At 36.7% G+C, this 144,179-nt stretch overlaps 2 protein-coding genes across 3 annotated transcripts; one reads left to right on the top strand and one right to left on the bottom strand.

The window, feature by feature from the left end:
- Positions 1–39,469: 39,469 nt before the first annotated feature.
- HEPACAM2 (HEPACAM family member 2) lies at positions 39,470–59,903 on the bottom strand. Its single transcript, XM_077781251.1, has 9 exons — positions 59,834–59,903; positions 54,005–54,355; positions 52,601–52,885; positions 46,308–46,604; positions 43,336–43,461; positions 43,230–43,254; positions 43,070–43,107; positions 41,688–41,761; positions 39,470–39,586 (listed from the first exon to the last, which is right to left on the bottom strand). Exons 1-9 carry the CDS (start codon positions 59,901–59,903, stop codon positions 39,470–39,472), a joined length of 1,383 nt encoding a protein of 460 aa, XP_077637377.1.
- A 2,449-nt stretch (positions 59,904–62,352) lies between these two features.
- On the top strand, positions 62,353–142,603 carry VPS50 (VPS50 subunit of EARP/GARPII complex). Of its 2 annotated transcripts, XM_021551761.2 has the most exons (29): positions 62,353–62,506; positions 64,771–64,839; positions 71,609–71,731; positions 72,306–72,377; positions 77,491–77,544; positions 80,618–80,688; positions 81,103–81,220; positions 81,316–81,351; positions 83,737–83,819; positions 85,296–85,338; positions 88,042–88,140; positions 91,020–91,160; positions 94,349–94,484; positions 99,048–99,139; positions 99,824–99,918; positions 100,549–100,647; positions 103,909–103,999; positions 105,524–105,700; positions 110,063–110,181; positions 111,634–111,740; positions 118,892–119,013; positions 120,017–120,073; positions 122,029–122,109; positions 133,331–133,479; positions 134,561–134,657; positions 134,805–134,963; positions 137,321–137,442; positions 140,234–140,423; positions 141,839–142,603. In XM_021551761.2, the coding sequence occupies exons 1-29, from the start codon at positions 62,474–62,476 to the stop codon at positions 141,956–141,958; spliced, it is 2,955 nt and encodes a 984-aa protein (XP_021407436.2). In that variant the 5' UTR covers positions 62,353–62,473; the 3' UTR covers positions 141,959–142,603. The 2 variants fall into 2 exon arrangements, with proteins under 2 accessions (XP_021407436.2, XP_021407437.2); XM_021551762.2 differs by lacking the exon at positions 120,017–120,073.
- The last annotated feature ends 1,576 nt before the right edge of the window (positions 142,604–144,179 follow it).

Genomic DNA, 144,179 nt, shown 5'->3' with positions numbered 1-144,179 from the left:
TCATTACAAAACAACAACATTATTATTCACGTATGGAGCATATAGTGTCCCTCCTACATGAACATAAATTCTTTTTAACCCACATGCTAACTTTTCAGTGCCTAGCTCTAAACAGCTTTTTTATCCTGTCAGTGGGGTAGATGTAGAAGTTACTTGGCACAAGTACATGTACCTCATTGTTCAAATTGCTGAAGAGCAGCAATTTGTAAAGTAAAGTAATTATATTATCTCTCCTCTCTTTTAAGAGAATAAACAAGGGAAAGGACAGGAATCTTTTCAATTGTACACAACATAAAATTATGTCTCATATCTCCTAAGCAGCATTATAGAGCTGTACAATTTGAAGAGTGAATGAATCCTATACAATTTTTAAAGAGAGTTTTTTTCAGCATACTACCACACTATAAAGCCCTGATCTGTACTTCCTCCAGCTTTTTATTTTAAATAAATTACTCTACCATTCTAGTTTTCACTTTGCTTCTTACACTTCACTTCTAAATGCTCTTCCTACCCCTAACTAGATAATTTTTAACATTTTGAGATTTTTCTTCATTTCCCCCCCTATTTCCTCAGTTCTTTGAGTTTTCAACACATCTTTTAGAAGTGTTGAAGTGTCTCTTGGAAGTGTTAGGGGGGCCCTAAAAAGAAGTAGGAATTCAAGCTGAAGGTACTCCTTGAAGAAGAGAAATATTTGCAGCCATTTCATGAATGAACTACATCTATTTTAAGTAAAAATAAATCAGCATATATTGGATTTTATTTGATTATTTTCAATGTTTTCCCTTAATATTTATCTTACAAGGCATAAACCCCTGCCAGCACTAGAAGGTGCATATTACATGAATTACATCTGCACACTCCTAGTTCACCTTTGTGTTGCGCTGGTTTAGTACCTTCGCATTTCTGACTAATGTGAATCTGAGAGCCTGTAAAGTACCAGTAAAATGTATCAAAAGTCTGGAGAGCTGCTTAGAATCTGGCATTAGGTGTACAGAGAATTGCTTTCATAGCAGTTTGTTTGCAAGCAGAAGAGAGATTCCATTTAGTCCATGTCACTTTACCAATAAATACTATCTTGGCATCCTGAATCCTTAAGAATAACTAAAGATTTCTCCATTTGTAAGATGTCAGCATAATCATCCCAAGCAGAAAAAAAACCAGAACTAATCAAGGTATATAAAGCTGGGGGAAGCAGAGGAAAGATCAGATTTTCAGGAAAAAACCTGAATTCTTTGAAGTCTGCATTTGAGATGAGGAGGCCATTGACAGACATGTAATTACAGACAGAAAACTGATAGATGTGTGATTACAGACAGATGGTTAGCTCAGCAGGAGTTTCTGACAGCTGGACTCCAGCACTTCCTCTTGTAAGTCTTTATGACCTGATCTTTCTTCAGCACATAAATATTCATGTACTTACATTTTTATACATTATTCAGGTGTAAACCAAGTAATGGTTCTACAAGGTGCTGAAGAGTTTTGCCTTTAAAATTAACCATGAAAACTTATGCCAGGTAATTAAATTTAAGCAGACCTCCTGGCTTTATCAGTTTTTGTGAATATTTCTAATGGATTCACTGCCCTGTGTCTCAGCAGTCTTGGGTAGGTTTTATTTAACCTGACTTTGGCCAAGTGAGGTGTCTATTTTAAGAGTCTTCAAAGCACTCTTTGACTCCCTAGAGAGGAATGACAACCTTCAGAAGGAAATTCCTTGTACCCCAGTAAGATGTCTCAAGCATGTGGGACCAATCATGCCTGTTAAATAGTTTGGATTAAATTTTAGATCGGTTAATATAAAAAAAAAATTGCCTAAATCACATTCTCTGAGATGCTAAAAAACTAAAGAGAAACCCTTCTTGATTCCAGCAAACTTCTCCAAACCAAAAGTAGTATGATGACTAACTCTAGCTGAGGCTCTTAGAGCACTTCTGTGTTCATCAGTTTGGGTGCATCATTGAATTATGCACAAAATCATAGACAGGCACCAGACTTTCATTTCTAGGCAAAGGACTTCAAAATAGAAGGGAAGTTGGAGTTTGCTTTAACCAGGTTTCCAAGCTACATAATCTCTGGTGATCATCTTGGGGCAAACTAAAATAACCCCATGAGACAGAAGTCTGCTCTTCCCTTTCCTTTTTCTCAGCCTTAGGTCCTTTAAACCTCTCTGTTCATTCTTTCACTCTTCATACCAATTTCCTCATTATAGACAGGGTGATAGATTTCTTTGATTTCTTTTATAAGAGTTGCAAAATCGGAGGCACCTTAGACAGTGATATATGAGACAGATATTTCTCTCATCGTTACTTAAACTTTTTACAAGTAGATCAAACACTGTCCCATTTTTTATCTCAGTAGTCTGAATGCCTTGATAGTTATAAATGAGTTATTCTGTATATGTGGCTATGAGGTCCATCAGACATCACTTGTCTGATCTTTTATCTTAAAAAAAAAAAAAAAATTAGGTTATCCTTTCTGATTTTTTTTCCCCTAAAGTAATTTCTTATTTGCTAAAGACACATAAAGCAGAAACATGAAACAGTTCAAGTGAAATGTGTGTAGATGGCCTTCTAGTTTTGGACCTCTTCTCACATGCATTTAGCAATTAGTCCATTGTGTTCAGCTCCCAGTCAAGTCATGCAGTGTTATATTGTGCTGTGGTTTCTATAGACAGCTCAATAGCAAAATTAACAGTGTGAATTTGGAAGCAGCAGACACTTTTGCAGAGCTGTCAAAACCACACACTGACAACAAATACTTCCATATCTTTAATTAAAATGTATCTCTGTCTTCTCTGCTTTCATTACATGCTAGATCTTCTGCACTTGTCTTGCAAGCTCTGCTGAATGTAGTTTTTCCAGAGAGAAGTAAGCCAGGAATAATTTATACCACTCAATCCTTGCAGTAAGAACATGGTCCTAATTTCAAATGAAGAGGTGACTAGCCATAAGTGATAGGTATTGTTTGTTCTCATTTAATTTAGACAAGTTTTGTTGCTACTAATTTATAAGATCTGCCTTAAAACTAAATGTATCATATAATAAGGCCCAGAAAAAATACCTTCAGTCTTCCAAATTGCTAGTTGTATACAGTTCTAGCACACAGATCTAGAACAAAACTCACAAAACAAAAGCACTGGCATTATTTCAACTTTTCCAAACAAGTCAGCAATTGTTCCAACTTCTGAGATACAAAGTTACACACGTTAGACCTGGAAAACTGTTACTCTACTGGAGACAGTGGAGTTCTCTCCTGCAAGAACCTGTAGTTAACACTGTCTCCTGAAGGCATCCAAACAGAGTCTGTTGTATTCTCCTTTAGACTCATTGATGATGACCCTCTAAAACTGTGCTCTGTGTTACATGCCATAGAACAGGCTCCAAATGCAGTCCATGGAAATCTTTACTCACCAGCCAGGTAAATGCGTGTTTCTTGGAATAAAGCAAGATTGAAAAATACATGTTCTAGTCTCCAAGTACTGATTTTATGGCTCCCAACCATGCCTATCCAACCTTATTCCTACATCATAAAGTGCAGATATCCAATTTTCCAAGAATGTCTAAATGGTCTTAGAAAAGATGGTTTCTCATGTGTGCATAAAACAAAAGAAGCAGCACTTTATCCTGCTAGATGTGTTTCAGGAGGAATGAAGCTAAAACACCATGAGAAAGAACAGTGATATTTGAAATCAGCAATGACTGCAATTTTGTAAAGAAAGCTTATAACTGTATGTAAAGAGTTTTCCTGAGAAGGCAGTTGAAAAGAGGGGTTCCTCATGTGCAATTCCTATCTTTATATATGAAAATAGTTTTGATTCTGTTTAACTGCACTGATTGTGACAACAGAGCAAAGCAAATTCTGACTGAGCCTGGATGGTAGTTTGTTTGATGCAATGCAATTCTCAATTTCAGGAGTGCCACTTTCTCACAAGAATGTAGTGATCTTACAGAATGTAGTGATCTGTTGCAGTGATAGTGCTTGCTGAAAAAAATGCACCTTTGTCACTCAATTAGCAGGTATTTCTTTTGTAATGACATCAAAAGGCTATCAGAAAATAACTGTGAAGTTCATAACCATCTCCAAAGAGTTGACTTTTTTTGAAAGACAGGTTGGGCTTTGTTTTTCTCTATTCAGTTTCAGTTTCATGCTTCTGGCCTGGGGTATTACGAATACAAGTAATGCTATCCATTTGCAATTAGCTGCTAAATTCGAAGGCTCCTCCTGGTGTTCTTCACAGCAGAATCCTCCCTGAACCTGACTGCTAATTCAAGAGTGGAATTTGTAGCGCAGGACATCCAGCTGACATCTGGCTCAATTTTTCCTGAATCATTAGACATTTTAGTAGTAAAAAAGAAAAAAATCTGTTAACCCAAGGATAATTTTAGGACTTTGGAACTGTCAGAAGATTTTCTGAAGGCATCACTAACTTCTATTATTTCACAGAAACCCTTGAAGTAAATATGAAAGGCACTGATTGTCCAGTTTCATTCCCTAATCATTTCCAAGCATCAAACTACTGTAATACTAGCACGTGATCATTTTATAATCACATTATACAGCAGAGTTGCCACATGCAATGTTTCTGGTCAGTTTTTCTCCGCTGTAAGTTTCCTCATGTAATAATACACAATTTGTAAAGAGGTATGAAAGGAGATTTGATTTCAGTTTACTTGGGATTGTATAAGTTAGCCAGGTGTAGATCTAGTGCAAAATGGAACCAGTCCCACAAAACAAAAAGAATTCACCTCTCTGAGAATTATTTATGTCATAATACCTTTTGCCTTAGCAGATCCTTTTATTTTTATTGCAATCCTCTAAAAACAACTTAGTTTAGTGAATATTTATAATTTTTGAGAAAACGGATATCTTAAACTGCTTCAAACTGACCTGGAATCTGTATTTTTAAGTACTGGAGACTGTTAAAATGCCTACTACAGTCCAACTAATTTGTAAACATCTGGTTCTCTGGAACCAGGAATTTCTTCTACTTTCTTAAGTATTGCTGTCCCATGTTTCTCCTTTATATTACATTCACTTTTTAATATCAAAGCTGTAAGTATATCAGTAATTTCCTGTAGTAAATAATTTTATTCACATGTAAAAGATGGCTATGTAAAGCAAGATAATGAAGAACTGACATTTCTGGCACGTTCTTCTATAAGAGCTAGAGGGTTCAGTGTTACCCACTTTGCAGATACATATGAACATGCTTGTTATATAGGAGCCCAATCTATTAAAGAAGCTCTTGTGAAAAACTAGGCATCAGAAGATGTGTATCCGCTGTAAAATGCAGAAGACAAGCTTTAGGTTGATTCATTCAAATGCCTCTTTTGGATCAAGGAACAACACTTATTAGTTATACTTTATTTTTTTACATTTGCTTTACAGCATTACAGAAAAGTCTGTTATAAATTAGTTCTACTTGGTTAAGATGAATAAAGCTACTGGGGAATATTTAAAAACTGTGAAATTATCTGCCACAAGATTGGGGTATGCATTTATTAATGGCACTAAATATTTTCTTAAACAAATACCTGTCATATTTCTCCAGATTTAGAATTATTTCCGGATTTTTCTTATTTTAGGTTGTAAAGGTGCATCATGCAACTCTGATTTGCTTATTTGTCTGAGAACAGTCATTATCATCAACTTGTAACTCGAATAAAAATTACTGGCATCCTATATAGCCTGAGGTGCTCCTGATTTTATTGAATTTAATTTCATTCCTTTTCTGATATGTCTTCATTCAAAAGGTATTCTTTAATCTCATTTTAAGCATGGACATTCTACTAAATTAAAGTAAATAAACCATAATCTTTTGCCTTTTAGCAGTATTCTTCTGTAGGCTCCACAGATAATGTATTAAGTGTTCATTTGTTTCCTTACCTTTGATGAACTCAGTCTTACAAGGGGTATATCTATAATCCAATAAGTCACAGAGTTGGGTTGTTTTTTGACAGAGTCTGAAAATAGTCCAATTCTGCTAACAGAATTTCATCATCTGGGCTTTGATTGTGTTATTTGTAGACTTAAATGAATTTTACTGAAAGATTTAAAGTTTTTCAGGTTTTTTTTTTATTCCTACTAATTTACACTGTTGGTCAAAAAAGAAGCTATTTTGAGTTTAAATTTCTGGTTTAAGCCATGAATCCTTATGACTTTCATTTATAAACCAGAAAGCCTCATGGCTTTCTTTTATCCTACGTGAAAAATATAAATAATGTATTATAATGCCCCCTGCAGGAACATTGGCAATTGCCATCTCTTTCAGCCATCATCTTTACAGGGAAGGGATCTGAGAAATCTCCTGTTTTAGTTCATTCCACAACTGAATGTATTATCTACAACTGCTGTTTTAGTCAGTTAAAACAAGCGTCCTTTTGAGAACATAGAAAACATGAGGAGATAGGATTCAGATACCTAGTTCCCTATTCTAGAAAGAGAGCACACTGTTTTTCTCTTTGGGGCAGGTCAGAAAACATATCCTGTATGTATCTACAAGCAGATATCAAATGTGTTCATTGCCTGTGCAAATTTGGACCTTTATATTGATTTCAGTCTTCCCCTTCTCAGAGATGGTATGAAGATTAGTATTTTGAGTTAATGTACAGTTTAGATAAAACTTGTCTCCAAACAGATCTTTTTGCTGGCCCCGTGGCTGGTGCTGGACTCATCGATTTCTCACTGTAATGGAATGGGAGAGCTGGGATAAGTGTGAGGGAGTGTGCTCCTTACACAGAGTAAAACATGACTCAGGAAGGTTTGAGCTGGTGAAGATGGAATGACCAAATGTTTTACATATTATTTCTACAAATGGCAGAGTTTTAGGAAAATATATAGCCCATTTGGAGTCACAGGAAGGTGAAAACCAATTAAAAAACCTAAATCAAGCAATCAATCAAACAAAAAACCAAACAATACCCAAAATAAACAAAAAACCTCACAACCAAATGGAAAAAAGAAAACAACAAAAAACAAACAAAAACCCAAACAAAAACAAATAAGACCAAAACAAGGGTAAAGACTAACCAGAAAATTCACTATTTTTAAAAACAACACTGCAGGAGACAGCAATCAAAAGCCACCTCCCCTGCCTCCCCTCAGCCCAGTGTCTCTCAATTGACCAGGACACTGATCTTCTCCCCAGGAGCAGTGGAATTTAATCCTATACATTAAGGAACCAGAAGGATGTAATTTTCTTTGAAGGAGCACTTCTGGGTAATAGAATTTTTTTTTCTTCAAGATCTTCACATGTCATAAATAGAGACTAAGGAAAAGCAGAAGAGTGCTGAAACTGGCGTTTGTCTTTCTTTTATAGTATCTGTATGTGCAGTTTCTCATTCACTGTGAGGCAGCAGAATGGTGTCTCAGACTGTAGCCTACATCCTCAGCAGTCATCATCTGCTAGTATAGACAACCACTCCCCTTTCCCCTTTGTGATATTTGGCATGATTATTAATTATAAGAAGGAGATGGTACTACAAATCGGAGATGTAGAAAAGATCCTGATCAGTGCTGATTTAAAGCAGCAGAGGACTTGGCACAATGCTCCTTACCTAGGGAGACACCAGGACATACTTGTCTCTTGATGAAAACAAAATATTTGAATTCCCTAAATATTCTATTACTATGTGATTCAGAATGACATAGCTGGATGAGCTAACCGAATTCCTAAAATGGATTAACCCAACCCGACTGTCTCATTTAAGGATGATTTAAAGCTAATGAAAAATAAAAATTCCAGTTTAAAAAACATAAAACAAAAGAATAACTCAATGAACATGCACACCAGATTTTTGGAAACTATTGAAGTTGCTGATCTGAAACCATCTGAATGAGCACTAAATTTGGAGTTCATCTCTGCTGTAATCCTGGCACAAGCTCTCAGTCTCTGGAATTACAGTGGCCTTAACATGGCTGAGGGTGTTTAGACAAACCGATGTCATGTATTTAAGGAGTTTGGGAGACAAAGTGGACAAACACCTCATATCTCCCTCTAAAAAGAACAGTTAAAATCTATTATATAACACTTACAACTCATTCAAACAGAGAGAAATATACCCTGTCCATCAAAGGTATTATCAGCTGCTTAAGCATTGTTGCTTTTCCTTTGATCTGTTTTTTTAAAAAATAATAGATGATTGAATTCTTCAGATATTTCTCAACATATGGGACTTCTACAATTTAAATTCTGAAGAGGGTGAGGTGGTCAGTGTAATCTTGAAGCATTAAAAAAAAAACAAAACTGAAGCACCTGTGTTTTCTGGCTGGACAACAGTGTAACAGCCAAAATAGCTGGTTAAACAATTCTCCCTGTGGTAAGCTAGCACCTCATAATTAATTTCATACTTGGGAAAAAAAAGTAGATTTTCTGACATCATCTCAGTGCAGTGTTGGACATATTGTACTGCAGAGAATCCAAAAATAACCACTTATTTTTACTCTCCATGATCTGACAAGAATCAATTGACACAGACTGAATATGGTGGCAGTATGTTTTAATCTGGGCTTTTTGGCCCAAAATCTAGACACAAATAATAAATGCGTATTTGAGTGTAAATTAAATTGTATCTATGAACTTGTATTCTTTCTTTCTCTTTTCCTGCTTTTAAAAACAAATCAAAGAACCAGAGCTAGATGTTTTAGAGGCCAGAATCTGAAAATTAGATGTTGGACTCAGTGGAAAAGGAGAAAGACATCACCTCCCATTTTGTGGTTTGGAGTTAGATTTAAATGTTATCAGTGTTTTTGGTTTTTTTTTCCCTCTACAATCCTAATCCAAGTGGTAATGGACTCATATCCTATTACTTGTTTATAACTAATTTTAAACCACAGGCCAAATCCCTCAACTAGGCTCACAATTCCTCTGTGTCACATATGAGTAAAATCTGTGAATTCCAACACACATATCTCCTTCTTCAGCTGAGTGGGTTGTTACAGAAAGAACTGCTTTGGGAGAGGAAATGATATACCCACAAGAAAGTGAAAGCAAATCTAGGACAGTAATTACTGCAGAGTGCAGCAAAATTCTGATTCTGACCTTGGCCATCCTGATGCAAATCCTGAATATGATCCTCTCAAGTTTCTCTGAATAGATAGGCAGAAGAATATAATTTGACTTGTTTTTCTACAGGGGCCCATACTGAGAGTGCTCTTGTGTTTTTCATCATGTGAGAGCTTTCTGCTGAGAAACTAGCAGGTGGCACTCAGCCTGACATTTCTGCCTTATTTTGCTTTACCTGATCTGATTTCAGAGAGATTAGGGAAAGAGATGCAAATGGACACAGGTGTATGAAGGGAACAGAGAGGATGCAGCAAATGAAAAGGGGGCAGGGATGGTGCCCATTCAATTCCACCTGGCTGCCTGTCTCCAGGGTGACTGTCATTATCAGAGAACACAACAGAGTCCTATTTTTAACTTGAGTGAAAAAAAAATTGCACTCAAGTTCATATTGAAAATCAATTTAATAACAAACTCCTGTCTTGGAGAGAATGTCTAAGATTCTGCAAGATCAACTTGTTAAGAATGGCCCAAGTATTTTAAAAGTAAACAAAAACTCAGTTGTCTATCGACATGAATCTTTCCAGACTCTTTCACTATCCCTTTGTCTAGCATAATTTAGAGTAGAGCGGGAAGGAGACATGGAGACAGAAATGAAGTGAAAATGGACACAGAAAAGGAGAAGATGAAAGTAAAGAGATTGAGAGAATAACCGCAAAATTCTTCTAAAAGATCTTAAAAGTTGCATGTCACTTCAATCTTCAAACACAACCCATGACGGAGAAGCAATGTAAACTTTCTCATGATCTAGCTTTCAGTTTCTTCACATATTGCATAATAGGGAACTTTCATAAAGGGATTATAAAGACTAACAAATGAATAATGACTATTATATGTATGCTACAGACCTGAATGATATGTGCTACACCTGGATTTAGGTATAGCAGTAGAAATGTTATACACAATTAGAATACCATAAACCTCAATTCCTTTATTAGAAGCTTACTTGGCTTTGCAATTCAGCTTCAATGTACTAAAAGATGTCAAATTTTTAAAGTTTCATCATCTCTGTAACCAAGTAATTGCAGTCGAAAAATCATAATTCTGAGACAGTATTTCAATTTTTATTGACACTACATCATGTGGCCTAGCTGATATTTAATGGGAACAGAATTAGAGTAAGATTTGTCAGCCCTGTAGGCAAAACTAACAACACCACCTACATCTAAGTTATTCTGACACTTTATAAGACTGCTACTAGTGGTGTGCTATTTCATTAAAATATGACTTCTGGAATGAAACTAACCATATCCTCTGTTTCAGTCTGGTTAGTCTATGTTGTGGCAGAAACGTTTCAGATGTTTCCAAGAAATAGTTCACTATCAGTATATTATCTTTGCATTATAAATACCTAAAAGTGACTTAGTGAACAGATCCAAGTGTCATATTTTGCACCAGGGATGTGTGAGGAACATAAATTTTATAGTCTAAAAAAACCTTACCAAATCATGCCTATTTGTAAGAATTTGAACAACTTGGAGTCTGTTTAAGTTTTGAAATAATCTGTCTCACCTGATCATGCTTGAAATCATGCCCGGATAATGATCATGGGCATCTTCTACCTGGATGCCAATTAGACCACAGCTGCAGACAATATCCAAATTCAAGCTTTCACTGCTGTAGCTGGGTACCAAGGCAAGAAGCCTCCCAGGGTTCTGCCTATACTGTTCAGGGAACATCCTGGATGGAATGACCACAGTGGGAAAAAAATATTCATGCCTTATAGGAGTAGCCTTTGAAGGAAATTATTAGACCAAGTCTGGGAATCAGGAAGGTTAGAAGCATAATGAAAAACTGGGATCGGCTGAGCAAATAGGGGCTGACAGCTGGGACTCCCACCAGGAATGATGGGGAAAGATGATGGACTGAGGAAGAGAGGAGAGAGAGGATAATTATTGAGATGAGGAACACTGTGCAGAATCAGGCAGTGTAGGCACACAGGGGTACTTGTGTGTTCACACTTCCCTATGACATCTGGAGCTGAGCTGAACACCTCTCCCCTGTCTCTAAACACAGTGGAGCTCAGTGGAAAAAGGCATGTATCATCCCATCTTGTGTCTGCTCTATGTTAACTTGTCCATTTTAGCAATTGCTCTGTTGTTTGCCAGGCCCAAAGTCAGTTTTGTGTTTGACAAAGGTTCACTCTTGCCTAAGGTGACCATGAATTTTTAGGCCAGTGTGATTTTCTGTATGAGAGAAGGTTATGCAGAATCACAGAGTGGGTAAGGCTGGAAAGGACCACAGTGGTCATGTGGTCCAACCTCCCTGCTCACACAGAGCTGAGCAATATTTGGGTTTTAGATAGCTCGCCATTTCATGCAATTGCGCAGCACCAAAAAGACAAAGACACATAGTAGTTCTGTAATAGTGTGAGGAAGTAGCTATTGTCAATGGTGACTGAGAATACAAATTACTCTGAAGATCATCCACTGAAGTAGGATGCTTAATGTCTCAGTGGTTGATCAGTTGTTTAAAATACTCATATGTGTCACCAGGTTCCTATCTTTTTCATCCTCTATAATCATGCTGACATTTGAAGCCAAAAATGTGACAAGAGATTACATCACAACTGTGGCTCAGCTCACCATTTGACTATGTGCTTCAAGTTCAGTTTACTATAATATAGAACAGTCTTGCCTAAAAATGGCCTGGAAAAGATGCCAGCCCCTACGAAGCATATGTAGACTGAAAACCCGTATCAGGGTACCAAGCTCAAAGTCCTGCTGAACTGAATGGTCTCTAAATGTGAGTTGTATATGCGCCGAGAATCTGCTCCTAAATGCGGTTGTAAGAGATTTGTGGATTAACAGACATGTTGGCTGAATGCTGGTTCAGAGCCAAATTATTTTTAAGAAACCAGTTAACACAGAAGAAAGTCATGTAGCTTGCTCTCTGTTTGAAACCACATAGCCCCGCCCAGAAAACTCAACTGCAAGTCTTGACAGCTTTGTCAGAAATCTGATTGCATATTTCTGACTGCAAACAGCAACAGAAAAGCTCTTGTGAATTAATGCTAATAAAGAAATAATCCCAACTCAATTCTAATGTGTACAATGCCACAGCAGCTACAATAGGCATGTATTTGCTTTCAGTTCAGTTTTCCCATGAGAAAAAAATAGGGAGCATTTTCATTTATTTGGCTACATCTAGAAGAATGATGTCCACAGAACTCTAGGGATATGGGTTTCACTATAGTTAATTAAAGAATGATTCCTTAAATTCAACTACCAACTGTTATTATGTGGGATTTTTAGAGACAGTTTTCTCAATTTTCCTTTGCATTGTCAAGTCAAACAACAATTAACAGTGTTAGACAGATCTGGCTACAGCCACATTTTTCAGCTTCTTTCCTAAAGTGTAATGTAAAAGATTTTTTTCTTTAGCAGTGCAATTAATTTTTATGTTAAAAAACTCAAGTATGAAAAACTAGCATAAAAACACACGGACAAAACATTGATTTTATGCCAGCAAATGAAAATGGTTTAAGAGATATGGACACAGAAAATATGCACATTTTCAAATATGATCATATGCAAAAATAATGAAATTTGCTGTAATAAATATTAACACAGCATGAAATAACATAGAGAGTAAGTAAACTAGTAATATATGTGTCTCAAAAAAAATTTAGTATAGTAGAGTGTTTAGTATAACTCCCCTCTAATAGAGTAATGATTTTTAAAGCCATGGCATTTAAAAAAGTCAACAGAATTAACTGGCATAAAGTCAACAAAATCCTTACACTAGTTCTATATTAGGAAGGAAAAATGCTAATGGTGACATAATTTATTTTTTATTTTAGAGAAATAGCTGCCTCTTGATGCTTTTAAATATGTGTAAGTCAAATCCAAGACCTTTAACAGAAATTGTTATGGTTTCTAACTTTTGTTCCAGGCAGGCTAGGACTTGAGACACAGAGCCAACTCTGTATCTGGCCTGACTCCACTCACAAAATTCGGCCAAACATAAATTTGTCACATTGATTTCATGTAAAGGCCAGATCCTGTGTGGTGCTCATGTTTCTTTCAGAATAAAATGTAATATGGGAAGTCTGTAAAACCACATTCAGAACTGAAGGCTCTTAGTTTCTATTCTTTCTATGACTTCCACATAAATGACTGAGTTTGCATTTTATATGGTTGTTACAGTAGTGTATTTATTAATGATAACTATTTATTTATTTTTAATATTTACTAGAACAAACAAATTTTTTCATGGATACTATACAAACCCCAGAGAAGGTATCCCTATCTTAAAGACTGCCTGGATAGATTGAAGAGACAGGAAAAAAAAACAAACCAGCCATAATAGGAAACAAATACATCTTGACAATGGCAATTTTGAGAATGTGTCCCTCAGGTTTGCTACTTTCAACCTTTTAGTTTATTGGAGATATAGAAAAAGTTCTGGAAACAGGTCTTGCAGAGTTACAGCGCAGAAAATAAAGGTTCTGTGACCCAGCTGAGGAACAAAGCCTGTGAAGACTACACATAGGAAACATCAGGGAGGAAAGCATGGAAAATATACTGGAGAGCAGCAGATAACTGGAAATAACAAGCTGGAATGTTTGATGAACCATATGGATTGACGGGATGACATAAAAAGAGACAAAATAATCCTAATACTGCAGATTTAGTAAGCCAGGCCAACAAGTTTGTTTGCAGTAGTTATTCCTAAGATTCATATTGGAAGGTTGATAAATATTTGTGAGAAATCTTTTGAATTGCTGTGGTTAAAGAAAATGAGCAATTTCTTAGAAGATTCACTGTTGCTATGAGCTTTGAACATAACAATCTCTGATTGACCTATATTTTATACTAAACAGTATAAACTGTTCACTCATTGGAGTAAGGGAACTGTGATCTCTGCACAAGTTCTCTATATTTTTATTACATCTGCTGAGAATTTGATATTTCCCACATATAACTAAGATTTCAGCAATGTACACAGTTATGCAATGTACAAAACTATGAAAAAGCGTGTGCAAAAGCACTTTATTTCTAGTTGCTTAAATACTTCTGCAATGGCAAAATTAAAATCTTTTAACCTTTTAGAAGGCACAAACTGTGGTAACCACATCTGCAGAACTTCAGTTTAAGGTGTTGCATTTTATGTTTACAGCTCCGATAATGTCTTGTGTGAGGACCTGAATGCTTGACTGGTTTCTGTAGGAATAAACTGGAAGGTACAGATGAGTTGGAGGTGAATGGAGGCTTTAGTTGCTTGGGACTGACCATAAGGAATGCAAGTAGAGGTTTTGGCAAATTCCCCTGGCTTGGGATGATTTCTGAATACCCCATCTGAGACAGTAAGCTGGTGAGTTAGCCAAGTTGCACAAGGACAGCTTAGGTCTAAGTTTCTCTTTACAGGTATGAGGAAGAAAAAAACCACCTATGAGAACCCTTGCAACATGTCTTAATATTGAGCAGAAGGGAGGTAGTTTCCGTGCTTTGTTCAAGAGTCTTAGTGCCAGACTGCAGCTGGCATAAGCATATTTCAGTGCACACCCTTAGCTTGAGACAGTCCATCTCTTTGCAGCATGTCAGTGCTGCAGCTGTGGGATCCTCACTTCTTACATACAAGCCTTTTTTCCCTATTCCCCAAATACTGTCACGTTTTTGGAGCAGCTATGTGATGAAGGGGGCTTTGACTCCCAGTTTTCCTCCTGCAGTATGTTGTAAGCAGTGACACAATAAAATGAACAGAATTGTCACAAACAAAGGTGATAAGACACATCTGTGTTATAGCATCCATATGCTTCCTGAACAGTTGCAGTAGTTGTGATGAGAGTTGTGTTGAAGTCATAGGCAGAGATGGAAGAATACGTTTCTGCAGTTACATGTGAGCTGAAATAGGTATATGGTTTTCACTTCACTTTGAGCAAGATTTACCCAGTACAGCTGCAGTGAAAGGATGTGTGCAAGCTGTGTAAAATTCCAGTAGGAATGCTGCAAAGAAAATAACTCCCTGTGTTTGTGAAGGATCTCATGTGGCAACAGTCTAAGTCTGCCTTTCTCTCAAATGGAGAGTATCCAAAAGTTAAACTGCCTTCTGGGGCCTATATTCAAGATAAAGCACTCAGCCTATCAGCCAAGAGACATGATTGATTTCTTGTTTTAGGACCCAAAAATGTTAAATGTTCTCCCTCTCTCTCTCTCTCTCTCTCTCTCTCTCTATGTATATATCTATTTGTTATGCTCTTTTTGAATATTTATCTTTTTGACCAAGACACTCTTAGGACTAATACCAACATGGTTTGTTATACTGAAATACCTGTTCTACCTGTTGGTATATGAGACTATTTTCCCTATATATGTTCAGAAAGAAACTGTAAGGAGGAAAAAAAAAGGAAAAATAGTAGAAGAAAATGTTTATACAGAAGATGGAACACACAATTCTGAGTTAGCTTCTTTTCACATGCAAACAAATACTTTTCAGGCAGTGTGACTAACATTTACACACCTGAGCTATTAAATCCCTATTAAAGATTGTCAGAGTAAACTTTTTGATTTTAGGAATATTAAAAATTTCTGCTTCCTGACCAGGCATATTTTTAATCTTCATTGCCCTATGTTTTTGGGGCAGGTGGGGAGATATATTATTATTTTGTTTTTTGTTGAATAGTCAACATCCTGTTCCAGGAATAATTGAAATAATAAAGACTTTCTGGCTCTCTAGAAGTCCTTAGGTTATTATTATTGCTTTTGGATAATGGTCACCCTCTGTTTAGATTTGCTGAATGCATTTATCCTGGCTGACAGGCCTTCTGATACCTTTAGGACTATAGGGCTGTGTGTGTGTGGGGAAGCGCTAAGTCTAACAAAACACCTTGTTTGCATGGTCTATCCCTACACCGGGACGTGCTGTTTTCTCTCTTTTGTTTAAGTAAGCATCGCAATGACCCGTTAGACCAAACGACCTTACACTGCTGATAACAAACTGCCTGAAGGAGTACTGACCACAAATACCAACCCCTGTCACTCTCTCTTTGTGGAGTTTTGCAGAGGACATTACACTTCCTGCTACTCCAGTATCAGATCTGCACTGATGTGATGAGTGGAGCTGTGACTGACTCACTCACACGCCAAGGACGACATTGCCAAAGCCGGTGCCCACCACAGATGTGTGTTTTTCTTCTTGTAAGCAAGAACTGGATGAGACGGGAGGATTTAGAAGCTGATCACAGCAGAACGGTGACTGCAATACATGCTTTGACTCCCCTGAGAGGGCTGTCTCTTCACTAGCTGCTAGGAAGCCCTAGGACACTGTCCAGTTGTCCTAAGAAACTGAAACTGGAGAATTTAAACCCCAACCTCCACAACACAAATGAGGTGAATTACTGGGGCCTCCAGCCTAACAGCTGATTTTTGTGGGTGAACTCCTGAAAAATGACTACTGGTTTTTACTGTGTATGATGATCCTGTGTGATTAAGTTCTATATAAAAACCATTTTAAAGGTGTTTGTGCAGTTGGAGCTACCACTGCTAACCTATTACTAAAAGAACACTACAGTAATATCAGTATCCCTGCAGGCAGGGTGACTGAAGAAGAAACCCGAGTAAGTTGACCCCCGAGTAAGCAAGAGTGGAACATTTTGAATCTTGCATTTTGTTAAAGCACAATGAAGTGTATGTGTGTGTGGATGTTTTAGTTTATTTTTTTCTCAATGGAAGAAATAAAATTAGGTATCCAATATATCTATACAAAGGCTCATTTCATATCATTACTCTAAGCACAGCATTTGCTAGAGGCTATTTTTTTAAATGGTGTAAATTAACTTTCACCATTTGTTTACCCCTACAACCACGACCAGTCATAAGGATTGCTTCTAAAGACATTTAATGTGAAAAGAGTTACAAACAGCTAGTAAAATAATGCATATCCTCTATAGTTCCCAGATTACAGCTCAGTTACATCACACAGAAAATATGTATAGAAGAAGAAGACATGACAATGTCACCTTCTGACTGGGATACAGGAAAAAAAATCAGAGGTAAAAGGTTAAATTCGCTGAAAAATTACTTCTTAGAAAGAAGAAGAAGAAGAAGAAGAAGAAGAAGAAGAAGAAGAAGAAGAAGAAGAAGAAAGAAAAAGAAGAAAAAAATAAAAATAAAAATAAAAATAAAAATAAAAATAAAAATAAAAATAAAACAAGAAAAAGAAAAAGAAAAAGAAAAAGAAAAAGAAAAAGAAAAAGAAAAAGAAAAAGAAAAAGAAAAAGAAAAAGAAAAAGAAAAAGAAAAAGAAAAATGCATTGGTGGTAGCTAAACAGGGAGAAAACTACTAAGGAAAATTGAGAAATCTGCCTGAAGAACAATCTGCTATCTTAGAATACCTGGTTTAGCTGAAGACAAGACAGGACAGTGGTGAAGGAGTGAAGAGCAATGGCCTTTGGCCTTCTTTGTATCAGTGATATACTGATTAGACACTATGTTCCAATAACCTCTAGTGATCTTAACCTTGACAAGACAATGCATTTCTCAGTTTAACTGCAGGAAAGATAAGGCTCTGACATCAAAATTCTCTTAGTACAAGAATGGAGGCATGCTTATTGGCAACTAAAATTTGTTCAGACAAGCTGCAAACCTGTTATTTAAAGTATATTACATATTACTTAATAACATTTTTTTTCCTATAGAGGTAATTTGTCAGCTTTTCATGGGTTTGCTTGGTGCTAAAACTATGGCACAAACTTTTATTATGGGGTAGGGACCATAGAGAATAAGAAAAGTAATTTCTAAAACATAAGTGGAAAGCAAATGGTAATAAAGGTCAGATAATTCCCATGTTGGTTTGACTTAACTAAATACTTGACTAGTAACCCCTTGCCTATATTCTGGAAATGTTTGGTAAAGATAAGCAGTCTTTTGTATTGTAAAAGCTTTAATGTATTACCAAAGCACTGCTTTGCCAATTGCACCTTGAGAGCTACAGCTGTACCTCTTCAGCTTGCTTTAAGGTATAGCAGAGTATGTGTATGTCCATGCAGACCCCCATACTAGGCTCAAGTCTGCTCTATTTGTTCTCCAACCTTGAAATTGGTCAGTTCAATTGAGTTGGTTGCCTTACTGGCAGATGAACTTCCCAATGATCAGCTCTTTCTAAGAAACTGCATCAAGCTGTATTAATATATACAGTCCTCAATGAGGTACTAAGAAATTGAATGGTGTGTAGAAGAGCAGAAAAGATTTGCAAAAGTATGTTTGGTTATGCTAACTTCAGCACATATACTTTCAAGGCCTTATAAAATACGTAACAAATTAGGGACTGCACACAGAAAGTAGCACTAATATAGAGTGAGCCACTTACCACTATCACTTCCAATAAACATGAACAGAACTCTGGTAGCAGGGAATGAATATTTCAGAAGTGAGTACAAAGACCAGAAGGAAACATATCTGAATATGATGCATACATTGATATACCCTTAATTCACTTCAGCTCCTGATGCATGCTTAGTCCAGAATTCCCAGCATGATTCACCATTTTTTTATGTCTTCTAAATTTGTCAATCCCTCTTAAGAAAGGGCCAGCATCTATCCACTTCAGAAACGTTAGTTTTAAAAACTTTTATAAAACATCACTAGTTCTCCAGGATCAAGGATACTGTTCCTGAATTTTCAGGAGGACTTGTTATGTGATCTGGTATTTAAATTCATATTCAGTTGGACATATATTTGAGGTAGATAAAATAGTTTGAAAGACAGGAGGGGAATTAAACTCCATCTTATTAATACAGTGGTGTGAAGAAAAGTAAGAATGAAATTGTTAATTCAACATTTTATAAAAGTCCTTGCAGGTTTTATCCAAGCTGTGTCCCTGTCCAGCTAGTGAAAATGCTATAACCTCCCATCCAAACATGCTGCTCTAACCCTTACTAATTCCTACATTTTTCCCATTCCTCTGCTGCAGTTAGTTTCCTTACTAAAGCATGGCTACCTAACTTGAGGTCCAGCTGCTACTGTTTGTGAGCCAATGCATAGGACAGTGCATATTTTTAAAACACTGAAGCTGCTGTTTCCCTGTAGAAAGTAAAAGTGTTTCCTGATAATGCACAACCAGCTGGCTGAACAGTTTTTGCATATGAACAGTCAAGGTCTATTCCTCATTTCACATGTTCACCACTGATTAGTGTCCCAAAAGAAAACTTACCATCACTTACTCGATTAATTCAGAATTCCAAGGAACTCTTCAATTGTTCATGTTCATCAGTTCTTAAAAAAATAAGAATAAAAGATGTATTACTATCTGGTTGAAAGGGATTTATTATAGATACTTTATGCAGGATTTAAGTAGATGCTTATAAAGCAACATAAAATTTGAAAATAAAACTTTCTGTGTTACTGCAGATAAACCATGGATAAATATATAAGGAAGAAAAAATGTGGTGAACTATGGTATAAATACTCTAGCTGTTGCTTAAGTTAAGCTTTAATGTCTTAAAAAGACATCTATGTTATGGTATGTTTCCTGGACTGAATATCTATGTCATATAAATGCCACCAAAGTGCTCCCTTCCCCCTTCTATTTACAATCTTTTTAGTTTAGATCAATTGTCATCCACCAGAATGTGAAAAGTCACTTCTGATATTTTTCCCTCAGTGTTTTCTCTATCTGAAGCAATCAATAAAAGAAAATTTTAAAAAATATAAAAGAAGAAATCAATTAAATTTTATCACGCATGAAATGGTGTTTTAACAAAACAGGGGGATTTGCTGAAGTAATGTTTCAGTAAGGAAGGAAATACCATTGACTTTATTACAGCTGCCTAATGTTTTCCACGAACTGCAGAAAATAATTCATTGTATCTTAGTGACCTACAATAACAGCTGACTGCTTGCTCTTGATGGAAATGTGATTTGTGCCTACTAAAAATTAACTATTTAACTTCTTTAAATTCTTTTCTCTGCTAGCACATTCATTTCCTTTGCATTCTGTTTTGAACTACTTTGTGAGATGTGAACTCCAGTAAACAAAACCACCAATTGCTAGGCAATGTTACTCCATGAAAGAAGAAAAAGAGGGTCAGACTGCATGCTTCTGTGAGCTGTAAAACCCATGCTGGGCTCTAAAAGACTGCACACAGATGAGGCCCCTTAATTTTAACAGGCATTTTACCTCAAAGGTTCAATAATGTAATAAATATAAAGGAACATTTTTAGCAGTTGCACATGTGCCCAGAAATGCATAGAGAAGATGAAAAACCAGTTAAGGTTCAGGGCAGGAATAGATAAAGTGACAAGGTGAAAAACTAGTAATTTGTCTAAGTAGTGTGGAGGAAAATGAACAGGGATGAGGCAGCAGGAATGAGAACAAAATCCTTGTCTACTGAGACTTGTCAGAAGATTTACTCCCACTGCTGTTGCTGCCTCCAAAAAACAGGAGATGGATCCAAGCTGTCCTGCTGCAACTGACTGTGCTGTAAGTCCAAATTTCATATTCACCATGTAATACCATCCCTTCATTACACAATTTACAGACTATGTTGTGTCCATACTAGCTAATAGTACTAAGATATTGTACACACATCAATGAAGATACTATACGTATACACAGTATCTATCCTCATAATGGGAAACTGTATATGTAGGTACGTCACATATACAATATCTATGAATATTTACATCTACATTGCTTGTATATGCAACTGCTTATGAATACCTGTGCAATTTACTGGGGAAGGAGAATTTGGTGAGGGATCACAAGAAAATTTTACTGTAATGGAAGGCCACCTGGGATCCTTCACATTCATTCAGAAGAAACCAGAATGTTCACCTTCAAATATGAACAGCAAAAATTTTTATGAAAAATTGAGAGGAAAAAGAGATATATCTCCTTTGATTTTTATTATATATAGTTGGAATGCATTGTCTGTTTTTTCTAGTCTTTCTAATTCAAAGGAGGAAAGCTAGCATGAAACCAGGATTGCTTCTACTGTAGTAATACACCTTCACAGAAGTAAAAATAGTGCAAGGAGACCCTGAAGTTTTCATTATACCATTTAATGCTAGTAGGATTTTGTTTTTATTCTTTCAAATGTGTGACTGGAAAGACTGCTTCATATTGCTGAAAATAAAACAACACTGTAAGCAAGGAAGCGTCAAGATATTACCATAAGTGAAGATCAGCTCTTTTGAACAGTCTGAAATACTGTATTAAATTTCTATCTAGGTCTAGGCTTCCATTCTATATGCTAGTCAGAAAATGTCATCGTGAACATTACAGTGACTCTCATCATCAAGGAAACTGTTTTCTAACTCACTCAATGGCATGATGTCAAGGTACTACTCACTGAAACATGAATATCAGTTCCTCATAGGTTTATGTTTAAAATATTAAGTAGGTCTGCTTATGAGTTAAGCTCTCTTATTATCAGAAATCAAGAGAATATAACTGCAATCTAATCTTACCTTTCTCTGTAACATCCATAATATCTCTGTAAGTTCTCCATTTCCCTCCTGCTGCTTAAAGTATTCTGGACCATGTGTCAAATGCCTCTGTGCATGAGAAGATGCAACTGGGCTCAAAAAAAAGCTGAAATACCAAAATGAGAGGGAACCTATGACTGTCAAACCACAACAAGCTTATATAATGAAAGCAGACTTAATGCCCTCTCAAGTAATTTTATACTGAGCTTATTTTTACATAGTGATAGCTTATAGATCTATATTTTTCTTCTACAGGCATTAAAATCAAGAAAAAGTGTGTAACGTGAATCTTGATAAACAGGTTCACAGTACTGGCAATATACTTAAATATAGTGAAAATCGAATTCTACAGAAGGAGAACACTGATGAATGAGAGGTGCATCATAACAGACCTTTCTGACTAATATACCCCGTACCTAGCTTCTGTGTTTCTTACAAAGGTGGACATGTCTGAGGGATTTTGTCCTAACTGACCTTAGATAAAACATCTATATGAAGCAAAAAAATGCTTGAACAATTTCACAACAAATACTGCAAGGCTTTCTGACTCAACAGGGACTCCAGTAGCATCAACTGTCAACAAAATTATTCTTAAATACAATTCAAAAGTGGAAATAAATGTCCACTTTCTTAAGCTACAGCCATTCTTAAATGCAATGTGGGGAGTTGAGATTATCCTTCAACGAATTTACCCTTGTACACACCAAAGCAAGTGCAAATTAGGGTGTGAAATTAATTTCTGTAGTGTTGCAGATAGTTAAAAGTAATTCAGTCAATGGTTGCAATTCAGTATCAGCTTGGTGAGTGTTTCAGTATTTAATAAATCCACATGTTCTTACTGCAGCTTCTTACAAGAAGCTGTGTTTCTCTAGTGCAGTCAGAGGCATGTAATCCAGCTAAGGCAATTTCTGTATTGTGGGTGTGTAGCAAAACACACCTCCAGTGTTCGGCTTGGCACGTCTTTAGAGAGCTGCCAGCTTTCCAGGCAAGGGTGGAAGTCTAGAGGGTAGCAAAGAAACCACAGTGGAATGCTAAAATGAAAGCAGTAAGATTGGAAATACTACAAAATATAAAACATTACTAACTATTGTACAAAAAGCTACTCAGTAAATAACTTATGGAAATAAGTTGTATTTTAAATTTTTACTACACTAACTGTCCTTCTGTGGAAATATAATTTTCTCTGTTACTTGTTAAATATACACAGACAACAAGCTTACTTTTGCTTGTAAGGTGGACTTCCTTCCTGCCTGCCTGCCTTCCTTCCTGCCTTCCTTCCTTCTTGCCTTCCTTCCTGCCTTCCTTCCTTCCTGCCTCCCTCCCTCCCTTTTCCTCTTTCCCCCTTTCCCTCCTTCCTTCCTTTCCCTCCTTCTCCTCCTCCCTCCTAACAGTAGAGCTAAATCCATGCCTAGGTCACTCACCACTAATGCTGGAGAAAGTGATACAAGTCATATATGCAAAATATCTGCTGCTGAGCCAATACTGTAATTTTCAGGGGCCTTAGCTAGAAGAAACTTGAAATAGACACTTGATACAGAGATTGTGAGACATTAAACAGTATTTTAGTGGCTTTTTTTTTAGTCTGTCATGTTTACCAGGGTGCTCTGTCCTTTCAGACCCCTATCAGTCCATACACTTGGTCCTCCCCAATAAGTACAGGCAAGTGGAATGCATTTCTTTCACAGGCTAAAAGGACTCTGTATGTATCTTGCTGGGAGATGGTGCAGGCAAGAGGTTCCTGAGACAGATCTTCTGTAAATTGCTTTTGCTTCAGTTCCACAGCTGCAAGAGCAGCAGGCGCTGGAGTCAGATGAGTCCAGAGAAGAGACTTTGCTAAAGACTGGCCAAGAAACCAAGCCACAGGCAGAGACACTGGTACATAAAATGCATTCCAGCGGTTGGCATCTGGGCCCTGCAGCTGCCAAGCACACCCAGTGTGTGGCCATGGGTGTTGGCTTCAGTACTAGAACATTTTGAGGGGGAGGCCAACAACCAGTAACCAGAGAAGACAGTGCCAAAATACTACAGAAAATAAATTTGTGTGCCAATTTTCTTTCTATTTCAAAAGACAAAATTTTATCTCATAAGTATTGTTTTGAACATAGCCACAGAACAGTTAACAGAAATATGCTGATATTTGCTAGTGGGGGGAGGGGGTAAAATACTCCTGTAAGTGAAACGATGCTCCTTGGGGCACTGGTTAACAAAACAAAACCATACCCATTATACTATTCCTTAATTAATGCACGAGTTTCCTTAGAGACCACAGCTCTGTTGGGGGACACAAGTCTGGTGTATTTCTTCCCCAGAGACAGTCTAGGGAAAGTTATATAAAACAAAGATAGAGGTGAAATGAAAGCTATACCACAAGGCTGAGCATGTTTCAACTCCAAAAACAGGCTCTGTGCACTAAAAGTATGTGACTAGATCAGTGTGTCATGTAAAAACAAAAAGGTTGTATTAAACCTTTAGAACATAATAGAATTTAACACATGGCTTAGAGTATAGTATATCTAATGGCATGCGTGCTGCACAGTCCCAAGCTGTATCAGGCTGTATATCCAGCCCATCAGTGGAGACTATGTCACAAGAGATGATTACATTTCATAATTTGTTAAGAGTTAAAAGGGAGTCAAATATATCTTTGCCTTTCTCCCAGGAGAGCTCCTTTTAAAAATAAAAGCCCTTAGGTTCTCAAAATACTTCAGCTGTGGTAGCAAAAACTTCATAGAGGCTAATTTACCAATCAGATCACACGTTAATTAGCAAAAGGGATTACTGTTTTAAATACAGCCTTCAGGTTCCTTTGAACGAGGCTTGAGCACATTGCTAGTGCATGATACTTCAGTCCCTGTTTCCCCAAACCCAAAAGTAATGCTGGAGTGCAGTGTGTCTCTGAAGGAGAGCTCTCTAAAACTGTGAGACTAAGATCCCCTCTCAATGACTCACAGACCTCCCACCAAATCTCACTTCGCAGCATCTGCAAATTCAGTTAAGAATCTGAATGTCAATCAATGGTTTTCTCTGGCTCAGTAATCATTCACAATAATGATTTTGTTATTGAAACTCCAGCACCAGTTCTGTTGAAGATTTACAGGCCAGAATGGAATCCAGCTCTCTGGCCTTTAATTATCCTAGCTCTATAGTACTAAAAATCCTAGGGAAAAAAGTATCAGAAGCCACTGAATTAGGCAGATATAACTTTACAAGCTCTTGGGACACATTAATTTAGAAAGACAACGTGGCAAATAGAAATTAAAAAAACACTAAGTTTCAGTCATATATGGGCTTGAATAAATAGAAACAAAACAAGAGATCTCAAAATGCACTATCAGTAATCCACTATCATAATTTATGAGACCTTAGCTTTTAAATGACTATTTCATTTTGATTATAAATTAGTGGGGAAATCTTCAGAAGTTAAAATGGGCAATATGTAATAGTCATCATAGTTAACATGACTGTTTTCTTAATTCTGTTGAAGTCTGCAAAATGAGAAACAACTACCTTAAATCTTAGTTTAACTTAGTAACTATTTTGCCTCTGAATAAAGCTGTTGCATATTAAGTGTTTGATTTTAATTTCTTTGTTATAACTGAAAATTTACTTACCAAATTACCATGTTCATGTCAATATAAGAAAATATTGTATGTGTATCACAGGAGAGCCTGTGAATTCAAATGGTAATGAGATCTTTTCTTTTCTGTTTCTGTGTTACTGGACTAGATTGTGCCATAGTGGGGCTTCTTAACAGTTTGATGTCTGTGGAACAGATGGCTGAACAGAATGAGTTACTGATGCAGATGCAGAGTTGACACAGAACCATCTCCAGGCTGTGATAATAGGGATAGATGCCTCTGGGAGGGAAAGTTCACACAACGGTGTATCTTACCAGTGCACTGAAGACCCTAAGTCTTTGACGTTTCAGCTCAATCTCAAAAAAGATTATTTCTCTTTGCTATTATGCTTATTTTATTTATTTTGCTACTAGCCCTTTTGTGGTAACTGCAGATTGAAGAAATTTAACCATAAAGATTAGTTGTTACAATATAAAAACCCTACTTGCAAGACTAGCTATAAACAGCTTCACTAGGCAGGACTTTAAAACACCATCCCTTTAACAAGACTGTTATTCCTGCTCTATCTTTGCCTTCTTCTTGGACTTTTGGGAGAGCAAGTCCATATACTAACATAGAACTCACAAATGATCATCACCACTGATCATCATTATCTCGATTTATACACTGATGCCAATAGTTTTATGAAGGATCTGAGCTGGTTTTTCTGTTTCTGTTCTTGACAGTCTACTGGGCAGTCTATCACGAGGTGGTAACTCATGTCTGTGTTATGTTTTGTATCTCTTCCTAGGTTTTGTTTCATTGGAGCACACACATCCCGTCGTATGCATAAACTGGATTCATCTTGTCTGCTTGTACTAAACCAGTCAGTTTCCTCATTTCTCTTAGTTACAAGATTTACACACAGGAGTTATCATTGGACAGTCCCTCCTTCCTCAGTTCTCATTATCATTATTCATTCATAACTGTTATAACTGTTACCATATTCTTTGCTATTGTAACTTTCTCCTTTAGTCTTCATGTGCTGTGAAGCCAGACCACTCCTAATGCAACCATAGCTGCACTGAAGCTGGTGCTACAATTTGGCTCAGCAGAAAGTGATGGAGCCCTGAACTGCTCTCAGGTAACACAGCTGCTGGGTAGGAAAAAGAATGGTTTTTATTCTGAGCTCTTAAGCAACAGCAAGAAACAAGCAAGGGCCTACAAAGGGGAAGTCAAAAGTCATCTTGTGACAGGTTGCATAAAGTGAAGATTTGTGGTTCCAATAGGCAAAGGGAAAGCAGAAAAAGCTTTCTGCAGCAGACTCCTCAAATAAGCAATATAGATTTGTTACAGCCAACACTCCTTTCACAGAAGGGTGGGTGGATGCCTCTAGCTGGAACCAGCCCAGTGAGAAACTGCTTGTGGTGCGCTGGCTCTCATCATCCTCTTTGGACAAGGTAAGTCCCTGCAGCTGAGCCCAGCCTCTCATCGCGCAGGATGCATTAACTCTTGCCACACTGACACCTGGATCGGCCCCGCGTGAAACTCCCAGCATGGGTGTGGCTGGACAAAGTCCATGTCATTGCAGCCCTGTCGGTCTCTGGCCCTCCTGTTCAGCGTTTACCCAAAGGGTGGCAGCGATGGAGAGGGACATCTGCCACGGCCCTGGCGCAGGTGACACAAACTCGCCCTCTCGCTACCCCCGCTAGTCACTCGCACACGGGTTCGCGATGCTGTCGGGAAGGGGAGGGCCCTGTCCCGCCCAGGATGGATTTCGCTCCGGTTCCCTTGTGCAGCTCCCGGAGCGATTTCCGCAGGGCAGTGGGACTCCCTCGTGGGGACGGCGATTTCCACATGGCCTCACGCAGCGCAGGGCTCTCCTGCCGCAGCGACCGAAGAGCGTCTTTCCTCTCCGGAGGCCAGTGCGATTACAGATTGTGACCATGTGGCCATCAGCCCCCTTCAGCCCTACACTTGGAGCACATCTGCAGCAGCCCAAGGCGCGGGTGAAACGCATTACTCTTTTACTGGCGTTTCTTTGTACGGGCCGCGGTCCCGCCCGCCTCAGCCCCGCCGCGGCGCGGGGCGGCGGCGCCCCCTGCCGGGCGTGGCGCTGCCCTGCTGGAAGCTCGGCCTTGCCTTCTCCTGCCGCGGATGCGCCGGCTTGTTTGAGCCCCTGAGTCTTTTAAGTCCTGTACACATTCCTGTGAGAAAAAGCCCCGAGAACCCATTAATAAGCAGAAGTACGTTTGTTCTATAGAGAAACTTGGGCCACACAATTTTGGTTTGAAATGGAAGTGTGAAGTGTGGGTACTAGAAACACTGCTCATTGCACCAGGCAGAGGTGAGGGAAGGACTAGGCAGCAGCAGTGTGTAAAAATTTCACATACAAATACTAAACTATTGTTACATCTGTAGTATGAGTAAATATGAATATGTTTCATTTCACAGACGGAAATATTGCACAGACGGAATAATTGCATAAAATTGCTTCCCTTATGTCACACAAATGACAGACCTGAGATTTCAGTTCAGGCATTACCAGATAACACATGAAGTGCATATGGCTACCCACCTAAAGTTCATGAAAAGAGGGTTGTGTAGATAGCCATTGTAAAGAAATTTCCATTAAAATATTAATGTGTGTTACTCAAATCTTATACTCTTGCAGAGATAGCCTCAAACCGTGAAGTATATAGCTGGAGTTTTAGAGGTTCTGGTAACAAGACTGTCACAGTCTGTAATCAGAATAGCTTCTGAAGAGAAAAGACATGCTCTCGCCACGAACTTGGACATTGAAATAACCAACATTTTCATAGGAACATTCTTTGCACAAATTTCATCTCTGCCTCTAAGAGACTATCCTCTGGTGTTGAACAGCTAGGAGATGTCCTTTGTGGATCCTTTGTGGATGCCTTCCCTAGGAATATCCAGCCTATCCCAGTTTATCACTTTCACTGATACATTTTTTTAATAATTATTGTGGTATAGTTTGAATCTTTCCAATGGTGTGTTTTCACTCTCAGTCCATGGCCACCTTGGGCATGGAGAATATTTTTCTACCTTTCTTTTTATCCATTTCTTTGCAGAAGTCCTTTATCTGTTAGAAGACACTGTATGCTCTTGCATTTTCTATTTTCTTGAAAATTGCTTTGTTCTGTCTTACCTCATGAGTCCTATTGTCCCTGCTTTGGCTGCAGTCTTGAGAATTTTCAGCCCAAGAAGTATTCCCTCCCCTTCCCTTCCCTTCCCTTCCCTTCCCTTCCCTTCCCTTCCCTTCCCTTCCCTTCCCTTCCCTTCCCTTCCCTTCCCTTCCCTTCCCTTCCCTTCCCTTCCCTTCCCTTCCCTTCCCTTCCCTTCCCTTCCCTTCCCTTCCCTTCCCTTCCCTTCCCTTCCCTTCCCTTCCCTTCCCTCTTCTTTCCCTTGAGCATCACAGCTCTCCATATCTGCCTCTTGTTTCATCACTTTCTGGTATCTATTTTTCAGCTCTGTTTTTCAGCTCTATTTTTCAGCTCTATTTTCCTTCTTGCCTAGTCTAGACCCTGCCACAGTTTATATCCTAAATCTTAGCAGCCATGCTTCAATCTGTTTCCCCTAAGTTCTCCTTAGAGAAAATTTCCCTTTCTTTTACTGCTTGTGAAGCCCCTGCATTGTTCTGTACTTCTAACTGTTTTTAGACTGGGAAGATTTCCCAGTATTTTTAATTTCCTTCCCCTCAATGCGCTCTTCCAAGAGAGGATTCCTCAGTCTCTGTTCCTGTGCAGGAGTTCACAGTCCCTAAATGTTGTTTGGGCACGATGGGGACCCTGACTGCTCCTCCAGCAGTGGAGGGAGCTGCTGACAGAGCACCATAGTGCTTTGGGAAAGTCACACAGCTCCCTGGGCCTCCCCGTCTCTGCTCCTTCCTGCTGACCTGCCTGTGGTTCCTGTACAACCAGGTTGGATAAGGTTGTCTCCTCCAGGTTTCTAGACTCAGGACTGGCAGTGCAGGGCTGAGCTCTTGGCACCCACCTGGCCCATCACAGCCCAGATCTGCGACTTCTGGGGTTGTGACCTGTGTATAGACCCTGCTGTTAAATCCTGGGGGTATATGCCCATCTAGCCTGCATAGGAATGGCAGTATTTTCTGGCCTTGCAACTTGACAAAATTTTCCCTTTTTCTTCTAGCAGAGTGAAGCCTTATTTGAACAGGCTGCAAAAATTTCCTGAGCATGCTGGAAAAACCTGGTAGAGTTGTTTAACATAGGCAATACAATATATTTTTTTCCTTGATCTCACATTTGGAGGCTACTGAGCCTTTTGGCTTTAATTACCACATCTGAGGTAGATGTTTGGTGTGGGACAGCTTAGTTTTCAAAAAAATTAAAAAAAAAAAAAATTCACAAGCCATATAAAAATGTCTTACAAATTAATGTAAAATAGGAAATTCTTGTAAAAAGCAATTCTGTCAGTCTTTTTGTATGATAACAATTCTACACTGTGCAATTGTGATTGTTATTAAACATCTGCATTAGTATTGGACATCTGCTAAAAATACAGATTTATAACAAGCAAACTACTGTACACAAATAAAAAAAATCTCTATTTATGTAAACTAAGATAGGCATAGAGTGCACTGTTTAGCATGTAATTCTCTGTGCCAGATCCCAAGGGTTACTGGTAAATGTACAAGTATTGCAGGCAAAACAGTCATGACTTGGAGAGTTTGACTTAGTTTATTGCCAGTTGCAACCTTTAACTATTGATTGGGATATTAAGAAACCAAGAAGACAAATAACTATGTAAACATGGGGAAATGCCTTTCTTGTCACCATTCCTCCTTCCCATCACAGCTGCTACACTTCCTTGAACTTGTTGCATTTCCTTGGGCTTCCCTCAGTGGCAGAGTTTGGCAGGACACAGGGTGCTCACCCCAGTGCTGAAGCTGCCTGTAAGATAAAATATTCTTTAGGCCTGTCCTAACCTTTTTTCCTCATGTCTACATTTTCAGAAATGAGAAAAAAAAAAAAAAAGTTTAAAACAGGCCTAAAAATATTTTCAGGCTGTATCTTTCAGACCCACTTGAAAAGAGTTTCCAATAGAATCTAGTTTTTTTCAGTGTTCCAGTCTGTTATTTAGAGTAGAGGTCCAGAATATTTGAATGTACATGGAATTTTCTGTACTTTGGGATACAACTTGTGGATAGGACTAAGCATGTCAGACTTAAAAAACTTGAAAAATGATTGAAAGCCAAACTTTGAATTTACTATAATTTGATAAGTCAGCATACAAAAATCAGCTTGCTATAGTTAAAGAAGAAAGTGTCACTCTAAGGAAAACATATGAAAGATGCCCAACACAATTTTTGTTTTCTCCCAGATAAACATTAGTTCTGACTTTGCAAGACATCCTTATTCCATTATTATTAAAATAAGTTATATAGAAGCTACTTGTTAGCCCTGCAATATAAAAGTTGTAGCTTGATGAAGACATCAGTGTTGACATTGGACAGTATTTTCCTGAATAAGAACATATGTTATATTTGGTTGGGGTATGATACTGTGATTAGGTGCTCCAGTTCAGAAGCTCTGCCCTAATCATTGCACATTTAATTGTATCTGTGTCACGACATCCTCTGTGAGCAGCAGTTTGTACTTTGCCCTGGAACACAGCACATAGCCTGAAGAGATACATACATATTATCTTTTTAGGTGGAGCAGGATTTCTAACATGCTGGTATTTGCATTTCATGTTTAACTGAACTGTGATAGAGATTTATACTTGAAAGGACTCCTTATATGTCTAAGCCTTTATTTATGTTATTTGCTCCTGTCTGTTGTATATTTACCACAGATTCTGATAAAATATGATCCTCCACTTTTTTTCCTTATTATTTAATGACACAGCACAACTGTCACTTTCCATTCAAGGCTGCATTAGTTTCATTTCTTACAATGGGATCCTTTTAAATCTGTCTATGAAATGTTTGGAAACTTTTGCCACAGTTCTGTCTATTTCTACAAAAGTCTTGTGGTCTCTACAAAAAGGCAGTGACAGAGCTGGGCTCCTTTGGAAGAGCTGGGCTCATTTCATACACTTAGGCAACTTTATGAAGAGCTACTTATTATAAAAAGTATTTCTGTACAAACTGACATGGACTTTTACATTGTCAGCCAGTGTTAAGATTGGGTACTGAACATAGAAATTTTTAAGAGATGCTTAAGAAAAACGTTCTGAAGACTTTTGTGTATAAGTAGAGAATATACTCAAAAATGCATCATGATTGACTATTCAAGAGCATTAAAAAAGACTTGGTTGGATGCAAAAATACTTTCAATACAGCCATTTATATACCTAGAAAGTAGCTTCTATTAATCAGGAAGCCTCTTGCCAGACACAGCACAGAGGAAACAGTCCTCCTTCAAATTGACATGATCAATTTGCACATCTGTCAGAAAGCTAATGTTTACTAGCATTGTCTCATTTCCCTTTCTCCTTCTCAGAAACTCCTGCCATGTCCTGTGGGAAGCCATTGCCCTCTAGTTCCCAGAAAGATGTATGATATAAATGTATTGATAGGACCATAGTGGTGACAGATTTCCAAAAGAATTGTGCTAACACTGAAGAAAGTCCATAGAAAATATCTGATTGTATTTTATCTGAGTAAGGCAAAAAGTAATAAAAAAGATTAAAGATACTTTAAAAAGTGTTTTAACCTGAGGTCATAAAACAATGGAGTGTCTCCTTTTCAAGGCTCAGCTTTCTACAGGTAAAGCATGGAGGTACATGCAGAGTATTGTGCTTGTATTTTGCTATCTTCTCTTGCTTAGCTGGCCATGCTTATTTGAGGAGGTGTTTAATGGAAGCATACATTCCCTTTACAATAACAGGACATCGTGTTGTAACTGCTAGTGTCATATTTGCTGACATCTACCTACTGATCATCTGTCTCCCTGAGCTGACAGAATCACATGTCTGAGGCTGGAAAGCACCTCTAGAGATCATCTGGTCCAACTCCTGCTCAAAGTGGGGTCTTAGAAAAATCTCATTCCCTATCTATTATACCAATTAATCTTTGTAATATAAAATTGTATTAACTTTCTTTAAAATATATGTATAGTTTACATTGGACGCTGAACAGTCATGCTTAAGCAAGCAAACTAAAGAACCTTAGCAAACCAAAGAACCCCAGCTTATTGTAAGGAGAAGGACAACCTGGTTCCCAAGATAAGGACTCTGCTTCTTTGAATTTTAATCACTGTCCATGAAGAATAAAAGATACACCTGGGCAACCAAGATAATGCCAGCATTCTAGCCCTTCTAACATGTGTTTGAAACCCTCCCACCGTCTGTCACTATAGATAAGTAAGTATAGCAAGACTGACTGTGAGTGTATCTGATCAATAGAGAAGCAGGTGGTAGATGACATCATAGAAATGTAGTTGCTTTGCAAAGTTTTACTATGATTAGTAAATATTAGTGTGTGTTAGTCAGCAATAAGTGAAATGTGCACCCGAATGCCTGCCCTGCTTTGAAGGGGACACCACATGTGCATGAATAAAAGAACTATGCTTGTAATTCTATGCTTTGCATCCTAGTTTGTGTCCTGATATGGCATGGTCCAGTGCAACATTTAGTACAAAGGTCAACTACAGCAGATTGGCCAGGACTGCATCTAGTTGGGTTAATTGTATCTCCAAGGATGGAGACTCCACAGCTTCTCTGGGCAGAAGTCTGTGACCACCTTGACAGTGTAAAAGGTTTTTCTTATATTATGAACATTGGTAACATCTCCCTGAGGCATTTCTTCTTCAGGTCCCAGCTCTCTCAACTCACCATTGTATGTCAGATGATCCTTCTCATCACTGTGGGTTTTTGCTGGATTGCTCTGGTGTGTCCATGTCTTGTACCGGAGTGCCCAGCACTGACTGAACTCGGCACTCCAAGCTTGGCTTCAGCAGTGCTGAGGGGCAGGGCCATCTCCCTCAGCCTGCCAGCAGTGCTTCTCCTAATGCTGCCAAGGGTACTGATGTCCTCCTTGATCTTGCTGTAGTCTTAAAAGGACTGTGGAATATAGCCTGATAGCCTGTAAGAAGGGGTTAAGATTTCAAAGCCACAATGAAGTGTGAGTTGGAGCATTCCCATACGAGCAGTGGTGAAAGCTGATATCCTTCAGTGTTATGAATTGCTTCTAAGGTATGTAGTAACAAAGACTAAGTACTACACACCACCTTGTGATATGTGCCTGATACGACAAGTGCCTGAAGGTTACTGCTGTTACTACTCCTACACTTCAGACTTCCAGAGTTATGGCTTATCTTCCCTACCTTTGATCTTAGGTCCACAGCCTCACTTCATCAAAGAAAGCCATTCTCGACCCTCATCATCAAGCAAATGAAATGGCAAAAGCCTGTACCAACAGGAATGGAGGAAAAAAAGGAGATTTAAAAAATTCCTCCCATTTCATACTGCCTTCTCATTATCCCCATTTCCTATTTCAACTGCCCAGTGTATACATCATTAGTTTTGGTGAAATTTGGAATAGATTTTACATCAATAATTAAAAGCTTATCAATCTGTGGTACCAGTGGGAAACAGGCAAGAGTACAATATGCAAAGTTTTTTTTTTGTCATCCATTAAGCTTAAGTGACATTTCCAAATTGTTTTTCCTTGTAGTTTATTGTTTTTATACCTCCACCAAATGGATTTCCCCACCATAAGGAGCTCAATGCACTGTGCAAATTTGGGAACAACAGTAAAGAATGAGCACAGTTTGAATAGGAATTTATGCCAGTGAATTTTTGGTTAACAGTCAGTAATACACAAGACACAATGAAACAAAAACATGAGATGAGAACAATATAGTGTAAGCAGAAGGTGATTTACCTGTGTTTGCCCTCTGTCTGTTTCAATAACATATTCCTATTTCCAGAGCTGGTTCTGCTGCCATAATTAAAATAATTATTTATGTCACTCTTTTTTTCTTTTTATAGTAAAATAAATTTTCCTTCCAGCTGAGTTTTTTTCTGTAAATTTTTGTTGTAAGTGGAGAGTAGGAATGTGGCAGGCACAATTTGCATACAGGGCCTCTAGGGGACATTCTACTTGCAACAGGCAGGTTTTTCTCTTTTTTATTAATTTAATTATGGGTGTCCTTTCCAGTGAAAATGCATGGACCCACAGAGCTTTTAGGCATTATGTGATGCATAAACAAAATTGCTTTACTAAATTTACAGTTATTTTTACAGGCACTGTGAAAAAAATTCAAAAGACTGTTAAGGTGGACTTTTGTACTGGACTACTGAAGTAATCTCATATTATTGACAAATGGCTTAATCCAAAACAGTTTTCCTCTCTGTTATTGAGATATGAGCACAGATTCTGAAAAACTGTTTTGGGACCTTTAAAATGCACTTAGGCATGGGCTTAAGTGAGCTTACAAGAATTGTAGAATGGAACTGATGTTGACCTGACTTCTCTTTCTTTTCTCCACAAAAGCTTAAAAAATGTAAACAACTGGCAGTTTGAAATACAGAGGGTCCAGAGGAGGAGAAACTACTTTCGCTTAAATTATCTGCATTTCCTGCTCTATGGCCTGCAGTGACATCCAATGGGGTAAGATGGAATGGTCTCAAGCACTTCACAAATCAGCATACTCCCTTCAGAGCAATTAAAATTATTGCTCCAGCAAAAAGAGGAGGAGAAAAGAGGGCGAAAATCAGACATTTCAAATCCCAAAAAGCTGTTCTGATTTGAAACACACATGAAGTCAGTTTTGACTGAACAATGGAGGAATTTATGTGGAACTCTCTAAGCTTCTCAGTCTTTCAGAGTTCTGCTCAAATGTTTCAACTTAGAGCCCCTGCCTGATGCTTTATGTCAGATGGCTATTTCTTAGGGAGAAAATCTAGTGACTACACTATTTTTGAGATCATGTCACTACTACTTGCATATTCGGGCTTCATGTGCTGCCTCTGTGAAATGCCAAATCCTATTTTCCTCACACGCAATGCTGCAGTTATTTTTTCCCTTTTTTTTCAGCCTCACAAGATCAGAATGCTGACTGAATACCATGCTATTTCTTCCTTGTCTTTGAAAGATGGAGATAGGAAGAATGTTTAGTAAATATGGATTAAGGTACTTTAAATAAGTGCAAATTATTTTTCATAATACAGAGTGCTTTAAATAATATCATACAGCCTGTCTTAAAGGGTAGGCACAGTGTTTGTTTTCCCATTACTCACAGTAATGATTTTATGCACAATTAACTGTTCCTGAAGTAACTTTTTCCCTCCTGTAAATTAATTCAGTTCATATTTCCTCTTTTCCCTGACTGTCGCTAACTGACACCAAATAATAGCTGACCCTGTGGAAATAATAATGAATTTTCCTGCAGGATTCAGAAGCCAGCTAACAGAAGCTTCTGGAAGAGTATTCTTCTATTTGCAAAGGGACTTGTAGCACACTGTTTAAACATTGTTTAAAAATAATGGAGAATTATTTTAAATGTACAAATAGCCTGAACTTCCTGCAGCTTTTGGAAATAGCTTGAATATAACTTAGTCTCCTAGTCAATGAGAAACAGGCTCTTCAGCAGAAAATAGAAAACCAGTTCAAGTGCAAAGGAAACAATTTAATGAGAACACATTATTCTGAATAGTATACATATATACATTTTTGTAACTGCTTGACAAATCCATTTCTACACTTGAAAATTATGTCATATTAAATGAATTAAAATAATTACTTTATTCTAAACCCCAAATGTATTTTGCAATCTGGCAATACTGCATTTATTACTTTTCACGTCAGTGTGGAGGTCTTCTCTTGTTAAAGTCAACCCCAAAAAAAACCCTTCTGTTTGCTATTTTTGCTATTTTTTAAATAAAACAAGCACGGATGGCATCTTGGGCCTGGTTCCTTCTTGTGCTTCTGCTGATTGTTTTTTAGAAAAAGGTGTAGGTTTTATAGTGCATTTTTTAAGCTATCCCTTTGTCTTTTGTATTCACTTATAAGGAAAAAAAAAAGAATTAAAAATAACCCTATTTCCCAAGGAATTATTACTTAAAAAAAGAAAAAAGAATTTTAAAAAATGAGCAATTTAGAGCACCCCAAAAGGGATTTTCAGTCTGAAGAAAAATTGCTATTTCAAGACAAGGTGGCATAAGCCTTTGCTACTCTTGAAGTTGTTGGAATTTCCTTCAATATATTATAAAGAAGAAGTAACTTTGGTATTTTCCGATGCTTTGATTTCCTCTTCCTTTATCTTCATATACGTCTAGGAAAGAACATATACATAGATATATCTAACACTTGTCCACAACGCTGTTTTTCTTTTCTTTAAAAGAACCGTTGCAAATATGTAAGCAAACCAGCAGCTCTAAACACAACTCCTCAGCCTGAAAAAGATCTGTGGGGACTGATTTGCAACACACTAATTTTTGAATGATTTTTTATTATGCATACTATGTCTAGTTTTGAAAAGACAGCACAGGTTTGAGCCATAACAACATAATGGCTAATATGGCATCCTGCATTGCTGCTCTTTCTGTACAGATATTTCAAGCTGCTCATATTGTTCAACAATAATGTACCTGCTAAAGGGTGGTGGTAACCATGGGCTGAGCCAGTGCAGTCCACAGTAAAACCCTGTGCTGAAATGCCTGGCCAAGACACATGGCTTTGTATGCTTACTGCTCTTTAATAGCTGGCAGAGCAGAAATCTGTGAAATGGTTAATGATTGAAATGAGAGAAACAGTATGGATCAGAAGATGATGTAAAATTATCTTCATTTGGAGTGAAAATGAAACTTAAGTTACAAATAGTTTTTAGTGAAACAGTTATGAACTGTCGGTGCTTATCTGTAAAAGCTGGCTAAACCTCTTTCTCATTGGATTAGGCAGACATCTTTGGATTTCTCCCATATGTGGAAGAACCTGTTCAGTTTGTAAATAAAAATTATATTTAGTTTAAAAAAATGTCCAAGGGTGGGAAAAGAATCAAACAAAAATGGCTTAAATGAATCTGTTTAATGATATACTGGAGTATGTGAAAATCCTGTAACTTCCTGTGACTGTGGGTCCCAGAGATGGAGCAGAACAGTTCCCTCAAAATCTGATTTTCTTTTTTCCCTTTGGTTCTTTGGAGGTGCAGAAGAGGCGAGTTTGCAAAAGACTGTTGTGAAAAGCAACTAATGGAAGCACATGAATGTAAAAGTGCAAAGCCAGCTGTTTTCTCACCTTATATTTTGACTACAATTAAGTTATAAGTCTGTCAGTCCAAACCCAAGAGATTTAAAGAATTTAATTATTTTCCAGTAGTATTTCTACCTTTTAAGAGTTAGGGTGCAAATTTTGTAATTATTTTGACTGTTAAAGGCATATGTGCATGTGTGGATGAAAGGATAAAAAGGCTGAACAAAGCACAATGGAAAGTGGAAAAAGCTATTCCCATGTGTTAGGCATTGGCTAGTCTGCAAATTTGCTGGTATTTTCACTAGGATTTCTAGGAGCAAGAGAGAAAACACCAGCTAATTCTGGTGAAATTACATTCAAAGACAGGATTTGAAAGATTCTCAAACAGTAAATCTGAGAATTAAACATTGGTTTTGACTGATTTCACTTTACATAGTTATTTTAATAAATTTATTAAATCACAGCAGTTAAATTTAGAAGCACTGGGAATAAGAATAAAGTAATCACTTAGCTAACAAATCTGTTTGGCTCCTGTAATATCTGTTCTTTTCATTTGTACAAAGAGAGATTCCTGCCAGAGTGCAGACAAGTTTTGTATCATTTTTCCTGTGAATATTGCTGATTATTGTATAGATGACTGCATACTGAGTCTGTGGGATTCAACCATAAGTAATCATTACTTTGCACTACAGGAGCTGGCAATTACTTTCCCAGCTTCATTCTCTGTTCTGTGGTGTTTTGTTTCACCCTTATACTGAAATGGAAGCATCCTGCTGTAAGGACCAGTATTGACTTACTCATCCTTATTTATTTATCACTCAGAGTGCTTCTTCTCAGCAGGTCAGGAATTGGAAAATTCATGAATGTGATCCTTCTAATCTGAGGAGGTTGCCCAGTATCATGCTTAGCAGATTTTGTGCTATTAGTGAAAACTTTTTCCTGTTTCCTTTTCCAAATACGAAATATGAAAAGAGCAGCAAAATTGGTTTATGCAAATGAGTCCTTTACTGTCACAAAGTTCAAATTACCTTTTTGTTGCATTTATTAATTTTTTTCAGAGGGGTCAAGTATCAATGAGAAACTTGAGAAGGAAGACATGTAAGAGGAAGAGTAAGAAAATATGTACTTTATGAGTGGTATTTTTTACATCTGGCTTTATGAAAACTTCTGAGCAGAAAAAAAAAACATAATTAGCAAATCAGTGTTGCTTTCTCACTGACCAGCTTGTTTTAACAAGCATGGCTATGTGTTTACATACATAATGTGGACACACAGTTGACATAAACTAAGACATAACGACATTTTTTGTAGGGTAAGTACTGCATGCTAATGCAAGTCACATAAATATAGTCATTACTCAGCCAACTGATTAGAATATTGTTAAGAGTGTGTATTTTCCTTTTCAACTATAAAATAAACAGAACACATTAAAAAACCATAGAAAATGAGATATAATAGGCTTGTTACCAAATAAAGTCTTGTATGCTGTTCTTAATTTGTAAGAAAGACTATGTTCACAGTAGATTTATTGCAGGTATACTACAATTGAAAAAACTTCACCCTTCTTATGCTAGGAAGTGATATGCACTAGGTGATTTGAACAAAACCAGGTCTATAAGACCTGTGCTACAGGTCTATAAGCACACTGTGCTACCTACAAGCAGAATGTGCTGTGGCCTTCCTGGTATTTAACTCAGCAAAAGTGTTTCTGTGGAGTTCCCAGCCAGGGTACCACATAATAAGAATTCTTTTGCTATAGAGACACGGCTTACTTAAGTATAACTCTTAGTATTTCAGTGACTATTGTAACAACCATTGATTATTACTCAACTGACTAGTTTCAACATTGCAAAAACCCCCACTAACTCTACTTGGCACATGGCTGAGAGGTCTGAAGGCCATGCTACCAATTAAACTGCTTTGATTGAATATTTAACCTATTCAGTAGGAAGTGCTGATGTTTCAGTGCCCTATTAAATTAAGTGGGAATTTCAATTTGAAGCTGTGTTTGAAGATCTCACCTTTTCTTTTTTACACTTTAACAAAACTAGGGTAATGAAACAACAGACTGAAGCCTTGAGGAAAAGTGGGGGATTGGATAGGAAATGGTGAAGGAATTAAGGCAGTTTATATCTTTCCTTCCATAATCCTCTCAGTGGAATCAAAAAACAGCTACCAAAATGTAAATTGTTCTGGATGCAAAAGTATTTGTCTTTGAGTTACCATGTGAGTGAGCACCGTCTGTAACTTACTGTTGGTGGTCTTGTTCTGGCTGCTCAGGAATGTGCTGAATAACTTCATAAACCGTACTTAGCATATCCTGGCCTGCGACAAAGTCAGGGCCAGGAACAGATTGACTTGAAACCTAAAACCAACAAAACATATTCCTACTGTAAATACAAATATGAAAAGATTCAACAGAAATTAAACTGTTAATGTAACTTGGAATTTTTTAAACTTTTTATCAAATTGTTGATTGTGGATTGAACAGGTAATCTCTTCTAGTTTACATTTCATTTTGAGTAAGTTCTCATCACATTAATACTGAGACAACTATTAGTTTTAAATTCTTTTAGCCCCTTAAAAGATTTAGGATGCAGATTTTGCATTTAATACAGCAAATACTTTATATTAAGGTACCACAAGTCAAGAAAGAAGCATTTAATAAAGGGAAAAGCAGGAGAACAGATGGTAAAAATGCAGTAAATATTCCAGGCTTGGGTTCAGCATAAAATTCCCACCAGCCTGTCAAAGAGAGAGAAATGCATGGAATTTCCATAAATCAAGTAATATTGATTGTTCAGCATGTTAAGTATATTAATTTCCTCTCATGTCATGACAATAGATTTACCTAGACTCTACATCCATAAGGAATTACCAGTCTTTCTGTCTATACCTAACCTCCAGTTCTTAATTATCTCCACCTTCTTATTTCCCCCTTTCTCCGCTGACTAAATGAGACAAAAGCTGACTTTACCTGCAATGTTGTACATTTGAATAGCTGAAAATAAATGAGTGGAGTTTCTCCTGTTCCTTGAAATTTTACTGGAAATTATAGTATATTTCATTGCTTGTACATCTGTCCTGTTGTTCTTGTCACTGCCCTCTCCCTCCTGACCTACTAAGGCCCTGATCCCTGATCCAAGAATGTGATATTGTGATATGATCAGCTTCAGGGATATACAAGGTTTGGCTTGGAAGTCCTCAAAGATTATCCAGTTCCAACCCCTCTGCCACAGTCAGGGACATCTTTCACTAGACCAGGTTGCTCACAGTCCAGTCTGACTCTGAACACTTCCAGGGATGGGGCATCTGCCACTGAGACAACTTTTAGTTGCCTCACCATCCTTACAAGTAAAGAATTTATTTAATTGAAATATACCTTCTTTAGTATATCACAGTATGCTTAAGGCTGTAATGATCTAGGGCCTGATCTCTAAACTTAATAAGCCTCTTACTGGCACAAACTGTAAGAGACACAGTTCAGCTGCTCTGTTTTCTAAAAGTCTTTTATCTCTGCTGCTGTAAAAGCCTGTCCTCTCCACTAACATTTGCAGTAGCACTTTAGCCCTATAAATGTATATTTCAAACATGTAACTCCATCAGAGAAGATAAATTAATCTATGACTTTTTTTTGACATCATGTATTACAAGTACTAATCATAAAAACAAATTAGGTGTGGCAATGTGACACTGACCATGCTTTAAGAGGTCTCCCTTACTTGAACAGATTGATGTTCTCCAAAGTTACAAGATTACATTGCTGGCAATTTTCCCTAGCAAAGGCAAAGTCTTATTCTCTTTCCTCCCAGTTTTACCATTGTCCCTAAATTTTGTGGCCCTATTTCTGATATTTTTATTGTCCTTTTACACCATATCAGAATGGTCTCCAACTGTTATGCAGTAGTGTCAGAAAAGACACAATGCAAGGAAGCAGCAAATGTTGCAGGATTTCTTTTCTGCTAGCAAAATTCCTATGCTTAACTCCCACCCTACAATACATGAAACCAACCACATACAGCTGAGACTTATTTTATATTTACACTGTAAATAACCCCCAACACTTTTCTGCACTGCCAGGGCTGAATGTTGCATGAGAAGAAATATTAGGGTCAAGGGAGAAAATGGCATCACAACAGTACACTTGCCTGTGTGACACAAGTGGTTCAGTGCTGCTCAGCTTCCCAGCATTACTAATATTCTTTTAATATAGGGTAGTTGAATGGAGAGTGCTGTCTTTAGAGCTTAGTTATTCCTTACTTCACTGTGTTGATTATGAAGTACTGAACTAATAACACAGGAAAGAAAGAGCAAGTACTGGGTGACCAATAGCCATGAATATGGTGTCCTACAGACATCTGTAAAAAGCAACAGAAGTGAAACTACAGAAGGATTCTGGTACAGATATTTAGTATACCTAGGGAAATAGAAGAGAAACTGTCTGTTTATGATGTAAAAGCACATACCCTAGAGCCACTGGTAAGATCTGGAAAAGTGATGAACTCATATATCCCAAAATCATCCAAAGCACTTTCATGTCCTAAAGTTAGAACAAAGATTTTAAAAAAGAGATGTTAATATGAACCTGGAAAATAATGACTGGCAAGATATTTTGCCCTAATTTTTGAAACACCCAAATACTGCTTATGTGATCTGCTTTCTACTTCCCTGCTGAGCTCCTAAACTGGTGAGGAGTGAGGCAGGACAGCTGCAGAGCTGGTGTGAATGGTACTTGGTGATCTCCCACACCCTGTACCCAGTGTGCAGCCTCTTGCTAACCTCAGCAACAATTTTGGTGGAGACATTCATACTCTCTATTCTGGAAGGCTAAAATGACCAATTCACTTTCATTTCCCATAGAAAAGAGGCTGAATAAATAAACTCAGCACATTCACAGTGTAGTGAAGCAGTACCACCTGAATATTTTACAATTTTGAGAATAATAAAAGGGAACATGGTACCTAGAGATGCCACATTATTATTATTTGGGACTTCAGATACAAATTGTATCTAGGTGTATTTAGGTGTAGTTAGTCTACCCTCCCACTCTCCACGAGATGTGAGGCTCTTGGTTGTCTCTTGGGCAGCATTTCACATCAAAGGCTGCAGCACCAAAAACAATGATGAATTTCTATTATTTGCTATGACTTTGATGGACCTTCTGTGCTCAAGTGAATGTCCTACCTTCCTAAGTTACATATATTTCCCTCTACTTGTGCATGTAGCAGTTTATGGTCTGCTCTGATGCTTTGGTAGAAAGGAATGGGAATAAATGTGATCTCCTTCCAAAGGATGGTCTCTCACATCTCCTGCCTAGGATCAGGTGCTAAGTATTGTGGAGGGAAAAGAGGCAGTGGGAAAAAAAAAAAAAAACACTCTGGGTCCTGATAACACAGAGAAAGGCAGTATAGGATGTGATAGAAGGTGATATATATATATACTGCAATGTCATTAACTCATGATTTTGGTAACAACTGATGCCAGAACATTTTCAGTTGCAATCCTTCCATGGTGTATCACCTCTTACTGCTACCCCACAATAGCACTGATTTAAGTAATATTGGTGACAACAGTGGAATACAGGTATTCCAATACCAGAATACTGGGATTAATAGGTAGAATTCAAGACAACAGTACATTCTGCTATGAGCTCCAGGCATGAGCTAAATCCATGCTGACTTCTCAATTTAGGTCTTATCTTAATTAAGCTATCATAGAGGTGTGCCTCCGAACATAAAAACACACTTTTCTTCCTTTCCTTTTATTTTTTTCTGTATTTTGTGATGCTATTTTTCTTTTTCAGAAATGGACTTTGACTTTATGCTCACACTTATTTCATTAGGATTACCTGAAAATGCCTGTGCCTTTCTGTAATCAGCTTCTGCCCTAGAAAACATAAACATGGTTCTAAGTTTGATGTCATAATCCAAGGAAAGAAAATTAGTATGATAAAATGCAATTCTCTGGATGGAAAGTACTTTTAGAAGTAAGATGAATTGTTTTTCTACCTGCTCTGTAGCTTCTGTTGTATCACTGAAAAGAAGAAAAAAATATTTATTCCTTTTGCTTCAATGGTCCAAAAGAAGAAATGGACTTTGCTTAACTTTTACATACCTTTATGTGGCTGATATCTTTTCCATAGGAATAAAAAGGCCATAGCTAGGATCAAAAATAATGAAATTCCTGTTATTACTGCAAGAGAAGACAAAGATTTTCCTTTTTGGGCCAGCTTTTCCAACCCTGTGACAAAGAAGATGAGTACTGGATTTAGTTCCTTGTTCTTCACAATGTGCTACAATGACACTGAAAAATGCATCTTTTAAAATTCTTCTGAAACAAGTAAACCTGAAGAGAGATATAAAACAGGTGCAAAGTTTGTGTCTTGTGAATGAGTAATATTTATTTTTTCCCACAGATCTCCTGAACTGAAAAATCAATTATATGCATATCAGAAAACACTTCCAAGCAGATTAGTGCATAGATCTAAATGGAAGTCAGCAAATGTAAGCCACAAATTACAGCATGAGAAAAAAAGAAAAAAAAAAAAAAAAGAAAATGCATATTATAACTTGTGGTATAGAGACACTGAACTACCAAAAAAGAGGATGAGAGAGTCACTTGTGCTAGATTGGAGGGAAATCCTCCTAGTAGTTGGGAGCTATAAAGTAGGAGAAGACAAAAGACCCATTAGACTTTCTGTAAAGATTTTTAGATCACTGGCAGTCTGGTTATTTATCAAATCACATCTGAAACCAATAAATTATCACAGAATCACAGAGTCATTTAGGCTGGAAAAGACCTCTAAGATCATTATGTCTAACCTATGACCAAAGACCAACTTGGCATTAAGTTCTATGTCCAGTCTTTCCTTAAACACCTCCAAGGATGGGGACTCCACCATGTTGTCTGTATTCATATCTTAATATATTCAAAATATTTCTTCCCTTTGCTCAAGTCTTTTGATGGGCTATGCATTAGCAAGACTTTTCCAGCAGGATTTTCTGATACAACACATACACAAATTGCATATAATTACATACCTAGAAGCACATGGAAAACATTTGTAATTAATTTACAAAGACAAGAATGTGAAAGTTAGGAAATACCAGACGTATTTGCTTGTGCACTCTCAATTTCCTCCTTTTGCCCTGAATTGTGCAGAATTCATGTAATTAAAGGACAAAAATCATGATCCATAGAGGTAAATTAATGTTGCATATTTGCTAGTGCCAGATTTATTAGTACAATTAAAATGCATATTATTTAGCTGGATGTGAACTCCTGTGCAGAGAGCTGCTTACATCTACTTACACCTCCCTGTAATTCACTGGCATTGTGCTGGCTACATGTACAGTGGTTTTCATGTAGATTAAATATAAGGATTCCTAGACAAATATGTCCTAAAGAGATGGGAAAATAAATCACTGCAATTTCACCAATTTTTTTTAATAGTCCTTCAGTGTACTGGTTTATTTAGGAAGAAAAAGACCAAATGCTGGAGAATCAGATGAGTCCTTAATATTGTTCTTCAAAGTGATTAATTTCAAATGTAGACTCAATAAATCACATCTCCATAGATACATCAGTGCAGAAAACAAAGACATGCTCTTTGCATGCATTTAACACACTCAAGCTGACTAACCTTGAAAAATGAGCAATGACTGGCATACACAAGACACCTCATCTTAGTATCTTGGCTGAAAATTAGTAACAACTTAGTGCAACTATTGATATAATTGTAACTTATTATAAGAATTGTTTTGTAGATATTTTTTTAGGATTAATTAGGCATCTGTCTATAGCACCATATAGGTGAGTTTCTGTCCCACAGGGAAGTTGTGTAAGATCTTCTGAAACATCAGAGTTCTTGCTGCTACTGAAAGTGGCATTTCCGCTATTTTGGTTGCCATAGTCCAGCCTCTGTATCTAGGATTATGAGGGTGAGCAAAAAGAATATAGACAATTTTCATAGTCTTTGGTTAGTATGTTTATTTACTTGCAATGAGAATTTAGCATGAGCAGCATTGCTGAGAATGAATTGCGTGTGAATTCATACCTCTCAGAATCAGTCAGTGCTGCTCTGCAAGGTGTAGCCTTGACATTTCCATTTAGTGATATTTGAATAAACACTCATGAAAAAGAAAATGGCTCCCGAGGGGCAAAAGACCTTTTTCTATTTTTAAATACACTGGAGAAAATGTCTTAATAAGATGTAAGTAAAATATTTGTAATTAGGGAATCTATTAAGTGCAACCAACCAGGAAGCCGTGGAGTCTTCCCTCCTTTTTGGCCTTTGAAAGGAAATCTCAGCTGAATATCATATCTTATATGAACTTCCTGGAGAAATGTAATGTTAATTTCTATAAATACATAGTTTTGGTTGCATTTTCTTTCACTACTAACGACAATATTTAGTTTTTCAGTGCAGTATTCTTACTATGAAATTGAAACCCATCTTCCTCTCAGCATACTGGATTCAAGATGAATCAGTAAGTAGCCTGAATCATGGACATACCTTCTTGTTTGCCAGATGAACAAATTTGTTAGCTGTTTGCTCAGCCCACGTGAAATTGCTTTGCTAAATTTTCTAACAGGCAATCTAGTAATTCTTGTTGAACATTAATAGCATATGTTCCTTATCTGGAAATACTTGTATCCATCTGTATTAAAGAGATATCAGACTTCCTTGATATCTTGTTCTTTGCTCTATGCTTCTGGAGATTTTCTCAAAAACTGCTTTGTTAATATTGAACACAACCATACAGGAACTGAGATAATACCATATGAGCAATGAAGGTATGTGTTCTTCAGAACCCAGCAATCAATCCAGAGATTCATAAATATGACAAGGAAATAATTTACATGAAAATTTTCAATAAAATCCCACAAAACTTCAGTGTCTTAGTGGGTTGTGTTCCAAGCTGTGTCATACAGCAAGTAAAACCTGTATCCTACAGAATGTCCAAAAGCCCCTTTCCTATATTTTTAGCAAGACCTAAATTTCATACATATTCTAAGAATTACTTCCTTTTCCTGGGGCATCTACTCAGATGTTACACTTTACAACAGTGAAGTTACATTCTTACCTACAGACATAACGACAACTGTGAATTGAGTTTCATCTCGTTTTCCAGTCACATTGTTGAAAGCACAGCACATGTACTCCATTGTCCTCTGGGCCACTTTGTCAGATATAACTTCCAGATGGGGTCCATATTTGATTACTTGAGTGGTATTGTCATCCCTTTGGATCCATGAATAAGTATTTGGTGGATTTGAATCTGCTGAGCAGTCAAACAGTACAACCTCCCCCACGTCAACTGTAAACACTGCCCCAATATTCAGACCTTTGTCTGATTTGACTCTTAGTCCATAAGGTCCATCTGCATTGGGAGAAAAGGAGAAATACAGTGGGAAAAAGAAAATCAAAGTATATAATTAAAAATTAATCAGAAGTGTATCTCTAAAGTTAGAATATTTAAGTTAGACTAGACTTTAGAATGGCTGGCATTCAGTCATTTCAATGAAAAGGTTTTCTGTTCAATAACTGGATCTGTGCTAGGCTTAGCTCAGGCTACACCCACTTAATACTGGTCCAATTGCTGATTAAGGACAAAGCATGGGTGTATGTATTTCTCAGCATGATAAAAAGAATGAAAACTGAAATCAGTTGGATCTATGAAGTAAAGGAGCATGTCTTCTTCAGAAGCATATTTGATTTCTACTTCAATGCCAAACTTAATGGCATAAGTATTTTCCCAATTTCCCTACAAATTTAAAAGTAAAAAAATTGGCCTTCTAATGTTAACTTCACTGCAATAATTTACAGTATAAAATTTATAATATAATTTACAGTATAAAAATTATTTAGGGAACTAACTTACAGGTATAATATTGAGTGGGGTGTGCTTTAGAAGAATGCACAAAAAATTTCCATAAATGACTGCTAGAATAAACTTTAACTTTCCCCCTATTTTAGTAAGTTTGTACTACTAAATAATACCTTAAATAATTAAATAATTTAAAATACTTAAATAATTTCTACTATAATTATGCTTTTTCAAAGGACAAGTTCTTGTGCTGAAAGTTGTTTTTCTGAATATAATTAGAAGAAGCATATGTTGTTGTACAGTCTTGTGTTCATTACGCAAAAAATTGAGCAGATGAGTATTTTTAGTGCAACCTGCATAGGAAAATGAGAAGGGAAACAATATACTTAAATATAAGAATATTTCTCATGCTGTTTTTATTAGAACATTTCAGATCATTGGAGCTTTTATATCTTTATATGTTAAAATTATTTTTACAGTTATTGAAGTATACAAATTTATGTAGAGAATATAATTATTGAAGTGTGCCTTATTAAATAACTTTTTCTAGTTTAAAAAAAACAAAACCAATCCCCCCTAATCATTTAAATGTTATTAATTCCCTGAGGACTTGCATGAATTATTAAAAATGCACAGACCTAATATGACAGAGCAAAAGAAGAAAATATGCAGAGTATCATTTTGGTAGGATCCCTGAAGATCAGTAAAGCTGCCTCATACAGAATGGTGTAGCACAAAAGAGACACAGTACTGTGCCCATTGCAGACAGGGGAATCTAGTAATATTTCCACCTTCATGTGGTTGTCTGGAATAATTAAGATTATGTAGCTGGTGAGCTACATGATCTGTATCCCTGCTACATGATGCTGCACACTTGTATATTTAAGACTTTATTTCCCACCAGGAAATTCAGGACCATGTTAGAATGTTCTCTAATACTTCTCTAATACTTCTATTTACTGTTTGCCTTTTTTTATGAGACTCATTTATTCTTCAAGAACACCTAAGCCACTACCACACAACACAAACCAGGCCATTCTGTGTGTGCCTCTGTGTTTATTTCTGTTTGTTCAGTCTTAGACAAGAGACTATAGACCACCACATATGACCTCAGTTTAGCCCACTTTTAAGTAAATACCCCTATTTCACAACATAAACTTGTCAATCTTTTAATTTCCTCTATTTATTTCCTAGAGGTAAGCTTTTTGCAGTCTCATTTTAAAGAATGGCTGACATAATTCTTGGGAAATGCAACACAAATTCACTTCAGCATGAATTAGTGCTGCTTCTACCTACATTACAGTGGCCACTCTGAAAAATCATGGCTTTTCTTTAAGTTCTAGATGCTGGACTGCTTCCTCACAGGCTCTGCAATTCCTGAGTCACTTGATTTATCATCTCTAAGAGTCACCTGGTCCTGTAATGACCATTTCTGTGAAGTACAGACCTATACCCACTGTTTTGGCTTGGCTGGCCTCACTTGGTCTGTATGTTTCTGTGGAAGTGGTGCTTTTCACCGGAGCTGAGCTCTTATAGGTGTTTACTTCCCCTTTTTTTCAGATCTGAAAGGAGAAGGGATGTACTGGCCTTTGACATTTTTCATAAATGAATTAAAGCCCTTCACAAAATATGTATAGGCAGGAACATAATTTTTTTACTTTTCAGAGCAATTTAGTGGTTCTTCCAATCCAATTCTCCCATTTTTGGAGAATTAGCTTTTATTTTCACTGATAATATGACTTTGATATGTGTTAACATAGATTATTGTAAGAAGAGCTGACAGGTTTCCATGCTCTCCTCACTGTAGTTGGTGCTTTGCCATGGTCTGCAAAAGAATCGGAACTGAGTTTTGCTTTTCTATCAGTATCATAACCGTGCAACATAAAGAGATAACACTGAGAACTATATTTTAATGGAAGATGCAAGTTGAAAGAAATCATTATACAAACACTGACACACACTGGCTGGGGAAGTAAGCTGGAAAAAAACAGAGGGGTTATCTTAAAATCCTTGCAAAATCTAAAAAGTGGCATTCCTTGCTGAAGCCAACACAAGGATTAGGTAACCCTTCTGCTTTGCCTGGAGCAATATTTTGCCTCTCCTGGGCATTACGGACATCAAAGTCCCTAAACAATGGGTAACTGACACATACACAGCTTCAAGGATGATTCTGAAAAGTAGGCAATTAACCATTCTCTCTCTACTAGTAAGCATATTCTATCTTTTGGAAGACTTGAGGAAGAAAATCCCACTTAGTCTGCTGAGTTCAACCCAGTACAACAGTGTCTGCTGCAGCCTACAGGACAGTAGCTTCTTCCAGTCTTGAAATAATTTATTTCTGAGTCACATGACTGCAACAGCCATGTTCCAGGATGCATTATCATCGTAACTAATGGAGAAACAGGATAATATTAATAAGACATGAATTAAAAAACACTTTTCATACTCAGCAACAACCCACAATGATAGCCTTCATGGATCCCTCAGCTCTATCTACCCTTTCAAGTATTCTCAGCAGAAAACTGCCTCTTGTCTCAGTAAAACCAGTTAACTAAATTATGTGTAAAATAATAAATCAATATTTCTGAGTAATAATTTACTGCTCCATGGGAATATTTTCAATTGCTCCCATCACTACGAGACTGTTACAGTTTCCAAGCAGATGGCAGGTATTTACCGTGAGTGACCTTTTCTTTATCACCTCCAGCAACGCCCCCACAGCAATGACATATGGCAGAGAGAGATCCTGGGGCTAGTTCTGGATTGTTATTGACAACTGGGAGCTGGGAGACAAAGTACTTCTGGAGGCAGAGGTTGAGCCAAATTAGGTGACTTCATACAGTTCGGGAAGTAAGACTCCAACTCCCATCACTGACTTGACTGTAGAGAATACCACAGGTATTTGAAGTCTTTCAGCATTGCATTGTTTGCTCTTAATACCTTTTTTCAGATTTTATATTGTGCACAAAGCAAATCCTCAGTTCTGATGAAGGACATTCAGAAAATGCATGTACAATAATATTTACACGCATGGAGAAAAAGTGAATCTCAAGGTTTTTGATAAAACTGTATATCACAACCATTTAAACAGCAAAAGATTCAAGAAATATGGACACTTAACTAACTTTGAGATTTTAAAATTCTAGTAAACAGTAGGTCAAAACCAGGTTTCTAGCTTAGAACTTAGAAAGATTTTTCAAATTTGCTGAAAAATGTGTGTAATTGATGAGGAAGAACAGGGGGAAGCAGTACCAGAGCTGGGACTGAAGGGCACACATGTTTTCAGACCAGGTGTTCCAGACACCTGTGAGTGCCATCAGTGCTTTGGAGACAATTCTATGTATAACAGATCAGAAATTCAAATCTCACATGGGCTGTGCAACGAACAGAGCTGTCTGAAAGCTAGCAAGGGTGGCAGATGTTTTTCTAGCCTGACCTGACTTCATTGCATGGGTAGGGGCTCTCAGGCTGGATACAGTGTCCCAAGTTCTTATGCAGGTACTCTTTGAAGACAGACCTGTATAAGGCCAATTCGCAGCTCATTAAAGTGAGAAACGCAGTAGAGAAGCTGGTTCGTACACCTTCAGGTCCCATTTTTAGCACTTTAAGCACATAAGTGAGCTGAGATTGTGACTTTACAAAAGCAGGCATATAAAAATGTGCTACCTTGAGGAAAGAATATGATTGACTTTTTTTTAAAATTGCAGTAATGATAAGTTAAAACTCCATCAGTGCTGGTTATTTTCTTAATTATCATGATTCCTCTGTCTAATGAGATGGAAGCTCAGTTAATATTTGCCCTGTTTAGGACTCTTTGCAACTGCTTCTTCATCTTCAAGTCTGCGCTGCTGTCAATTTTATAAGCTACATATAAGTTTATATCAGCTCATATCTAACAACGTCCTTGTTAATCCTTGCTCATTTGGGCTGTCTTTTTCTCTTCTCCTGATGCAGTGTAGAGACACCTCCTCCCCTCCATACTTCAGATGCAAGTTATCCCCTTTTCCAATTAATTCTTCCAAGTTATAACAAAAAACCCCGAACAACTAGCAGAAGAGATAATCAGAGATGAAAGGAGATGCAAGGAGGAGGAGGAAAATATAAGAGGTTGAGATGTAGGTTCTGAATATGCTGGTAGTGCAACCACAACAAGCTGCGCATGGGCTGCCTACCAACTGCCAGCTGCCAGAGCCTGGAGAAAGCAGGAATGAGCACCAGCCCTTGACTGGACAGGAATTCAGTTCCCGTCCTTGCAGTGTCCCTTCCAGACTGGGCCACTGGGTAAACTGGCTGAATAGGACTGGTGGCAAAGTGGGTCCTGGCCTTTCAAATTTCAGCTCTCCTCTGAGAAGGAAAATTCAACCCCTGAGGACATAAGGATTAGGGCATGGCAAGTGAGATATGTGTAGCATGTGCTACTTGAAAACTGAGGAGGCACTGAGAATTCCTGACATGGACCAAAATGAAAAGGCTCTAAGATTTATTGTATAATTGTTGAATGGTGATTAAATCAATCTTTTGTTTCCTCCAACTCAATTAGTTTCTCAGGTGCCTTCATTTCCAGTCAAAATACCTGTCTACCTGAAGGTTTACTCTTCTGTCAAAAATGGACTTTATGCAACTCTTCTTACTCCCTCATGCTTCCCATTTGATATAGAATGTAATAATTTCTTTCCATTCTAATTTTGCTAAGCCTGACTGAGGTTTCTGTGTCTCTTCTCCATTCCTGTCTTTCTTTCTTTCCAGTTCAAGATCAGCATTCTGGGATCTGCAGGGACTGCATGAATGATTGCACATGTGGTGTTATCTTCTATGTGCCATTAGCATTCCCCTTGTTTCCTTGTTGGAAATACATTTCTCACTCCCCCAGAATTAAATATGTCTTTTTATGCCTGAATCATACTGTGATATTTTGTGATAGCTCAATCACCTAGGCTCACTGCCTTGATTATTTTCTAATCAATCTTGATCTTATCAGCAGAAGTTCATGTTTTTTATTCTCTGAAAAGGCATGCCCATTTATTTAATTGCTAGCAAATCTCATCCCAGCCCTATTACTCTGTCAAAGTCATTCAGTTCTCCTATTTAATAAAATGAATTAACTTCATTGAGATACTCCCTATCTTCTTTCTAGTGTCATTAATGGAAGTATTGAAAAAGACAGGACTTGAAATGATCTTGAGGAAACACACTAATACCAGTCCTTCAGCCTGGTCCTTCCCGTGCTTAGCTTTTTGCTACTATTCGGTATCTTCATTTATAACAATTATCTCATTATTTTTTTCCTTTGAGTCACATCTGAAGATATCTGTGGAAATTTTGAAGTTTCTATTTGAATTCTGCAGTGGAGACTGATCTTCACAACTACACAACACCGAATAATTTTATTATCCTGTTTAAAGTTAGAGCTGTTGCAAACAAGATAATTTTTAATGCAAGCTCACATACAGTGTTGACTCCCCTGTTTTCTGCCTGTTTTCATATTTGGAGGCACTCCTTCCAGCAAAATAATTAATACAAAGATAATAATGAATATTTTATATACTCACAATATATGGTTGGTGCAATTATCTCACTTTCCATTGCACTGACAGGGTTAGATACCAGACAGCTGTAATTCCCAATGTCTTCTTTTACTACAGGAACAATTAGAAGTGTAGCATTGTTTGATGAAAAGGTATAATTAGGGCCAGCATGAAGACGCTTCCCATTTTTCATCCACTGGTAAGCTATCCTTGTACCTCTATCCACAGTACATTTTAGGGTAATATTCCCTACATACTCCACTACTCCTGAAGATGGTTCAGTATGTACAGCTGGCTTTGTGACTGGAACTGTAACATAAAGCAATAAGAAGAGTTGTTAAAGTGACAAGCCATTATATTACAGTCTTCATGGTCAACATGATTCAAATAGCAATCATCATTCTCCCTGGATATTACTAATATTTCAAATTTTATCTCTTAAATGTAGTTAAAGGTTAAAAAAAGAAGGCCATATTCTCAGCTGGTGACTGTAAGAATTGTTATGGGACATAAATAAAACCAGACTGTTTATATTACTGGTAATAGGATAAAGGCAGCAGTCGTGTACCCTGGCCTCTTGCCTCATATACTGAGGCAATCACTGAGTCCACAGAAAGGAAAAGAGCACAAAGCATGACACTGCCCACATGCCCACTGCCCACTGCTGAGAGGTGTGTGACCTCTCAGCATGACTGCCCACAGCTTTGCCCACACTGGGCATCACTGAAATCTGGGCAATCTGTCATGAGGATGTCTGCAGATTGGGGTGGGTTTGGGAGTTAAATGGCAGCTACAACTTTGTCACCTCAAGATGTCGTTCGTCTCATTCCTTCCAGCTCTGAACCCTTCAGTTACAGGGCTCCCTCTGTATAATCCATAAATTAAAGAAGCTCTTGTTGCTCTTTTAGATAAATTTTTTCCCATTTCAATTTTTTTTTCCCAGTTCCCAATAGAAAGAGCAGAGTCTAAAGAGGGAAATTCAGTAAATTTATGAATTCAGATCTGGGCTTCTTTTACAGACTACAGTCACCAGCAAAAGTCAATGGCTCCTCTTTGTTACCCGAGGTAAAGTTGTTTAGGGAAAAAAAACTATTTCAAATTCAATGCTGCCTCATGAAAGCACAGCAGAAACTTATGAGATCTTAGTTTTTTGGAAGTCTGTCTAATATAATCTTAAATGTTTCTATACCTCTTAAGTTTTTTACTTATGATATAGAAGCATCAATCAATATATTAATTTTGTTTAAAGATGACGTATTTTAGTATTCCCTCCAGGAGCAGTAGAAAAAAACATAACTTAATAGTTTGCATTTATTATTTATGGTTGCTTTAAATGAGACACCATTGTAACTGGATACAAAGAACCAGGACTTCAAACCTATTGTAATTTTATTTTCAAAATGAAGATACTGTCCTTTATTAACTTACCATCAACAGCTACTTGAATCTTTTGACTTGCAGCTATGGTCCCATTTCCACGGATATTGACTTTTACAATGTAATTGCCTTCATCACTGAGATGCAATGGATTAATCCTCAAAGATGCATTTGGTGGTATAAGGGTAAACTTGTGCTGGTATTCCAAGTCTGGAACAACTCTTTGATTTACAGAGCCAAGCAAGTATTTTGGATTACTTTGAGACCTCTCAAAAAGCCAAATTATCTGGATTTCAGAAGCTGTAGCATTGAAACTGTAGTCAACAGAAAGATGAAGTGGTTGCCCCTCGATACCATGGATGGTATGAGATGGTACTGTCAATTTTAAGGCAGAACAAATCCCTGCATAAAAATGAAAGAATAAACAAATAAACAAACCGAAAATACAAATGAAAACCACAGGAAACTCAAATGAGAAATTCTTACAGTGAAAAAACTTTGAAGGCTAAAACTCACATATTTTAGTTATAACTCAGATTTTAAGTATGAAAGGGGCAAGAGCTCATTGACCTTGGTGGCTGCATCTAACTACAGAGTTCTAGCCTCATATTCTACAAAAAGCCAAAACTGTTGAAAGTTTGGCCAAAATATGTATATATAATGTACATTTACCTTAATGTATAAAATATCTTCCCTTTAAAATATTTTGGATTTCTAGGTCTTACACTGTTTAACAGTCTTGGATTATAAACTCAGTTTTTAGGATTTTTTCTGGGTTGGTTCAGCTGCAGAGGACTTCTTAGGTACCCTGCCGGTTATACTGAGAAATTGACTGAAAATCTGACAAACCGCACTTTCATGAATTCTGACTAAAACTATATGTAATTATTATTGCTGACTGTTCTTTACCTTTAAGACTAAATTCAAGAAACATTACAAAGCTTGCAAAATTCAAGTATTCCAGTCTTAGGAGATTGCCAGAATTAAGCCTTGCTCTCGATATGCACAAAAGTGACTTTTTCACAGCCACATGATTAATTCTGTTTTCCAAGAATTCTGTCTCTGTTATGGTGCAAAAAGGCAACTCCTTGGTTAATCATTGTCTTTCCCATACCTTTTAAAAATAATTTTTCCTTGTCCTGGCTTAAGACATATTTATAAAACACTAATAAAGCTTTAATGTAGAAACGAAGTGATTGATTTTCACATTAACTTTTCCATGGCACTCATGAAAACAGCAATCAACATTGACATGAATGAACTGATCTCACAACACCATTTCAACTGATAGGACTTTAGAGATGAATAATTTAAGCCTAGAAAAAATTAACAACAAAAATACAGACTCAATTTGGATGACCAATTCAAAATATAAATATATATTTTTCAAAATACATATAAAAACATTTTAGTATGTTCAAGATGCAATTCCAATTAACTCTACTTGCAGGTTTGATTGTTCAGATTTGTGTTCAATACTGCTAAAAAGCACAATGCAAATGGCAAAAAAACTCTAGGAAAAAAGCAACCTCTTATAAGTAAGAAACGTAAGAACTGTTATTTAAATAATCCATCTGCTACTGAATAAGAACACACTGGAGACTGAGAATGCACTGCCCAGGACAACATGCAATGCTTTCACCATGTACCATCTATTCTTTTCCTGCTAATGATCATTTTTGTTTGGACTTGATGATCCTTGAGATCCCTCAAACCTGAGATTCTGTGATTCTTGACATGCTTCCAATATCTGTAATGAAAAAGTAACTTCCCACCTGATGTCCATGGAACATGTTTCTATCTGGAAAGAGCTGGATGGGTAGGGAAGAGCAGAAGGAGCAATGTATGAAAAATATATGACTCTGCTCATTCATATAATGCAGGGTTAACTTTGTTTCTCACATTTCCTACTTTCATATCATTATTCTTTATGACAGAAATTGTGAAAGGTTCATTTACGTCTAATTTCCTACGTATGTGACAGAAAACAAAGAAAAACATAAATTCAGTATTATAATGTGGTATCTGTACATGTCTTTTGCGTTAGAAGCATCAAATTTCTGTGCACAGTTGCTTGCCACGAGGTAATAGCAAAGCAAACTTGTTGAGGATGAGGGTGGGGACACAAAATGGAGTGGTGGTTACAGATGCAGCAGTAATGCCAGTAATTAACGTCAGAGGTACCCTGGAGTGTGAGTGGACTGGCTCCTGGGTAGCCAGCAGTGCTGTACAGAACCTACCCCAAAAAAGTAATTTTGTGTCTGGCTTCCCTTTTCATAAAGCTGAGCAATATTACACTCAGCTAAAGATAGCTTACAGCATTTCTGAGGGCATGGCAGGGAAGCCAAAGGAAAATGCTGCAGAATACTAACAGGGAAATATAAAAAAAGACAATGAAATCCTTTGACAGTAAGTCTGGCAAGCCCCCATTAATGGGGCTAAGGAGGAAGCAGGCAGAGGGCTTCAGGCTGCATGGACTTTAATTCGCATAGGACTGGCTGGGGTTCAGCTGAGATAGGAGGAGAACAGGGTAAAAAAAAGAGGAACAGTGTAGAAAAAATGTGGAATGGCTGAAGTGGAGGATACATAGGACAGAGATCATTACATGCTTACCTTTCTAGATGAGAAACCTAAAACAGATGATGCACATCAAACTGAAGACTGCTCCCCTACCCCTTTTTAACAAAATTTGCACCCTGTTATTCTTGCAATTTTCTAACACTGCACAACTCTTCAAGGATTTCTAGACTCTGATTAACAGGATATTAAGTATTTTGTTGATTTTTCTAACACTTCTCAGATGTTAATATGCTCCCTGACAACATTACAGTACAAATCAGATTTAAACTGCTGTTGTCCACTTGGAAAAGAGAGAAACTCCTCAGTAGAATCCTTCATTAAATACTTAATGCTAGAGATCTATTTCGTATTACCTACCAATTATATAATCATCCATTTTAATTTTTAGATCAACTGGAATAAAGTCAAACACATCTCAAACACAGAGCCATCTGTAATTAGAAGATCTGTCCATATACTTACTGATTCTTTATGTCTGATGCTGTTCAATTTTTGGGTTTATTTAGCTGTCAATGGGTGATTGTGCTGTTGGACAACATACCAGTAAAAGAAGCAGTGCAATCATAAACTATGGAAAACAAATAATATTTCTCACAGATCTGTTTGTGCAAAAACTTAGCATAACCTAAGCAGGTCTTGTGAGCACCAGGATAACTGGGATGACCACGATGGAAGGTAACAGCATTATTATGCTGTAATGAAAAGAGAATCAGAGCTGGAAAATGTTTTTCTTAGCAGCTAAAAACTGTTGGAATAGAAACTGCAAATTAACTTTTTTCAACTTGATTTATAGGGAAAATTGGCTCTGTGTAATGTCTTGGAAAGACACTTTGATCTGAAATTAAGGAAAGTCTTTTAGCTGGGATCAGAGGTGGTGAGGCCAGAAACCCCATTTTCCCCTCAACCCCTTCAAGGAGTGCCTTTGGATAACTCCAGTTCTTGTCGGTCTCTCTGGGTTTGCTGGGGGGATTTTGTGGAGTGCCAACATCCCATAGGAGCTTCCCCATGGCTGGCAGGGCAAGGGAGAAGGCAGCCTGAGACTGGGGCAAGTTATTAGATAATGGTGCTCTGTCAAAGGCAAAGGTTTTATGGGAGCAGTGATGGAAATATTCTGGTCTTAGCAGAGGTCTTCTGCAGTCTGGGATATTCTTTATTGAGAGGGTTATCCTTTTCATCAAAAGTGTTGTCAGGCATTAGAATGGGACACCCAGGGAAGTGGTAGAGTCATCCTCCCTTGGGATACTTTGAAGATGTGTAGATGCAGCACGCAGGAATATGCTTTAATGGAGGAATTGGCAGTGTTAGGTTTATGGCTGGACTTGATACTCTTTAGGGTATTCCCCAACCTAAAGTGTTCTATGATTCATTTGAATTAGATTAATATTGATTTTTAATTTAAACTGGAGACTGTTATGACTAATCCTTGAATTAAAGTTAATAGCAAAATCAAGCCAATGTGTCAAACTAAATTAATATTTTTCAGGCCCAAATCCCATAAAATCCAAGCCTATCCCTACTGCTTTACATATATAATGCACTTTTTTTCCCAAGATGATGAAATTCCAAGACCTAATTTTTGTATAATGATTTTAAGAGCTGTACAAAATGACCTCCATTTGGAGCTCAGTGATCTGTGCTTTGCTTCCATTTCACATTGCTATCACCAGTATTAGCAAGCACAACAGAATTGTTGTTGACATAAAACAAGGGCTGCAGTTTTAGTTTAAATAAAAAACTATGGCATAACTTTTGAGTTTATGGCATAAACTGAAACTTGCTTAGCGAGATTTTAGCATTCTCTGAATTTAACATGCACATCTCCTTGTCAAAGTGAGTTTGGATTCTCAATTGCTTTTCACCAGAGTGTTCATTTAGCCCTTCAGCTCTCCTGAACTTGATGCAAAATGTCACTAGATCAGTGAAATTTTCCCCCCGTTTTACAAGTATGCTTATTTATGGAACAAAAAAATCCAAACAACCCAGATATAATGGCCCAGGAAAGCTGCAATTTCTATACCTCCATTTATATAATGGAAAATTTGGGAGTATTCTTCCCTGGATTAGGATTTTTGCCCAAGAAAAAGTTCCACTGAGCTTTGTTACAGGATTTAATCTTATTTGCTGAGGTCAATGCCTTCAGTGGCCTTTGTGTCATGCACCTGATTCTCATCATGATATGAAGTATGGGCAGCACTTTTCCTGGGTAAGGATGTAAGGCTTCTTGGTGAATAAACCTGTACTCAAAGCACTCTGCTTGAATGACAACTACTCTTGCAGGATTTTAATGAAAAATATCCAATAAAGTGGTAAAGTAGATAAAGCACAAAATCGCTATTTTTTATCAACCAAATATTTTTCATTTTTAAAGAAGAGATCCAATAATCATCATATAAAACATCAATCATTATGAAGCCAAAAGTCTTGAAAAAGTATTGAGCCCAAAATCAAGGAAACTAGGTGACTCTATAATATGCTAGAACTGTGAGATTCAAAAAGAAGATAAAAAAAGTTGTTCCTATACATGAAAGATTAGAAGATGCACTAGATTTGTAATATTACATATTTCCTCTGTTGACATTTACAAAACCAATTAAATATAGAAAAAGGTAATTACAATAGTTTGTAGAATTAAACTTCTCTAACATTTGATCAGAGGATATTTCTGTCAAAGTACATGGAACATCTATTTTTTATCCATTACATGGATAACAAATGCACATGTACAAAAACTGCACCCAGTCACCAAACAAAAGTACTATTAACCAAACAAAAGTACTATTAATGGGGAGATATTCTTCAGTTGATTAAAAGCTTAATTTAGTTTCAATACCAATTACATTTAGATATTACATATAAATTTAATAATAAAGAAGTGAAAAATAATGTAACAATGCTGTCTCAATAAATTTTTAAACAAGTGTGTAACAGTTTCTGTCTAATTGGTTTAGAATCTGTCCAGTCTTACTGGTTAAAAAGAATACACAATGTATATGTTATTCAATAAAATGTAAGAGTATGTATTTAATCAATACCCCTGTTTTACATGTTGACTATGAATATTTAATCAATGCCCAGTTTTACATATAGATTATGTACAGCACTCCTTTTTGTTCAGCTGCTAAAACTTTAGCTTCACTCCCAAAACAAGGTGCCACTATCTGATTAACAGCTAGGCTACCTTCCTGAAATCAAACATCTGCCAACACAACAGAAATATCTTTAAATTGATAAAGATAAATCTTATAGAACCAATTCACATTTCCACAATGACAATTAAATATAATTCATACTGTATCTTACCTACAAGCAGAAAATATATTTTGCACTGTAAGTCCCAAAAGAAGTTGGCTAAAGGGCTCCATGAAAGCATCCTGTCCCACAAAAATGCCACCTTCTCAGCACTAAGCCAGGGCTTGGACCTGCAGCTGCTGGTTTATTTGCTAGGGAAATCAGCAATGAGTTAACAGGTCCTACCCTGTCCCCTGCCTTATGTGATTTGAATATGTGTATACAAAGAACAAAGGGAGTGGAGCACCTGTTAGATGAGGACCCATCTTCATTGCCTCTGACTTTATCATAACCCTTCCCCAGCAGTCACAGCAAATATGACACAGAATGTAATAAATGGGGCACACAATACAAAGTACATTTAATTAATAGGAGTAAGTAAACGCACCAAGTGAACAGGTTATACAGTTATTAACTTCCTTTAGTTACAGTTTCATAAAAAATACTGTGATGCTACATGCTTATTTCAAACTAAAATTAGTATTCAGAATATTTTTTCAGAACTTTTCTAAGAACAGCCTCTCATTTTCTGTTTTAAAAACCACCATTAAACAGCTGATAAAGAGCCTTACTAATTTTTTTTCTTAGCACTTTCAAGCCTGTAACTTTTCTGTATTTTTTTTTCCTTAACATAAGTATAACTCAGCAAAGAATGAATTCCCTTTCTCTAAGCAACACACGATGTCGAGTGCCTAGAGACATTTTTGAAATGAAAATCCTATGGCTAGAGTGGACAGCTTACTACAGTTGTTAACTGCTGATTTTTGTTTCTTCTCCATTACCTTACAACTGTTTAAATTAATATTAATGTAGGGTTTGGATTTTGTCCAAAGCTGTCACCCACCATACAAATCAGCAGCAAACTGGACAAACCCTCCCAGAGCTGTGCAGTAACAGTTTGCAACAGCAAATATTAGCAGTGACAGAGATGGTTTAGCCATACAAAACCACACAATATTTTTCACTAAACAGCACTTAGGCAGACTATTACGGATTGACAAATATTAGGCTAGACTGTATTCTGCTTTGTGCAGGAGCAACTGGTAGGAAGGAATTGCCTCCCCCTCACTATGTGCTAGGAGCAGGGGTCCAGCAAGGTGCTAAACTCCCTATCAGAAGGGATGAACACCCAATTTTTACCTTAGTTAAAGAGAGGTGAAAACACCCAGATGTTTCCAGGTCCGATATAAGAAACATAAGGGTTATTCCAGGTTAAAGCAGAAGTACAGTGATCCCACCAGAAATAATATCACCACCTGACATATGTCAGGAGATGAAGAGGGTATTTCACATATTCCCAAAATCTTTCTGGCTCCATTGTCCTGCCCACATGATTGTTGTTGTTCAGAAGCTGCTTAATCCACCTAACTGTAGGTTTGATATATCAAATTGCAACCTTTCATAAAACCTGGATTAGAAATTATTATCTACTTGATTTCACCATGTAACAAAATATTGGTCATAGATGCTAACTAACTTCTAACTGAAATAATGGGACCTTTAGCATTGGAATAAAACTTGTATTGGCACTTTAAATGCCCCATTGTGTCCTGTAATTTCCAGCATTTGAATATATTCTTGATGTTATTAATATACTGCAAGTTTTAAACGAACCCACACAAATGTGCATATGAAAAACAGATTTTCTTTTCAGGAGACTTGTAGCTTGTGCTAGTTGTTAAATGGCATTTAGACTTAATACAAATCAAACCTCCCTCTTGAATAGAATCAACTACATTAAAGCAACACTACTTGCAGCACCAACATTCTGCAAATTTTCGTTACTTTATTAATGAGAAGTAACTTTGTTGTGTGCTAAACTTGTTCGAGGTTTTCCACAAAACAATTACAGGGTATTTCCAATGGCAGCCAGAAAGTAATGAGCTCCTGCCAAGGAAAGCAGGGCGGGACCATGGCTCCCGACCCTCCCTTTGTCAGTGTGTTGTTTCACAGACACCTGCTCCTACCTGCCCTGCCCTGCACCAGCACAGCAGCAGCTGGGCGCTGAGGGACAGCACGATCGGGAAACACGCCGAGCTGACCTATGTGCCCTCCAGAAGGAAAAACCCCTTTTTCTGCAGGCACAGCCACGCCACAGGGGATGGAAAAACCCCCTTTTCTGCAGGTAGTCACACCGCCGAATGCTGCCTCCACTCAAGCAAAGACTGTAGGATAAATTATTTATTTTCTCGTGCTGGCATAAATTAGATTTAAAAAACCATCTGGTGAGTTTTGGTGTGCGTGGTTTTTTAAAGCTGCTATCAATACAAGTAAATAAGCGTGACACAAGCCTGTTTTGCCGACGCAAAACTACATCATCACCCGCCAACAGGCTAGACGCGCTCTCCGCGTAACGCCCGAAAGAACCCGAGACAACCAGGAAATTCTCTCCAGCTCGCCGCGTTTCACCCCCTGAGCTCAGCACACCCAAAGCTACACAGGTCCCAGTGCCCAAGCACCCCGCCCACCCCGGCGGCCGGGCCCGCCCTGCCGGCCGCGCTGCCGGGACTTGTAGTCGGGCGGGCCGGCGGGGCACTGCCGCTCCCAGGGAGCCGCGGGCGGGCGCGGCAGGGTCAGGTGGCGCCCAACATGGCTCCGCCGTGCCGCGGCGCCTTGCGCGGCCGCTGAGCGCGCTCGGGCGGCGGGGCCATCATGCAGAAGATCAAGTCGCTGATGACCCGCCAGGTGAGCGGCTCTTCTCGGGGGGCGGCGGGGTACCGGGGCCGCCGTGCCCGGGCGCTCCGGGGAGCCGCCGGAGTCCTGCCGGGGAGGGAAGGCTTGGGGCGTGCGGGCTGCACGCCATCCGCCGTGTTTCTCTCTTGCGAGAAATGGAAGCGTGCGCAGGTGCCAGCGCGTAGCTCGTGTCACAACAGAGACATGGTGGTTGAAGATGACAGGGCGGGCCCCTGTCAGTTTGCTTTTTTGACATATAATTTCAAAATTGTTCTGTAACGTAGCTTTGTCCGGCAGCAAATGCTTTTTGTCCAAAGGGAGGCGTAGCTGAGAAGGTGCCAGGGTCATATTTGGGTGGGCACATAGTGAGTGTGTGCCAGAGCACTCGGTGTGTGTCTGTCAGTTCACTGCTGTCTGCTACTTGTACCTGTTGTCTCCAGAATTATGTAGATCTAAGCCTATGTTTGGACCAATAGTTCTAAGATTGAGAGTAATTTTAAGGAAGTGTGTCAGCAGAACATTCCAGTTACACACATAAGATAACCCTGAAGAGAAGCCTGTTTATTTGTGTCTAATTGGAGAACTTAAAAAAATCACCTATGTCGCCCATGTCAGATATTCCGGATAGCTATAGAAAATCATGGGAAAGTCAGAAGCTTTTTTTCCCCCTAAAACTATGCCCTCAGAGTTGTGATCCTTATGCAGGAGGCAGGTCTTAAAAATGAACACTTGTGTGAAAGTGGAACGAAATCTGTTCTGCTTCAGTAGAGGGTTACATTATTTGTTTTCAGTTTGACTAGGAGGAGTGCTGGGAGGCCTGCCCAGTGTGGATATGATGTTTTCTGCAAATGATAACAACTTAAGCAATTTTCAGTCATTTGGAAGGATTAGGTTCCATTTACCATTTAATAAGTGGAACCTTTTATTTCTTCTGGATCTGAGTCACTAGAACTGCATATTTTTGAGAGGACTTGGGACGATTTTGTGTGAAGTATAAGAAACTGCAGTAGTTGCTTTGCTTGTTCTTTGAATTTCTGATGCGTAGAGGTGAGTCATCTTTGATGATGGCAACTGCAGTGGGAGGATGTTTTGAAGTGACGTGCAACAAAATCTGAGAATCAGAATGGAGAGGTTTTGCGTCTTGAGAGGATGAAACAGTTGTCAAATGTAGTAGTTAGCACTGAAATTATGTACAACACTTCATCAGTTTCATAGAATAAATACAAACTTTCTCACCATAAAGTAACATAGTACTTGCACAAGTCCTTTTAGAAATAGGTACCAAGGACCAGAAAGGGCTTGGAAAAAATACTGTTAACATCAATCACAAGAGCAGGGGGAAATTCTGCCTGAAACTTGTGACTTACAGGAACACACTGAAGTTTCAAGAGAAGCTGGAGTTAGAGCCATATCTGAAACCTGAATGTGTAGATTAATTTCTGCCTAGGGAGCTGGCAGAAGATATACTAAGCAGCCTGTTATGTGGTATTGCTTCTTGAAATGGTGAGTTACTGTTTCAGGTTGTCAAAGAAGCTGTGGATGCCCCATCCCTGGAAGTGTTCAAAGCCAGGTTGGATGGGGCCCTGAGCAACCTGATCTAGTGGAAGGTGTCCCTGCCCATGGCAGGGCTTGGAACTGCCTGATCTTTAGATTCCTTCTAACCCAAATCTTTCTATGAAAATTGTGAATATGTTTGATATTCAACAAACATACATGCTGTTTATGTGGCTATATGTGTTTTAAGGAGTAATAATTATATAAAGAAGCTAGTGTGGATTATACAACCTTTTCACATAGGGAAAGCCAGGCCTAGTAGTGGAATATTGCAAGTAGAAAAATATGCCATCAAGCAGAAATAATCTTGCAATAGAGTAGCTGGCACCTAACTTGAATTCAGTGTTTTGATTCCATTAAATCCTTAAGTTAATGGAACAAAGTATGCTATGTTTTTTGGAGACATGCTCATTCTAAAATTTAAGATAACATCTGGACATTGACAGGAGAGTGTGAGTGAGTTTTATAGAGAAAATGTTAGTGAGCTGTACTGAAAAGGTACATATTGCAGAATAAAACTGGAAATGCTTATACGTTTGTAGAGCATAACTTATATACCAGTGGTCTTGCTTAAATGTTTCTAAAATAAGGTCTTAGCCTTCCAGCTACATGTCAGAGTATTCATTACGGGACCTGTAGATACCTATGAAACATCAGGTAAGACTTGATTGTAAGATACATAAAGGAATCAAACTTAACTGATTATTAAAATTCTTTTAAAGGGTCTAAGAAGTCCTCAGGAGAGTGTTAATGACCTCAGTCCTATTGAAAACTTTCGGACTCTTACTAAGGTATGATACAACACCCCTCCCCTCCCACTCCCTTTGTTTTTAATTTTTCATTTTATAGTTAAATGACACTTAGTTGTATCTTCATTTCTTCCTTAACACCAGCTTTACTGTTGTTCTTTTTTCAGTTTTATTTCTTGCTGATAGTCTTTTAGAATGTTTTAATGGAAGAATTAAGAACTGTGAGACAAATCAGTTCACCAACTCCAAATGAATTTGTGTGAATTTTTTTTCTTGAAACTTTTCAGTTGTCACTGGATGCTGATCTTAATATTATTTAGGTTTCTTGCTGGAGTGAATTAAAAAAAAAACGAAGAAAAAAGAAAAATGCCTTTTTGATTTTTACTTTGGAAAATAGATGCTGTGTAGATGGCCTGTATAGTTCTAGTCTTAACATTTAGTTTCTTCATGGTTTTGGTGCTGTAAGTGTATTTTGTAGTTTCATATTTTAATCTTCAACATACATAATTAACTTAATGTTCTACTTTGAAAGTTAAATCTTTATGATAGCAGTAGTCTTTGGTATTTTTTTGGATCTCACTATTTAAATGAAGCTAGCTCACTGTCATCTCACAAGTCATACTGCATAATCTGTGTGTGAGGGAACAATTGTCACAATAATTGGCTGTTCCTTGTTCCCTGTTGATCTGACAGGAGGATTCACAAGACTTCTGTGGTTGTTGTCTATTATTTTCTATGACTTTGGTCTTTGCCTTTAACCATTAAAATACTTAAATTACCGACTTGAATTTAGATGACCTATTTTACAAAAGTTAAAAAATCAAACTGAAAGACCCTTTGTGTTTCTTTGTCTCTCCCTTACTGTGTAATATGTTGCTTGTGCTGAGGCAGATCAGAAAATTAGCATTGCTGTCTATTTCAAAAATCAAGTAAGAGTGTCTGAATTGGTATATTTACTTTACACTTTATTAAACAGTGGCTAATATATTGATATCAACGACCAAAAGTATTCAGTTGCAGCAATGTTGAAAAAATTGTCACATCTCCATCACTTAAATTTCACAATTGCAGATTCCTGCCACTCCCTGAGCAACCAGTTTTTTGCCAAGTTGTCTCTCCTGGTAAAAGTAGATGTAGGGTGTCTTGGCTGGATTTCCATTCTGTAATGGTTTGATATATGTCTGATAAGTCTACACTGTGTAGTGTAGACTTATCAGACATATATCAAACCATAGATGTTTTTATTTAACTCATGAGTCATTAAAGTCTCAAGCTGTTTTGATGAGAGAATGGTTATGATGCTGCACTTGCATTGTCACACCTCCATATTCAAATTGTTATCTCCAGACTGATTTAGGGCAGATGTTACTGAAAACTTCAAAAGCTGCATTAAAGCTATACAGAAGTATACAGAATGAAAGGCTGCAGGGTCAGCATTAATTAGGGCCAGTATGAATTACTGGTAAAAGGACAATCTTTGTCTAACACTGGTTAGACAAACTCATGTTTTTTGAGATGAGGGACTACCACACTAGTTTGGAGTTCAAATGGGAAATAATGGAGGACAGGAAAAAAAATATGCTGACATTCCATCCCCAAGGGCAAAACCAGCAAAATTCTTTTGGGTCTTGATATCTGAAAGTGTTAATTTGCTGACTGTTTGCTGACTGTGGCCAGCATGATGAAGTGATGACTGTACTCCTCAATTTTTTATTTTCAGGCAATGAAATTGTTAGGCATTTGGACATTTTAGTAAGTGCCTGGTTGTATTCACTCAGGTTAACTGGTTCTGCAACTAGTTTGAAAAGGTTCCATTTCTTATTATATGAAGGCAAATCACTAGCAAACTTGCTTAACTTGTTAATACAGACTCATGCAGCCAACTCACTCGCATAGGGAAGTATCTCAGTAGGAAATAAGTGTATAATAGTTTGAGTCAGATAAAGTCTCATAGAGAAGCCAAATCTGAACTGCAAGGCTGGATATAGCAGGTTGCCCAGAGAAGTTCTGGATGCCCCATCCCTGGCAGTGCTCAAGGCCAGCTTGGATGGAGCTCTGAGCAAACTGGTCTAGTGAAAGGTGTCCACAACAGGAAAGTTGGAGCTAGATAATCTTCAAGATCCTTTCCATCATTCTCTGATGATTCTTTGATGATTCTATGATATCTAGAAGAGAAAGTCATTTGTAGAAGGACATAATGTTTATTTTGACTGAGATGCCTTACTTCATTGGCATACCCTGATTACCCAGAGAAATAAATTATTTTTGTTATTGTTGTTTCCCAAACTGGTAACAGTTTTGTTAGCAGATTCTGTCACAAAAGGCTGATATAGATATTTTACATGCTTGAATTCGAGTGTGGTGGTTAATGGTGAATTGACTTTGAATTAGGTTATGTTTATTTTGATGATAACCAGCTCATATGCAATATACAAATAGTATTTGACTTTGTAGCTTATCAGGGTAAATAACACTGAGATTTTTAAAAAATGTTTTTCTTATAGATACAGGATTTCTATTTTCCAAGCAGTAGCTGAGTGCTTTTTAGGAGTGCATTAAGTAGTAGTGTGACTAACATATGTTCTATGGATAGGTTTTGTTCTCTCCATCAGGAGAGTTGTTTTCCAAGTATAATGTTTGTTTTGGAAGAGTGAGAGCTTTTTAGTAGGTATCAAAAGGAGGTTCTGAGCATTTTCTGTGAAAGATAGGGTATATCACAAACTTCTCTGTGGTACTGCCTTCCCGAGCTGGAGAAAGGGGAGGGAGGGGTAGGGAGGAAAAGCAAAGTAAGTTTATAGATATGGTTATACATTGTATTTTATTATATTATAGGCATTAATTGTTAAATAAAACACATATAGAAATATTAGATTGTTATATATATATATAGTTATATATATATTATTAATATATACTGTTATAGTATGATATAATTTATATACATTAGATTAGATATTAGATAAAGATTCTTCACCAAAGGGTGGTTGAGCACTGGTACAGGTCTCCAGAGAAGTGGTCACAGCACCAAGCCTGACAGAGTTCAAGAAGCATTTGGACAATGTTCTCAGGCACATAGTGTGACTTTTGGGGATGGTCCTGTGCAGGGCCAGGAGTTGGACTTGATGATCCTTGTGGGCCCCTTCAAACTCAGTGTATTCGGTGATTATAAGACAATTATAATTTCTAAATATATATTTTTATATAGATAGAATTCAAATATTGTGTTTGCGTGTGTGTATACAGATACATATATAAATGCTTTAATACTTGTATTTCACAGTGGTGCAGTGTTGCAGTATAGCTGCTTATTGAATCTGTTGAGCACGGCCCTTATCCTGATATTTAGGATTGGATTTTAGCACAGATGTTCAGAATGGAGGGATAAAAATCAGCAGCATATTCATTGGTGTGTTTTTGGCTTATGACAGAAAGGAAGGCAATGTCCAAATCAGTACAGCACAGACTTGGCCCCTGGTAATCTCCAGATAAAAGTGCATAGGCTGTTGTGGAACTTCAGCTTTTAACTAGATTAGAAAACAGTTCATAATTTTTTTTCCCTGAGTGGTATCAGTTAACTTTTTTCAATATCTTCACTTCCCAGTCTTTTAGGTGATAGTGACTGGAGTGCAGAAAGTGTTTGCTTCTACTCCTTGCCAGTAATGCTTCATTCAACAGAGCAATATTGGTTTTGCTGCTACAGGCAACATAGCATACAAGGAGAGTGGGAGTGTGATGCACTGGGAAATAGCTGTGTAGACATATAAAACTTGCTGAACTGCATTTCAGATGAATCTGCAATGAGATGACTTCTGAAAAGCATTTCAAGGAATTGCCACAGGTTTCTAGACTGTAAACTCCTATTTCCATAGAACAGAAAGACAAAATGATGTGAGAAAGATGCAAGCACTTTTGTTTAGTGATGGCTTCTTCGAGCATGCAGAGCTGTCAGACTTCTTTTTCCTTCTTCCTTTTCCTTCCCAGATGCTGTCTTTCATGGATCTATTTAGGTGACATAATGAGACAGACCTGCCGCTGAAGGTTGGACTAGTGGTAACCTGACAGGATAAATTGTTTTTCCATGAAAGTATGGTCCCGAAGTACTGGGTTAAAAAAAGGTGCAATTGGCACCACAAGTGATGTGAGTTGTAGGTAGGAGGTGAAGCCTCTTGCTGAATAAAACTTTGGGAAAATGAGTAGCCTGTGAAACAGTATCTTACCAGGCTGTGTTGGCCCATTATTGATTGGAGAGTTCCTACTGCTGAATGCATGTGTTAACCTGGTCAGGTGGATTAAAGTGAAGATTGTGGGGTCCACCTTGCCAATATGCTGCTCTTCTGGACCTCTTGTGTATCTAATTAATTCTGTTTAGCAATGGTGAAGTTCTCTGCAAGGGTATTATCATGAGCTTCCCGCTGTCGCAATTTTTGACAGGTTTTTCTGTTCAGAATAGGACTCGGAATTGCTGAATTAACGTAAAATGTAAAATTATAAATGTGTTTTAATGCTGTCTTTTTTATTTTTAAGGAAGATACTTATATGGCAATAGCTAGACAAGTTTTGGGGTGGAAAAATACCTTGACGGATTTAATAGAGCGTCTCTGTTTCCTTCTACTAAATGTATGAGTGCCAAGTCCACAGAGTTAAACCGGCCCTTTGCCAAGACCCCTGAAACTATGGGCTTATTTCTACATAGTAAAATTGTTTTTGTGTATCTGATTGAAAGGATGAGGAAAATGGAATATCAGCAAATAAACTCTATTAGGGATAATTGCCTCCTTTAGTGGTGAGTGAATAAATTTGCCTTCCCTATGTTGGTTATTTCAAACTACTGGAGCATGATGTGCTGAAAGGTGCAGGTTATCATGGTGGAAAGTCTGGTGTCAGATAATGTAATTTATTGGGGGAGCTAAAATTTATCCTTGAGAGTTATAACTAGACTGCTTTTCTAGAAATAAAATGAACAAGGTAAAGAAAAACCTTGTCATTTAATAAATATTTTCCTGAATAGTGTTTTGGCAAGAAACACTCAGATGAGTGATATTTCTGAGACAGAATAAAATGGTTTCTTAGCAGTTTTCCTAGGCACTTCCTGGGCATTTCCCATCAAATCCAGATTATGTGTCCATAATGGCTTTCTTAGTGCATCTTTAGCAGATGTCAATCACCACTGACCTATGGTATTGAGATATTTTTTCACCAACATGACAAGGTATCAGTAGTCCAGAATTTCAAATGATCCTAAGCATTTCTTCTTTGGTTAGTTTTTAATCTTTTTTTCTTTTAGGAAACAGCCATGCAGGAACTTGTAGGCAAATACTGGATCATAAATTCAGTTATTCCTTTTGCAGTGGTTCAGTGGACCCTGTTGCCTGTCTTGGATAATTTTTAATTTTAGTTTCATATTGGTAAAACTCAGTGTACTGTAAGGTTTGAAACTGATTTACAGTGGGGTGTACATTATAGAGCTACCATTACAGATATATAACGATATAACTGTATTATTTCCTTGTTTCTCTCGGTCTGTCGGTGCTGTCCATGTCCTTTCTGTGGTTGTGCGCGGGTTGCTGCGTTCCTGCGCTGGTGGCAGTGACTGCATCAGGCGTTTCAGGGGGAGCTCGGAGGCGCCTGAGGGGCAGGAGCAGGTGGCTGCCGGAGGCTTTGCTCTGGTTCCGCTGGCTCCTCCGTGGTTTTCCTCCGTGCCCCGCTGCCCATCCCGGCTCGGAGCCGCCCGCTGCTGCCCGGCCGCGGCCCCGCGGTACCGCTAGCTGGTGAAATAAACCTTTGAGCTCTTTGTGGTGAAAATACCAGCACCTTGTTCCACTGGATTAAGTCAGCACTGCTGGGTGGCTCAGGGTCATTATGGGACTCTTCAGTCTGCTGGATTGCTTCACCAGAGTTTAATTTCATTATCAAGCAATTTGATCCATTTTATCTATACTTTTGATGAAAGAATATTCTAGCAGTTCTCCCTTTGGATTCCCTGATAAAGGATTTTTCATTGTTTTGAGTGAATGACATCCAGTTGAGGGCCAGTATTAGCTGCAATGTCCAGTGCAGCAGAGTAAGAGGAGGTTCAGGCTCAGTCCTTGGTTTGCTTCAACCACTGGAGGCATCTGGGTTGTCAGGGAGATCTTCCAGAGGAGATCATGACAGCAAGGAGGGGGATGCTTATCTCTGGAATATTAGCTTTCAAAAAGCTGACAGCACGTCTCTGCTCAGACCACTCTGCACAAGTCTGAGAGCTGTTAATCTTGTGCAAAGAAGGCAGATCTGTTCAAGTTTTACCTGTAGAAATCAAGTGTTTAATGGCATGACTTTTACTTCAGTGAATGTGAGGGCTGAACTGAAAAGTTATGCATTTGTAATGACACTATTTACCTGTCATTTACAAAGAGGGTTCTTCTGTTTTAAAAAATTTAGGTTTTATTTGGTTTTTTTGTGCATTTTTTCTCCTTCTGGAGAAATAGTCTGCCAGTTTATTTTTAGTTTAATACTAGTCTGCCAGTTTATTTAGAATTTCTAAAGGTAAGGAGGAAGAAACTGGACTCAACATGCAGTTGGTGCCATAAATCAATGAAGAAGTGTTTAAGTGGGCTGCAACATTGACGTCTACACTGTTTTTTGAAAAGTTTTCAATGTCCTGCTCTCCTTAGTGGAAGTACAAGCAACAGTGTACTGTACTTTCTGTATTTTGCCATTGCTTCTTGTGTTAATGTTGGAAGTAGCTTTTGAAAGATGTTAGTTTTGTTAAAATATCATTCTTCCTAGAATGTGTTATTACATTATGGAAATTCTTTTTTGTTTCGTGCAGGAGGAACTCAGAGAACTACATGAAGAACCAACTGATCCTCAGGCACAACAAGAAATAATTAACAGCATTGAAGAAGTTTATTTTTCCAATGACTCCTTTGATATTGTGAAGTATGAGTTAGAGGTAAGCTGTCATCTTAAAAGAAAAATGGCAACATAGCACAAAATGAAGACCAAAGGCATGCTTGTTTCAATGAGCTATTTTTTGTTTCTTAGATCTTGTCTTAATACAACACTGTGTTCCCCTGTGTCATCTTGCAGTTGTGTTCAGCTTCTAGCATAGAGTATTGGTGCATATATATAGTATATAGTCTCTTAATGTAGTGGAATGTGCTAACAGGCATTTTGTAAGTTAAACTGTATTGAAAAAGTCAAGATAGCTGAGGAACCAAATCTGTTCTATATTTTGTGTATTTTTTTAGCAAACTGACAGAGACAATTTCTGTGATAAGGTGGTTGTGTGAATACATATATTACTTTGAGGTAATTATAATATTACATGAGGCAATTATGGTCATTTGTTGTATATCTTAACACTAATTTATTTCAGTATCCATAATTTGAAAAAATGGATTAATTCTGCAGATTAGATTACAGAAGCCATAAGAATGTTTCTTTAATGAAACTGATTGCCTAGCTAATGCTATGTGTGATTTAAAAACCTATAATTTCTCACTGATTTTATTATTTAAATGCAGAGGCTTCCTCCAGTACTTAGTCTTCAAGAACTAGAAGAGTACACAGACAAACTAAAACAACAGCAAGCTGCTGTAAGTAATGTTTTTTCCTCTGTACCCTGACACAATTTGTTGTCCTGTCTATAAGTCTAGCAAGAAGTATAACTGAAAAAGATTTGATTTCTTAATGCATTAGATACTAAGTATTTTTTAAATATTGTTGTGTGCCTTTATAGTGGAAAGTCATCACTAAATCATATAATCACATGAAATCATGGAAGTAAATCTTAGTATTAAGTATTGTAACAGAGACCAAATGTGCTAACTATTTCTTTAGAAACTTAACTTTTTGAATGTTTATCTTGTAATGTTCAACACAGTGCTGACTAGTGGAGTAGTATCTTGAGGGATTTCTGGCAGTGTAAGACTTAAAATGTTTTAAAAACTCTCTTTGAAGATGGTATTTTCTCTTACTTTTCATTTGCCAATATATTAATTGTTCACAAGGGTTTTTAGTGAACACTGATACAGAGTTATTATGTAATAAACCAAATGAAATGCAATGAGTAGCAACTACGAGGAATGAGGAGAAATTGGAGTTGCAGCGTTTGAAAGGTGCTTGTTATGTTGTAGACTCTTATATTTTCTATTAATGTATTAACTGTTGTTCCATTACTCTTTTGAGATGGATAACACAGTACAGGAAACAAATCTGTTAACTGTGGCATTTGGAGAATATCTGCAAGTAAAATAGAAGTAATGATCCTAATTCATGTCTTCAAATAAGTGAAATGGATAGGATAATCTTGCATTGTTAAGAATACATAAAGAAGTGCCTTCTGCATTAAACTGCTTTCCCCATAACATTCCTATGAAGTTTTATGAAAGATTAGTGAGAAGTTGAGGAAATTAATATTCTATGTTTCTTACCAAGATTTATAAGGAAAGAAGTTGGAAGTGAATGAAAGACAGTAATTTTTTTGCTTGTTTTTGTGGTGGTGGTGGTGGGTTTTTTTTTTAAATTTTAAAGAGGCCCTCTGGTGGTGACCTTGTTTTGCCAGGAAGTGCTCTCAAGCTGAGACAACTTCAGTGAGATATGCTGCATAATTCTGATATGTGTTATCAATGTCTTGGCCATTTTTTGCTTGCAGGATGGGAACTGGCTGCAGGTGAGGGAGTAGTTTCAGGGCATGGCTGCTGCTGAAACATTTGAACTGGAAAGTACATGCATCTAATGAATAATAGGGGAAAGAACTGAGCAGAAGGCTTCCAGTAAATATGGCCAGATGTGTCTTTCTTTTAGAATACAAACAGGTAAAAACTCTCAAAGCTAAAACTTTTGACAAGAAGTGTATGCCCAGTTCTTCTCTCATCAACTTCCCCAGTCAAGATTGGTCCTTGCTTATTTATTTCTTAATTTCATGAAAATGTGTTTCTGGTATAGGAAGGAATTATTTCCTCCTTGAGTATGTGCCAAAGTGCTAAAATTTCTTATATACTGTATTTAATGTTCTTATGTTATATTTTCAGGTAGAGTGTGAGAGACTGTTGCATGTTTGCTTCTTGTGTCTCAGTTGTTACCCATTCGTCTTGTGATAGGTCATTTAGAGAACTGTCTGCCTTAAAGGATGTTAGTGTCTTTCATGTAAGACAAAACTGCAGAATGTTGTATGTTGTTAGTTCAGTCCTAAAAATATTTTAATGGTAAATAGATTATTAGAGGATTCAAGAAGCCTGTTGACATATTACACAATGGCTCTGCTTTTGTAAAAAACTAAATACTGCCTTTTTCACTTCAGTGTATGGACCTACAGCTGGCAGAGGAATTTACAATAATAGTTTGGAGATAATACCACTTTCTAAATTTCTCTAATGCAAAGCAATTATATGATTGAATTACAGGTACTGGAGCTCTGATCTTCACTGACTTGCTGCTTTTGCACAGCTGATCTTGGTCATCCTGTTGTTTTCAGGGTCACTATAGACTTACTTTCTGTAGTTTTTTCATTAGTTTTCCATTTCACTGGAAGGATCCCAACTTGCTCAAACATTTTTTAATATATGTACATAACCACTTTAATTTGTAATCATCTTGATACAGACAATTTGGATTAGAAAGGCTTTTTAGTTTTATGTCTGCTAGACTTAGTTTTAATTAGTAGTCTAATATCCTTAGCTATGTTGTTTTTTTCTTCAGGAGATGACATATTTTTTACTGATGTGATTAAGAAAGAGAAAATTGTTTGTCCCTTCAGCAAATGTTGTTGGCAGGCTTTGAAAACCACGGTCACATTCAGTGCTAGCAGCTGCAGTTCAGGATTCCAAGATTTAGCACAATTGTATGGAACATGCCAAAAGGGGTGTGACAGTTTGGAAATAAATGAAGTTACTGAGGAGAGCATTGCTTATCTGAAAAAATATCTGAGACAATAGCTTGGAACCTCAGAAAGAAAAGTAGTATCACTAAGTACTGGGAAAGAAAGAAAAGTGCCTGTGGCAGGTGCTTCTCAATGTTGAGGTTGTTATTAGACAAGGGAAACGGAGGACTTGGAAAACAAAAAGTGTAAAAACCAAAAAGAAATGTATCTTTTATTCATGTGCACTGCTTGACAGTACTAGATCATTGAATAACTAGCAGGTATATCCATGTCCTGAAGTTTTTTACAGGTACAGAATGAAGAATATGTTGAAAAAACAAGGTGAAAATTTCACAGTGCATAGACTGTGGAGCCCCAGGGTCATGCAGACTTGTGTAGCATTTAGTTTGATAATATCCTATCCTGACCCCACCTCGCTCTGGAGTGGTTCTTCTGCTGTCCTACAGAGGAAAGATTTATTAGTTATGGAGCAACTAAAAGGTTAAGAACAGTTCAGTTTTAAAATTGTTCTGTGGTTCTGGCCTGCTTTTGATATGGAAGGAGGAAGCATAGCTGGGTATATGCCCCTTGTCCACATTGCCCCTGATGACATTGGAATACTTCAAAGACCATTTATGTGCAAGTGCTCTTCCAGAGGATGGGATTGAGCTGGTGGAGCCAATATAAGATTGTTACAGGAATGCTGATTGAAGAGCTCAAATTTCTGCTATGTTTGCCTAAGAAGTCAAGTTTATAAAAACCTCTTTGTTTCTCTTTGCCAGTAGTGCATTGTGGGCTGGCTGTCATAGCCAGTTTTATTTTATTTCCATTTCTGGGAGTATTGTCCCCCGAAAAGAATATAGAGCAATACCAGTCATTTCTTTGTTATGTTTGAAAACATTTCTTAAATATTTTTAGTCCCTGATGAAAACCAAAACTAAATACACTATAAGTGCTCAAGCTGGCATTTATAAGACTGTTACTGTTGGATTTCTTTTTAAGCTTCTGTGTTTGTGGACAAGAGATTGATTAAGGAAGCAACACTCAGTTTTTAAATTCAATACAGACAGCAGCTCTCAGGAGCATTCTATTTAGAATTATACTCAGAGCAGTGGAGAAAATTTTAAAATATACATGTTCTGTGTACTAAAGAAAGGGTAGAATATGTAGAGGATGCATATTCATTTTGACATCGTTTTACTTTAGTGCAGTATCAGTCTCAAAGGTAGGTGTCCTTATGTTGAATGTGTTGTGCTTTGACTCTAGATGGCAATGAAGTATCACACAGCCTTTCATTCACTTCTCTGCCAGTGGGATGCGGGGGGGAGTATGGGAGGAGTAAAAGTGAAAAAGCTCATGGGTTGAGAAAAAGGCAGATAATAGAGAACAAATAGCTAAAAAGTCGGTAAAGCAAAACAGGGAATTAATTCACTGCTTTTCATAGGCAGGCAGCTGTTCAACCTTCTCCAGGAGAGCAGGGCTCTATCATGTGTAGCATTTATTTGTCAAGACAAATGCCATCACACCGAGCATGCTTCCCTTCCTTCTTTTCCCCAAACTGTATATGCTGATCATGACACTGTACATTTAGGATATCCTGTGAGAACCCCGGGTTTGGTTTGGGTTCTCGTGTGGTGGTAAAGTCTTTCCTCCAACCCGTGCGTCCAAAAACTCTGCAGCCTTTCGTTGTTCGGTCTCAAGGCGGTTTATTGCTAGTTATCTAAAAGATTGTGTTCCCGGGCTGTTGCTGTTCGGTCAGCGGGCCAGGCAGAGACACACACACCCTGACATCCTCTCTGTCTGCTGTCTTCTCTCCCCCTGCCCAGGGCTGCTGCTATCTTTTATATGATATATTACGTATTACATGTTTACAGTTATTCCCCAATACCTACTACCTATATTACCAAGTGCTTTGCTACTCTGAACCCATCTGTGAGTGCCAACATCACCAAGAACATGGAGGCAAGGAAGAAGAAGGAGGAAGAACAGGATCAGCCCACTTTCCTCCATTTTAAAACTTCTGACTCCCATGTACAAAATAACAACTCCCCTGTACAATACTAAAAAAATTTCCCCTCTACTTTGTAACTACTTTTACTATGCTATCTAACCCTTTGTGACTGCTTGTTCCACCTTCAAAGTTGGTAATTCATTCCATGGCTCAAACTCAAAATCACAGCTGTTTCCAGCTGCTTGCTGTGTTCTAAAATACTTCTGACCAAGGCCTGGAACCTCTAAAAATGTCTGAGAGACATTTTGAGTTCCCACAATATCCCATGGGTCAGTTGGGGTCAGCTGTCTCAGCTATGTCCCCTCTCAAAGGTTTGTGTACCCCCAGCCCACTTGCTGGTGGGGTAGTTCCAGGAGTAGAAAAGGCCTTGATTTCTTCAGGCACTGCTCAGCTGAAACACCTCTGTGTTATTAAAACTGGTTTCAGCCCAAATACTTTGGAGAAAATTGAATACCCCAGCACAAGCCAGCACATCATGCTATATCATTGACTTAAATTTGTACTCTACCAATAGCATGAGCAAAATGTAAACACTTGCCCCAAGTTATTTCTATTTGCTTTTCTAGCACATTCCTTAACAAGCAGAGAGTTAAGTGAGTAGTCTAAAAATGCCCACTAATTGCTAGATGGACTTGGGAACGTTTCTCTTATCTTGGTTCTAAGACAGCTGATCATAACTTTTACAATTTTTTTATATGTTGTTGTGGAGTATTTATTAATAAATTTGAAGAATGCAGAACTTAATGGTAGAGAATCATAAGCTTGTAGAATATTATTATGGGCATGGCCTACTTAATTGAGATTGCTGTGTATCATATGGAGTGTTCTTCTTTTTAAGGTATCTAAGAAAGTTGCAGATTTAATCCTTGAAAAACAGCCTGCATATGTTGAGGTAAGACAACTAACACTTTTCAAGAATAAACTGCTCAATTTTGTGCTGTTATAATGCTGGAGTTGTGTCGGTATAGTGATTTGTAGTAGGGGGTGATAATGCCTGGTTGGAAGCAGCTATTTTTGTATGCTAAAGCTCTGTCTCTATAGTGAAAACCAACGGTATATTGAATTGAAAGTCCTTAAGATGATAAAAGGTTTTGGCATATGGTCATTTTACAAGGGTTTCTGAAGAATTCAGAATTCATGAATTCACAGGCTTGGCTAATACCTGTAAAGGACTTGGAACAGGAGCTGCTTTAGTGCCCCTGTTTAGGCATGGTATCACATTTTATTCCATAAGAGAAAGCAGTAATGATCTTTTTGGAGATCACTTAACTGCCACTAATCTTGGGCAGTTGTAAGAATCACAGTCACAGAATATGTCATGTTGGAAGCAGCCCGCTAGGATCATCAAGTCCAACTCCTGCACAGAACCATCTCAAAAAGTCACACCATGTGCCTGGGAGTAATGTCCAAACAGTTCTGCAAAGTGAAAATGGTGATTGTTATTAAGTTAGTCAGAGAATGATCCTGTGGTTAATACTTCTGTTTGTGTACAGCACCTTACATCACCATTGTTGTTGCTGTTTATGACAGTTCTTTGGGCAAGAAGCTGGAGAGAGCGTGGAAGAACAAAGATGGCTTCCTGTGGTAGATGTCATGGAGCTGCATTCATTTTCCTCTTACCCAGAGGACACAACATCCTTTTTGTTCTCTTGTTCTTATGGCCAGTGCCTCCAGCTGTAGTGAGGTTGCCATCTATGTTCTGGCATCATTACCTGGTGAAAGGAGTGATGATGTTTAAAGAACAAGGGAGGGTGGAGAAGTGACCTTGATGCTTGCATCATCTCCTGCAATAGCAGGTGAAAGAAAAATGCTGTAACAGTAAAGTTGTTTCAGTTTTAGTTAAAGGGGTGATGAGTTGGGAAGCTATTGCAGGAGGCTGGTAAGTGCTACTGTACAGAAAGTGCTGCTGGTTGAGTCTTCACAAGATAGTGTAGAAGGGGGAGAAAGAGTTATAGTTTGGTATAAAAATATTCTGGTATTATTTCACTGTTTTGAGGGCTTGAAATTGATCGTTTTGAGTGAGTGCTGCTTTTCCTGAATCCAGCAGCTTCACTTTGAAAACCTCTCACTGCATAATGGAACTGCAGCAAATGTTCTTGCATTTTGCTGTGTAATGCTGATATTCTTATTGCAGCATCTTAGTGAGTTGAGCCTGGTTCATACCTAGAAGTGCTTTCAGATATTCCAAAAGGACAGTTAAAAATCTATTGTGCCAGTGAAAATGTTTTAAAAACTTTTCTTAAATACTTTTGTGCCTGATTAAGTCAATAATCCTTCAGTGTTACTTACGGGCACAGGCCTGCACAGAGTTATTCTTGTCAGTAGACTTTTTGGAGATTCTGATGGGCATTATAGGTCTCACTTTACCACTGATTCATGAAATGAACCTCTTGCTGTGCTGTGTGAACTTGTAATGGCAGTTCTAGTTCAGTGTTAAACTACAGTAACAAATCATTACAAGAGCCAAAAATGCAATTGAACACATTCCCTGGACAAATTTTCAAAGTGTAGTTTAGGGATATCATGGTTTGAATCCTATGCCTAGTGTGAAGTACTGGTCTAACAGGCACTCCTGTGGCCAAAAGAGGCGCGGTGCAGACACAGGGTAAGGGATTTACAGTTTTCTGTTCTTGGAAGAAAGACATGCTTTAGAAGGAACCAGTGGGTGAAAGACTGTTTTTAAGAGAAAAATTGTATTCAGCCCTAAATGGTGGGCAGAAGATTCCCTCTTTGGAAATATTTAGGCTGCACTCTCTCCCCATTCCTCTCCATCCAGTTGTGTTCAAAGGAGAGATTTTACAGAGTCTTTGCAAGAAGCAACTGAGTGGAGTTGCTCCTTATTGTATGTGTTTCCTCATGAACAAGGGAACAATGGCTTTTTGAATAGCTCTGGTATTTGCAAAGTATGTTTTTAGAGAGAAGCAGGTATTGAGGAAAGTAATCTTCCAGTTTGCTTTCTTAAGATATTTTGCATATCAGCAACTAGGCTGTCATTTATAAAAAAGCAACACTGCTGACATAAAAGGAGCAGGTTGTGGTGGAAGATGCAGCTCAGTGGTTTGTAGACTGACCAGGAGCTGATCTAAAATTGAACTGAACTTTGAACTAATTTTTGCTTGTCATATTAGAGTTAGATGAGTTTTCAAAGTGAAAATCTCCCTTCTCATGGAAAGCACTTGATACATTTTGAAATGATGAGCGGAACTAAAAAATAAAACAAACCTACCCATCCAAAAAAAAAAACAAACCCCAAAAAAACCAAAATAACCTTCAAACAAGCAAACAAAACTCTTATTCTGTAGGAAAGCCTGGGGAAAGAATGCACTTTTCTGCAGAGCTGTTCTAACAAAAGAAGTCCTAATAGTTGTATTAAAACATTTTTTTTTTCAAGGAGTTGAGATTATGCTAGGTACTTCACTAAGTCAAAATCAGGCTAAATTCAGGTCACCTCTGCTGAAGAGTTTTCAGTTGAAAGTCAACAGGATACAATTAGCATTCATTATGATGTGACATCTATTAAATTGGTAGAACAAGTGCCTCCAAACAAGAAAATGCTGTGTGAAACATAATTTGTGTTTTTTGTTTTGCTGCTCTCTGGCATATTAATGTAGATTAAGCCCTGTGTTTCTATCCCTGAAGCTTTGATCATTCTGTTGTAATGCATTAATGATATAGAAATTCTTAGGCTAAATGTGCAATATATAAATGTAGAGGGTCCCACTGCAATGAAACCAGATTTCAACTATCTTATCTTCACAAGAGAATTGTATTTCAAAATATAGTTTATGTTAATGTTACATTGCAGTACTTAGTGTATATAAAATGATGAAACAAATAATATATGAAGTAACTGTACAAAGTCATTTTAACATCTCAAGAGAAATACACTAATCAGTAGTCTTCATTGGTGTGTAACTTGTATATTTGTTTAATTTGTATATTTGTTTAACCTGTTGTCTCTCTAGGAACTTGAACGTGTTACATCATTGCAGACTGGCCTTCAGCTAGCAGCAGTTATTTGCACAAATGGAAGAAGGTATCTTGCTTAAGGAACTACAGAGATTGAAATTGGGGAAATATTTGAAAAGAGATCTGTAAACCCAGGAAGTTTGCTTGCTGATGATATTTCCTGTTCATGTGCTGAATGCTATTAACAGTTGTAGTTAGAGATAACTGAAACTGTTGCAAACTCTTGCAGCTCTCACTTTTGCAATTGGTAATCCTCTGTGAAATAGAAAGCTTTGGAAATAAACCACCGATCCACAGACAAGTGCAGAAGGGAGGATGTGCCTTCTTGTTTGTCTGTTGCTACAGTCTTGTTTTCTGAGTTCCCCTAAAAATGCTGGCAATTTTGTCTTCTACCATTTATTTTGTTGGACTTGTTAGAATTTATTAGAAATACGTTTTATTTTATGAATTGTTGAATATTATGTTAATTTTTACCTTGCAGACACCTGAATATAGCAAAGGAAGGGTTCACACAAACTAGTTTGGGGCTCCTTGCAAATCAGAGGAAACGACAGTTGCTTATTGGACTGCTAAAATCTCTGAGAACAATAAAAACACTGGTATGTACAGCTGTTTTGTTCAGTGAAAAATATTTTTCTTACTTTCTGCATAGTAATGACTGGATTATTTTTTTTTTTTTTTTGGCTTTTCTTAGCAAAGAACTGATGTGCGTTTGAGTGAGATGTTGGAGGTAAGTCCCTACCAGACTGGTATAATTTGAAGCTATTCTAAGTCTACATTTGTCAGGCATCTTAATTTTTGTCTTGCAAACAGGGTGTGTGCATGGGATGAAATTATATTTTTATTCTTTTAAATTGGGAAAAGCTTCATATCAAATTAGCCCTGCTGCCAGGGGAGAGTATTTTCTATCAGAAACTCATTCCTGCCTTTACACTGGGCACTGAAGCTTGTGTTAGTTCAGTAAAAATGTTGTGGGATCTTCATTTATCCCCGCTCTCAACTTATACCTCTTTTCTTTAGGTTGATATTTGGGGGAAAAAAAGAAAAAAATATGAGATTTATCTGACTGGTGATAAACTGGGTCCGGATAAGGAATTTCTATTGATATATTACTATACAAATTTATGGATGGGTTCCCTGTTTTGTTTTTTATTTGTAAATGTAGTAGCTTTCTGTCCTTACTCATTGTGTTGGCTTTTTAATTCAATTGTAGAAAAGATTGCAGCATGCAGGCCATGACACTGAAAATTCTGATGCTGTTATGTATGCTGCCTAAAAATGCAGTATATGCTGCACAGAGCAAACTAAAATCTTGTCTTGAGGTGAAATCTTGTCTTGAAAGAAAGCCTCAGGATTTTATTGACAGCTATAGTAATGGTAGCCTAACAATTATGACTTGCAAGTTTGCCAAATATTTATAGCTAATACTGGATGGAATGTCATGATGACAATCCCCGGTTATTAAATTTGGAAATTGAATCTTAATAGTTTCAACTTTCAAGATTCTGTGAATTTAATTCCATCTTGAGTAAATCACCTTGTGTCAGCAAACTTTCTTACTCTTTACCAAGCAGTACTGCACTGATTTTCATATGGCATAAATGCTTTCTGCTCAGTAAGCCCTGTACAATGATTAGCTTTTAATTTCTGTGCTGTGTTTTGCTACTCAGGGAATTAACTCTTCAGTGTCTACTGGCCAGAATTGTCCTGAGGAGGTGTAGTTGTTGCATTCACACACAGACCCTAATGTCTAATTACCATAATTGGTCAGTGATTTTTAAGGGCTGAAACTGCTGTTTTGGCACAGTGCAGTTTTAGAGCTGTGCTCAGTGTCTGTTCCCAGTAAGTTATCCCAGCTATTGGCCCATTTACTTTCTGTACTCCTAGAAGTTAGGAAGTTGGAATATGCATGAGAGCTATTAGTAGCCACTCAGAGAAGAGCATTTTGAAAGGGTTCCCAATTAAAAAAAGACCTGGAATGAAGCTACAGTAGCTTACAGTGCTGAGCTGCATTTGGAATATATTAGTAACATACCTTACGCAAGCAGGCTTTCTGATTTGAGCCCTGTTAGACTTATGGAGCAAGTACCAGGTTTCCAGTGGAGAAAGATGTAAGGAGCTAAAAATGCAGCAGTTCTTTTAGACCAGTGTACTGTTCTGTTTTCATCAAATGGATAATGTAGTTTGGGGTGTTTTTTTGTGTATTTTTAGTTAAATTTGATCTGCATTTGAACATTGCTGTTCAAACCAATTTCATTTCAGAAACTACTCTATGATAATAGATGAACATAAATTACTCTTGTGATTTTGCTCTTCAATCAATGACTGAACTTCCAGTAACAGCTTTGCATTTTAGGTCTCTAAAGCATGTAATTATGACAAAAACCAGAAGCTCTTAGCTATTAAAAAGGGTTTCTCTCCTTCCAAGATTCCTTCTGGTCTTATGTCTAATAGAATACTGAAGCAATAGGTATATCTGAGGCAATGCCTATGTCTTATTGGTAGGATCTTGGATTGTACATTTTTGTGTGTATGTTTTTGTTTTGTCCTGAAATCCTCATACTTCCTGATTGAGCTGTCTACTTATTGGATATTCTTATATATTAGGACAGTGCATCCATAGTGTGTTCTTTATTTCCTGACACTTTCTGTGAGTCAGTTATGTTTAATCTGATTTCTAATGAGCTGGATGTATCAATTTAAATAGTGTTTATTTGGGTGTAATGTTGGAAGTGACTTCCTTGTCTCCTTTTATGTTTTATAAACAATGGGAACAGCTTGTCAGTGCCCGAGTTAAACTCTTTCCATGAATAGATTACTGGGAAGATGTTAGTTGTTCTGTAATAAAAACTTTGTGATATATTTTTTACGTATGGATAAGGAAACAAATCAGCAAGTTGTTTGCATAAGGTAATGTAATACCTAGTGTTTTCAGATGTTGATAATTCTAAACTACCTGCACATTAAGTGCTGCAGTAGACCCTCACTCTTTAACTTTACTGTATAGACAGGAGGGGCAAAATATTTATTCCAAATGTTTATACATAAGCATGCAAGCGAAAATGGGTATTGCATGACTGCTTTGGATGAGCTTTCAATTGTATTTTATCCTAAGGAGGAGGATTATCCAGGAGCTATTCAACTATGCTTGGAATGCCAGAAAGCTGCCAGCACTTTCAAACACTACAGTTGTATAAGGTAGGGTGATGTCAGCTTTTATGATTTTATTTCTGATCGTTGATTCTCATTCTCTAAAAAAAGTTTAATTGAAAAGTAATTTTTAGCTTAGAAAAGTAAAATTGAGGCAGTTATAAAAGTGTAGGTATCCTGTGTAGTTTCCCACCTCCCTTTATCACAACTAACCAATCTTCAGTCATAACAGCACATGGTAAATGTTTAGACTACATAATTGTATTGTAACTCTTCTAATATGTTGGCAGGTAAAGTTTCAACTTAAAGTGAATTTTAGCTATGCTACAACCTCCCACCTAGAGATATGTAAGCTGAGTTTTTAATGAGAAGTTTTTATTCTGGAATTAATTTGCCTATAGCAAGATGGCTTCTTCAGGGTAATTTACTCTGATTCTTGTCAGTGACATTAGCAAGTTCAGAGTTTTATGCTGACATGGAGAAGTTGCTTTCAGAACCAAAACTAATACAAATATCTGCAGTGTCTTTTGTAGAAAGACTTAATATTTCCATTTCTTTAAAAATAAGAAAAGAAATAGCAGGAAATGCTCATAAACTCCAGCAGGAGATGTAGTAACATCAGATTATTATGGAAGTCTTTCTGTTTGAAGGTTCATTTTATGTGGAGAAACAATAAAGAAACACTGGCTACTCTCTTAATGTTCAATGGCAGTTCTTTCTGATTCCCCGTTTTTCAATGTAAACTTTTCTTTGCAGGGTGCTGTACCCAATTTATCTAATGGAAACAAAAAAGGAGGGTGATGGGTGTATCATTTAAGCATAGAGAACTAAGATGATGCATAGAGAACAGAGATGCTAAAATCTGTCTTTTTATAATATCCTGCCTATTTCTTTGTTGCTTTGACCCTTCCAAACCAAAACAGTAGTTTTTTTTTTTTTTTTTTTTTTTTTTATTGCTGCTGTTCTGAAATTTTTAAAGCTGGTTGTTGCAAAGGTGCAGTGGTGCCTTTCTTTGTTATAAATAGTTTATCTTATGGTAGCTGTTTTTGTTAATTTTTTATACCAACTTTAAATTTTTTTTCTGAGAAAGCTTAAATTCTCTTTTTTCTGATAGCATTTCTGTAAGGGGTTCTTGAGCAACAAATAAAAATTACTGTAGTTTGCAAAGGCTTGACAGCCCTGACCCTTCTGGGTATGTTCTGCTGTAGACCACAGTGCCAAACCAAAACATTTAAAGCAAGTTTCTTGGAGGTTAGGAATGTCTTTGAATTCTTGGTTAAATCATAGCAGGATGGAGTCTTGTCTAGACCTTCTTAATGCTGTTGCATTATAAACCTAGAATAATGTGCTTTTCAACATAGCAGTGATGTGATGGTGCTAGTCTGACATAGTAACAGCAGCTTAATGGTTTATGATGAATTACTAGGTTGTGGCTCAGTTGTAGGGTTTTTGGAAATAAGAAATGGTCTGAAATGTTTATATAATCAGTAATTTTATTCTATACATTTTTTCATTCATCAATAGTGAGTTAAATTCAAAACTGCAGGACACTTTGGAACAAATAGAGGTAAGAATTAATATACTGATGTTTAGTATATGTTAATTTTTAACCTCTAAGTATGTGCTAGTATTTAATCTCTAAGTACTAGAGCTTTCCAGTAAAATGTTAGCAATTATAGAATGTGTACATTATTTTCAGATACTCTCTTTGGATGCTGTAGCCATTGTTGTTCATGTAGACTTCAGTGCTGTAATCAACCTATATGCTCTGTAATATGTTACATTATGACCTAGTTCACTAGTTGTGCTCACTCTAAATGGTAGAGCAGTCAAATTTAAAAGTCACATAAAATTTGAAGTATTGAACTTCTAAAGAGCTGTGAAAAGTAAATTAGTAGCAAGCCAGTAGTTTGGATAAGCTGTACAAGAGATCACAGTTTCACAGGAAATTTTAGAGGTCAGCACACTGGAAACTGCTGGATAGGACCAGTGCTAAGCTGTAGGAAGTAAGACTTTAATAGCTGTGAAGGATGAGACTAACGTTGGTTGAAGTTAGTAGATAGTATCACAAAAGCAAAGGAATATAAAATGTTAAGTGTCTCCCTGGAAACTTGTGGAAAAAAAAGGGAATGCTTTGAACTCCACTGCTAGGTAATTTTGAGCTGGAACTTGGCGAGCTTTTTGTAGGGCGGCTAGCAAAGTAGGTATGTAAAATGTGTATGTGATGCATGTAATGCATGTACATGTAATGTTTACCAGGAAGCTGAATTAGCTATCTGAGGAGCTGTCTTCACCTGTTGTCACATGTTCTTCAGAAAGTCAGACCAGCATGTTTTATAATACCTTTTTATTTAATTCCCTGTAAAATTAAAATTTTGTCATCTTCCTTCAGTTATCTCTTTGTACTTCAGCTTTTATGTAAAGCTGTTTTTGTTCCTCTGGTCTTCCTTTGATAATGCTTTATTCAGAGCATGTCTAGTTCAAAAGAGCTGGTGGAATGACTATTTTCTTCCCACTAACACAGGCCATGTAAGAGTGAGCACTCGGCTTTTTCCTTGTGAGCAAATGCTGATGTTGCTTAAAAGGAGACATGAATTTTTACTTCCTTCCAGTAACAGCTTTGAAGAGCAAATTTTGGTCTTATTAAAATATGATAAAATATGCCATTTTGGTTGGTGAAAGCAATTCACAGCTAGCTAAATGGTCATGTTCAGGATTCTTATTTATTACTTGTGAATTTATAAAAATATCTTACTTTCTTCCTGTGAAAGTATCTTATTTTCTACTGCAGTTATGCCTGTGCATATGGAAGAAATCTAAGACATCCTGGAGTCTATGGAGTATTGCTGAGAAATACATGGTCTAATTAATGCAGAGTAATATTCTGCTACTTAGGATTTAAATAATAAGACTTTTCAGTAGTTGAGTGCCTCTACTTAAGTCCATTCCTTTTTCTTGTCTTTTTTAAATTTAGGTTTTAATATAGATCTTACTTTTATACTAAGTTACAAATCGAATGCAAGATGGTTTTAGTGGAAGGAACTATAGAAAAATGTAACAGAAAACATTAATGTTCTCTGTTTAAGAGCTCTGTTCATGGGCAGTTTGATATCCTGTTTTTTTTCTTTGTACAGGTATTCTGCAAGAAACAAGAGAAGGAATTTTTTTTTTTAAATCATCATATGTCTGAAATTTAAATTTCTGAGTAATGTTTTAGAGAAGTTCTGAATCTTTAGGTTACTTATCCTTTTACCATTTGGCTTGGGGAAGAAAGTACAATGAACAACCCCCACCAAATCTCTAGGATTAACACCAAAAATAGTCTGTGATTAATGATGTAATTAATGAAAATTTTCCAGTGGATTAAGTAAAAGTACATAAACACCCATCTACTATGGTTTCTATTTTTAAGAGCAAGACTGTATTGCAAGATCATAAAATAATACAAATTGAAATTATTTTAGTATCTAGCAGTGAAAGAAAATATTTGTTACCTGTGTATGTTATTATATGATATGGATTCATTCTGTTTTTATTTTTTGCATTGTTGGTTGGAAAAAATAGGTTGTGTAGCTGAATATATTACAGTGTCTACATGAGAATAATGTTATTAAGCCTGCATAGCCAAATTCTTGAAAGCTTTATTAGCTATTAGATACATTGAAGTTTATTTTTCACTTAGTTTACATAGTAGACAAACTTCACTTTTTGCAGAGCTGATCAGTATGCTCAGACATGGCTCTGCTGGCAGAACCTGTATTTGTGTGTCTACTTTTTTAGACTTTCTCAGGTACTGATTGTTGTGCTGATACAGTATTCTGTAAATTGGCTGTCTTGCCAATAACCTTTTAATTCAGGCAGTATTAGTTCAATTTAAGAGATGCAGTTAGAGGGTTAAGAAGTCTGTAATTTAATTAACCCCCAGATCTGGGTTTTTCTTAGGGGTTGAAGTATACCAGCTCAGAAATCCCAGCTCTGCCATATTGAGGTTCCTGGCCTTCTCAAAGTAAACATCACTTTGAATTTGACTGCAGTATTCTTGCTTGTTCTTGGGAGTGGTGGAACTCTGTGGCTGACACTGAGTTACTTACACTGTGAGAAGTAACACTTAAGCACCTCAGTCTAGTCACACGCAGTCTTGATTACTGTACAACCATAATTACCACACTGTTTTAAATAAATATCTTCCTCACTTGATGCTGTTTAAGTAATGTATTACTTAGTCTGTTTTTTTTTAGTGTTTAACACATTTTTTCTTCCATTTTTATAGGAACAATTGGACGTTGCACTTTCCAAAATATGTAAGAATTTTGATATCAATCATTATACAAAGGTTCAGCAGGCTTACAGGCTGCTTGGAAAAACACAGGTTAGTACTTACCTTCTGAGGAAGCCACAAAGAATAGTCATGTCACAGCATGAAGCTTTGAGTCCTGTGATGGAAATTTTTTTTCATAATTTTCTGGTTTGATCCCATGTGGCAGCTAAGCCCCCCATAGATGCTCGCTTCCTCATCCTTGGGGCGATGGCAAGGTCAGAGGGTGGGCAGGACATCCCCAGGACAGCAGGGCTCCATCATGTGTAACAGCCACTTGTGAAGACAAACTTCATCACTCCAAACATCCCCCTGTTCTTCCTTCTTGCCCCAGCTTTTATCACTAAGCATGACACCGCATGTTATGGAATATCCCTGTGGTCAGTTGGGGTCAGCTGTCCTGGCTGTGTCTCCTCCCAACTCCTTGTACACCTCCACCCTCCTCTGGAGGGTTGGGGTGAGAAGCACAAAAGACCTTGACCCTGTGTCAGATGTGCTCAGCAATGGGTAAAACATCCCTGAATTATCAACACTGTTTCCAGCACAAATCAAAACTACAGCCCCATGCCTAATACCAGCTACTGTGAAGAAAATTAACTCTCTGCCAGCCAAAACCAGCGCATTAATGCTGATGGGTCTTGCCAAATATATGTATATGGAGGCTTTTATAATGCTCATGTAATTTAACATTTAATCGCTAAAGATAAGCTCTGTGTTACTGCAACATGTACATTTTTGGACAGATCATAATGATAACAGTTACGTATTTCAGCTGTGTTTATACTGCTGTTTGCACTGTTCGTTCTATTTGGTCATGTGAATAATATTTTTTGTAGCTGGGTCTGCTTTTCTGGGTTCTGCATACCTCTGCCTTGAGTATGTCCATTTTATATTGTACTGTTAACATGATGGTAATGGAGCATGTGAGGGGGTAGATTTTTGCAGTAAAGTACATCCTATGGCATGTCAAACACATACTGTGGACATATCTGGGAAGTTACATTTGTGTGTGTCTAGAGCATTTTCTGTGTATAGAAGAGTAGACCTAGGTTCTTCCATAGGATGGGGTTTTCTTCTCTTTGGTGCACTGTCTTGAAGCTTCATATTGGTTTATTTTTCTGAGAAGGCAGTTGACCTGTTCCCTTCAGAAGGTATGAAGTATGGGAGCTAATATCAAGGTCCTGTGAGGTAAAGGGGATAAGGAGACATGAAAGTCTTGGAGGCATGTTTTGTCAGTGGTCAGTGCTCATACGTGATGGTGCCAGTCTAACAAGGATTGATTTCCTTATGGAAGGGATTGCCCCAGAAGCCTTCAGTTGCTAAAGATAGAGTCAAAGCACCTGTCCCCTGGTGAAGACAGGACAAGAACCCAAATAATTTTTTATTATGCTTGGCTTTTTTAATGCTCTTTCTAAATTTCAGGAGTATATCTGATATAAGATTGCCTTTATTTGGTTTGTTTTAAAGTTTTGTTTGTTTGTTTTGCTTCTTTTTAATTAGAACCTTTCTAGGTTGGGTTCTCTTTTCCCTGGCTTGACTGTAAAACCAGTGCAGCTCTGCAGTAGGATAGAAATGGATTTATCTTCCCATACTTTGTTAATGTGCAGAACTATTGGAATGCCTAAAGACTGCAACTTAAAATCAGGGGCAAAGATTAATTAGACTTTTCATTTTTTTAGTGCACTGTATTCAATTTCTTATTTACTGAACAAAAATAGGTACAATGCATTCACTGCATGTCAAGTACATGACATGTTGAGAAAGGCAGATACTTGGAGAGGAATGAAGTTTCTGACAAAAGTGTTATTTGTTACTGTATGGTTTTGCTTGCTTTGTTCCATTATAGAGTGAGTTGGTTTTGGCATTCTTTTTATTACTAGTAAAGTGCATATTTTGAATTTGTCCTGAAAATAATTTAGTTGCATTTTTATTCAAATCTCTCTTTATATTGACCACTTTTCAGTAAACAAAATGTCAAGGTTCTTCAGTACTTTTCATTATATCATTTGTCATTCTGTTTTCTTTAGCTAATTCAAGTTAGGACTAGCTATAGAAGATGGGCTGTTTTAATTTAAGCAGAATTGCTTCTTCATTTCTTGTAGAGTGATTGAGTTCTCAGCTCTTGTTGGTAACTAAAAATGTCAAATAGGAAGTAGTGAAACTAAACACTTTCAAATCTGCTGATTGTGTGTATGTGAAAACAGTGAGAAAATTCAGTTTTTGAATGTTACATGTAATTTATTAAGAACAGGGACACTTGGGAAACATCCTGACCTGAAACTCAGACATGATTATGGCAAAACTAATATGTTACCTAGTCCTTAGTACATGTTATTTTTTCCTGGAAAATGTAGTCTTTAAAAAAAAAAAAAAAAAATTGGGTTTTTTTTTTCCCTACCAAAAAGAGGAGATTTATAGGAAATTTATTTATATGATGTGCCTACCTTTCTGTATTGCTTAATTGTACTTTGGGTTCTTCACTCTGGCAAGTGGATGAAGACTTTGTAATTGTGCTTTTAATTTTAATGATTGCAAAGGAAATATTTTTGATTTAGTGGGCAGTGTTTCCAGTGGGAAAAAGTGCATGAATCCCAACTAATTTATTTTTGGCATGTTATCAATAATTGGGAGAAGGGTAAATGAGTGAGCAAATTCTATAATTATCTATGTTATATTAATATTTACTAGTGACAGTGTATAAAAAAAGGTAAAGAGGGAAGATGGCAGAGGAAACTGATTTTACTTGCAATACCTGAACTCTTTTATGTGACCACATTGTAATATTGCCAAGATCTATGTTACGTATTTTTGAGACAGAGATTGGAGGACATGCTTACAGGTGTTCAGTACTGAAAAAGATTTATGTTAAAAGATGATGGCATATGACAAATTGAATTTTACTGTTTGGTTTTATGTTGCTCTATTTCTTTTAGACAGCAATGGACCAGTTACATATGCACTTCACCCAAGCCATTCACAACACTGTGTTTCAAGTAGTTCTTGGATATGTGGAGCTGTGTGCCGGAAACACAGACACCAAGTTTCAGAAGTTACAGTACAAAGACCTCTGTACAGTATGTAATTCTTGCATATATGTATGGTTTTTAATCTGAATTTTTTCACTGTTGTAGGTGTACTTTTTGTCAGTAGGGACTCAGTTGTTAACCCTGTAGCTACTCTAGTTTCTTAATACCACTTATGATTATTTGAGATATTTGTTACTCATAACTTAGTATCGATTTTGAATGCACTAAATCTTAGCACCTTGGAGTTACTGTGCACTCCATCTAACAAAGACCAACATTTCAAAATATGTGTGTCTTCAGTATGATATACTAGTTATTGGAATAACTATTATCTTTGAATTTTATTCCTGTGCATTTAGGTAGTATTCACAATTTCTCTGATACTGCATTTCAGTAAGAATTCTTGTAAAGATTCTAATTTAATTGGTGTCTTCCCATTATTCCTGATTTGTATCATTCACTTTCCATTCTCACATTTAATTTTGCACTTTTGATACCAGGATAAGGGACAGCTATATTCTGGAGATGTGAAAGCCTGATGATAGGCAGATAATGGGCTCAGAATATACATATATTTTCCTCTGCTGCAAATTTGAAGTGTCGTTTCTTGCATATTTTGTGTTGCTTTTAGAATGAATGTAGCATTTTTTTAATTCACTCTTTTAATTTTTTCACTTGGGATTTTACTGTTACATCCTGAGAAATTTTCTCAAACTTCGGGGCCGGCAAGAAGAATGTGAGATATTTTAGGGGGCTAATGTTGAATTACAATTTGAAATTATGTTTCTGTCTTGAATGTTCTTTAGGATGTTTGTTTCAGTCACAGATGGAGCACTCATCATCCTTCATAAACTTAAGGATCCATCCCATCAGTTGCAATTTATAAAATTGAATTACAGTCACAAGGAGATTAACGTTCATATTCTGATCCATTTTCTGTTCTTTCACTTCTCTTATCTCCTGGGATCAAGTAGCTGCCACGAGTAAACAACACATCTGCATTGTAAACCATTTCATTGTAAAGAGGTGCCTCTTTAACTTAAAAAGTTTACATTATCTAAGAGCTTTCATATAAATGAAAGTGTGATAAAGCAAAATAAATTTATTGGGAATGATTGACTTAAGTGTTCATGAACATAAGGAGTATGTTTCTGGATAGTTAGTATTTCCACTTCACTGAGATGAATTCTAGTTGCAGAGAGCCAGCAAACCCTGATCTTTGTTCTCCAGACTGCAGTCCTGTCATCTTTCTGCTGTAAGCCTTCAGAGTGTGGTTTTATTTTTGTTTCTTAGTTTCCAATGAACTTTTCTTCCAGGTTTTTTTTTTTGTTGTTTTTTTTTTTTTTTTTTTTTGCTTTATACCTCTGTATGTCCTTCAGTTTATCTCATTCCTTGCTAATACTAATGATACTATGCCCACTTATTTACACTTTCAAACTATTACTGAGCTTCTTCTGGGCAGTTCTAAAATCCAGATTGTGTGTTGCTGTTCTGCTGTTTATCCTTATACTTGAGTGTGTGGAGGGATCTTTCAGGTACTTGGAAATACCACATTTTGTAATACACAGACAAGAGGGTGGCTTCAACTGCATGGTTACAAAATTATTTCCTCATTATTTCTATTAGTCTTTACTTATGCGAGATCTTAAAGATATGATGCTTAAGTTAATGTGACCCTGCAGTAGCATTCTGTATAAAGGAAGGTACTCAGATTTTGGGACTTGATTCTACTATGAATATTGCTGCAATTACATTGAAATTTACTTTTTAAATTTTTCATTACTATCTTGGTAACCATTAGATATTTAGGGACAGGCTGCAGATGGGAAATTCTGGTCTCTTACCATGCTGTTCAGTGTTGGTTGTTACCTGTTGTAATTCATTTGTGAAATCAGGGTGCTGAATAAGATGAGGTATCATAGCAATTCAATTTTTAACTTCCTGTAGAAAAAGCAGCAGGTTTTCATCTCATGCATTCAGTTGTTGAGGAATAAATTGTTCAAAACTGAACTATGAGCCCTCTTTCTCTTTGTTTAGTTAAGTGAGAACCCTCTTCAGGCTGCCTAATGCTGTCAAGCCAGCATGCCCTTAACATATAAAGGGTGATGGAGTACTTTAATTAAGAAAGGGAGGTCATATAAAATTGAATTATTCCTTTTGAGGCAGGTATGCTGCTGTGTGTTTCTAAAAATCTGTCAAAATGAACTCATCTAGCTTATTTCCATTGCACATGGGTAGTGGGGGACTGTAGTGGCTTTTTTCTTTGTTTTGTTTGAATCTTTTTGGAAGTCAGGAACTGGATATTATAATAATGTGAATCCTTTAAAAATAGTAATGTTTTCAGAAATTCTTAAGCATTTATGAAAGTTAGTGCCTGTGCAGTCAGAGTCACTGTTTCATTGTTGAGTCTTTCTGTTCTTAGCAATATGCCATGCTTTTACATGTTTTTTCTTTTTGAATATTTCTGAAGCAGGACAAAGCCTTGCTGCTTTAGTCTCAAGTTTTGATTTTCTTTGTTCTAATATAAGCTCAAAGAAAATAGGTTGTTTCCTTAGTTTAAATGGAATTACCTTGATATTTAGTAAGTAATCCTTTCTTCCTGTCCACTGAAAGGTCATTATGTCTTCAGATATAGTGATTTGCACAAGAAAACTTTCGATTTTAGATACTAAAAGCCCTGAAATAAGAGTAGCATTTACTGATATGTTAGTAGAGAAAATTGCTGAATCAGTAAGGGTTTTTTTTTGTTGATTTTCTTTTTCTTCTTTTTTTTTTTTTTTTTCTTTTTTAACTACTACTTTAAAGATCATTTTAACTACTACTTTAAAGATCGTTCAACCCAATGGGATATTTGCCAGGAAGCTTCTCTGTCACACTGCAGTACAAAAGTCTGTGTCCTTGAACTGACACACAGGGGTGGCTGCATCCCTCTGATAGTGAGATAGCCTTACATCTGTATCTATGTCACTGTAAAATAAGTGTAAGAGGTAGTTAACATACAGGCCAATTGAGAAAATTAAAAAAGAGGTGCTAACAAAAACACTTAGTACTTTTGGACAGCATTTGGTTAGTTGACCAAAATCAGGAATCTGTCACTTCTTAAAATACATTTGAACATGAAACTGATCTATCTCAGCTCTGCTGTATGAATTTGAAGAGTTTCTTACAGTCTGTGTTGCTGCAGCAAAAAATGAACACAATTTTGAAGCTTGTCAATGGTGTTTGTTGCTCTGCAGCACATTACCTCAGACAGCTACATTCCATGCCTTGCTGATCTCTGCAAAGCCCTCTGGGAAGTCATGCTCAGTTACTACCGGACGATGCAGTGGCATGAGAACCATGACCAAGATGAGGCAGATGTTGTGTCTTCTGGTAAGAAACTTCTGGAAATAAAACTCTTGATATTTGGAAATAACTTTTCTTGTGCTCAACTTATTAATTTATGTGTTGATATCTTCGTGGTCTTGACTCAGTGCCTTCAGCATTTTTGCTGATAATGTACAGTAAGGACTAAAGCACTCACTGGATTTTTTTACTTCTTGGTGTAAGGTTAATTTTTAAATGAATATTTGTATGTGCCAGTCTTGCAGATATAAATTATTTTGAACAGTGCTTAGGGAAAATGTCCTTCTCCTGTTGCGTGGAATCTTAAAAAAAAGATAGCAAAAAACTATTTTCTTTGTAAAAAAAATTATTTTTGATTGCTGGAGCTCATTTTGGAGTTGAAGCCATTGCTTGAGTTGTAAGATTTTATAGCTATAGCAGATGTAAAACTCAGAGTCTAAATATTTGCTTTTGCAGTGTGGTGTGAAGAAAAAGTCTAGAGTTTTGATTGAATTGCCCATTCTCAATAATATTTACATTTACAGGTTAAATAAGATAGTTACATTTTCTATTGTGTCCATTTTGCTGTGTTTTTTGCAGGTGTAAAATCAAGCAGGTGCATTACATGCTCATGTAAAGAGCATGGAAAAATGATTGCAGTAGATCCTAATTCAGCCACATACACACTTATAAACTAGTCCTCCTTAGAGCTGTTACTTGTGACATCCTCAGAAGAGAAAACAATCTGCATTCTAAAGCCTTCTACAGAAGCCATTAAGCCCAATAAAGTCATCTATACAGTCAGATGCATAATTTTAGATGCACTGCTTTTAAATACATGCCAGAGTGTTTTGGTATGTTTACTACTAACCTTCTGTCACTCAGTTTTTAATTTTCTGTACATACAGCTTAGCTATAATGCACAACTGAAATGTAGTGATCTACTGAATCACTTTTTCAAATACCTCAGCAATGGTAAAGCACACAGAAGGGAATTTTAGAAGTACAATTTAATTTTAGAGGGACTGTAAATATCTACTGGTTGTTTTTTTTTCTAAAAGTCACTGCTTATTCTACAAGTAATTATTGAAACTGTACAGGGAATTGTCATTTCATACTTACTAACTATGATATGTGGTAAAGTCAAAGAGTAAAATTTGTGTAGGATGGGCATATATGTCAGAGGGAACCAGGGAGGCAGTTCAGGAGATTATGCTGGAGTTCTTCAAATAACCCCACAGACTGGAGCAGTAGATGTACAACTATATCTGGCTTTTATAATTTTGGGAACTCATAGCTGTCCCAGTTAATCTCAGGACTCTTAGAAAGTACCTTAAATGTGTCAAGGGACTCTTGATCTTAGGGCATAAGTACAACTGTAGATGTGAGAAACTGGACTTGAAAGACATTATTTATAAAGCTCTTTGTATTTTAGTAGTGAAACTTATCCAAAAGAACTCCTTGGAAAGACAGAATTAAGTATATGTAGGACTTGTTTAATCCAACCGAAGATAAAGTGAACTAAAATTATCAACATAACATGAAATTAATTCTATGGCATATTTAATGAGATGCTACTTAGTCTATGGTTTTGTTGTTTGTATGGTAAACAGTAAATTCTATAAGATGGGGTTTCATCCCTCAAAATAAACTATTTACTGGAAAATTTTCCATTACACTGCTTGTTGTGGTCAGAGCATTGTTTATATTTTTAGTAAAGAATCAAATAGAAAATTAGTTTTAAAGGGACCTGTGCAGATAATTTTTGTCTTCTCTGCTCAAAGCAAAGTGATCTTTGGAGTCGCACTGGTTTGTGTGAGGGCTTGCCTGATTCAGCTGGATTTTCACATAGCAAGCACGAAATTTACTATGGCATTGATGGAATTTATGTATTAATGAGACAAAGATTTAACAGAAGACCTTAAAATGAATGGTAAAATGATCCCTGTAGCATTTAAACTCCTGATTTCACATGGGTAGTCCTAGGGGTAAAAGTTGGTAACAGCTCTAGTATCTGTAAAAGAGTCAAAGAAAAGTGAGAAGAAGATAACGTAGGATGTAAATTCAATTTCAATAATTTTAATTTTCAAAATGTTTTGTTTATAGTACAGTGTAAATTCTATGCAAGACTTGCTTAGTATTCAAAGAGTAAAGCTAGAAGACAGAGATTTGATTGAGTCCTTTTATTTGCTTTCCTCTACTGTGCAAGGATTAAACAAAAACCTTTTGTTATGATTGAAAACTGCCTTTTTGAATTTTGAGAAATACTGAAAAACTTGGAGAATTACTGTATTTAAATGAGGCATCTAGAATAATAACTCTTGGGTGGTTTTGATCCTTATTTTTATGTGTAGTTATGAATATATGTGTTCTCTGCTTGTTCCAAATTCCTCACTGCAAAATGTGTAAACGCTTGTGCAGTCCTTGATTTTCAAGGAAGTTGTCCTAAATGAATGCGTTTGCATATGTGAAATTAGCTGCATTGCAGTTCATTAAAAGATTGGAAACAAGACCTCTTAGCATGACTGGCCATAAACCAAGACCATTGGGAGACTGACAAGAGACAGAATATTCCAGTGATTTTTTAGTGAACAATAACATCCATATTGCAGTGTCTGTCCAGCCATTCCTTCATGAATAGCAGTTTGTGAGTACAGGGACTATGGTCTTGATCTAGAGAACAGGTCAAGCATTGTCTTCAGTCTGTGGAAGTTTAAAAGAGAGGAGGTTGCAGAAACACACAAAGAATGTGCCGTGTCTAAGATTGCTGGTTTTATTTCCTTGATAGTCTGGGAAAGGTTAAATCCACTTAGAGGTTTTCAGGTTATGGAAATTAGATTATTTCTGTTTGTGTTTCATTTAATCTTCCACGGAAGATCAGGAACATGAATTTGTCAGAATGATTACTTTCAGAAGATGAGCATATTTAGGTACAGTTAGTAAATTATGATTTATGCAGGCAGTGGGTAATATTTGTTTTATGATTTTTTCATTCATAAGGGACATTTTTTTGCATGTCTTGCAACAGTAGATAGTATGGAATTAAGTTTAGGTCGTGTTTGCACAGAAAACAGCCTTTTATAATCTAATTTTGAATTATTAGGGTAGATTCTCAGTTAACCTGCAAAAGCAGTCTCAATGCCTTAACACAGTAAAAAGTTGAACACAGGTTTGCAGCCTTGAAAATATAAACCCAAATTCCGGACTGTATTTTATTATGTTTTTTTAATTTTGATAAGGAGTTATTCAATTCACAGTACAGAAACTTTTGCATTCTGGCTGGTTACTGTGCTGGGTTCTGTGTTCTTGAGTTTCAGCCTTGTCGGCACACTAACTCAGCTAGTGTGCCAGTAGTTCTTGGTAGTGTTTGTATGTTCACTGCTGTAATCCCTAGTTTACAGGTAAAACTTTCTCAGTGTTAGATAAAGTTCATAATTTAATAATGTGTCCAGCCACACCTTATGGCTCTGTCTGAAAGAAATCAAGCAAGGCCAGCATCCTTCTCAGTATTCATATTCCCCACATCTGTTTTTTGAATTTAAATGGAGGTACAGATGTAGAAGATACAATATTTTTTGTTGTTCCTCTTAAGCTGATAGGAATATTTTTGTAATAGTTCTTGTTCTGAGAAACATACTCTGGAAAGGTTCAAATCAGAAATTAGATGGTTTATGAGAACGATGACACTGTTCTACTTACCAGGAGACTGGCCTAGGACAGGGAGAATGAGGCACTGCTAAGTGCTATTTATAACTGGTGGTTGTTACAGAAGGAAATTGCTCACTTGACAATGAACACTGGATGTTCTGAAGAAGATACAATGAAAACATGGTCAGACTGCTGTGCTATATTGTTATTTTGGTTTTATGGAATTGTCAGTGTTTGATACAAGTCATAACAATTCCTTTTAGTGGGTACTTTTTCTTTTGTTCTCTTAAATATGTGGTAGTCCAGATAATGTTGCAGGATCTGTTTTGCATGCATCTGAAAAGGCTGATAAAATCTTGTATCCATCATCCCATTTCTTACTGGCCTTTTTAGTAAGGTGTTCACAATATTTTCATGATATTCATCTAGACTGAAATGTCTGGATCCAGGGCAAGGCGTGACAAGGAAAGAGCACTTACTTTGTTGATAGAAATTTCATGGTGCTGAGAAATGGAGGATGTATGTACATTGTTTATGTTTCGGGACTCTTACTTCAGTAGGCAACAAAATTAGGCATGAAAAAATTGCTCTTTTCTCTAAGGAAGGTGAAGCTAAGCCAGGAGTTTGTTTGGAAAAAGCTGTGAAGCCTAGTAATGAAGAACTGCAAGGGTCAGTGAGGATTAGCTCTCACTGTGATCCCTGCAGTACATTACTACCTAAGGAACACTACTGGGACAAGTGTTTGGTATCCAGGAGATGAAACTCTCCTGGTCTGTATTTGCATATCATGCTTATATGCTTATATGTGCATTATTCATTTCTGTTCAAAAATTTAGAGAAAAGTAGCTCTTCTGGAGTTTGCATAATCAATAATATGGCAATAGCTAAGGAAATGTAATTCTGCGTAGGATAAATTTCAAAGCTTTTGGAAATACTTAGAATGCCTTTAACCTGAAATTTCAGATGGCAACAATGTGATTGGAACTGAAGAGAACAGTTTTGACCGCAACTATGTAAAAAAGAAATTGGAGCATGGACTTTCACGAATATGGCAGGTATGGCTTTTGAATTTTGTTTCCGTCTAGGTATTTATTCCCTCCTTTCCACCTCTCCAATATTAGTTATGGTTATATTTATACTAATGTTTTTAAAGAAATGTCTCTAGGTTTTTTTTTTAAGTGACTTTTTAAAGTGACCATGGAAATATAATTTCTATGACTCAGTGGTTGCAATGCTTCCAAACTCAGTCAAAATACCAAAACATAGTAACAGTACTTTTAGTCTGATCCCATTTCTTTCAACCTGTGTGCTGCCACACAATCTGTTTTCTTCTCATATGTTTTTCTCTGTATACTGCTTTATATTTCTGGTATAACCATAACTCTGGAGAACCTGGAGCCTTGTGAACCTGGCTGGTTTCATGGTATTCCTTGTGTGATTACTGGATCAGTTGGGTGTACAGTGTCACCCAAAATGTATGATGAAAAAGCTGAGTTCTGTTCTTGCATTGATGATAAAGCATCTAGGATTGACTCTGTCTGTGCTATAGAGTGCTAAACAAACTGATTATAAAATTGTTTTAGAGAAATTACCCATGTTACAGAAAATGGAATTCTATTCTAAATCTCAAAGAATTTTTAAGTGCGAACAACCAACAAGCATTAATGAACCAAGCATCCAAACCTTCACTTTTTGTCTTCAGTGTATTAACTATACAAAAACTTGTTTGTATTTTGTAGGATGTTCAATTGAAAGTGAAAATGTATCTTCTGGGAACAGATCTGTCTAACTTCAAATACGATGACTTCATATTTGTCCTTGATGTTATCAGCAGGTATGCTGGTGTGGTCATAAGACCTTTAAGTACGTGTCCACAGATGAGCTCTGGTCAGATAGCACTGTTGATTAAGGCTGATATTTGCATTTTGATGCTAATTTCATTCAAATGTGCTGGTAGCTTGAAGATCAATTCTTCTATATGTGAGAGTTTATGAGGATGTATTTAGGAGGAGTAGCATGAACCATTTGCTGCATAAGTGATATGACTTCAGTATTGTCTCCTTTTAAGATATGGGGTGTGCAGTAATTTTTTTTTTTCTAAGAGCTCTTAGAAAGGGAGTCTGAGTCAAGCAGAAAAATGCTGTGGTACTGCCAACTTGTACAATTGATATCTTTCTGTTTTGGTAATAAAATGACAGATTGAGACTGTGAACTGGCAGCTTGCCCTGTGTAGCAGGCTCTCAAAAATACATTTATTTTGCTTATGGCTTTTTGTCTCTTATGTGTATGGCACACAGTGGTAGGATTTGAAGGAAAATGAGACATGGACTTTTGTGGAATGCGACCCTAACATTGCAATATAACATTGGTACTCTGTGTTTATGAAGATACATCTACACTCACAGTTGGAACAGCAGTATTAAGAAATCCATAAATATGTCTAAACTTTGTTTTATTACTTTAGGCTGATGCAGGTTGGAGAAGAATTTTGTGGCAGTAAGTCTGAAGTTTTGCAAGAATCTATCAGAAAACAAAGCGTTAACTATTTCAAAACATACCACAGGTGAGACTATTATATGTGCAGTAGATGATTCTAATGTCATTTATTGTTCTTGGGTAAACGTTTTCCAAAGAAAACACTGCATAATGTTCCTGTGTTGAGGTTGCCTGTAGAGTATGTTTCCTGATGAGACTAAAGCTCTGAGCCGTGAAGAAGGGGAGAGGATAGAGAAGCCTTCACTTCCACTGTCTTTGTGGAAAACTGTAGTTCTGCAGCAGGCTAGTCAGATAAAAGATGAACAGCTTTTTAATGCAGAATTTCAGTAGTTTTTTAAGTTTTCTCTTGTCTCCTGGCATCTTGAGGAGGAATGCCTTTGAAGTCCATACTTTGTAGCAAAATTGTGTCTTCTTTTTCTGTTCTATTGTTTAAGAAGATTTATAATGTATGACTCTGAAATGTTTTTTCAATATGCATTTCTGTCTTGAATCAAGTAAGATATTAGTCCATCCTTTGGAATGTCATGTCTTCATGGCTTGTTCGTTGGCAGGATGTAACTACATTTCAATGAGCTGTATTGTCATAGCTGAGGCCAGTCATGTGTTGTCATGGACAGGCATTCTCTGGACCCAGATATGATATATGGCTATAACAGCATCAAGACTTTCTGTTTGTTTCTTTTAGTTGCCTTGATTTTAGAAATTTTTTGGTTTGGATGATTGACGACTTTTTAATTCTAGTTTTCTAGCATTATGATCTTTCTGGGTGTAAAAACTAGAAAGAGATACACTAGAAACTAGAAGAACTAGAAAAACTAGAGAAGAAATACAGCCTTCCATGCTGTAGGAAATGCTTACTTTCCTAGTCTTGATCTGTTGCCCTCTTGTTTGGGTGCTATCATACATCTAATACATCCAGAGTCATTTGAAAAGTCTGAGACTTTCTGCCTAAAGTCCATGAAGTATGAAAATTAGGGCAGGAGAATTCAGAAGATGAGAATGTGGTTTGGAATTTCTTCCAGCTTTGTTATTTTGTTGCTAGGAGTTCGTTTTCATGATTTGAAGAAGACCTCAGTTCCAGTTGTCTGAAAATCTTGAGCCTTAATCAGATCCACATTATGTCTTGTCAGGAGATGCCACCTGTTTTTATTTCTTGAATTTTTTCTGAATCCCAAACAGAATTTCATGAACCAATTTTGGTCTACCTAACCATCTTTTACTACACTGACTTATCACATAATGCCTTGTAGGTTTAAGTAAATACAATTTTGACTGTTACAGTTCTGTATATGATAAACAGCTTAAGCAATCATAGGCTAATTTTCTGAATTATCTTTGAGTAAAATAAAGGTTAAGGAACATTGATGAAATATGTATAGAAATAGTAATTTTTTGAAATAACTTGTGTTTTTAAGATAATGTAGTTCTTATGAAAATAGAATGAAATATTTATTGACATGAATTAAATTATATGAAACCTTTGAATATTTTTATGCAGTGTTTTATGCTGCATGGGTATTGTGAAGATTAATTGGCTGCTGTTTTCATTCTCAGAAGGAAAAACATAAAAAACCCTGTCTCAGAGCTATATGCCCTGGGTTGTTTTATGGAAAGCTTTAAGCATCTTGCCTTTTCAGATCAAGCTAATGTGGCTTTCACTTCTCTTGGATATTTAATTGGAGGTTAAAAAAAAAGCAGGAGTGCTTTTAAGGATTCATTAGTACATGAAAGCTACACAGAACTGAAATGCTTGGAGTCCAGGAGTAATCAGTTTTTTGTGTAATTTGACATGCATGGCCTCCTGGGCAGTGTGGTGTTATGGAGAACTGCCAACATACAGAAAATATTGAAAGGAATTGGCTGTGTGATTCAAAAAGCATAGAAGAGAACATAGTACTAGAGCATACAGGAAGCCTGTTTTTTGGGTGCCAATGGATTGTTCTGAAAAATCAGAATGGGCTTTTGGCAAAGAGCATCAATAAGATGATTTTTGAAATGCAATTTACTATATGTACTGGTACACTTGTAAAAAGGTCTGTGGGATCACTTAAGCTTTTCACAGAATTAATGCATCAGGTCTTCATGCAATTGCCTTTCTACACATACATGCTGGTGAAAATTAAGAGCATTTGTTTAAGTACTCTGTCAGAGCCTTGTTTTCATGTTTAAAATGCTACAAAACCTGTTGTGTGGCTTTTAAATGGTTGCTTTTCTATGACTTTCACCTCAGTATCCCTCACAAAGACTTTTAATCTCTAATGCTGGTTTTCACAGCATCTCTGTTGTTTCTATTGCCTTTTCTGTGAGAAGATCTGCAAGCTATGGGTGCTCAATGCCCTGAAAATAGCACTTGAAGTCTATTTGTATTTAACTTGGGAATTTAAATAAACACCGCAAACTGTAGTTACAATTCAGCACATTGCTTATCTCATTGTGGCAAGCAAATTTTAATTGTAGTGGTGGTTGTAATTCATTATTGAAGTTGTGGTATTCCTAGAATATTTTATTGCCTAATTAGAAACCCAGTGCATAGTTTACCAACTGTTACTTGTTAAACAAAATCATATGCCCTATATTAAGAGGAAAAGACAGAGCAATGTGATCCCAAAAAGTATTCATTGCTGTCTTTTCCTATATATTCCATTTATGTGGCAAATTTTTTTTCTTTATCAAAGATGTTTCTGCTTACAACAGAGTGGAGGCTTTTCTGGTGATTAAAAACAACAGAAGAAATGCAGAGATGTAATGGCTTGATTACTTTTCCTTATTACTATATTACTGATACAATAGTAAAATTAAGCTATGAAGAAAATTAGAGACTAATAGCCATTTATGTTTTTTTCTTTGAAATGTTGAGATGTCTGTAGAATATTATTTCTTTCCTCTTCCCTTTGCCCTCTGTTGGCTTCAGTGTGTTTGAAAGAAGCATCTGTCTTATGTGGGCTCTCAGAAGCTGTTGTGCTGTTAGTGGCATGTTTATATATATTATATTGCTTTCTACGGTTTACAGAGGAAAAAGATCCAATATTTCTGCATAAATGTAGATTATAATTTCTCTATAATTTCTGATGGTTTTGATTTAAAAAATTAGTTCACAAATTTTAGAGATAGTCTCAAAGAATATCTTTCTCCAGGGGTGTCATAAAAAACACACTGTTTTGGTAGCCACAGCATTCGGTGGTTTGTTGGTTAGAAGAATTGCTTAAATACTTGTTTTAAAGTGTAACTTTTTGTACAGTTTTAGGAGTTTTTCACTGCAGAAGTGAAGTAATTGCCAACTTTGTGATTGAATCTTTCTGCCAATTAAGAATATTCTTTTGTGTTTCAGAACCCGTCTTGAAGAACTAAGAATGTTTTTGGAGAATGAGACCTGGGAACTTTGTCCTGTTAAATCCAGCTTTAGTATTTTGCAGCTTCATGTATGTTCTATGAATAAAATATACAAATTAATACTTTAATAACTAAGTCATGATGTTCTAAGAAGTAGTGAAGTCCATGAACTACTGTACAAATGTTTTTAATGGCTTCTAAAAGCTCCTTAGTTTTACTTCATGAATTATTAGAAACTTAGGAGTCGAATGCTTTTGAAACAGTAGTGCTTCTGTTTCAGATAGGCAGAGGTTTATATGGAAGATGCTGGAGTTGTAAGCATAATGGTAGCCTTTATTTTTCCCGTTTCAGTGTACTATGTCTGTTTTTAATTTCTAAATTATTTATCTGACAGTAAGATGCTAAAACATGAGTGCCTGAAAGTAGTTGCATGAGCGCTCACTGGCTTGTAGCAACTTGGCATCTGTTTCTGGAAACATAGTTCATGCCGCCTCATTTGGACAGGAAAAAAAATATTCTTCTGTGGTGAAGTCCAACTGAAAGCAAGTAATTACAGTACTCACCTTCTAATACTCTGAAGTGTTTTTTTTTTCATTTTTAGCATGTGGTGGATGAAATTAACTTGTTTTGCCAAATAAAACCTGGTGCCTGTGATTAAAGCTATAACTAAGGTACAGAAATGTTTTAGCACAGCAGTGTTAAGCAAGATCATTTTGCAACCTCTGTGGAGTTAACTGTGGAAGTAAGCAATAGGCTACTGGGTCACTAAAAGTATGGAGGGGAAGGAATGGAGGACCCTCAGCAGCATCCAGCAGCAAATCAATAATATTTTTAGTAAAAAACTGGGACTATAAATCTGTACATACTGCTCAAGGGACTGGAGCAGCAGAAAATGGCAGAAAGTTACGGACTTGTTCAAGCAAACAGAAATCTGACATTGTAGTCCTTTTAGCTGCATATGTTTCAATCTTTAAACCTTCAGTTAAAAAAATGTACATTTTGCCATTATGAATATCAATAGCTAGAGTTTAATAGATAAAAATGGTATGTCATCTGAGATAAGTTGTGTTTTTTAAGGAAAAAAAAAAGTAAACAAATTATGCCTTTTGGGTTCTACTTGGTGCATGCATTTGCAAATGTTTGTGCACTCAGCCAGTGACCAGAAACTGTGCAGTGGGTTTGAGAAGTTAAAAATCCTGACAACTTTTTAGAAATAAAATGTCAACAAGAAATTTTCAGCTTTAGTAAATTATTTAGTAACTTGTGTAAAGAAAACTGTATTTTTTGATAGAATTTAAGTATTTTTTTATCTCCTTATTTCTGTGAAATAAAAAACACAATTAGTTTTCAACTAGTTTTAGACAGTAAATACTTCCAGAATGCAGATGTATTGCATGTTGTAGCAGAAAACTTCTAAAAGTACAAAGAGATGCAGCATAAGTTTGTCACTTTCAAGGTTAACTTGAGCCAGTGTGAAAAGCATGTTTAAATAAGCAGCAGACTTTGGCTAAAAAATTGTCCACAAGTTTGCTGCTATTCTTTGTTTTTATGGAACTGGAGTCATAATAACGTTGAGAATGCCTGATGAGAAGGTGGTTTATTTCTGTCGATAGGAATTTAAGTTCCTGGAGCAGTCGCGGTCCCCGTCGGTGTCACCGAGCAAGCAGCCTGCCTCAGCAGTTTCCTCGACGGGGACGCTGTTCCAGCAGTACTGCGCCGCAGGAAACCCCTTCGAGATCCAGGCCGACAGCAAGGATGATGAGACAGAAGACGTGTTAGCTTCCAATGGGGTATGGAGCGTTTCAGGAACAAAGAAAACAAAAAAAAAAGAAGGCAAATTGTGCTTTCAGTAAATGATGATATATTTTGTGAGGCAATGATGGTAAAGTGTGTTAGTACAAGAATCTGTTGCCTGCAGTACTGTGCTGCTTTGCTTTTAAAAGTGCCGGCAGCCCAGGCATCCTGTTTAAAGTTCAGTTTGTTTTGCACTTGTTATAAACGAGAATTTATTCAGCCAGATTAAAAATAAAAATAATTTTATTTGCAGTCAAATTCTATCTAGCCAGCCACACGGAAAGGACAGAGCCGAGCCCGGGGTCGACCCTGGGTGTGCAAAAAGGAGTCAGCCTCAGCAGAGGTTTTCTCCTATGCCCACACCTCCATCCTGGCACAAGCGGTTTTTATAGGGAAAATTCCGCCTGAGGCCAAGATTTCAGTAGTTAGTCTTTTCTTCTATTCAGAGTCTATAGGTTAATAAGATTTTCTTTTTTTGGTGATGAGGAGAAATAATTCAATGTCCGGAGTAGTTGAATTCTTGATGAGAGTTTACGGGAAGGCTGCATTCACAGGGATCTGTTTGAGGATTTCCATGATATCCATCTTGGACGATCAGCACCGATGATCAACACCTGGAGCCCAGACATGGCCAATCTCCTGGCCGAGCCACATCCCTTTACTTGTAAATCAGTTTCCAATATACATCCAGTCTCGCCTGCAAGGGGTGGGGAATTAATACGACGGGCATGATTTAACAAGTATCCAATATTACATATTTCATACAAGGAATGGCGCGAATTATATTTATTACACATAACACACTGAATCTGTACTTTTTTCCCACTCAAGTCAAACATTCCTGAAGGTTAAAAAGACATGTTCCACCTAAATTAGTATTTTTCCAGGGGTTTAAATTAGCTTTCTTTGTGGAGGTAATTTTATCATTTTAGGACTTGCTTTCCAGCTTCATAGGAAAGACTTGTTGTGTGTTTATCCTTTTTTTTGTATCTGTTCACACCAATGTGATTTGCCATGGATTTTCTGCTGTTTGTTACATCAGTTTTAGTTGTAATTGAAAGTACAACTATCTTTATTGTGGGTTCTTCTATAAAACTGAACAATAACTGTGTTTTTTTTTTTTTTTCAGACTTCTGTCAAAATCTTTCAGTGCTCAAATGTTTTTCAATGTAAAACTTCATACTTTTCTCTTAAATGCTACATTAACATGTTTTTGTTTAAGCTTTTGTTATTGTTTATCCCTTTGAATGATGTTTTATTTGGCTTAACTTGTGCTACTGAGGCTGGATAACATCTCAAGAACAAAAAAGAATAATTTCTGCTTAGTGATTCCAAACTCCTCTGATGCCTTGTGGGTTACTGCTAGGAATGACAGCCTACATTGTTCCCATGTCTTTTATTTAGTGACTTGTAATCAGCATACTTAGACTTGTGGAAGGCTATAATTGTTTTCATTTCTTGGTTATGGGTAGGTTTAAGTGTTTTTATTTCTCTCTGCACGTTTGTATGAGATATGAAAACTCTGCATACAAGTTAGGACAGACCTTCTTTGGTCCTTCCATTTCTAACATTTTACCCTTCAGAATCTGTTTCTACTAGCTTGAAGAAAAATTTACAAGACATTGTCTTACTCTGTGCTAAGCTTTTGCAAGTGTTAAATTATTTGATGAAAATCTAGGTAGCAAATGCTGATGAACATGTTGGAGGCACTGTTTTGTTGGCTTTTGCCAGCATGAAGTGTCACACTGCTGCCTTCTGTCAGTAAGACAGAAGCACTGAATTGTTAGTGTTTGAAGGGACCTCTGGCACAGCAACTGCAGGCTCATGAGAGAAGTAGTGGTCCAGCAGGTCTTACTGGCACTCTTTGAAACCTGCATGACTTACAAAACATAAGTGTAAAACAGACAGAAATTTGTCTCTCTGAATGGAGGCACAGGACAGATTAATTAACTTGTCAGTAGGTGTACAGGACATGTCCCAGGGCTGGTACACAAAAGCAAAGGTATTTTATGACTGAGGTGACTGTACTCTACAGATGACTGTCCTACTTTCCCTTTTGACATTTTTAGTCTCCTCTCTGCATTACTGTCCCAGAGGCAGGGTAAGTGAGGTTCTTGTTAACAGATCCTTTGGGATGGACTAGAGTGAAACAGCACTGAATGATTGCTGTTTATACATACATATAAATGGTAAGCTTATTTTAGAATAATTTGGTTTCAGTGGAAATGAGGTCTGTAGCTGTTCGTGTAGCTTGTTTTTATCTATAGTAATATAACAATATAAAAGTATCAAGATATAACTTAATGAAATATGCAAAGAAATAGAAGGAAAGGGTAAAAGTAGATAGTGAAAAGATAACATAACTCATGGATCCAACTGGGACTTGGTTTTTACAATTTCAATGCCCATTTGTCAAAGTAGCCACAATCTTGATCTGTTGGGGCTGAGGGAAACCACCAAACATGAAAGGTCACTGGGTTAATAGACATTGATGTTCAGAGGGGGAGCAGCCAGGTACCTCCACTGGAGGGGTGTTTTTGGCTGCTGCAGCAAGGATCATGTGCACTCCTCTGGTGGAAGGCTGCAGAAATGAGTCTGGGGGCATTTTGGGGGTCTTTGATGGTTTGTGGCCCCTTCTAAATAACTTGACTGCTGTTTGCCCTGACTTAGTTGAGCCAATTATGCATTATCAGAAGGGGCGAATACTTTAAGGTTTATGTGATACCTCTTCATGGGAAGGGCATTGGCATGATAAAAAGTGTTATCCTGTCTCACAGGAACTGTTTATTACTGACCTTTTTCCCTCATCTGGATCAAAAAATGGCTTGTTGCTTATGAAAGGCTGGTTTTTCATGGTCATCCTCTGGTGGTGGGCATGCACCTCCTCTGTCTCAGGGAGATCAAAGGTTTTGCCAGCACACAGTTGGTGTGTGCAAACCTGGCCTCAGCAGAGCACCTGCTGCTCTTGCAAATTGCTGATTGCTGGAGCCATTAACCTTTAATGTTTCAGTCTCACATCTGTCTGTTCTGAAGTGCTGACACAGAAAGAACTCCTGTTTAAAAAGTAGAAGGTATACCTATTTTGTTATTCTTTACATAGAAAGATAAATAACCTGCTTAGACAATGCAGGATAAAATTTTACAGAGGTTTTCTGTGTCGGTGTCTCAACTGACCAGTTAAGGTATAAGCACATTTTAGCACTGAAAATTGGAATTATTTCAGGTAGAAGTTGCAAAATTTTTTTTCCAGAGAACACAGGCATGTTGCCAAACATAGAAAGAAGTAGCGCGATAAGGACGTAAACAAGTAATTTACTTGTCAGTTTATCTGTAGTGTGGGAGGAAATGTCAGGATTTATTTTGAGAATTTTAAAGTGTTTCTTAAGTGCTTCGTTGTTGCAAAATGGGGCCCCTGGACCCAATTACCTTAGCTCTGTATCTTGAGCTTCAGTGGGATGCTTTGTGTCCCTTTTCTATAGCTTCTTAAAATATCTTTGTTATGATACAGTTAACTTCCAGTATTGTAACACTTTTCAACTCTGATGAACCTTGCCACTACCTGTGGGCTGGTTTGAGTGGATTGCCTAAACACTTGTAACTGGTTATTGCTGCAGGATACTTGAATTAACTTTTACTTTAAAATTTTACTGCAGGCTGTGCAAATTCAAAATAGTTCTATAAGGTCTCTTCACATTAAGGTCACTGTTTAATAGTTGTGAGTTAATGCATACTTTAAAATACAAATGCATTTATCTTAAAAATAGCTGTTTCAGATCATTAATAGCATTAGATTGAGGAGACTTAATAAAAGCACTTTTTCATATTAAAAAAAAAATTCAAAATCCCTCTTATTCTATGATGTTAAGGCATTTAAATAATGCCACTTACAGATTCTTATATCAATATGTATTGTAGTTAATAATTTGTGGTCAATTTATCTTTTTACTGTCACTAAATTTTAATTGAATCAGCAAAGTATGTACTATATATTAATGCATAATAAGTGGTGGTAATTATCTGTGCTTTTTTTTTACTGCCACTATAGGGATGAATTTTGAGGATTACTATTTTTTTCTGATTGTAAGCAAATAATAAAAGCTCAGATATGTGGGTAGTTCATAAATCAACTAGAAAGCAACACAAATTATCAGTAGCTGAAATAAAATGATGCAAATATTTACTCAGTCAACATAATATAAGTTGCCTGCTGCATTTTTAAAGAACATTGTCAGCAGCCTTTCAGCCAGCAAAGTTATTTGTATCCCAATCAAGGTAAAAGCCAAAAAGTGACCAAAGTGCAACCTTAAATGAGTGATAATATTATATGAAAAATAATGGTAGTAATTTTTTTTAAACAGTATGAATCAGATGAACAAGAAAAAAGTGCCTATCAAGAGTATGATAGCGACAGTGATGTTCCTGAAGAGTTGAAAAGAGATTATGTGGATGAGCAGACAGGAGATGCCCCAATAAAAAGGTAAGTAGGCTGTGTGTGTCCTTGGGTTAATTCACATGCTTTTCATCTCAGTATTCTATTTAGTTCAGTGTCTATAATCAGCAGCAGTGGAATAATAATCAAATGAATATTATGCTGTCTGCACAGTTAGAAGGCTCAGAACTTAGATCTCCAGAATGGGGAGGAATATTAAACTGCTCATCATTATTGCAGAGAAAACCAGAGGAAAGGAACACTTTGAAAGCAGATAAAGGCTCTCTGAAGCAGGTAGTGGAAAACTGGTTAGTAAGGACTAGATGTTAACTGAGGGTCCTTCTGTAGCAGCTCTTGTGTATATGTGTAATTTCTGTTGTGTCAAAAGCAATTGTTTGCAGACAAATGCTTTGAGTTTTGAGCTTCTGCTTCTGCAGAACAGTAAACTTGTACAGGTTAAGGAAAAAAAAAATAAGGTTCTTCCATATCTTGAAAACAGTCTTTTGAATTTTAAATTCTCTTTTTCTTTAATACACATCTAGATATATATAAATGAATATATATATTCTATTTTGATGTCTATAAAAAGTATTTTATTTGTATATATTTATGTAAAAAAAAGCCAACTTTGTATCCTCTAAAAGGATCTGAAAACAAGTTTCTGTCTAGGATACTGTACAACTTAGATGTACATTCAGACTTTGTAAAGTAGGCTAACATTCTTTTATGTAGGGTTTGCAGGACAGGTAGAATGCCATCACTTGGATGAAAGTAGAGTAGTTACAAGATGACTCTTTAGGATAAAATATTGTTACCGTGATTCTTTCTATAAGGTATACCATGTAAACTGCCTCCTTGCAAAGAAGTGGTGCAGCTATAGCTAAAAATTATTTAATTGGAACAAACAAGAGTTGCTGTCCATAGATTTATGCTGTGAAATTGAAATTTCTGGAAGAATATAATTTTGAGGTATGGCAGCTGGCAGAGGGTTTCTCTTACAGAAAATTAAAATGTGTCTAGTTGGATAAATATCATTTAGTCAAATTTTTTTCCTGTCTCTTTCAGAAGTAAAATTTATGAAAAAGTTAATGATTCTTTTAATTTTACCTTCCTCAAAATTAATTCTATTTCTAGGTAGTAACTTTTAGCTGTAGCTGACAAATCAGCATCTGTTTTGTTGTGACTTGTGTTGTTTTTATTCTCTTAATTAATTAAGAATTTGATTCAGAGTGATTAAAATGACTGTTGGGGCAAGACAGAGCTCCAGCATTAGAATAAAAGTCAAAAATTCCTTCTCTAGCACAATTCTATGTAAATTAGATCAGGCTTCTTTCTTAAATGTTAGAATCCTAACCCTGTTGTGCTTTGGAATAAATAAAATTCTTTACTGGAAGACTTACTGTCCTGTGAAATAAGGAGGGAGGGATAATATATTTTCCACTAAATTTAATTTGTATGTCTTTGAATGTTTTCACATTTGCCTATTTTGTTTTTTTCAAGTGTTTCTCGAGAAACTCTGAGGAGCAGAAAGAGATCAGATTATAACCTCAATAAAGTGAATGCACCTATTCTAACCAACACTACACTGAATGTAATAAGGCTTGTTGGTAGGTAGAATAATTGTTTTTTTGAAGTGTTCTTGATTTTTGTGCAAATTTACGGATTATAGCAAATATGTTAAATGATATTTAAGGCCCTGAAAAATATACCTAGTTGGGCTCTATTTCTGCTCTTTGAAAATGTTAATAAGATTTGTTTATTAAAAAATTATTTAATTAAATACACAAATTTGCTTATATTTTGAGAGTTATTTTTACCTGGAAAATTAATCTTCATGCATATGTTGGTTTTAACCTATAATGGTAGTTTATTTTTCTGAAATATTGAATGTGTTAGAAGACTAGAGATAGCGAGCAAAAAGATTAATACTCTTATTTTAAAGTAGAATAGTTGCAAAAGTAAGAACTTCAGGGTTTCTTTTCCTATTTCATTATTCAGATTCTTGCACTCAGAATAACTGTTTTTACTACATAGTAATCAACTAGAAGCAAAGATCTCTCTCATACATCCTAGTAATCCCTAGGAATTTAGGGAATCTCTGTCCCTGTGGGTCATCAGGATGTAACTGGACAGGCTACTGAGCAGCCTTGTGTGTTCAGACCTTCTCTGAGCCAGATGTTGCACTAGGCCACTTCTTGAGGTCTTTTCTTGCCAAATTTTTCTATGAAAACACTGGCCTCCAATTCTACATGTGATGGGGTTGATTATTTTATCATCATGCCTTCTGTGTGATGATCTAGATAATTGTACCATAGCAATTTTCTGCTACTGACTTCTATCTATAGAGAAGGGGGAAGTAACTGCCTAAATATATCTGAGTAAGCAGGAGAGAGAAGAATTCTGTATGTGTTGCATTAATGAGGTTTGCCTTCAAAGTTTGAAAATCATTGTTGCAATTCAGAGTAAGCCCTTTTAAAAAAGGTTACTCCGATACCTCATTATAACAACTTTTGCTGTCTTTGAGGGCAGCATGAAAGTCAGGAATTAATTTTCTAAATCTTCTTTGCAGGTTTGCTAAAGCCTTTTTTTTCCTTGAGAATTTATTATATAGACCTGAAATGAGAGTTCATTTGTTGTGATTTTTCTGTGATTGATCTGTGACTTAGGTTGGAGAGATTTGTTTGCTGCTTTTTGCTATAAGGTTTTGCTCTAAGAAAATGGAGGATTGAATCTAGAAACCACTCATGGCACTTTCATGCAAATTCCAGCCTCTGTTCCTCCCATAAAACACTGTACCAGTAGGTGAAGCAATAGTTCTGGTTTTCCAATTTTACATAAGGAGTCCTACTTGAGGATTATGTTGATAACCCCAAAATTAAACATTATTTTAAAAGCTCATATATATGCTTTATTCTCCTTCTGGAATTATTATTAATTTTCAATTTTTCTGCTGTTTGGGGTATTTTATATTGTTTTGGTAATGCGTGGTAGTAGCATTATTTAAAACATGGAATTGGAAAGGGACCTCCTGTGGGAAGAAGATGTCATTTAGTACTGCCTGTATTTACGCTTCTTTTGAGCTCCAGCTCAAAAATACTCCTATTAACAGCACACTCATTCTGATAAGAATTCTATTTCAGAAATCTTGTCATTCTAAAGAATAAATAAATAAAATATCCTCCTATTTTCTGCTGACTTGATCTTATGACAGAAGAAATTTTGAGGTTTAAGGGATTGTTTTTTTTCGATGCATACTGTTCTGCTGTTTTTACAGCAGAACAGCAGAACTATTTCTTTTCAGTCTTTGATTTGCTAAACAGTGGAGAGATTTCTAGTGTCCTCTGTATTCATCCACCAGAAACTTAAATTTTCTGCTCTTGTTGTAATCTTACCAAAATCATGTGCAATACTTCAGATGAGATCTTCCTGCATTGTCCAATTCTTACATCATTGCATCATGGTCCTAAGTTGTTTCCGTTTTGCACCTCTTTTGATTTCTTACAGCTTCCTTGTACTGGCAGTGTGTAATGACCTTGTACAGCCAGCAGATCCTCTACCTTCCCAGTTTTTTCCAAGAGATAAGCTTCTAGCTTATAGTAGAAAGATGCGTTTTTTTAATAATTGTCCCCTAAATGCATGGATTTACAATTTGTGCTACTGAATTTCATCCAATTCTTTCTACAACAATCATCAAGTATGCCTGTACATTTTGTCAGTCCTTTCTGTTTTGATGGTGCCTCTTTATTTTTTCCTATTATCACTCTTATTTTTGTGCCAGACTAATTTGTGAAAATGTTAAAGAGATGGCCAATTGCTGGGAACTCCACAGTAGCTTTTTTAGTTACTTCCCTTTCCAACACACTCTAGCTTCATTTATTTACTGTGCAATGTTGTTATATTAATATTTTCACCAAATCACAGATAGATGAAATGTACTGTGTCCTTTGTGTAGAAAATCATGTACCTTATTCTGGTACAATTCACTTCTGTTAGATCTATGATTTATCTTAATTTTCCCTCCATATTTCTGTTTCTGTCATTTCCATAGTTTCTTCTAAACAATCTGAAATTCTGCATCCCAAAAATTATAACAGTGGATCAGTAGTTATTACTATTTTCCCTCCTTAATATGTTTTTTTTTTTTTTCTTTTCTGTTTTTCAGTCATAGTGATGAGCATGCAGATTTAAGTTGCCCAGTCAAGTAAAAGAAATGATTGCCTTACTTCTTAGGAAAGTAGTAGTAGCAAATATTGCTAGTGTATAATTGAAGTGGGAGTGGTTACAATTGTGTTTGACTCTCAAGTGAAGAGTTCAATTTGTCACATTTCTCTTACATTAATGAAGGTAATTAGTTCTCTTTCTAGCATCACAATAATTTATAAGGTTAATTATTTTTCCTGTAAAGCCATTGCATGTTGACTTAAAATGTAAAGGAAGAGTAAACCTGTGTTAAATTTATATGGAATAGTTTGGTTAAGCACTATATAAGAATAATAAATGACTATGTCATTGTATATATTGATTCAGTGATCTCTTAATATAATTTTGATCTAAGAAATAGTTTAGTGGCTATTTCTTATATTGATGGAGTTTAATGCTTTTTTGGCCTTATTTTTGCTTGTGTTAAGAATGGGTTTTGAGGACAAATTCTTAGATTTTGCTTACTTTAAACCCCATTATCTTGCAAGAAAAAAATAATAGTGGTGACAAACCTCACAGCAGAAGTTGTTAGCTGAAGTGAGTGATTGGTAGCATAACATAGAACCTCATGTGACTTAAAGAACCTTAAACCACACAATCCTTAAACAGACTTTGCACTTTTTCCTTTAAAGTGGCATTTTAGCTCTTAATGTGTGTCTTCATTCCACCATTCCTTTTTCCCAGCCACCTGGGTCAGGGATTACCAACATCTTGTCAATGAAGACTGATACACAGAAGGCATTTTGTATATCAGCCTTTTGTGTTTCCCCTCACCAGGGTTCCTTCTCCATTTAGTAGCAGGCCTTTTGTTATTGATGTATTTGAAGAAGCCCTTGTTGTCCTTGACATTCTTGATGAGATTTAATTCCAGGTGGGCCTTAGCTTTTTTTGTCTTAATGTCTACTCACTCTAAGAATGTCTCTATATTTGTTCCAAGTGGCCTGTCCCTGCTTCTACCTCCTGTATATGTCCTACTTTAGTGAGTTTTGACAGATGTTCTGTGTTCATCCATGCTGGTCTCTTGCCAGCTTTACCCAATTTCTTGCTCATTAGGATGCGCCATTCTTGAGACTTGAGTATTGACCATCTCTCTTGGACCCTTTTTTCCTGCAGAGCCCATCCCATGGAATTCTTCCAAAAAGATCCCCAAAGAAGCTAAAGTTAGCTCTTGAGAAGCCCAGGGTTGCAATCTGGCTTGCTGCCCTGCTTCCTTCATGTAGGATACTGAACTCCACAATATCATGGTCACTGTAGCCAAGGCTGTCCCCAACCTTCACATCTCTAGAAAGGCCTACCTTGTTCATTAGTAAAAGGTTGAGCAACACACCATTCCTCATTGCTGTCTCCCACCATCTCTGTCAGGAAGTTGTTATCAGTGCTTTACTATTTATGCTTCACTGTTTTGTTCTTCTAGCAGGTGTCAGGATGACTGAAGGCCCCTGGTGAGAACCAGGGCCTGTGACCATGAGGCTGCTTCTACTTGACTGTTAAAAGACTTCATCCACTTCCTTCTCCTCATCAAGTGGCCTGTAGCAAACACCCCTGACAGTGTCACCCTTATAAGTCTGCCCTGTTATCGTAATGCTTGAGCTCTGGGCTGACTCATCATCCACCCCAAGGCAGAGCTCGAGGTGTTGCCTCACATACAGCACAACTCCACCACTGTGCTTTCCAGGTCTGTCTTTCCTAAACATGTAGCATGTAGCCCTTCATGACAATATTCCAGTCACACAAGCTATCCCAACATACCTCTATAGCTGCAATGAAAACAAAGCACCATGACTGCATACACATCTCTAATTCCGTCTGTTTGTTCCTATTGTGTGCATTGGTGTACAGGCACTTCATAGAGGTGTTTGAGTGTGTCAATACCTCAGTGGGAGTGCAAGGGGATGTCCCATAGTCCTGTCTTACGTCTTTGGCTGCTTGTACCTGCTGGAGGTATCCCACTTAAACCTTATTTTTCCGCATGCATGGTCACTGTAACTTTCCCGTTACCCCATCTTTTCTAGTTTAAAGCTCACTTTACCAGGTTGGCCTGGTAAAGATTTATTGGCAAAGATTTGTGTGTGCTAATTTGTGAGGTGCATCAATTTTGTATAGATTAGTCTAATGAAAAATGCTGTTTACTTGCTATCCTTAAGGACAGAAGGAGTTCTGCAAGCAATACTTCAAAAGAAACCTGGCAAATGTTCAGCAGTTTAAGCTATCTAGACCCTCTAGAAATTCAAGCTACTTTCAGCTGCTGAAACTTTAAGTGTTGTTTTCAAGTATTTCTGGAAATTTTTATTTTGATATGTCTTTGGACTGTGTGCTGTTTGGAAATGTTCTTATATATCCCTTTTTAACCCAAAACAGTGACTTCAGCACAAGTATAGGTAACAATGTGTAGACATTAAAAATTGGTGTCCTGTTATGGAGAGCAATGAGGAGGAAATGTTCTTGGAACATTTGGAACACTTGTTGTGTCAACTTGCTGAGTGATGTAGTAATAGAGAAATGTTCTTGGCTCTGGAAGATTTTTATAGATACAATACTTGGGCAGTGTGTAGTACGTAGCACTTTGGAAAAGTATAAGACACTGCCCAAGAGATTATCTTCAATATTGATGCCAGTTGCACAGATACTTGGAAGTCTTAACTGTCCAGAATGTGACTCATCACTCATACTGTGTTTGGGTTGCAGGCAAGTTTAAAAATATATCTATCACAGTGTAAGTGGAAAAAGTCGCCTGTCCAGTACAGAATATTCAGATAGTATGGATGAAGGTGACACTTGTTTTAATTAGGTACCAATACCAACCTTTCACAAACATTCAGAAGTTTCCACATTGGTCTGTGCATTCGATTTTCCGTTTTAGAAGACAAATAGAATTTTTAAGTCCACTTTTCAGTTTGTTCATAATGCTATGGGTTAAAACATTTATAATTAAGTAGTATAGAGTTAATAAAAGGGCTAAAGAGACAAATATCAATTATTACAACCTGTGTCAAATCTCTACAAATAACAAAACTTATGCTTGTGTGTCGTAGCAAACAGGGGTGTAGTCATGTAGTATTCAATAAGGAGTCTAAATTAGATAGAAACCTGGAAGGTAGCAATGTCAGGCTATTGTTTGGTTCTTACTTTAATGCTCTACCATTTTATCAGGTATGTAGCTGTATCATGCACGTTTCAACTTCGTTATCTTTGCTGACCTACACAATAACTTGCTTGAGAAATTCAAATAACTCCCCCATTATTAAAAGCTAACTTGTTTCTTTGCTACCCAGTTTCTCTGATTAAACCAGTATTTTCTCTGCCTATTAGTAGATTACTTCTCTGGGCATTGTTTTAACTTGAAGATGAGTGTTGTTGACTACAGGAAAGATAAATTGTTTTAGCACTTTCCTGTGATTTTTCCAACCTGTCACACCTAAATATGTCTGGAATATGACAATTTGTGAAATGACCTGCTGCATCCTACATTCTAGGGTAGACTGCATTTTTATTTTGGTTTAAAAATTGCTGTCTGTCTTGTACTGTAATAAGCAAACAGTTTGTTGGTAACAAAATAACATTTGTTATATGTTATGTTTTTAGAACGATAAAAGGGCAAGCAGGATGTCATTTTTGAGGTAGCCAGCAGGAAATGTGAGGTCTCTGCAATATCAGGGTTTTCATTAAGTGTGCTTCTTTTATGACCCAATGAAGAGCCATGTCCTATGCTGGAAACAAAAATAAGTGACAACTATAGGCCCTGTGAAGTAGGTCTGTAGGGAAAACTCCCTTTTGGACTCCAAATACTATGATCAGTTTGATTCGGATAACATATAGATGAAGAACCTGAGGCTGGGTTTTATTATTAAAAAAAAAAAAAAAAAAAGGTGAAGTCCAATATGTTACAACAGAGAATAGTAAGGAAAAGAAGGAATTGTTCTTCTCCCTGGATGTGCCAGGGTACTGGCATTCTCCTTTACTCATAATCTCTCCTGGAAACATTTCAAACTTGAAACTACTTGAGATTCTTACCACAGGATAGAAAGGAAGGACAGCAGAAAATGCTGTATCACTCATGTGAAGCACATAACTCCTAAAGTTGTTGGGTAAAATCCAATCTTGGACATATCATTTTTATACTGTGTTTTTCTATTGCTTGAAAAATATCCATATGTGCATATATAAACACGCTAAAGCCTAAGATCTACAGTGGCTCTGTATAGCATTTGCCAGACACTGCTTTAGCAGATCAATATTTTTTACCTAAATGAAGCTGGAACTTGTAGAGGATCCAGACTGTTGTGTGTTGAATTTGTTACCAGAAGGCTAAGAATGGTTGAAGACATTTTGATATGGATTAACATCTATATTTTGAGAAGTCTTGAAACAATTGTGGTGTCTTAAGACATCATTTTAGCTTTGTTTTTAAACCTTTCCAATCTGTAAACTGTTATTAAGTTGTTGTTAATAAACAATGAAGGCTACATAATACACTTGGTAAAGTTGGCTTTGAGTTTGTCTAAACTGTCTTTGTAGCACTTGTGCTGAGGAAACTGATCTTCTGTATTTAATTTTTAAGGGAAATACATGCAGATGATGAATATTCTGAAACCTATCGCATTTGATGTGATCCACTTCATGTCCCAGCTCTTTGATTATTATCTGTATGCAGTCTATACATTTTTTGGCCGAAATGACATGGTAGGTAGAAGCATTTTTCATTTTCAAGTATCACTGTACTCAGAATGAAAATACAGAAGAGATCTCTTTGCTTAAAATACTATCTAATATATAATTCCCAGAAAAATTAGTGGCAATAAAATGGATTTGAATGTAGGAGTAAGAAAAGGCTGATAGCTCAGCAATAAGGGAAGTACTGGGAGCATTATTGTCAGTGAGGCATTAATCATACTATGTTTTGAATAGCTAGATTCTCTATTCTTTTTTCAAGCATTATTGAAAAGGAGGAAAGACAATGTAAAATACCTAGAAGTAGTGGTAGAAAGTGGGTAGCAAAGGAGATCGCAGAAGGAGGGTGGTTTGAGACTAGACAGTACAAGATGATTGAATTTTTCTGTATGTATTTCTCTAGTTTACATAAGAATAGCAAACATAGGAAAAGGGAGCCATGAAAGTTAAGTAGGAACTCAAGTTTAAGAAATTTGGAAGACACTTTTCATGTCTAGTATTCTTCTGCCAATCTACGTGCATTAATAAAAACAATGTTTTTTTGAGTGATCTTGTAGTTGAAAAAAAATGCTTGTTGGCAACGTCTTTACATAACATAGATCAGATGTCAATAGAATTGTCTTAATAGCTGCATGTAAAAACAACTTCCTCCTATCTTGGCCCCTAAATTACTCCTCAAGTAACAGTGTTGAGGGATTCCAAATCCATCATCATTTGCTGGCAAATTGTAATGAATTTTCAGACTTAACATATGGTTCTAAAAGGTTTTGAACTGTTTGGCAGGACAAGTGTATTTTCACTTTGTGTTTACAAGATGGGTGGAGGTTTTTTTCATTTTGTTGGGTTTTTTGGTGTGGGTTTTTTTTTTTTTTTTTTTTTTTTTGTTTGGGATTTGATTTGGGGCTTTTTGGTTTGTTTTGTTAAGATAATTCATTTCTGTTGGCTTAGTTGCTCTGCTATTCACATTGTGTTGCATTTATTATTTCTTTGCACCTCCTGTTTTGTGTTTCTAAAGCCCATACCAGCTTCCTCACTCTGTGCTCCTAACAGAGAACAGCACAGTGCTAGGCAGGTAAATGTTCTAGCAGATGGGTGGTAAAATTGTGATGTTTTTGTACTGTGCCTACTATTTGTTTTGACAGATTGTTTTCCATGGGAAACAATGCTTACAAGCATTTATGATTGTAATAAACCCTCTTGTAATGCTGCTTAAATGTCCACACTGTCCATAGTGTTTGTATACCTTTAGAAATTAGAGATGGGTGATGGTATGTGATTTAGACCACTCAGAGAGTTCTTGTTTTATTTTTGTTCAGAAAAAAATGTCAAATGGGATTCTTAGAGTATGCTGGTATAACTTCCTTAAATGTTAAAAATTATTTGTGAATATTATGGTTATTTTGTATATGTGAGTTAGTACACACATAAGGAGAATGGTTATATAGAGTTTATTGCCAGCTCAGTGAAAAACAGGGATTTAAAATATGCATGTTGAGTTCTATGTCTGTTCATGATGCTGTTGTTACTTTCAGAACTTGTTCAAATCATTATCCTATGTAATCAGTATTAGCTTTCTTCACTGTCAAAAATTAAACACTGTTGTAACCAGAATTGCTTTCAAAACTTTTTTTATTTGTGGGCTGCAAATTAAGCCTGCCTTATCTCAAAAATTAGTTTAATGATTACAGGTAAAATTGGTGATGAACAGAATTATTCTGCAAATTGTTTAGTGCTCTGCTTACTAGCCTTACTATATCATCAATTTATGAAAATTAAAAATCTATGGATCTGCAAATAGAAATAGCAAAAATTTGTATAAAGTGAGTCAGCTGTGCTGATGAGTGAAATGTTCATGGTAGAGCCATGAGGTTCTGTTCTTGTGAACATGTCTCCTAGATCAGGTTGTAGATCTCATGACAGTGTACTTCCAGTGAGAATCCAACTCAAATGTAAATTGTCATTTAATTAATAGAAGGATTGGGGCAAATGACATTTTAAATTAGAAACTTTGGATGCAGTAAATGGGCATCCAAATGATACCTGTTTGTACTCACACAGAGAGGAGGAGGACACATAAACTCAAATACTTCCTTCCGTGATTCAGCCCACAGAAAGCAAGTCTAATAATGCAGTGTACAACAGTGTCCTAAATATTGTTCAGCAAATTGCCTTTTGGTGTGAATCACATACCAGAACTGTATTCAAATCCTTCCAGGTTGTTGACTTAAATTTGTGTCTGTTACACATTCTGTTCCACTTTCTTTGTGTTAGTTTGTTGGAGGTTTTTATTAACCTCCAACAGGAAGTTAGAAGAAGATCAGAAGTTACAATAATTATGTGTGTCAAATCAGACCCTCAGCTGGTATAATCCATTGCACTTAGCAGGAAATTAGTGTAGCTATATATATGTGTGTATATATATATGAATAAAATAAATACATATATATAGCACAGGTATATATATAACTATATATCTCAGCTGAGTACTCCTGAGCCGTGAACATGAAAATGGCACATTTCTGAGGTGGATCTTCGTAGACATCAAGTAATAATGACTGTTTATAAAGATCAGTGCTTATAATTTTTACATATGCAAGATATATATTTGATGATTACTAGAAATTGTATAGCTAGAAAGAGGAGGGAAAACCATTTGACTTGGGTGTGGTGTGAGTGCAAGGCTTGTGGGGGTGTTGTGGGGCATCATTCCAGGCTCATCATCCAAATGAGAAAATCTAAATTCCTGCAGTTAAATACGAAATTATAACAATAAAAGATACTGGATGTTTAATTCGTATGAATGATACACTGTTGTCTTCATGGAAGGTACTTAGGTCATTCTTCACAGTGAAGTGTTGAGTGCTGTGACCTCTGTTGATTTTCTTTTCATTTTGTATGGTTGTGATTCTGTGCTAAAATTTTACTGTAAGAAAGATGTGGATAGTCTTTGCAAGCTCAAGTTTTGTTGTATAACTTTAAACCAAAGAGATTTCCTTTCCTGACTTAAGTAGAGTGTATTTCTTCCAGTTTGAATCAACAGGACTGGGCCTCAGTAGCAGCAGATTACGCACCACACTGAACAGAATCCAGGAGAGTCTGATTGATCTGGTAAGTACCTGGATGTTGTTAATGCTCCGTGGGATAGAAGTTTGTGTATGATATTCAGGAATTATATTTTATCACAGCTTTTTGATTTCTTTTCTCATTTCACATTAATTGTGAATGTGTCTAATAACGAAGTTATCTAATCACAAAGGCTTAGTTTCATGATGTAGAGGTCATTACTGTATGAAATCATTTGTTTCTAATGTACAGCAAAAGGAATTAAATAGATTTTGCTAGATGTAACAATGACATTTGATATTTAAATCTTCTGTTATGATTCATATAATAAAGAGAGACGATTCAGTATTAGCCTTGCTAAAAGACATTTTATAGAAAGAAACAGATGACTCATTTTTCTTCAGTAAAAGGATAGTAAAACAGTAAGTTCTCCCTGAAGATTGTTCACCTTTTCAGACAAGAGAGCTTGTGTACTAAGACCTCCCTTAATTTTGGGGAACTGTCCCTGATGTATTTTTTGGATACTAGCCCATCAGTCATTTCATGATTTATGTTCAAAATGTGAAAAGCAAATACAGTGCTCATGTCACACTAGCAGTAGATTGCTATCCTGCACAGAAGGATGGTAAAGGAGACTGTAGGTAGTTTTTGTGGATTCAGCTGAACAGCAGAGTTTATAAAGAAATATTGCTAAAAACTACACCAGAAATGGAAGTTTGAAGTTCTCATATTCTGCCTAAATATAAAACCTTTGAAACATTGTGAAGAAATTTCCTCAGGGTGTCATAAATGGCTTGTGTAGTACTTAATACTATGAATGGTACAGGAAGATTTTATTTTCTGAGGCTTCTATCTTAGAAAGAGGAAAAAGATGTTCTACTCTGACTTGCACAAGGATTTGACACCCCACAGAAATGTACTTTTTATCCTTTTTTAATTCCTTGAAGCGTTTTATCAAATACTAAACTGTTCTCTCAGAGAAGCATCTTAGGAGGCTTGGAGGCCATTTCTTAAACAGTCAGTAGAGGGAGCATAAGATAACTAATAACCCTAGGCTCCTGTAAAGGAGAAAAAAGCTTCTTGATATTCTTCTCAAAGGCAGTGTATACAGAAAGAAAAATTAATTGCAGGAAGTACTTGCAAATTAATCAGCTAAAGATTAGGGAAAAATGGCAAGTTATGGAATTAATTTTTAAAATTTCTCTATAGTGATGGTTCTTTCATTTCTTTAGCAGTTAAAATAATTGAAAAAATAATCTAGGAGTGAATTGGAAAAATAACAGCAGTTTTTCTTCCTCAGTCATTAACAGTACTGTAATAGATAATGTTATTGCCAGTTGAAATTAATAGCTATATTCAATGTGAGATTTGAAAGAAGAAAGAAATCTTAGCTAACTGCTACTAGCTTAAAGGCATTCCATGAGGTTTATTAATATCTTATGAACTTATGCCAATCTTACACTAGAAATGGAAATTTTTCACTTTTTGATTTATGAGGAAATAAAAGTATTCTGGGTATTTTTGTTTATTGTTTGCTTGTTTTTAAGAATTTGTGAAAGTCAAGGTTCATTTTCATTGTGTCATAAAAAGTACCTTTTTCTTGAGACCGCATGGACAGTTCTGCACTGCTCAAGGGATTCTCTCATCTTATTTTAAATTTTTGTAAATTGCTTTCTGAAAGTATTTATGTTTGTGTTGTGGCATTCAGTTTCATGGTCTGTTGGGAATTTAGGGTTGTTGCGTTTTCTTCTACCCATGGTAAATTTATTAAGGGCTTCATTTCTGTCACACTTCAGTTCCTCATTGTAGCATCAATATTTTATTTCCACAAAGATATTATGAATCTGACAATTCTGAGTCTGTGACCAAAACTTGGCCACTTGCATATAGATCAGAATAATTTCACAAATCTGTCAGTCTCGGTGAAGGTTGAGCTACGTGGTCTACATGAAGACTCTTCAGTAATTTAGACTGGATAATTTATAGCTTTTCTCTTGGACTTTCTCAATTCCTTTTTTTGAGATATGAGTGAATAAAGGCCTCTTTACTCAAATTTATTGTCAGGAGTTAGAGGAATTGTTAGGAGGATTGAGTGGCCACCCCCTCCAGCCTTGTGTGGAATTCTTGTAGTTTCTGTTTGGGATTGAATTAATGCTATCTAGTTTATACTAGATACCTTTTTTTTTTTTTTTTTTAATAATACTACTTTTATTGTTACTCAGATGAATTTTAAGTTTCCTTTGTGAAGGAAAAAGTGATGTGGAATGGGAGTTCCACTTCTGGCAAGTTAAAGCACTAAGTGTTCTTTCTTACATTTTTGTAGCATGTTCAGTATGAAGAATATGGAGGTCGATTGGAGGCATTCCCTTTAACTCCTTATGGAACTCTATTTTCCAATTATTACAGTGGAAGAAGTTTCTGTCCCTTAATATATACTGTGCTTACAAGTATACTTACCACACTTGGAAAAGAAGTATTTTCCTGGTTTTTATTTGGACCACTGAGCGAAGTCAGATTTCTGACTTGTGGCCAGTGTGCAAAAGGCTACAGCAATTTGAAGCACTTCCTCAGCTCTTCCCTCCATCCCTTCTCATGCATCACGTGCCTCCTGCTTCTGCTTGTCCCCTCTGAGCAGGATTCAGCTATAGCTGAACCACTTCTCCACTGTTTTTTGCAGTCTAATACTTCAAAACCAACTATACTTTATAAACTGCAGCAAGTCCTCCTGCAGTTTAGATTAATATTTTACACAGTGAGCAGGAAATAGCTGAAATGCAAATGTGTTTAGTCCTGTTAAATTCTTTGCAAGGGAATAGTACACATTATTCAATGTCAGTATGTTTCTCCTAGACTGATAAATGATAAACCACATTATAGTAAACAAAAGCCCCCAAACAAACAGTGACCAAACTTCTTCAGTTGGTAGTAAATGTGCTCCTGCTGGTTGTAATTGGGATAAAAAAGCATTTTTAATGTGAACTTTTCTTAAAATTTGGATATTCTCTATGATGTAATCAAAATTACAGTGATGGAGGACTTCATGATGAAATCTTTCAGAAGGACTTAACTCTACAATTGAGGAAGCAGGTTCTTAAAACATTAGTGCTTTAGATATGCTTCCAATCTCTAACTATTACAAATTTAATAGTAATGATATCCAGTTATGGCTTTTTAAAACACTATACTGCTAATACAGGAACTGGTTTAAGTATGATCTGAAATTTCTTTTGGTAAATTTAATAGACTTAGTTAAAAATAAATAAAAGAGGCTTACCAATTTGCAAACCTTTATTTGCTTTCTTATAGTAAGTTTTGTGGAAGTGTGCTGACAGCTTACAATGATTGAGTAAGCTGTTTTCTGTATGTGACCTCCTTGTATTTGCCTTAAAAAAATACCTTTAGGCTAAATCAAAGGTACAAGAAACAAAATCACTGTGAGTATTTGTTTTAAAGTGGTTTAGGGTCCAGTTTCATTTCTGAGAGTTAAGAGAACAGTATGACTTTCAAAGATTTATCGGGCCACACTGTACTGAACTTCATATGTGTATCTGAACTTCATAGTTAGTTCTTTGACGTTTAGCACATAATAGCTTTTATATAGTTTTCTGCTATGCAGCAGCTTCAGAGTTAGTAATTTAATAATTACTTCTGAATCCTCCAGAAGTAGCACTCTACAAACACTTTACTCATTCATATAAGCAGATTGTATTAAAAAGAAAACACAGAAAGAGAAAACTGAAAATCAGATGAAAAAGTGCTGTTCTTTCAGCCTCACTCAGATGTGGCTTAGGCTAAATACATCAAAACAAGCCCCCTTTTTGCATTGCTTGTATCTCTTCACTGGCAGTTTCCAAGTCAGTATATAGACAAACCTACACACATTATGTCCTTGTGTTTGTAATTTCTAACAGGAATGTGTTTTTACACAGTAATGATGTCCCTATTAGTTCACTGAGAGCTTTAAGCCCCTAAGTACGAGGCATCAATCAGTTTCTTGTGTGGTGGGAATAATTAGTGCTTTGGAGGGAAAATACTTCTGATTCCTTGTTCTTTCTGTTTTTAAGCAGCTTCTTTTTCTTCAAAAAATGTAATGTAATTGGATACTACCATTGCCTAGATCTTGTTTGTGAATGTCCTGTGTACGTAAATAGCTGCTTTGAGTGATATTGCTGCAAAAAGAGATTTGCAGACCAAATAACTATGGAATACTCATAAATAATTCATCACAAACAGGTTTGCTCAAGCAAAACTGAAATTTAAAAGGAAGTTTCTCAAAGTCACTGTGTCTTACAGTAGTAGAAAAACACTGTAGTAAAGTATCTCAGTATTGCAATGCAATATATAGTAGAGTACATGGAAAGTATTGCTGATATAAATGAGTATGGGTCAATGTATTTAAGAATCTGTCTTTACTTTGGCTTTTGGACTCTTTCCCCAGAAAGTATATGTCTTTTGGCAGAGTCAGGTTAGTGATTGATGGTGCAGAGATGGAAAATGTAGATTTTTCAGATGTACAAATAAGATAAAGACTGGTAGGATTCATTTTTTTTTCTTCATGTCTGACTTCCCATCCCATTTTGGCTTTGACACTTTTATCTTGTGGAATGGTGCAATTCAATTAGTCCAGTGCTGGAAACAAATAATTTGGTTTTACTTAAAATGTCACATCACAGGTCTACATTACATAGAGTGGATAGGTGCCCTGTTGTATATGGTGTGGCAAACTCTGGAGAGTCTTGACTGTGGAATTGTTTACCTGAAATGGCTGTGCCTAGCACAAGGATGCAGCTCCTAAACAGCACAGCTAAGGTTCTCAGTGAAATGGTAGCTGTGACTCTTGGTGAGGTTTTATTTGGGTGAAGATATCTTGTGCAACATTTCTAATCCATGCTTTGTGTCCTGCTGCCTAAAAAAAAAACAAACAAAAAACCAAAACAAAACAAAAAAAACCACATGAAAAAGAGACAACCAGTGATAAATAAATCTTCCAAGATCTTGTAATATTTTTATGCAGAAAGTCTGTCTTTGAAGAAAAAAATTCAGTGTCAAAGATCCCAGAAATTTCGGTGCAAACTTATTTGAACTGTTTTACTGAAGTCAGTGGGCCTGACCCAACTGAGGTTTGGGACATGCTTGTTTTGTAAAGACAAAGAGCATTGGGGTTCCCCACTCTTGAAACCAGAAACTCATGCCTGCTGTGATGCAATGCTGATCAATTCAACCCTAAGGACAGTGTGAAACATGTGCATTGTAAATGTTGGGAAGTTTGTGGATCCCTTTAATGGTTCTTCAATAATGCTATAAAGACACCATTTGCATGAAAAGGATTGGAAATAATAGAAAATTAATAGCATGGTTTCTCAAGATGGTTAGTAGTTTGGTTTTTAAAGGTAAGATTTCTTAAAGCCTGTAGAGTGGTGATTACATTGTTTATGTTTGATTTACTTTCTTGCAAGTTGAGGCAAGATTACCTGCTTAGTAAATTTTGTGTCCCCCAGCAAGAAAATACTAATCTTGCAATTTAAAACCTAGTAGGGGTATTGTAAAATACCATTTTAAAACCTTAACATGTTTACAACATATTCAAGAAGTACTTTTACCTTGAAAGCCTTGTGCTTTTGCAATTGGCCCTACCTATAATTTTCAGCATTCAGTTTCAATAACAGTTAGGGATGTGTAAGCTCAAAGGGGAGGAAAAAAAAAGCCTGATTGGTTGCTTTCAGTATATTTCTTTTGATAAAAAATTCTTGTATATTAAGCATCTACTTGGAGTTAGTTGAACTATTTTCTGTCAGCTTTTGAGTACAATAAGAAGTCATGCTTTCTTTGATCAGTTTTTCTTGTAATCAATGCTCATGATATTACAGAAACTATGAATTATAGCTTTTTAAATAGAGATGATGAAGCTGTCCTGTTTTATGTAAACATTTGGGGTTAGTCTGCTTTTCCTTGTCCATCAGCACTCATCAAGTTCTTGGCAGAAGTGTTGGTATGTCACAGCTGCTGTAGACTGTTCTACTGCCAGAACCTTTTTGGATAGTACAGTTTTGTCCATGCTTTTTTGAATACCACTTACTCCTTTAAGATTGGGATTTCTTCAGTAACATTTAGAGTTATTGCAAAATCAAACCTAAAATTTTTGCTATTGTGTATGTATATTAAATCAAAACAATTCTGAAACTGAAATCTTATGCAAAAACTATTAGGCCAGAAGAAGAGCAGTTTTAAAAGATTATTGGTTATGAGTGTGATCTGCAGAACTTTGTGTGCTGGGGACAAGTTGTGGAGTTTACTGGGTTTTGTTTAAAGTTTATGGAGGTGGATGATTGTAATTAACTGTCAACTATTTCACCACAAGTGGCAGATAATCAGTTGCTTCAGTCATAAGTTCTTTTGGATGACTGAAATAAAAGTGTTTCTGTTCTCATGAGATCAGCACTGTAAAAATGTCTCTTGTAAATTGAATGTTAAATTTTTAACTTAGATAATTAGCTTATTAATTTATATTTCTGATGTAGGTAATTAGTTTATAGTCTCCTCTTCTCATTGAGATGGAAGGCTTAACAGAGGCTTGCCACTAGGTTCAGCCAAATTTGAAATGAAAACATTCTCTTATTACAGATGGAATTTTTAAAAGAGATTGAAGGAGAGGCTTGTTCCTTACATGGATTTTATTTTTCTACCTGTTCATTAAAAATTTTCTTCTTGGGTATAAACAATTAAATGATAAAGTGAAGTACCCAACAATTAAACAATATCACACTTCCATTCATCTGATACCTGTTATTTGCTAATACCTTTTTGTTGTAACATGTTCCAGATGAATTTCAATTAAACTGTAGATATCTTGCAAAGATACTTCCCAAAGCATACTCTGTAACTCATACTACTGTTATTAGCAACCTTTAAATAGGCAAAGCAGCCATAAGCCTGCTTTAGCACTTCATCCTGATATTTTCAGGTCTTTATAGCAAAGCAGCTTGTAAAAATAATTGCTAGTTGGGTATGCCTATCATGTATAGCATTAGAACACACAGTTATTTTCCTGTGACAGTATAAGGAAATTAAACTAAGACTAGAGAAAATTTGATAGGTAAGACCTGCTGTAAGGGAATACTGGTTAACCTGTACTGCAGTTCATTTGGTTATTGTTAAGTCTGGTACTTTTAATTTTTTAAAAATTTTTGTAACACTTTGGGTTTTTTCTTTTTTGGCAAGGAGGGAGAAGAGCAGCTTGTAGTTTGCATGTACATGGAACTGGTGTTCCATGTATACCTTGAAATTATTTTATCAAATCTATTTTGTTCAGTTTTCTTACAAGGGTGTTGTGTGGGCTGTGATATGTCTTTGACATATCCCAGTTCTGCTGGATCAGCAGGACCTGCTACTCTGATGCTGGAAGGAGTTACGCAAGTTTTAGTATTCTGCTTTAGTATTGCTCTCTGCATGCTCAATGCTGGGTGCTACAGTATGTTCTCAGTGTAACTTGACATTTCTTGAAACTGAAGTTCAACTGGATTCTATTTAATTTTCTGGCTTCTACTCCCCTCCTTTCCTCTTCCTCTTGAGGCTGGCAGTTTTACAGGACTCTGCTTGTATGGCACACAAAGGGAATCTTAGGCAGCAGACGTCTTGCGGATTTTCTTTATTACTGGAAGGGTTAACTTTAACAAGTCCAGTACACTGAAAAACATCAGTTTTCTTTAAATAGTCTGTAGCCTTTTTTCCTGTTCCAGCTTGTGTATTTTGCCTCTTTATTTGCTGCTTTCAGTCATTTGATCATTTCTGTAAATGAAGGCAGGAGGAAAAAACACATGCATCACTGAGACCCTTTCAGAGTGATCCTGTGCTTCTTTGGGGTATTGACACACTGGCTGTTTGCTTTTTGCCATCAACATGCTTTTGCAGTGCCTGCTTTTTAGAACAAATTAGGAGAATGAAATGCTCATGCTGTTTGGCCACGATATTTCAACCAGAGTTTGACTCCCTAGCTGAGGGTAGCATTATCTTTGACTTAGCCAGTTCTCATGTACCTTTTGTGTTCTTCAGATGCAACACATTTTTGGCATTTAAAAGATGTTACTTACCTTCATGAGAAGCAAAAATGAAGAAAAATAAGTTTAAAAAGTGTTTGAAGTGACAGGCAAATTTTAAGTGAGATAAATACAAAATGAAGTCTTCATAATATTTGGTTTTTACTTGATTTGTAATTAGTCTTTGAAAGAAAGAAAGCTTCTTAAATGTTTACTACTGATACTCTTCCCCCAGCTCTGTTACTCATTGTCTCTCCTAAGGATACAGCATTGCTTGGTGAGCTGTGAGTTTGGCTACTTTTGTCCTGTGAAAACAGTTAAAAACTGTTTTTTTTGTTTGTTTGTTTGTTTTGTTTTTGGTTTGTTTGTTTGTTTTAATTTTTGATTGGTTGTATTTTTTTGTTTTAATCTGGGTTTTTAAGAATGTAATGGAATGAAAAATGTAAAAGAGCAGGCAGATAAAGAGGGAATTTTAATAATTAATCAATATTGTCTTTGCCTTAGTTAATGCTTTTAGATAATTTAATCAATTTTAGATAATTGTTGGTTAGATGTCATTGGCTATCTGCAGTAAACGTGGAGGATGTGCTCAGGAAGTACACATCCATAGAGCTCTCTGAAACAGGTTGCATGAGCTTTAGCAAATATCCAGGCCTTTTGGCTTGCTTATCCAGTCTGATAAACTCAGCAGAATGCAAACTTCATAGTGTTGTGTAGCATCTAGTCAGTTTAATTCCAGATTTATCTGGCTGAGTGTGAACACAGATCAGAGCAAAGAAAATTAATTTTTCAAATAACATAACATTGTAGCTAGCCTTTATAATTGTTCCTGTGCTCAGTGCAACTGTATTTGATCACATTTGCCACAAGCTGCTTTTAGAAGCTTTATCTTCTGCTCATTGATGTATTTCTGTGAGATCTTTTAGTGCTACAAATGATGTGTTGATGGAATTTCTCAGTCAGCAGTCCTTGTTTTTAATGTCAGAATTTCTGTGGGGAACCATCAAGGTTCCCTGCTTTATTGGCTTTTTATGTCTATAACTTTATTACAGTATTTTTTTATAAGTCTGAAGGTACTTCCTAACCCTTGTTAGTGAGAGCTCTGCTTTCCCAGACTGTGCATTGTTCCATCTGCTGTAGCCCATTTTTATGTTTGTGTTTGATGTTTCTGGAGATGCAGAACTGAAAGAGCCTTTCTGATTTAGCAAATTCACCTCCTATTGCCTTGGGCTGTCACACCACAGGAAGAAACTGCCAAATAAAATCTGAGAGAGTTAAAGTGGAACTTGTGAATTTTTGTTCCTCCACACCTCAAACCACTTTTAACAGCTTGGCCGCTATTATCTTCCCACTTGTCTTATATTCTTAATGTCACTTTTGGTTTGGCTTTCATCCAGGCAGTAAACACATTCTGGTGCTGCTTTGTCTATAGCAGCAAAGTTTTGATCTTTCTGCTCATCCTGTATCACTTAAATTCTCACCAGGTCTTTACACATTTTGACATAATCAATTTTCACCTGCCCTACCTTTAATTGCTGCAACACTGCCACAATGGGTCTGTTAGATATTTTGCTATCAGAATAACTGCCCTGTTGATTTTCCAGTTTTCAGCTGATCCTATGTGCAGTACTTCTCTTGGTGTTTTGAGGTCTGCAATTAAATATTCCTCTTTGTCTCAATCCTGACATATAGAATGAGTGACAACACTGCTAATTTCCACCGGTGTTTCAGGTACTCACTGCTCTCCTCCTTAAGCAAAAGCATCTGAACAAAACCTGTTTGAATAGCAAGTACTCAATTTCAGGTCACTTCTCATAGTTGTTCTCTGCTGTGGAGCCCCGAAGAAATTAATGGCTACTGTTGTGGTTGGCTTGAGTCTGTTTTTCTCTCTCTTTTCATAGTTACTTCACTGCAATTTCTTCTGTTTTTATTTCTATCTCTAGTTGAAACAATTCACAAACTTAAAAGCTGCTTTTTTTCATTATGTTGTTTTTGTCTTTATCTTTTTCCCTTTTTTAATCGCAATTTCAGAATTACACTATTTTGTTTTTCTGAGTCCAAATATAAATGTTATGTTTAAGCATCATTATTGTCATATTGGTTGGTTGTTCCTATGCTGTTTACAGCAGCCATGTTGAGCCACTAATTTTACTTTTGTAAAAGTTATTTTTCCCACTACTTTGTCACTGTTACTGTTATTTGTTTTCATTCCCTACTTACAGGCTGATATGTTGTAGAATCCATAGACTGTAGACTCTGGCCAGGGTTTCTATCCCCAGGGCTCTTACTAAAATAAGTGCCATATCCTGCCTGTAGTCTTACCTGTTCTGGGTGCTGTCCCTTTCCTTTGTAGCATTTATCATCTTCTTGTGGCCTGTGTATAAGCATGGTATGAATAACTAATTCAAGCCAACCAGAGCTACCTTTATGTTTTCATGTTTTCATGCTCTGAAACCCTCTGAAGACTGGGAAATGGACAGGCTTCAGAGGGTGTCCCTTTGTACACCTGCTCTGGGAATTTCTTCCTTCCGTGATTCCTCTTCTAGCTGTACCCTGTACTTAGATTCCTTAAATCTTGGGGTAGAATTTTTTCTCTATTTTTTTCCTTTAATTTTGGAACAAGGCACTGGTATAACCTCTTTCTCACTAGAGATTCTAGTCCTTTGCTGTGAATATTTCCTTGCTTTCTAGCATCAAGGTGTATTCAGGATAGAAGTTTTCATGGAATGGATTAGTTGAGGTGTTAGGGCATGGGTTGGACTCAATGATTTTGAAGGTCTCTTCCAACATAGTAATTCTGTGATGTAAAACATCAGTTTTTTACCTAAGTTAGCTACTGCTCATATAAGCAGTAAAGCCCATGCAGAAGTAACATTCCTTTGATCTGTCTCTTTATTTGGTTACTGTCAGATTGAATATACTGTCTTCAGGAATGAGAAGTCAGTCTCCCAAAAGGCAACTGGGCTGAAGCCTGTTTGGCTGTTAAGGTGTAGTGAGAAGATTTGTTAGCTGCATTTTCTCTTAACTTATTTTTTCCTTGGCTACTGATTTACATGATCTGATTTTTTTTTCATCCATTTCAGTATACTGTTTAAATAGAAATAGGCTTGATTTATATTGCATCCTAGAATTTGAAACATTCCTTCTTCATCTTATCTGGCATGTGAAACTGTTCAGCTGGAGCCATCCTTGCCGGTTTTGTGGAGTTTAATTTGTTTAATTCTTTGTTTCAGGAGGTGTCTGCTGATCCTTCAGGAACTCTCACAGCTGCTGAAGAGAGAAAAGAGAAGGTGCCAAGCCCACATCTCAGTCATCTTGTAGTTTTGACATCTGGCAATTCTCTGTATGGCTTGGCAGAGAGAGTGGTGGCCACGGAATCCTTGTAGGTTGTTTACTGTACACACTGTATTTGTGATCACTGAAAGCTATTGATTGTTTAAGAAATTGTGGTTACAATCCAAATCCTTCTTGACAGGTCAAAAATTTCTACCTCTCAATGTGATGTTAAATATGAGTGATAAAGGTGATTTCTTTATTGAAGGTACTGAAGTCTAATTATTTGCTCTAGCAACATGCAAACACAAGAAATTAAATTTTACTGTAGATGATCCAGTAATTTCTGACAACATATGGCCAAATCTATCAGGAAAAAAGTTCAATTTCAAAGATGCTAGTGGGAACATTTAATCTGTATGGTTAATATTCACCTTACATTAAATACTTGACTCAGAACTGATTAGTTCATATCAGTTTGGCTTGAATCACCATGTTCTTTGCAATGGATAGAAATGTACCTATGTCACACCACAGGAGAAGATGACATTATAACAAATTTATGCAAATGTAACAAAATTATTTCTATTTGATAAGAATAATAGAGCTAGGAATGATTTTTTCCTCACATGAGATAACACTTAAAGATTAGGAGTTAATTTTAAAAATATTTTTTTTCATGAATGTGGAGTTAGAAATATATTTTCTTATTATGTTGTTATTAACAAATTCTGCCCCTGGGAAGGAATACGAGATCAAGTTCTATTTCATAGATTCACTAGCAGAAATTTAATTGGGAATGTTATTTTGAAATTCTGAGATGGATTTATTAATATTGATGTTGACTATCGTGCAGTGGAAATTGTGTGACTCTTGGTCAATGACTTTACTAGACCTCATGTCAGGTCTAGTGCAGTGTATTGTCAGTAAAATAGAAATACAAATTTTTGATATTCAAGCCTTAATCTCTTTATTCAAATATTTTCTTGTTTGCAAATACATTTTAAAATTGTCAGAATTGAGACTGCTAGTTGATATGCTGGCACACAACTGATACGGTTCTTCTCAGGACTAAATTTTCCAAGGTTACATATTGTTATTGCCAGATACGTCAGCTGTAGAGTAAAAATTGTAAAGAGACATACCAAACATTGCACTTAGTTCACAGTAAATTTTCTTTGCTTTCAAAGGGTATTTCTGGCTGAGCAGTTTGAATTTCTTCAGCCTCATCTTGATGCAGTGATGCCAGCTGCCAAGAAGCCTTTTCTTCAGCAGTTCTATTCTCAGGTCAGAATTGTGTAATTCACAGCTGATTCCCATACAGAAGATTTGAAACTTGTACATTATGATGAAAATACTTCTACATCATAGTTATATATTGGTCCTACTGGCCACATATTTACTGAAGTGAATTTTATTTATTTTCTATTTCAGACAGTGTCAACTGCAAGTGAACTACGTAAACCAGTTTATTGGATTGTTGCTGCTAAAGCCATTGATTATGAACAGATGCTTCTTCTCATGGCTAATGTGAAATGGGATGTGAAGGAAATCATGTCACAGCACAACGTATATGTAGATGCACTTTTAAAGGTGAATAGTTTATGGGAAATGGTGCGCTAGAGTTTATATAAATGCTAAACTGCTGTAATGCTTCACTAAAACTGTTCAAGTGGCATGGCTAGGACAATATATCATCCTGACAAATGAGATCTATCCAGAAGTGTCATTATTCTTGCTTCTAAAGCATTGTATTCAATGATGATTTTTTGACTACATGATGTGTGAAAGTTAGCAAAAAAGTTCAGTGAGTCTCACATTGAAGTCTGGAATGGTAGAGAAATGTGTAGTAAGCAGAGTAACAGACGGAAATTCAGTGGCCAGAGATAGCATTTAAAAAAATCCCAAAACACCCTATTTCCTGTTCTAAATAATTTTTCTGATTGTCTTTGAGATGTATCATAGGAGCTGTAGGTCAAATCAGCACCAATAATGATCATGCAGTATCTAATTGAAATTGTTATATTAGAAGTTAATATTTGAAAAGGAAGCTAAAGGAAAGTTATTCGCCCAACTTATCAATTGTGTTCAGTAGATGTCATTATACAATTGCCATGTCTTATGGCATACAAGACTAGTTCTTGGGACAATGCCTTTCTCATCCTTTTATATATGCCTACTTAATGTTTCCAAAGGTCTTCAGAGGGAAGTTCTGGCAGTGGTAGAATTATGGTAATTAGTTATACTATATTAATTACTAATTCTTTTCAGAGAAACTGGAAATTTTATTTTAAAGATGTGTGAAGTGTGAATCACAGAAAAAGCTACACATCTATGTGGAATAACAGTTTGGATAACACCTTCATACTTTGTAGCTCTTCTCTGCTAAAAAAAAAAAATCAAGGCAAAGAAGGAAGAATTTGACAGAGGATATATCATTGCACTGAATTTGATGGAATCTTTGTGATTATCCTTATTTATGCTGCTGTGACTTTTTGATATCAGTATGTGCTTAAAATAGTTCATCTCTGGGGCAAAACTTTTTTCTTCTGTGAGTATGCAACTGCTGATGAATCTGCTTCAGGACAATCAGAAATAATACAATTCACAACCAGTTTTGGTCTCTCTATTCTATAGCAAGTACTAGTTGCCACAAAAGCTTTTAAATAATTGCTAAGCAATGAGTGATTTTTTGTGTACACTGGGACTCCAGGAATACCAGATGTGAGCACAGTGATTGAAGTAATAATGAATTACTTTCAGCCGTGTGCATACATACACAAAGTTCTATATTCAGTCATAGTATGTTGGAAGCAGATGAAGTGGGGAAAGAAGATTGTTGAAGAAATAGGTTGTGGAGAGTTAGGCATCTTCACCTTCAGAAGAATGAGTTGTATGCCAGTTAAAGCATGAAATTGTGGTACCCTGCATTTTGTTGACAAACTCATCTTTCAGAAAATTTGTGTTGAATGTCAGCTGGTTACTGAAGTTCTCTTCTGACTTTCTTCACTTACTGAATTTTTGAGAGGGTCTGCAAGAAAAAAGGAAAAGGACAAAACCCTAGATTAACAGCTTTGGAAATAAAATCTCTGTTGGGCAAGTATGGTCTTAAAAGACTGCACTGCAAATGGCTTTTGCTGGTTATGCAGAGGAGTTCTTTATCATTCTGCTTGATATTGAAGCAATTTGATACTTTTTATATGCTAAAGGCTTTAATCATTGGCAGAGGACTTTTGTTTCACTTTATGTCACAAAAACCATTGTAGCAGTAATTGCATTAGTTAGGACTAGTTTCTCACTCAAGATATCAGCTGAAATCCATCCAGGCCATTGATTTGTGTGGAAACAGGTGCCTTCCTTTAACCTGAATTGTTACCTAGTGCTGCAGTGTGGTCCTAACCTGTTAAGATATTGTCTCTTTCAGTGGATTTTCTCGGCTCCTTCTAAAGCACTGAGGAATTACCTAATGTGAAAAGTTGAAGAATGAAAAGTGGTTACAATGTTTCTGAGCTTCTCTTTGAAAGCCGGTGGGATGGGTATTTAGAGGGATAAAGAGATCATAGCTGGATTTTCTTCAGGGTCTGTATTTTGACTTAAAGAAGTTAAATAGGAGTTTAGGGAGTGAGACAATGAAAATGGCACCTGAAGGATAAGCTACTTGGTTCATTTTCAGAGGTGTCAGTTTCACAGAGAACTACAACTCTGGGGAACAGAGCAGCAGTTCCTTTAAAAAAAATCACTGATGTAATATTGTGAGTGACATACTAGAAAGTGATGTTTTCTGCTTTACACATAAAATTGTCTACAGTTTGTGCCTGTTAAGCCTCTCTTCTTTGCTCCTACTTTTCAGTATTCTCATGTGCATTTCTAATTAGTTGTTGCTGATGTTGGATGTATAGAGTATGATCTATTTTTACATTAAAGAGTAAACATCTTTTATGTTTTATTAGGAATTTGAAGAATTTAACAGGAGGTTGAATGATGTGTCTAAGAGAGTCCGTATTCCATTGCCAGTCTCCAACATCCTTTGGGAGCACTGCATACGCTTGGCCAATAGAACTCTTGTGGAAGGGTAAGTATTTATGAAAGTCTTGCTCTTGGGTAAATATGTCTATAATGTTTATTTTATAGCATTAAAAGTTCTAATTTTATAGTGTCCTTGTGAATTCATGTGCATTTGGGGACCCTATAAATTAGCAGTGCTTAACACACTCCTTAGCAATTGTCTCACAGTTTGGTGCAGTATTAAGCCTAAAGAGGGTGGTCTTGATCCTAGATACTGCTGAAGAATGACACTGAGTGTTTTACTGAAGCATTTGAAAATACAGCACTCTTTCAAAGAAACTTCTATATGAAAATTATAATTTCCCAGCAGAGTAAAGAAGGAAGTTACAATATAATAGTCAGTACTTCCATGGTGATGCCATTTCTTTGCCAGGAAGAAAGGTGGAGTTATAAGCACTGTTTTCTTAAAGTACCCATGAACGTGAGTTTTCCAAATTTATCAAGAACAGAGAGGTGTCTCAGATGGCTTGCTTGAGCACCTTCATCAGGAACCTACACCTTGCTCATCCCTTGCTCTTGTAATCAGTGTCCCAGTCTTTTTGGATTCAGTTTTGTAGCCTGAGTATTGTAGACTTTTCATTCCCTGCATTTATTTTTATGTTCTTGTCCCTCTGCTACATATGATTGGGCTCTTACTAGAACAACTTCTTCATCATAGAATATGTGCTGTCTTCTACGCCTTCTACATGTTTCCATACTTCTTTCCTGGTTATCTTTTACCTATTCACTCCTTACTAACTATTTTACATTTTGGTCTAAATTAGGACCTCAACAAAACACTGTTCTTCTCCAAGTGCCTACTGAGAATCATCAGCTTCCACTGCTTCCTTAAAGCCATCATTTTTCTGTCTGCTGCCCAGTTTTTTCATGCCATCATCCTTTTGCAGTCTTTAGAGAGGTCAGTTTCATGTTCAGGGTAACTAATACTATCCATGATCTGTCTCTGGCCTCTCAGTTCCTTCAATATAACATATGGCCTATACAACAATTTTGAAATTTTATTTTCTATTTATCATGCCTCAAATAAAAGGAAGTGAAACAAAGTCTCTTCTCCTCTCTGTTCCCCTTACCTTTAAGTTGATAACATTGTCAGTCACAATCAACCTCCTCTACCTCCCCTGTTGCTTTTGTTTTCAGCTTGTTTCCTTTACTTATATCACATTCATCTTTTGTGGCTTCGGTGTTCATGAACCAATCAGTCCTTATCTGTGAAGACATATGAGCAAGACTCATATGTCTTGCTCCATGCTGCAGCTCAGGTTCATGTTTGCGACTTACCATGAAACTTTGACCTTTACTTCCACCTAAGCAGGTTGGACTAGGACTACTTTCCTGATATAATTTGTCCTGTACCATTACTGAGAATGTAGAAAGTACTTATTATCATCTCATACCAAATACTTGCCTGTAATTTCTTATTCTTGGCCAGTTTTGTTATTTTTACATACCTTGTAGGTTCTGTGGAAAGGGAAGGAAGGTGTTCTGAATAGGTGACTCTCTGAATTCGTAACTTCTTTTTAGCTCTGTATTCAGTGAATGTATGGAGTTAAAAGCTATGAAGGCGATGTTTTTCATCCAGTCAACTGAAATTGCTTTCATCAGGCTCTTCACTGAATGAAGAATTACCTCCACTGCAGTCAGTTACATCTTAATCTTTAACTTTTGTCCTTCCCTATCTCCTAGTTCTGTGTGTTTTCCTGTTTCCCAGCTGGTTTCTTGAGCTTACTGAAAATCATCTGCTAGTCTTCTATGAAGGTCCAGAGGACTTTTGCCTTGACTCTTTCTCTTTTTGTCTCTTACTTTTGCATTCTGCAAATTCTTTCTGTGTACTAACTCTTCAAGTGTGAAATTTCTTCATATTCTTAACCTGACTTTTCCATGTATCCATCTTTCAACTGCATGTTTCTGCTGCCTCTTTTGTGAACCAGTGAAAAACTGAGCTTATTTTAGATTTGGTAGAGGGGAAGAGTGATACAGGGTTGTCACTTGTGGAGCAACTGGTGGATGAGCTGGATTAAGTCTCTCAAGTCACTGTGCCGCAGACCCTGTACCCTGTAGTTGAAATTGGCGTTCTTAAGGGCATTGCAGTGTCATTTCCTTTGATCTTGACAAATGCAGTTCCTTACCCATTTGAAGAACTGCAAAGATCGTTTTCCTTGTTTGTTGCCTATCACTCCACTGTGATCCTTGCTGGTATCACTCTGCCCTTAAAGTTGTCTACTGTCTCCTCTAACCTGTCACTGGTTTGCTGTCAACCTGTTCTCATTAAATCATCAACTTCTCACAGAGATGAGCCAGTGCTCCCCCTTCATCCTGTGGTTGCTGTAGCTGTTTTTGAACAAGTAGCTTTGTGTCTTTGCTGCTCCCACTTGGTTCAGCAAGCTCCTGGAGGCCATTCCGAAAGCTGCTGTGGTACCTTTCAGACTCTAGTGGTCATGATCTCTTGAAACTGTAGTCCAGTGTGCTAATTAGTGTTGGTTTAATTTCCTCTAATTTACTTATAGTAAGTTGTTCAATGTAGGATTTTTTGTGGCTTTTGGGAGAGGAGGGTGTGATGTTTCTAAATACCACTGGGTACAGTGGGGTTCTGTTTGATGACTGGGCTAAAATGTGTTTTACTAATGCAAACAAAGCTCTGCAGCAGACATCCTAAGAGAAATTCTTGTCTGCTCCTAAAGAGAAGTTCTTGCCTGCTTTTGACTTAAAACCATAATTTTGCTCCTCCTCAAGGTTCAAAAGGAAGCAAAATTAATTTTCATTTCATTCTAAGTTCTGCTTTGCACTGTTTCTCTTTCTAGTTATGCCAATGTAAAGAAGTGCAGCAATGAAGGACGTGCCTTGATGCAACTGGATTTTCAGCAGTTCTTGATGAAACTAGAAAAGTTAACAGACATTAGGCCTATTCCAGATAAAGAATTTGTGGAAACCTACATTAAAGCATACTACCTGACAGAAAATGACATGGAATCCTGGATAAAAGAACATAGGGTAAGAATTAAATTTGCATTATTTTCCTCTCTATTGAGAAAATTCACCCTGATGATAAAAACATGCTAACAATTATAAATAATCAATTGTTCTATGTGTTAAAAATTAATATAGGCATATATATGTATATTTTCATTTATTTTAATAAAACATCTAGGAAGCAGTATAAATATAAGTGCATGTGTGCAGGTACATGTTAATTTATTTCATATTAATTTAGTATGTGTTTGAACTGGTTCAGCATCTGATGACTGGGGAGGATGACTAAGTCTCACATCTGCCTATTGTATCAAAAAATGTAGAGAGCTAGAGCAAAGGGAAATTGAAAACCTTTGTGAGCTCTTCAGAATATGCCAAAGTGCACAGTTTGATCATCAAGAATTATGTTTTGGGATCACACCCTCATGGCCTTTAGGATTAGATTGCTTAAACTAAGTTGTAAGGCACAATGGAGAAGTCATTGCTTTTTCTTTCTTCATTTATACTGCTTAATCAGCATTTCTTGCTGGGATAAGTCTATATTTGTGTTTTGAAAACATTCAGATGCTTTCACTCTAGCATGAACTAACAATTATAACAGATCTGTGTAAGTAATAGTCACATGCTATTGGAGATACCCATCTTTGAAGTAAAAAGTCTTTTAAAGTGAAGCACTTGAAATCTGTATTATGGGATTAAATCCCACTAGAAACAGAGGGAAGAAATATGTCTTTGATTTAATTTTCCTTGTATTGCCTGGAGCCCCAAGAGAGATTGTGAGCTATGAGGTTTGATGACCTACAAAGAAAAGCTCTTTTTTAAAACATATTGGTGGAAGCTATATTTTGGATAGTGTTAAGACATAAAGGTAATACTGGCAAATATGGTGTTTCCACAGGTGTTAAGAATTGTTTTCTTCAGATTTTTGACATTTTTTCCTCCTTTATCATATACTGAAATCAAAATTGTTTGGAGACTCTGCAGACAGAAGCATTTAGAAGCTTATTGGAAATGGGAAGTCAAAATAAAAAAGATCACCAACATTTATCACAGTTTGTGGAAAAAAATAGGTTTTGTGTTAAAAGCTTAATCATTTGCATGTGTTTTCCCACCAAACCTCCGAAAGAATGGAAAATACATTAAAAATTGATTTATATACATGTTCACAGAGTTACTTTATGTGAACTCTTTCCAGTACTTTTAAAGTCATAAGCATTTTTCATTATAAGCTACCATGTAGCAAAATACAGTTTTGTACTCTGCCTCAACTATGAAAACTATTCAGACATGACTGAACTACAGCTTTAAATCTCCCCTGTGTACTGGTGCTCCTATCAGTTGTGAAATCCACACTGAGTATGTCTGCGTATTTTAAAATTTTCTGTCTTTCTCTGGTGTTTTATTCTGCCCTAACATGATCTGTTTTTGTTTGCCAGGAATATTCCACTAAGCAGTTGACCAATCTGGTGAATATTTGTCTGGGCACCTACATCAACAAAAAGGCAAGACAGAAGCTGTTAGCTGCCATTGATGACACAGACAGGCCTAAGAGATAACTGGAGAAAGCTGCTTTCTTTCTGACTTGTACCTTTTTCTGTTCATGTGAAGCACGCGGACATTTCTCTCGTGGACTGATGACAACATTAGAAATGTTGTGCATGACCTTTCTTAGCAACATTGGAGGCACTCTGAAGTGACAGTGTTCTAAAATATGACTTTTCTAATCTGTAGAATTATTTTCTGTTGCATTTCTTTATTTCTTTTTTCTTTTTTTTTTTTTTTTTTTTTTTGGTTACTTGCCCTTAGTAAAGGGCCACTGTGTATCATTGATGAGCTATATGTTTTACAAAAGTGTATACTGTAAGTAAAATCAAAATCAGAGAGAAACACAATGGCTTAATTTATCATTGATGCTCTTTTTAGATAAAAGGGCTACTTGAAAATATGATTTCTTTCCTCCCTGCTTTCACCTCCAGAAATTGTGCTGTATTATAGTCCAGTGTAAAGTGAAAGGAGATGTATAATAATTTGATCTATGTATCCTGCATGTGGATTAAGAGTGCAGCTCAACTAAGTACTCTCATATTAGAGCCCATCATCTTCATATGTATTTAAAAATGTCTCTTTATTTCAGAATTAATTTAGTCATATCAAAATTATTGACTTCAGATTAATAGAAGATAATAAACATTGTATGCTGATATGATTTGTTTGTGAGACTTTGTTTTTCCAATTTAGGAATGCAAAATGTCAGCAATAATGCCAGGGAATTGGAGTAATGTTTTTCTGACCGAAGTTTTGGATTGATACTAAGATAATCTTCCTGTTTCTTGCTTTGCTGTAGGATCTTGAGCAAAGTAAAATGGCTTGACTGCATATGTGCCCTAGAAATCAATTTGTCAGAGCATCACTGACTTCACTGAAATGTTCAGGTTTACCTTTGGTTTTCAGTATATAAAGTCTCAGGAATTTTATTTTTTATTACAAAATCAACTTTCTGGAGTGCTCTCAGACAATTTTAAAGGAAACTTTGAGCTAACAGATAAAATAAATTACATAGGCTGCAATCCACTGGTGTGTACAGCATGCTAAATTCTCAGTTTGGGATTCCTACTTGCCATTGTACATTAATTCAGACATAAGGGAACCAGGAGTTAGTGAATATCAGCAGTAATGCAGTGACAGAAAGTAGCCACATAGAGTCATCATGATTGTTCTTTCCTGTGGCCTGATTTCCTCTTTCAGAAGTGTACTGAGCATCATTGTGTGAGTTTAGAAAAAGCCTGTATACAGTTTTAGAAGAGTGATAGAATTAACATTTTAAACATTGACTGTGTGGTATTCAGCTTCCTTGTTTATCTATATTTTAAAGGAAATAAGATTTAAAACAAAATTTGCACTGTTCTTTATTGCCCATGCTGTCTTGCCTAGTCCCGTTTAAGGCTTGCTTAGTGGTTTGTCACCGTATATGTTGAAGCTGAATCACTTTTATCCTCATTAAAAAGGTGGTACGAATGAAAGTGTGGACTTCTGCGTCAGCCTATCTGCCCTGGAGTCAAATCCTGAGCAAGAGCTCTTGGAAGAAATAGAAACATATTAGGGACTATTAGTGTAAAATATCTTTCCATTTTCTTCTCTTGGATGAAATAAGAAATTCTAATATCTTTACCGGTGATTTGATGATCTGAACACATTTAATTTCTCCTGAGCTGCTTAGGTCACTATAATTTTAGTGCTTACCAAAAGGTAGAGGTATAATCATTGGAATGCAGGGTCAAGGTGAGCAATTGAATGAACCACAATCAGGAGTGATTTTTTTTTTTTTTTGGTAGTATATCTATAGTTAGACTTGTTATTTTTAAGTAAGCCCCCAAATAAAAGAATATGCAAGAAGCAGTGTAAAACATGTGCAACAACGGTATGATCTTCATTCATATATGCCTCAGAAATAATTGTATTTTCCACAAGAACTTTTCCTTGCTGCCCAGGATTGATGATTGATGCCAAGCAGGAAGCCACATAACTAAATGGCTTACATACACTTTTAGATACATGTTTTTAGGTTGTCCTGTGTGAAATCAGGTGTTGGACTCATTGTTCTTTGTGGGTCTGTTCTAACTCAGAATATTCTATATATTGCTTGGTTCTGACTGACTAATGAAGCTAAGTTTTCACTGAGTACTGAATTTTTATCTCAGTAAAGATATGTTTGGTAGTTTCTATCCTCTGATACGAGAATATTTTATAAACCATTGGTTTTTGAGCATCTCTGTGCAT

The sequence above is a fragment of the Lonchura striata genome, chromosome 1 (assembly GCF_046129695.1).
Source record: "Lonchura striata isolate bLonStr1 chromosome 1, bLonStr1.mat, whole genome shotgun sequence".
In the NCBI taxonomy this organism is placed as follows: Eukaryota; Metazoa; Chordata; class Aves; order Passeriformes; family Estrildidae; genus Lonchura; species Lonchura striata.
This window is presented reverse-complemented; position numbering and strand designations above follow the sequence as displayed.

Bases quoted from the DNA above. Each gene is read 5' to 3' on its own strand.
- HEPACAM2 (XM_077781251.1), bottom strand. From the start codon at position 59,903: ATGCTTTCATGGAGCCCTTTAGCCAACTTCTTTTGGGACTTACAGTGC. The intron at 43,255-43,335 runs GTATGTAAAAGT...TCTTCTTTTCAG, and splicing joins AAGATATCAGCCACATAAAG to TGATACAACAGAAGCTACAG. The intron at 39,587-41,687 runs GTATGTGCTTTT...TGTTGGTTTTAG, and splicing joins ATCTTACCAGTGGCTCTAGG to GTTTCAAGTCAATCTGTTCC.
- VPS50 (XM_021551761.2), top strand. From the start codon at position 62,474: ATGCAGAAGATCAAGTCGCTGATGACCCGCCAG. The intron at 85,339-88,041 runs GTAAGAATTAAT...CCATTTTTATAG, and splicing joins ACACTTTGGAACAAATAGAG to GAACAATTGGACGTTGCACT. The intron at 137,443-140,233 runs GTAAGTATTTAT...TTCTCTTTCTAG, and splicing joins AATAGAACTCTTGTGGAAGG to TTATGCCAATGTAAAGAAGT.